The sequence below is a fragment of the Dromiciops gliroides genome, chromosome 3, assembly GCF_019393635.1.
Source record: "Dromiciops gliroides isolate mDroGli1 chromosome 3, mDroGli1.pri, whole genome shotgun sequence".
In the NCBI taxonomy this organism is placed as follows: domain Eukaryota; kingdom Metazoa; phylum Chordata; class Mammalia; order Microbiotheria; family Microbiotheriidae; genus Dromiciops; species Dromiciops gliroides.
This window is the reverse complement of record NC_057863.1, coordinates 231563840-231685735: the sequence shown is the minus strand read 5'-3', so window position 1 is coordinate 231685735 and position 121896 is coordinate 231563840. Positions and strand designations below refer to the sequence as shown.

General features: G+C 35.8%; 2 pseudogenes; both read right to left on the bottom strand.

Moving 5' to 3' along the window:
* Positions 1–5318: 5318 nt before the first annotated feature.
* On the bottom strand, positions 5319–6465 carry LOC122747388 (annotated as a pseudogene).
* LOC122747387 lies at positions 6462–96656 on the bottom strand (annotated as a pseudogene).
* Between the last annotated feature and the right edge of the window lie 25240 nt (positions 96657–121896).

Below are 121896 nucleotides of genomic sequence, written 5' to 3'. Positions count from 1 at the left end.
AGATTGGATTTATGACCTCTAAAGGTTCTTCTAGCTCTACATTTATGGCCCTATGATACTATGAATATGAGTCAAAGAATTTCAAATTTCTCAGTAGGGAGTCACTTAAGATTTTGGAAGAGAATGGCATGTTGAGATCCACACACAAGTCTTATGGTAGTATGAGAAATGGGGGATAGATAAAAAAGAAGAAAATGGTGGCAGAAAGGATTGAAAAAAATATTGCAATGGTTCAGGTTATTGTTATTGAGGACCTGTGCTAGGGAGCTTACAATTGGTTCAAGGAGGACAGGGGAGATGTAAGTGACTTATGGAAGTAAAATCAACAATCTTGCTGATAACTTGTATATTAGAAGGAAGAGAGAAGAAACAGTCAAAGAAGTCAAAGATAACAATATTTAGAACACCAGGGACTGGTGAGTGGTGACATCATGAGCGGAAATAGTAAAACCAGAAATATGTGTAAGTTTAAAAAACTCAATAAGCTATTTGTGGTATAGTGAGTCTAAAGTATCAGATGACCTAGATTATGGTTATATATTATGTTTAATTATAGCAGATCTGGACTTTGGGGATGTGGGACTGAGGGAGAAACCTTCTGGTTAGTGCACAGGGGGAGTGGAATGATAAGTGCCTATTGATATCTAAACTTTATCTATCATCTATATCTATCTATCTATCTATCTATCTATCTATCTATCTATCTATCTATCTATCTATCTATCTATCTAATCTATCATCTCTTGTCTTTTTCCTAACTCTTCCAACATAGGGTAGTGGACCTCTCAGAAGGATCAACAGAATTTAATTTTCTATGCCTTGGGGGTTTTTCCTTAGGCAGCTCAATTCTGATTGGATAAATTCATTTTTGGTATAGGGACTAATATATAATTTTCCAAGTCTGAATCTTCTTATTTCTTTGGAACATAAAGAGAAAAGTTTGCATGAATATAATGTGGGATTTATTTATACATTTTAAAAAGTCTTAAAAGCCTTGGCTAATAATATTAGTTCAATAGTTGGTGGATATTTTAAAAATTCATAATTTACTTTTCCTTGAGGCCCCCAAATTCTGGTTGATTTTAATTACCTCCTTGACTTTTTTATGTGATCATCTAAATGTCAGTATTCCTTCTCTGTCATTGCCCAGTTAATGAATGAAACTGCATTTTGCATGCCATGGCTTATCCCAAAGTCTCATTTTGAAGCTTTCTGGATTACATATTTACTGTATCAGTTCATCTATCATTTATTTTTTCAAAGTGCATACTCCCTGCTTCCAGCCGGCCCTTATTTTGTGGCCCCAAAAGTTTACTTTTGATGACCACAATATTAATGCAATTCATTCTATGACTGTCTCCCTTCTTTTCTGAATCACTGTTAGCTTATTTATCCTGTGGGCAAGTGCTTCTTTTGTTGCTGCATATCTATTTGCTATTTCAATGTGTTTTTGTGTTTATTCTGTAGCTCTTTGATAATTCTTAAGGGTGCCATATAAAATAAATAAATAACAGTAATGACAGTGTTTACAATAGCTATTCCTAGCAATTTCTAGAGCATCATGAAAGGAGATACAGAGAAACAAATGACATAGGAGATGGTCTGGCTCTTTGCATTTTGTCTATAAATAAGCAAAAAAAAAACCCAACAACCCTAGAAAACAGCTTTCCTCAGTACTCAACTTTTCTTTTTTTTTCAACATAAGGATGCATTTAGCACTTGAATATATTTTATCCTTGGATACATTCAATTTATCTTCATTTTATAGTTTTCTCTGTTAATTAGAAAAGGTTATAAGATTAATAACTAGTCATTGCTAATGTATTCAATGGACTGCAAGTTGAGTTTGATGAGGGTTCTTTCCCCCCATCCCGAAGAGACGTTAATGATCAATTCAAGTTAATCATATCAAGTCTTTGATGAAGTGCATCTCAGAGCTGGTACTCTATTCAACAATAGTGTTTTTAATGATTTCTGAAGCGTCTTCCCCTCTCCCCAACCAAAAATGCAATTATATTCTACATACAGAATACATTAACTGTCCTGGGAGGGACAGCTGCTATAAAATCAGACTATCAAAGGCAAGCCAAATGGAATATAATCATAGACAGAAAAGAAATACTTTAAAAATACTAAATGTTTAATTTATATCTCACTCATTGGCATGTTCAGAGTAGCAAAGAAGAATATTCATGTGTTAGAAAGACATTTGAATATATATAGTCAATCCTCTACATTCACATATTTGACTTTCATGACTTCAAACATTCACATGGTGTTATTAGTAGCTTCATTTTCACTTTCCTATTAGCAACTATGCATAGTAGGCAGTATGGGAGGAACTAGTATTCTACTAGGTATTTCACTGGTCTTGTTTGCCCTACCATGGTAGAGTAAAGAATTCCCTGTGCATTCACTGCATAATTTCATTGTTTTCATTAAAACTCAAGTTTTGTGTTGTAAATATGCACCCAAAGTGTGGTTCAAATCCTTTGGCCTCTAAATCCAAGAGTGCAAAGTCAGTGATCTGGCTTAGTGAGAAAATAAAGGTGGTAGATAAACTTTGTGACAGCAAGTCTGTTGCCACTGTCTGGCATAATTGACCACCTGGGCTAGAGACATCCAGGCTGCCAATCCCACCATAAATTTCAGCCTCAAGGTTAAATGTCAATTTGCCTCTGCTATGCTCCCATACTTGGAGACCTGTAAGTATCTCAAATGCCAGAAGACCAGACACCATTGATAGATTATTTCAAGCTGCTGCATCCTTCATTATCTCCAATACCATCCACCAGCTATGAAGGGTATAGTAATGGAGATGATGTCAAAATCTTTCCAGTCTTAGTGTCTTTTGACAACACTGACTAGTCTGAGAAACCTCTTCCTTAATTTTCAGAGGGAAGACAAGGTAGCGAGGTTTATAGCAGTGTAGTACACAGTATAATGTACTCATACTCCCATCTAACATGGTGGAAAGTAGGATTCAGGTTCAAAATGTTTTAGTTTTATGAATTTTATTTGATGTACAGTATTTATAGCATTGTAGATTTCATGTGTTATAAAAAAGTGAATATTGTCTGAAACCATTTTTTTTAAAATTGAGATGTTTCCACAAAAAGTGAAAGAAATCCAGGGTACTACTAGTGAGAAAAATGTTTTGCATGTTACCAATTTTATTTTGTGTGCTGGGTTTTATGGGTTTTCCATGGCTATTGTCCTAGGAAAAGTGCATATTATCAGAATTAATGTTTTGTTATAAAGAATTGTAGCAGAAAATGTACTTCAGTTTTTGGTGATTGAAGGAATACAACCCTCTATTTCCCATGTGTGCAATGTATCAATATTTACATTTTTTCACTTTTTCCCAGTCTTCTAGGAATATTGCCTTCCATGAAAGTTAAGGATTGTACATATGTATGTATGTGTGTATATATGTGTGTATGTATATGTAGGGTGGGTCAAAAATCATGATGTTTTGAAAACTTGTTGAAAATAATTTTTTCTTTGTTTTTCACCATTTATGAGATTTGATTTTTCACACATAATGCAAATTCATTTCACATATATTATATGTGATGCTATGGTATTGTGAATTAAAAAGAGAAATAAAGGAGTTATTAAATATTGAAACCCCTTTGTGAATTTTGGCCCACCCTCTATATGAAACAAAATTACTACTAAATACACAGTCTCATAGTCTTATATACTTAATGCCTAGAGTACTATGACACAATGAGAAATGCTTAGTTTATAGTCATAATCTTGAGGAATTGTAAGATCTTTCTCTTCAGGAGGCTTAAATCTTTCAGTTTAATTTCTTTTTTTGTTTGTTTTTTTGTGGGGCAGTGAGGGTTAAATGACTTTCCCAGGTTCACATAGCTAGTAATTGTCAAGTGTTTGAGGATGGATTTGAATTCAGGTCCTCCTGAATCCAAGGCCAGTGCTTTATCCACTGTACCATGTAGCTGCCCCTGTTAGATCATTCTCTAAAAAAATTTAATTATGTTCATCCTTCAAAGGTTGATTCAAATATAACCTACTCCATGATGCCTTTCCTGATCAACCCAAGCAGAAATAGCCCTTCTTTTTCCAATCTCTCATAAAAATTGTTTCTCTTTAATACCATAACTAGAGGCAGTGAGGTGGTTCAGTGGATAGCGTGCCAGACCTGGAGTCAGAAAGACTTGAGGTCAAATCTGTCTTCAACCATTTACCAGGTATGTGACCCTTGGTAAGTCACAACCTCTATTTTAATACACTGGAGAAGGACATGGTAAACCACTGCAGTATCTTTGCCATGGAAACACCATGGATAGCAGTATACAATATGTCCCCAGCATTGCTATCAGCAGCAGCAGTAGTGGCAGCATGACATTTCATTTTTCAAAGCAGAAAGCCAGTTAATAGCAGGATGGCACCAGATGTCATTAAATCTACCTGTGCCTTTAAGGAATATATCTGGCCATTGTGAACTATATCCACTGAAGTGGTCAAAATAGTGTCCAAACTCTGACCTCAATCCCAGGAGAGGTTCCTTGTCCGCCAAAACAATCCTCCACAAGAAAGTGCCTGATGACACGTTCTTCAAATGATGTGGAGAAATTTGTCTCAGCTATGACTCTAGATTTCTGAGAAGTACTAAAGTATTTCCAAAGCACAAGTTCATAATCTATTTTGCCAAGAAAAAACTCATTCCTCATGTAGCTAATTTGAGTGATACAAATGATAGAAATTAGAGGGTCTTAGAGAAAATTCTAGCTCAGAATTGTGATGTGTATGGAGAGGTTCTGAATATTCTCCATGAAGGAGACATTCCCTTAATAGCAGGGACTGTTTTTCATTTTGCTTTTGCATGCCTAGCACCTAAGTACATAGTAGGTGCTTAAGACAATTTATTGTTATTCTACTGAAGAATAATTAGCAGTTACTCTTCCATCCACTCCTCCTCCTACTACTACTTCTTGCTACCACTACTATTATACTGCTACAACACCAGCACCACCACTACCCCTATCCCTACCTCTACCCCTACTCCTACTACTGCCACTACTACTACTAGCTAGTATTTGTATAACACTTTAATGTTTGTGAAGGGCTTTACCTATATTATATCATTTAATCTTCACCATACCCCTGGAAGGAAAGTGCTATTATCTATTTATTTTTTTCATCATTGCCAAGTCACTTTATTGGGATGTAAATGGTGGTAGTTTTCTGGTAGAAATTATGAAAAGGTCAGATAACCAAAATACGAGTGCACTGAAAGACAGGAGGAGTGGTGCCCACAGTTCCCAGGTGTCGGGGAAACCAGGTGTGGCTTAGCTCTCATTGTCACTGTCTCCAAGGGTGTGCTTGTCAAAAAGATATTCTTCTGTAATGATTGAAATGATGCCACCTGCTGGAGAGGTACTGTAGGAAAGCTCCACCATGAGGAGAAGGCATCTGAGGGCAAGCCATGCAATCAGGTCCTTGGTGTCAGGAAGTGATGTTTGCTTGTGGGTACTGTCTATCAAAACTACCAGCCAATCAACTTGAGGAGCCTCCCATTTTGGGGAGGAGAACATGAAGTAGGAAGTGGACACTGGTGGAGGGGTGTTTTCTCATTTGGTTCCTGACCTTGCCATGGCAGGTCGGATGATGGGGTCTCTGAGAAATAGTTAGATTTTTACCTTTCTCTCTGATTCTACTGCTCTTTAATAAATACTTAAACACTTAAATACTCTTGCTAAAGCTTATAATTTATTGGTGACCACTCATTAGATATTTTAGACTAGCTAGAATTTTAGTCCCTTATACTGCCAAGCTATAATGGGGTCCCCCATTTTGCACAGGTTGGTTATGGGATCACCCAGTTGTTTGATGGACTTTACCTGTTCCTCCAGGTAGTGGGTTTCAATGAAAATCACATAAATGGGGGTTGTTTTTGTCAGTTGCCAGCTTGTGCAGTTCCAGTAATGACTGATTGATATTTTTTTTTCAAGTTCAGAGCATACTTCATTGCATTCAGTCTGCTCTCTCCCAGTCATCATGGTATGATTTCTTTTTTTTTTTTTTTTTGTGAGGCAATTGGGGTTAAGTGACTTGCCCAGGGTCATGCAGTTAGTAAGTGTTAAGTGTCTGAGGCTGAATTTGAACTCAGGTACTCCTGACTCCAGGGCCAGTGCTCTATCCACTGCGCCACCTAGCTGCCCCATGGTATGGTTTCTTGATGTTCTGCAGGAAGATGCGGCCGTTGAGTTGGTTCTGCAGTTTCATCAGCATCTCAGCATGTTCCCTCTCCTTGTGGGACTGGTCCAGGAAATACTTGGCAAAGTTCTTCAGGCCCACGTCATCTTGGTTGAAGTAGTAAGAAGTAGACAGGTAGACATAGGAGGTGTAAAACTCCAGGTTGATCTGCCAGTTGATGGTGGCCTCAGAATCCCGGTAGTAGTTCTGTTGCACCTGAGAGGGAGATGAGGTGATCATGGTGGCAGGGATGGTGGAGGCAGCTTAGATGAGGAGGCAGAGGGAGTTGGCGGCTGTGCAGCGACTGTGGCCGAAGCTGGGGCAGTAACAGCCTGGGCGACTGAGGTAGACTGCTGCTCTGACAGTAGGAGGGAGAAGTGTTGGTTAGTAGAGGTGAAGGTGGAGAGGTGGCTAAGGGAGGCTACAGCCAGGAAATGAGTAGCAGGTTCCATTCAAGCACTGTTGAAGCAGGAAACCACAGCGACTCCCTTTCCCTTCGCTTCTGGCTGGAATGTGCTATTATAATCTTTATTTTACAGATGTAGAAATTGAACAAGACAGAAATTAATGACTTGCCAAGTGTCACCTAAGGTCTGAGGCCAAATTCAAGCTCAGGTCTTCACAATTTCACATCTAGTGCTCTATCTATTCTACCACCTCATTGATTATTGTGCTTTTGGTTTATTTCTTTGCCATATATTTATTTAGTGCCAAATATGTGCAAGACACTTTGCTGTGAATCAGGAAGAGGGATATTGATAGATAAAGAAATTAAGGCCATTACCATTTAACAAATTCATATATCGTCCAGTTGGAGAGAGAAAATTTTCATGGTTAATGTAGTTAACCAATGCAAGTTATTGTAATAAAAGGTAGTATGTGATATTCCATAAGAGAGGAACCAATAAAGTGAGTTTCAAACCAATCTGTGAGTTTCAAAGAAAAACTTGTCACTTTTTTCTCTCTCTCTCTCTTTTTTTGGCAGGGGTAGGGGAAGTATACGGAGTACTCTGCAGATCACAGAAAGTTTTTTGGAGGTGGTGGCATTGGAGTTAGCTAGGAAGGATGGACAGGATTTGCCCAAGGGAGGGGCAGCCTTCTTATCCCTGAAAACATCATAAGCAAAGAAAGGCATGGCAATTAAAATACAAACATGTCATTTTCAGATAAATTCTTTATTTCAATTAGACTTAGCCAGTCAGCTAAACAAAAACATTTAAGTTACTACTATGTGCCAAGTACTGTGCTAAACACTGAGATACAAAGAAAGATAAAAAAGTCATTCCTTTCAAGGAAGTCACAGTTTATTAGGGAAGAAAATAAGAAAGCAAGTTTGTTCAAATAAGCTATAGACTGGATAAAATGGAAACTCCCCAGTTTATCCTTTATATTGGAAGGTACAAACTTTAAAGGGATCAGACTGCTCAAGATGGGACTTTAGCTAGGACCTGAAGAGAGCTGGGAAAGCCAGGTCATGGAGATGGGGAGGGACAGACAGTAAAAATGTTCAGAGTTAGAAAGGCAGCATGTCTTGCACAAGGAATGGTAAAGAGGACAATGTTACTGGATCATAGAGTGCATAAAATGTGTGTAAGGCATAAGACAAAAGTGGTATGAAGTGGCTAAGTTATGAAGGGTTTTGAACACCAAACAGAGGATTTTATGTTTGATTTCAGAGGTGATAGACAGGCCCTGGAGTTTACTGAGTTGGCAGAATGTAGATTTAACTTTGCATCTGCTGGTCTACCTGGCTTCCTCCCAGGATAAGCTAATCACTTCTAGTTTCATCACCATGCTACTGACTCAAGCCTTATTGACACCATCTCCCTCAGCCTCCTCTTCCCTTTAATTGGAGGCCTGGAGCTAGAGTACCAAACTCTTTCCAATGCCTTCCTTTAGAGAGGACAGAAACTGGACTTTTTCTCCCTCCATGTTGCTTCTGCTTCTCACTTGGTTTCAACTTCATGGAACAAGATGTTAAGATATCCTCTGGTATTTCCTCTTCCTCTGCTTTTCTACCTCTTTTTGTGTGCTGTTTCTTTTCATTAGATTTTAAGTTCCGTGAGGGCAGGGACTCTCTTTTTTATGAATTGTATCATAAGCACTTAAGTACTTAGTGCAATGCATGGCACATAGTAGACACTTAGTAAATGTTTATTGAATTGAATTGTGTGTGTGTGTGTGTGTGTGTGTGTGTGTGTGTGTGTGAGAGAGAGAGAGAGAGAGATCTGCATTTTGGCATCTGAGGGGCAGATGGACTGTATTTGTGAGAGATTTGAGGAAAGGAGACCAACTGGCAGATTATTATCAAAGTGGGTTGCAAGTGTGAGGTGATGTATGTCTGTACCAGGCTTGAGTTAGTGTCAGAGAAGAGATAAGGGGAGATGGGGCATAAAGGAAAGATGTTATGAAGGTGATATAAACAAGTGGATAGGGCATCCATGCTGGAAGAGAATTATAAATAAGTTGCACAGGTATACTGGGCCAAATCATGTAGAGAGAATCACCCTTATATGTCCCACAAGCTTCACAGATCAACTCTACTCCATTTGTAAAATGCATGTTCTTTTTCCTGAGGGTACCACTTTTCCTTCTAGGCACTCAGGTCCACAACCTTGTAGTTGTCTTTGACCCTTCCCTCTCACTCAGAACAATGTCCAATCTGTTATTGAATTTTGTTGATTGTACATCTATGACATATCTTTTGTCTGCCTCTTCATTCTGCTCAGAGAGCCAATACCAAAGTTCAGGCTCTCATCACTTCTAACATGGATTTTTGCAATAGTAAATTGAAAAAAAAAGCATATGCACACATATGTACACACATACCAACACATACATACACATATACATGTGTATATGCATACATATTTGCATAGGTGTACATATTTGTCTGTCTATCTATCTATCTATCTATCTATCTATCTATCTATCTATCTATCTATCTATCTATCTATCAGAGTTGTCTGAATTGGTCTCCTATAATCATGGTTTCATTGGACCAGTCTCACTTGGGTTTGTTAGAGAGCCTATTTAGGCAGAAGTGGCAAGAGCCTTGGCCTATAGAAATATGGAGGATGTGGTTGCCTGTGCTCTTTCAGCTCATTTCTAAGGTAAAGGAAAACCATGGAAACAAAACAAAAAGGCAAAAAAAAATGTATGAGAGAGAACAAGAGCCTCACTTAAAATAGGACTTCCTTGTTAATCTTCAGTTTATACTCACCCTGCCACACCCAGTCTACATTTTTATTGGTGTGAGAAACTGTGGGTGGAATCTCCTTCCATTGATTCAGAAGAGCAATCTTACTGTAGCTCAGTGTAGAAAGGTTACCTACATTACTCAAGGATTCACAGGTAGTTAGGATGTTTCAGAGGCAGGATTTGCACTTTCCCCCTATTCTGCCTGCCTCCCAAATCCATTCAAGTAGCTACCAAACTAATTTTCTTTTGATATAGACAATCTATGTCATGACATGTCATTCTTCAGTGCCTTCCTTTTCCTTACTGAAGAATACTCCTTTGCATAGCATGCAAGGACCTACATAAAATCTAGTAGAGATATTTCTATCATTTTCATGTTATGACTTTCTGTATGTCTATAGTCCATCCAAACTTGAATATTCTCATAATCCCAAATATCCTACTCTTTACTGATTGACCAACACTGTCACTTGAGTCTCTATGCTAGGAGCATCATTTCTATCCATCTTCACTATTTGGAATACTATTTCTACTTTAAAGTACAATTCAAATGGAATCTCTTCTAGGAAGTTTCCCCTGTTGGGAAAACTCTTGATCTTTCTAATTTTCCATAACACATATTTTGTTCCTATCCAATGCAATTAACATGATTTTCTCTTATTATAATCACCTGAATTTCTATTTCTTAAACATATCTGTTTAGTAAGCAAGATCTGTAATAGTAGAGACTACAGCTCATTGAAATTTTGAATCTTTCCCAGTAACTGAAACATTGCTTGCTTCTTGAATATAATTGTATTCTCTGATAATAGTAAATGCTTACTAAATACTCATTGATTGTTCCCCAGTTGGAAGGGATATTTTTGTTGAACTCAAGGAATACTTTGTACTTCTCTTATGCATTTATGTGATATTAACTCTACATATTAACTTGGCAACACTGACTTGGCCAAATAGTATGGTAAAAACAGGGAGAAACACTATAATCTTATTGGGAATAATATTTGAATGGACTAGCATCAGTAAAGGGCTAACTTTTCACTTATAAAGTGCTTCATTTTTCACAGGTGTTTTCACTCCAGAAGTTACTTTCTAATATGAGTCAACCTTAAAAGTTTGGCTTCCTCTGGGACTTGTACTTTCCCTTTGTTGATTTTTCTTCTGGCCTATCATTGATGTATAGCTAGTTTAAAAGAACAGAAATGATAGCTAATTCATCTATGGTCTGAGTGCCTTGGCAAGTTTTACTTTTGGCATCAGTAGCAAGGTCACATCGAGTTACTAAAGTTACTCTGTAGTCTAGAAGAAGTGGATTGGATAAAGACTAAGTAGAACAATATGTAGAACATATTGCTCATGAACACAAGAGGTTTAGGGTGATCATTGTCAATCTTTTTTGTTTGTTTTTAAAAGACTATTTTTATTAACTTTCTTCTTTCCAGTCCTTTTTTCAAAAAAAATTGAAAAAACTGGAGATTGATTTCATTTTAAAAAGATCCAGAACAGTTCATTATATAATTTGGGGGAGTTTTGTGGTGCTTCAGAACCAGAATGTAGCATATTACCATACAGTGATGTTCACATCTATAAACTTACAACCTTATAAGGTCAACACAGATAAAGTACTTTGTAACCCTTAGGGTGCTGTAAAATGTGAGTTATTATTAATGGTAATGAGATTTATTATCATGTACTCATATAGGATTTATGGATTTCAAGACAATATCCTTCTCTTTTACAAAGGACATTCTTTTGGGAGTACTTGTATTTGAGGTTTAATCAGTTTAGGGGATTCCTAGTAAAGACACTTTCTCTACCAATATAGATCACCAACTATTCTGTGATTTATAGTCATAGAGAGTTACATGTGACAGTGAGAGGTTTAATGACATTCTTTTTTTTTTTTTGGTGAGGCAATTGGGGTTAAGTGACTTGCCCAGGGTCACACAGCTAGTAAGTATTAGGTATCTGAGGCTGGATTTGAACTCAGGTCCTCCTGAATCCAGGGCCAGTGCTCTATCTACTGTGCCACCTAGCTGGCCCTTAAAAGCTCTCTGCTTGAGGTTTATTTTTTGTGGAGGCATTTGGGGTTAAGTGACTTGCCCAGGGTCACACAGCTAGCAAGTGTCAAGTGTCTGTGGCTGGATTTGAACTCAGGTCCTCCTGGATCCAGGGCTGGTGCTTTATCCACTGCACCACCTAGCTGTCCCTAATGACATTCTTAGGATCACGGAGCCAGTATCTATTAAATATTGTAACTTGAACCTGTGTCTATGCTATCTCCAAGGCTGGCACACTATCTTCTGCATTGTTCTACCTTTACAAGGAATGCATACTGAAGAGCCTAATTGGCTAAATTAAACAACAAAACAACTAACATAGGTGACTATAGTTTAATAGGAAATATTTATAATACTATTAGAAATGATAGCAACCACTTTCACAACAACTTTATAGCTATGAGATGAGAAATACACTGGAAAATGCTTAACAACCCCTCTCTTTGAGAAAATTGTGCACATAAAACACTTTTACATTTAATATATATTATTGACATTTTCTCCATAACTTTATTCAAGCTAAACAATAAATAAAATAATAAATCAAGCCCCGATTTGTAGGATTTGCCAATTTTTGAGGTATAAATGCCCACATTGAAAATTGTGAGAGTCAATTGTTATATGTTGGTTCAAAACCCAATTCATTGATTTGTAAAATGTTAGAGCTAGAAGAAACTTTAGATATCACCTAGTTTGGACAGGTAAGTGGTTCAGTGGATAAAGCACTGGCCCTGGATTCAGGAGGACCTGAGTTCAAATCCTGCCTCAGACACTTGATACTTACTAGTTGTGTGACCCTGGGCAAGTAATTTAATTCTTTAGCTCTCTTGATTTGCTAGATTAAAACTAATAAGCAAACAAATTCAAATTGTGAGCAAGTTACAATCATGGATAGCAACAATGTCCCCAATACACAACAAATCCTGAATGACATTGGGTAGATTCACTGTGGAAGATTTATGGGAAAACACAGAAAATGGTCATATACAGAGATAGGCTGATCTGCATTGTGAGAATGAGTATGGACATTGATGGGATCACAGTTTCATTGGATTATTGGAATATCATTATAAGCTAGAAACCATTTCAGTTCTTTCAACAGATTAAGACACTCCTGTATATTGTAATGGATTTTGACTACTGTTTAGTGTTCCTCTCCTTTGGGTAGAGGTAGAACAAAACAGTTGCTTGAAAGAGTCTTGGAGGAGAAGTTAGAAGTCTCTGTGTCCCAGATGTGGGACACTGAGTAACCCACTTGAACTTTCTGGCACTGCTTCCTCAGTGACACAATAAATGGATTGATAATCTTTAAGGTCCCTTCCAGTTCTAAAATCCTTTGACTTTAAAGCTACAATCCTATTAATTTCTTCCAAACTATTAAACTATATGATAAGTTAACAGGAGAGTAGGTTAACATCATTGTTGTTATTTAGTCATTTCAGTTATGTCCAACTCTTTGTGACTCCATTTTGAGGTTTTCTTAGTAAATATACCAAAGTGGTTTGCCTTAGTTGACTAGTCTATAAAATGAACTGGAGAAAGAAATGGCAAACCACTTTAGTCTCTTTGCCAAGAAAACTTCAAAAGTGGTAAGGGAGATTCAGATACAACCAAAAATGGCTAAACAACTATCTTGGGTTATCCATCACTATTGATGGCTGACTTTTTCATATCTTTTCTGGTCAAATATTTTTCTGATGACATCTTTTTATACCATTTCCAGTGTAACTCCTATTCTTTTCCCATTATACAGAAGAGAGCAGCACTGAACATTTATATTAAGCTTAAAGTTTTAAAAATCCTTTCTCTCACAACAACCCTGCAAGGTAGGCAATGTGAATATTCTCATTTAAAGATAAAAGGAATGATTCACTAAGAGGCTAAATGACCTGTGGAGGATCACATGGCAATTAAATTTCTGTGGTGAGATTGGAACTCAGATCCCCTTTCTACAAATCATGTACTCTGTCCCTTCCAAAGCAGATTGACTATATTTTATGATCCTCATCTGCTTCACTGTTTGTTGGCAAGTAGACACTGACTGTGTCCATGACCTTCAATAAAGAGTAGCAGCCAGAAGATAAAATTAAAAAAATATTCTCCTATATCAATTTTACAAAACATGAAATGTCACTGCCTGAAGCTATGACCTTGAAAACCAAGTTTATATTTCTGCAAACATATTCAGCTTTGTAGTTTCCAGGTGGCCTGAAATAACTACTTTTTCTCCCTGTGAAGATAGATACCCCCTTTATGATTGCTTTCAAAGCAAATAGTAGTATTGTTCCATTCTCTTATTTTGTGTACTTGCTTTCCTGTTTTGTGTAAAGTAATTTTACTGCTTTGGAAACTATTGTGTTCATGAAAATGACAAATCTCCAGGTGCTACATAGCCTAAGTCCAGAGGCAGTTATGTCTGCAATGCTGTCAGAGCACGGGTATCAACTTAATTCCATGTTTCAGTGTAGCTCCACTAAAATATTACTCAGATTCCTAGTCATAACATAGTCGTGACCTGTAGTTCATAAAGACTTTGCCTGCAGAGTGTAAGTTAGAAAGGTTTCAAGTTCAAGCCTGGCAACTGACTGTTGGACATATCATGACTAAGCTAGCAAAGTTCAGAGTCTCAACAGAAGGTCAGTCACCAAGTGAAGATTTTTTCCCCATCACAGTAATTCATGAAGATCATATACTAAAAATGGAAGGGTATTGATCCACATCAGTATGTGTGTGATCTTGCAAATCTCACACATAATAAAAGGGATTTTTTATTATTTCTTAGCTATAACAAGCTTAGTTTTCATTGATTGTATTAAAAATTCATAAAACCTACACTTCAGTGACATGGTACTCTCTTCAACAGTGTAGGTTGTTATATCTCCACATTTTAGGAGGTGGTTCTATCAACTTTGATTCAAAAAAAATTCCCCATCCAGAGGCTATATCTATAGTGAGGAGCCACTCTAAAAACCTAGCTAGGTTGGTCCTCAAATGATACACATACCATCTATTGTTAGACCTGTATCCAAATACCCTCTAGCTTAACAGGAACTGCTGGAAACTTTTGCTGTCAAGCAGTCTGTCAATAAACATTTATGATGTACTATTTACTATGTACCACGTACTGTGGTAAGTGCTGGAGATATTAAAAAAAGACTAAAGATAGTCTATGACTTTGAGGAATTCACAATCTATTGTCAGAGACTTTGAAAAGAGACACCTTCTCACTATGGTGCAGCATCAGAGTAGGACCTTAGTAACTTTCTCTTCCCTGGGTAGATGTAGCTAAGGATATCAAATATGAGCCCAGTTACTTCAAGAATATTTAGTTGGTTATATCATCTTATTTGCTAACTTGCCATGAAATACCTGGCTTTATCCTTCAATTCATAACATATTCTTCAATTGTTGTTGTTGTTTTTAGTGTAATTAGTTTTGTCTGAACCTCTTATATTATGAGTTTGCAAAATTCTCTGGTGTGAAAACTCCCACTAGCAATGATGACTAGTGACTTATCTGTAACTTAGTTTGAGAGAATTGCTAGCAGCATTGAGAAGTTGTGACTTGCTTATACTTTCACAGCTAGTATGTGTCAGAGACAAGACAACCCCAGGTCCTTCTGCTTATAAAGCTGTAACACTATCCACTACAGTAAACTTTCCTTTAATTATTGTATAAAAGGGTAAAATTAGATATTCATAGTATGTTTATCTATAACATTATATTCTAATAGAATGTAGGCTTCTCGAGGTTAAACAGCCTCACTTTTGTCTTTATATCTCCAACACCTAGAACATTGCTTAGTACATAATAGATGCTTATTAAATGCTTGTGAAATAATTGATTGATTTGTTACTTTTGCCTAATTGGGAACAGAGACTAGTTCTAAGCTTAATTGGGTAGTCTAAACATCACATTTGGGTTTTATGCCTATGTTACTAAATAGAAAAATTACTCATTGAGCACAGCTATGCCAAATCATTGACATGAGGTTTTTTGTGAAACCCAGAATCTCCTGAGTTCCCTTCACATTAGGATTAAAATATCTTAAGTCATAAACTTTTAAAATTTATTTTTGAATTAACAAACATATTTTTTTCTCTTTCATTTTCTTACTCATTATAGGAACGAAGAAAAAGAAAACAAATCCTCTTAACAAATAGGCAAAGTCAGGCAAAACACATTCTTGCATTTTTCATGTCTAAAATTATATTTCATTCTGCACCTTTCTCTGCCTAATGGCAGGTAACTAGTTGGAAGGGACTTTAGAAATTATTTAGTCTAAGCCTCTATTTTTATAAAGGAGATAAAGTTTGAGAAAATGAATTTACACAGGGATTAAAAAATACTTTTAACCCAGATCCTTTGACTAAAAACCCTGATGGTCTTTCTACCTCAACAGTTATTGTCATCACCACTTAAGCATCACTGTTTTTTATTATTAATTAGATGTATTTTGGGATTATTTCATTCAATTCAGCCATATGTATGTCACCCCTAAGAAGGTTTGGCTGTGATCCACCTACTCAAAGGCTTGAGTCTAGCCAAGGAAGCAGAAGTAGATGTTTTTCTGGAACTCCCTTGTTTTCTCCATACCCCAGGGAATATTGGTAATTTGGTCTCTAGTTCCTCTGCCTTTTCAAACACCAGCCTGCTCTTGTAGTAATTCTCAGTTCACATACAGAAGCTTATGCTTATCATTTTTGATATGGGAAATGAATGCAATTGTTTCGCAATTTTAACATTCTTTGTCATTGCCCTTCTTTATGACAGGATCCTAAACAGATTCTTTTAAATCCAATGGCTAATATTGAGTTTTCCAAACTTGCTGCCATATTGAGTATAACATTTTAATACATTATCTTTTAGGATTTTAAATAGCTCAGCTGGAACTAAGTTTATTGTTAGCAATGCTTCTTAAGACCCAGTTGACTTCATTCTCCAGGATGTCTGGCTCTAGATAAGTAACTTATCATCCTTGTTATCAGTGATGTGAAGATCTTTCTCATGTAGTTCTTTAGTATATTCCTGCCACCTCTTCTCAATACCTTCTAATTATGTTAAATCCTTATCATTTTTTGTCTTGTATGATGCCCATTTTTGCACATAACTTTCCCTTGATGTCTCTGATTTTCTTCAAGAGATCTCTTATTTTTCCCATTCTATTGTTTTCTTCTACTTCTTTGCATAGCTCATTTAAGGAAACATTCTTATTTCTCCTTGCTATTATTTGCAATTCTGAACTCATTTCTCCCCTCCCTTTCCTTCTTTCCTTAGCTTTTTGTAAAGCCTCATCAGACAGTTATTTTGCTTTTTTCTTCTTTTTCCTTGTGATGTTTTTGGTGCTGCTTCCTGTAAAATATAGCAAACTTCTGTTCGTGATTCTTTAGGTACACTATCAGATATAATCCGTTAAATCTATTCATTATGTTCACTTCATATACATAGGGGGGTGTTATGTATCTCATACCTATACAGTTTGATGGTTTTCTGTACTTTCTTCAACTTGTCTGAATTTTGCAATAAGAACCTCATGATTTGAGCCACAGTTAGAGCTAGGTCTTGTTTTAACTGACTCTATGGAGGTTCTCCACCTTTGGCTGCAAAGTATATAATCAAACCTGATTTGAATTTTGACCATGTGGTCATATCCATGTTCAGAATTATCTTTTGGATTGCTGAAAATGAGTGTTTGCTATATGACAAGCAATTATCTTTGCAAAAATCTATTACTTTTTGTCCTTCAGTTTGTACTCCAAGGCCAAACTTGCTCATTATTCCAATTATCTTTTGATTTCCTGCTTTCTAATTCCAATTCTTTATGATGAATATGACATTTTTGGATGTTATTTCTAGATGTTGTAGGTTTTCATGGAACTTTTCTCATTTTTTATGGACTATGAGGGATAATCTATTTCTTCTTTCTTTTTTTTCTTTTTTTCTTTTTTCTTGCAGGGCAATGAGGGTTAAGTGACTTGTCCAAAGTCACACAGCTAGTAAGCATCAAGTGTCTGAGGCTGGATTTGAACTCAGGTCCTCCTGAATCCAGGGCCAGTGCTTTATCCACTGCACCACCTAGCTGCCCCCTAATCTATTTCTTCTAAGGGGTTCTTTCCAGGAAATTAAATTCATCCATTCCCATACATTTAAGTTAATTGATGCCTAAGTTGTCAATGTTTAATCTTTCCATTCTCTGTTTAAGCACATCTGGCTTACCTTGGTACATAGATCTTATATTCCAGGTTCCTATGTAATATTGATCTTCACTGTACCAGGCTTTCCTTTTGTTACCAGATGCATCCACAGCTAAGCTTCCTTTCATTTTTGGCCTAGCTGCTTCATTCTTTCTGGAGCTACTTGTAGTTTTCTGCTCTTCTCTAGTAATGTGTTGATCACCTTCTGACCTGAGGTGCTCATCTTCTGGCATGATATTTTTTTCTCATTCTAATACTCTCCATAGGGTTTTCTTGTTAAAGATACTAAAATCATTAGCTCTTGTATCTATAGAGTTTTACAGTATACAAAGTGCTAGTCTCACAACATTCCTGTGAGGAAGGTGGAAAAATAAGTATAATAACCCTTCTCATTTTTAAAATGCTTTAAGAATTATGAAATAATTTCCCAAACTATAAATTAAGTTCCATAAATATAACTTTTACAGATGAGGAAACTGAGACTCGGAGAAATTAAATGACTTGTCCATAGTCAAAAATTTAAAAGTAGCAAGGCCACAACTCACAGCCATGGCTTCTGACACAACTTGTGACTGCAACATATCCAAGACAAGATCACAATAATGACCAAAATATCATTTGAGGGATGAATACAAGGACTCTTTGACCACTTTGCAAATGATAAAACTCAGGTTCAGAGAAGTGCTTTCAAAGGTCACATAGCTATTAAGAGTAAAGCTGGAATTCTAAGTTGTTTCTCTTTTCAGTATATCTAAACTACTCTAATCACTAAGGCAGGATATTAGACTAAAATGCATTAGTAATATTTCACAAAACAAGGAATGGGACAAAAATATATGAGTCAATATGTATTTAATAAGAAAATGGAATTGAAAAACATCCTCCTTCCTGAAAATTAGAATTATTTTTTTTATAATCTGATTTATAGTTATTTACAGCATTGCATATTGCTATATCAAATAATAATATTATTTTTTAAAGGCTAGAATGTACCATTCTACCTGGATCACTTCACTTTTTACATTATCATTACAATATAATTTATAAACAATCCTAATAATTTTAAATATCTGTAGATAAAGAGAATTTTGTAAGATTGTCAAATCTTAGCATCACAAAGTGGAATAAGACTTGCTTACTCCTATTACTTAAATTATAAAATTTAGTAAACTTTATGCTACCTTCCAGTTTTAAAAGTATATTGATGAAAGGTCTCTGTTGTTTTAATCAAGATAGTCTGATAAAATGACTAGTTTCTTAGCAGTGAAGCATTATATTTATCGTCTGTGCGTTGCACTTTATCGCAAAACCTGCAGCAATGAGTTGAATACAATAGGACATTTCAGCACCTTGGAAAGCTCACCAATAGAAACTAATGGGATTATAACAGTATTTCAAAACAATCCAATTTAACAAACATTTATGTTTCCAAATTATTATCTTTTCCACAGTAAAAAGTTTCCCAAACAAAATATCCTTTGTAGTTATTCATAGTCTGCAAGCAAGTGCTCATATTTTCCCCTACCCAGTTTGTTTGTGAATGTTCTTCAATCAAGTTCCAATCCAACAAATATTTATTAAGTGCCTACTATAATTAAATTGCTGTACTAGGCATTGATAATATAAAGACACACATTTAAGAATTTTCTTTTCTTAAGGAAGTTATAGTGTACTGGAATTTCTTTATCAAATAGTTATTGCATGTCCATCGTGTCCATATAACTACATATATGCTAATAGGGTCACATAGCTTTTTAAAAAATTCACAACACAGTTGGAATGATATATAATCCTTAGTCAGGAGGTTGCAATGCAGGAAAAGATATCCATTCTTTATCTCTGTGAAGGTATAGAGTTGATGATGTCTAAGTGACGTGATGATGGAGATAAAAATTGATATCAATTATTAATCTTTAGGAAGAATAAACAACCTTAACTGAAAGTTTATCCATTTCCACACTGCTTCAATAATTCAGGCAGTTGTCACTGAGAATAAAACTGAGGAAATATTATATGTGTATTTAAAAAATTTTTAAAACAAATTCATAATGAAGAAGAGAACATTTCTTAGGATTTTATATATTTTATCTACACTTTTTTCCTCTTGTTTTTCTATGTCAACAAACCTTCTAACACCCACTGTGTTTTCTTCCCTCTCTCCTTATACTAATCTATTTTGGAAGTCCCTTTTCTCTAGACTTCAAAATCTCACATTTCAAATACATCTTTTGCTTGACTCTAGTCACATACATTTCTTCTTATAAAATTATTTGAACAAATTACTGAAACTCATCACCTTTACATTTTCCTTTATCAACTTGCTTCTTGATCTCCTTATTCCATTTTACTGAAGGTAGAATCTATTTGTGAAGTCTATAAGTATGTATCAATCTCTCAGTGTGCACAACATTGTGTTAGATGTTGTGAAAGAGAACAAAGGAGAGAAAGAATGGTCTTTATTATGATGAATCTTGTTGTCTTCCTAAAGGTACAAAAACATAGAGACCTGAAATAAGTAGAAAACAATACAAGGCAGCAAAAAATTAGTTTGTTCTGTTACATAGAACAGACTGCAGAAGTTTTAGAAATTCAAAGAGATTAAAGATTGTTAAGGACTGAATTAGGTAGAGAAAGGTTAGTGAGAGGTATGTGATTTGAATCTAGCCTTGAATGAATAAGAATAGTGTAGTAAAAAAAAAAACCAAAAACCTAATGTCTATATTAACAACAACTGTTGTTTAACAGATGTTGAATTGGTTTAAATTAGGAAGCTTACATCTTCTTGAATACATTTTAATGGCATTCAACTTTACATCCACACTAGGGCATTCTGCTCTCTAAGTCAGGGCAAAATCTGGACTTAGAAGGGGAAGAATAGGTGCAGTATGTTTTTTGGGGGTACTAGACAGAACCCTACTCTAAAACATTTCCCTTGATGTATTTCATGGTGACTAAATTTCATTATTAGCAATTAATTCATTTTTGGGCACCAACAATCTCTTATTAAAATGTAAATATTCTTTTGAAGGATAAATATTAAACCCCTAAGAATTAATAGGGTATGACTGCATAATTATTCCTTTTTTGCATAATTATTTCTACCTAACCTTCTATAGATTTTCTACTTTTGGAACTATTCTTTTTTATTAGAAATTTTAGATAATGATTTAGTGTATAGGAGTGTATAGTCATAGATTTGAAACTGAAAAGAACCTTATCAAGCATCTAGTTTAATACTTTCATTTCACATGTAAACATAAATCCTTATTTGTTGAAGAGGCTTCTGAATGACCCTGTATCTGAAGTGGATTAGATTTAGTCCTTGAGGACCCTGACCTCTAAAGACAATATCTTTTATTGTACTTTCTGGCCTTTTATATGTTCATTTTGAACCCCAGGGCAAGGGGAAGGTGATGCTTAAAGCTCATTCCTAGAGTTGCCTGAAAAGGAAGTATAGATATACTTAGATCAAGTATATAAAACTATTTTCCCATACAAAACAAATGTTTAAAAGACAATGGGTTCAAAAGTACAAATTGACAAAGACAAATTGACAAATTGACAAAAGAGAAGATGCAAATATCTGTACACCTATTATACACTCTGAAAGAGTTTACACTTACACTTTAAAACATAAACATATAATGGATAATTTTATCTTCTCTACTGATGCACATTGTTCCAATAACTTCCTCAAGGTTACTGTGTTTTGGGAAGCCAGTTCAGGGATTGGACTTGTTTTCCTATTGGTAGTCATTTTCTCCTTTAGAAAGCATTTGTTTGTCCTTCATTTTTAAGAGGAACAATGACATCACAAGTGATATATTCACTTGGCATGAAATGGCTTTAAGTGAGGCAGAGTTGTTTAAAATTTTCAGCCTCACTCTCTTCTCTAGGGTTATTAAAACCCAGTGGCAGGACAACAATCTAGATTGCTGATGATGTCCTGTGATCCAGTGGATGATCTTGGCATCTTCAATGTCTGACCATACCCTAAGTGCTCTACAGCACCTGTCCTCATGGCCCTTGGAACAAATTGTTCTTATCTGCCTGTTCTACCAGGTACAAAACTGATAGAGCAAGGGAAATTGGAATGGGTGACACTCTGAGGGGGAGGATGACATAATACATTTTATCTTAGATGTGTTTAATTGAGGTGATGGCAAAAGATTCAAATAGAAATAGAAATAGCCATTAGATAGCAAAATATATGAAACCAGAACTTGGCAAGAGGATAACATTATACACACACACACATACATGCATACACAAGTACATATTTGGGAGTCTTCAGTGTAGGGATTAAAGTTGAAGCTGTAAGAATAGATAATTCTAGAAGACTATAAAGAAGACCTTGGGAAAATCATATGTGGAGAGCAGAAGAGGAACAAAAGAAGGAAAAGGAGGATTAGTCAAAGAGGCAGAAAAAGTGCTGGAATAGTATAGTATCAGTCAGGAAATGATAGGCATCTTTCAAGAGCACAAAAGTCCTCAAAAGTGTCAAATGCCACAGAGGCATCAAGAAGAATGAAGACAGAAAAAAGGCAATGTCCACTTTGGATTTTGTCTGGCATCAAAGAAATCACTGATAACTTTTGAGATTACAGTTTCAGCAGAGTGATGGGACAAGGAGGGAAATATTAAAGATGAAGTAGTTGGGAAAGACATTCAATGCCAAAATTTGGCAAAACAAGGAAGGTATTTGATGGTAACTAGACAGCACCAAAGGGTTGGATTAATGATTTTTAAGATAAAAAGATATGCTTATTTGGGCCATTTATCCTTCATTTGACTATTCTAGGGGAAAAGAATTTTCTCTCAAGGAACCCAGTATACCAATCTCCCAAACTATGCTCTTTGCCTGGTTAGTTATTTCATTTCTTTTTCTTTTTTTTCTTGTGGGGCATTGAGGATTAAGTGACTTTCCAAGGGTCACACAGCTAGTAAGCGTCAAGTGTCTGAGGCTGGATTTGAACTCAGGTCCTCCTGAATCAAAGGCCAGTGCTCTATCCACTGCACCACCTAGCTGCTCCCTAGTTAGTTATTTCTTAAGTGTATGCATATACAAAAATAGGATGAGGTTGAGGTTGGAAAGCAGTGGTCATAGGAATCTTGCAAAATTGTTAAGAATAAATTATTATAGCCTTATACTGAGTATGAAGGTGCCTATAATAAAAATTCATTTTGGATAATTTATGCATATATTGAGCTCCACATTGGAGCTGAACCTATTTTATCCTAATAATAATCATGATCACTTCAAAGGAAAATGGAATGAAGATTCTAGAGTCTGTACAAACAGCAAGATATTTTTGGGGAGAAAGGAATTGATTATATGGAATGGTTAAGTTTTGGTACTAGCCAAATTGTTTGCAACTTAGATGATAGAAGGCACTCTGGTGGGGCTAAGTATCAGAGAATGAGATGATATGACTTTGGTAGATTGTATTAGTTTCATGGCATGATGATTAAAGGTTGAGAGACATAGTTTCTAGATAATTTAATCATTTTATTAATGACAACAGGTTAATAATAAAAGGATGGTCTTTTGGCTGTCTTCTTTTAGAATGAAGACCCCTAATGGCATTGGGGTCGCAGTTTATATGCTCTTTAAAGAGGTGATCCTGAGGGATGCCTACTCACCTCTGATTGGTTAAGCAAATGGGAGGTGAGATATCTTATAGTACAGGACTTAGGTCATTCCACTCTTGGTCAAAGAGACATCAATTCCCATATTGCTTGTCTTGATAATAGGGAGAATCAGCATTTTCCAGAACCTGTCTGACCAAACACAATAAGCAGAAATACACTGGTTAGCCTAAACATGGAATTCCTTTTACTGTCTGTTTAGATCTTGGTCTGTGTAAATCTCTAAGAGAACTTTCCCATACTAGTTGGTTTCTGGATGAGGAAGTAGAAAAGGGGAAAATCCTTGGTTCTAATACAATAACTACTTATTAAATATGAGATAAATATTCATTTCTCACAATGGAGCAACTTCCACAGTGCAGCTAGCACTAGCTTAGGGACTCTATGATTTCCCTATCTCCTAAACTAATGATGTTGCCTCTTAGATAAGAGATATTCAGCTCAGGATTGCTGTTTATTTATTAGGTTTATGGAAAGTTACACAAAGGAAAGAGGCATATAAATCTATCAATTTATCCATCCATCCATCCATCCATCCATTTATCTATCTATCTATTTATGTACCCATCTCAGTTCCCTATATATTTGAGAAATGAAACCTTCATCAGAGAAACTTGCAGTCTGTGCAAAAAACTTTTTAGTTTTATATAATCACAATCACCCACTTTACCTTTTGAGAACATTTATCTCTTTTTTGTTCATTAACTTTTCTGCTATCCATATACCTGATAAGCATTTTTCCCATGCTTCCATTATTTGATTTTGTCAAAGCCATGTATCCAAATTCCACCTTATGTTGGTCTATGGTGTGAGATATTGGTCTATGCCTAGTTTTTGCAAGTGGGTACTTGACTAAGTAACACAGATGTTTGGGAACTAGGCTATTGCTATTATGCTCACTTGCTTCTGTATATTGTGTAAGTAATCTATTCCACTGATTAGTCAGTCTATTTCTTTCCTTTTTTTTTGATGTGAGACAATTGGGGTTAAGTGACTTGCTCAGGGTCACACAGCTAGTAAGTGTAAAGTGTCTGAGGCTACATTTGAAGTCAGGTCCTTCTGAATCCAGGGCCAGTGCTCTATCCACTGTGCCACCTAGCTGCCCCTGTCAGTCTATTTCTTATCCAGTACCATTTTATTTTGATGACTACCACTGTGTAAAATAATTTGAGACTTGTCATTTCTATGCTGCCTTACTTTGTATTTTTTCATTGATTCATGAGATATTCTTGTCCTTTTGCTCCTCCATATGACTTATTATTTTTTCTAACTCTATAAAACAATCCTTTGATATTTTGGTGTGACATTGAATAAGTAAATTAATTTAGATGGTAGTATAATTTTTATTATATTGGCTTGACCTACACATGAGCAATGAGTATTTCTCCAATTATTTTTGCTGTTGTTCAGCAATTTCAATTGTGTCTGACTCTTTGTAACTCCATTTGAGTTTACTTGGCAAAGATAGTGGAATTGTTTGCCATTTCCTTCTCCCACTCATTTTACAACTGAGGAACTGAGGCAAACAGGGTTAAGTGACTTGCCCAGGGTCACATAGGTAGTAGGTGTCTGAGGCCAGATTTGAACTCAGGAAGATGACTTTTCCTGACTCTAGGCTTGGCATTCTATCCACTGTGCCACCCAGCTGTGCCAATCTCCAATTATTTAGATAAACTTTTCTTTTTTTGTGAACAGTGATTTTTAATTGTGTTTCTATGAGCCCTATATGTGCTTGGCAAGTAGACTCCCAAGTAGTTTTTATTGTCTGCTGTTAGTTTAAACATAATTTAAAAAATCTTTTCTTGCTAGTTTTTGTTGGTAACATAGAAATACTGATGTTTGGGTGGGTTCATTTTATATCCTGCAACCTCGTTAAAGCTGTTAATTCTTTTGACCAGTTTTTACTTGATTCTCTCAAATTCTATAATACCACTATCTAATTAGCAAAGTGATAGTTTTGCTTCCTCATTACCTATTCTTGTTCCTTCATTTTTTATTAGCCTTGTTGCTATAGTTTGCAATTTTTATACAATAGTGAATAACAATAGTGATTCCGTACATTCTTTTTTCTCCCTTCATCTTATTGGGAAGGCTTCTAGTTTATTCCTGTTACAGATATTTGTTCATGATATTAGATACATACTACCTATAATTTGAAGAAAACCTCAACTTATTCCTATGCTTATTAGGGAAATTGGTCTGTTGTTTTGTTTTTTGTTTTTGTTCCCTAGTTTAGGTATCAAAATCATATTTGCATAATAGAAGGAATTTCATAGGATTTTTTACCTATTTTTCAAGCAGTTTGTATAATGTTGGAATTAATTATTCTATAAATGTTTGGTAGAATTAAATTGTAAATCCATCTGGTCTTTTTTTCATGTTTGTGGGGAGGAGTTCATTTATCACTTGCTTAATTTCTATTTCTATGATGGGGTTATTTAAGTATTCTATGTCTTCTGATGTTAGTCTGAGTAGTTTGTTTAGGTAATTGTTCATCCCTTTCATTTAGATTATAAGTTTTATTGTCATAAAGTTGGGCAAAATGACTTCTAATAGTTACTTTAATCATGATTGGTTGTGCATTTATGCCTTCCATTTTTGATGCTGGTAATTTGTTTTTCTTTTTTAAAAATATCACATTAGCCCTTATTTTTATTGATTTCTTTCTTATAAAACCAGCAGCTAGTTTTATTAGTTCAATAGCTTTTTTTACCTTCAGTAATAGTATTTTTTCCTTAATTTTCAAAATTTCTACTGTCCTGTTTAATTGTGGATTTTTAATTTGTTCTTTTCCTATTTTTAGTAGAATTGCCAGTTTGTCAATTAGTTCATTATCTATTTTTTATGTGCACATTTATTTAGAATATAAAATTTCTCATAGGTTCTACTGTAGTTGTATTCCAAAAATTTTTGAGACATTGTCTCATTGATATAATTATCTTTAATGAAATTATTGATCATTTCTATGATTTGTTCTTTGATCCATTCAGTCTTTAGGATTAGATTATTTAATTTCCAAATAATTCTCAATCTATGCTTTCAAGGCCCTTTATTGAATGCAAATTTTGTTGCATGATGGTCTGGAAAAGTGCATTTAATATTTCTTTTTTTTGCATTTGTTTTTATGAACTTTATGACTTCAAATTTTGTCAATTTTTGTGAAGGGGTCTTGCACAGTTGAGAAAAAAGTATATATTTTTTCTATTCCCATTCAATTTTATCCAAACATCTTTTATATTAAACTTTTCTAGAATTCTTTGCCTCTATAATTTCTTCCTTGTTTATTTTATGGTTAGATTTATCTTGAACTCAGAGGGATAAATTGTGGCCTCCCACCAGTGTAGTTTTATTGTCTATTTCCTCCTGTAACTCATTTAACATTTCTTTCAAGAATTTGATTGCTATGCCATTTGGCACATATATGTTTAGCATTAATATTAATTCATAATCTAGGCTATTTTTTAGAAATATTATTTCTGTGACCATCTCCTTTAGTTGGGTCTATTTTTCCAAGATAATGATTGCTACCCTTGCCATTTTTATTTCAGCTGAAGCATAATAGATTTTACCCCAGACCATTATTTGTGTCTTTATCTTTGTTTCAACTATGTCTCTGGTAAATAACATATTGTTAGATTTTGGTTTCTAGTCCATTATGCTATATTTTTCCATTTTATGGAAGAGCTCATACCAATCACATTCACAGTTATGAAAATTATGTATTTCTCTCTTTACTATCCTATCTATCCCTTTTCCTTTTTTCTCCTGTCCCCTCCTCAAAAGTCTCTTTTGTTTCTGACTTCTGCTGTCTTTAATCCTCCCTCTTATCAACCCCATCTTTTTCTTATTCCCTTTCCCTACAGCTTCCCTATGACATTATATGAATTTTTGTACCACATTCTGTATGTATATATTGTTGTTCCTTCTTGAACCAGTTCAGATGAGAGTGAAGTTCATGTATCCCCCCATATTTCCCCTATGTTGTATAAACTTTTCCTTGTACACATCTTTTATGTCAGATAATTTTGCCTTTTCTTCTCCCTTCTCTTTCTCAACCTATTATTCTTCTTTACAGATAAACTCAACTTAATAGACTCACACCCATGCCTTCTATTTAAGTACTTTCTTTAAATACCCAAATGATGATAAAGTTCTTAGGGTAATATTTATCAACTTTTCATACAGGAATATAAACAGTTTAAACTTGCTTAGTCCAATTTATCATTCATGCTTACCTTTGTATGTTTCTCTTGATTCTAATGTTTTAAAGTTAACTTTTCTATTTAGCACTGTTTTTTTTTTTAATCAGGAATTCTTGAAAGTTCTCTCTTTTACAAATTGTCAATTTTCCTCCCTGTAGGACTATACTCAGTTTTGTGGGGTAAGTTATTCTTGCTTGCAATCTTCCATCCTTTGCTTTTCAGAATATCATATTCCAAGTCTTTATGGTGGCAGCTTTTAATATTGTGTGATCTTGACTATGGCTCAATGGTATTTGAATGGTTTGTTTCTAGTTGCCTGAAATACTTTCTTCTTGACCTAGTAGCTCTGCATTTTAGCTATACTATTACTGGAAGTGTTTAATTTGGGGATTCCCTCAGGAGGTGATCAGTGTGTTCTTTTGATTTCTACTTTGCTCTCTGGTTCTAAGATATCAAGACAATTTTCCTTTATAATTTCTTGAAACATGATATCAAGGTTTTTTAAAAATTAATGACTCTGGTTTTCAATAATTCTTAAATGATCTCTCCTTGTTCTATTTTCATGTTTTTTCCACCATGAGATGTTTTATATTTTCTTCAGTTTTTCCAGTTTTTAAACCTTTTTTGTTATTGTTTCTTGGTGTTATATAGAAATTTTAGCTTTCATTTCACCAATTTTAATTTTAAGGAGTCATTTTGTTTAGTAGTTTTTTATCTCTTTTATTGTTTAGCCAATTTTTATTTTTAAGATATTTTCTTCAGTATTTTGTGTTTTTTTTTTTGACCTGGATTTTAATTCTTTTTTCATAGTTTTCTTGCATAGGTTTCTTTTCTTTCCCCATTATTTACTCTATGGCTCTTATTTAATTATATATATATATATATATATAAAATTTTATTTTTTTTTGTGGGGCAATGAGGGTTAAGTGACTTGCCCAGGGTCACACAGCTAGTGTCAAGTGTCTGAGACTGGATTTGAACTCAGGTCCTCCTGAATCCAGGGCCGGTGCTTTATCCACTGTGCCACGTAGCTGCCCCCTCTTATTTGATATTTAAAGTTTTTTTTCCTTTTTTCCTCTTTCTATAACCTTGCTAGAAATTCTTGCAGTACTCATGTCCAATCTACATTTTTCTTTGAGGCATTGCTTGTAGATGTTTTCAATTTGTTGTCTTCTGAATTTGTATCAAGCTTTCCTATCACCATAGTAACATTTTAAGGTGAGGTCTTTTTGTTGTTGTTCTTTGTTCATTTTTTTCCATCCTATTTCTTGTCTTGGATTTCATGTTATAGTTGACCTCTGCCCATATCTGGGGGGAATGTCTAGTTTGAGTTTCTTTTATGTCCTTCTGCTTTTACAGTGAGGTCTTGAGGCCTACGAGTTTTCAGTGCTTTCAACATAATGTGATCTAAGGAAAAGTGTGTTCAATGCCCTTCTGATCTACATTCTGCTTCTTACTCAAGTAAGGCTGCTGCTTCCTTACAACCAAGAATGCTCCTCTCTACCCTGGAACTATGACCCCAAACTGGGTAATGGGTGAATGAGCTGTCAAATGAATCCTGATCCTGTTACAATACAAGGGTCTACTGGGATTTCATTCTGCCAAGTTTTTCTATCCCCTTACCATTCCTGGGTGCTAAGCTGTTCCTTGCCATTACTGATGACACATAGTTCAATGATATCAATACTAATCAGTGCAGCGCTGTCCTCCTGGTCAACTCTGATCCCTGTGTCCACTTAGCTCTTTCTGTCATTCTAAGCTGCTCTCAGCAGGAAAAATGACCCACCATGACTTTTTCTTAGCTTTTTCTGATAAGAATTTGGTTTGGTATATTTTCTGTAGTTATTGTAGAGGAGTTCTTTCAGAAGCTTTTTGGCAGATTTGGTCTCTCATTCCACCATCTTGACTCTGCCTCTGGGAAGGATTCTAAAGGTGAACTTTGCTGTTTTCATAATTATGCCCAAAATGTACTTGGGCCTTCAGTTAAACAATATGCACCTTAGCCATATGAATGCTACTTCAAGAATTCCACAGACTCTTCCTTATCATAATTTTCCTCTATTATCCTCCATTTACCTCTCGTATTCCTCATTCCTTCTCTCTCCCTTTATCCAAGAAGATTTTTTTCTACATCTCTGCTCTCTTTTTTGTTACTCTAACATTGTCCCCATTTCTTCTATATGATTTTTCATTCAGATCATGTAATTCATCTCATAAATCTTAATTGTCTCACTATTGATTTCTACTTTTTTAGTAATTCTTGTAATTACTGGAGCTATAATTTTAGCAATGTGGGTACTCCATCCATTGACACAGACTGCTACCCTTCTATAATTTCGTAGAGATACTTTGAGACTTTCTGTGACTGAAAAAATTACCACCCTGTGATGAATCTATTGATAATCTTCATTGAACTTAGCTACATTGTTTCTCAGACAACAGAGATACTAGGCCCTATCACCTGCCAAACAATTGCCCTCAGGAAAATACTTTCCCATTTTCTTCTTATTTTCTCTTATGGAGACTTTCTTTTTAGTCCTCTCATGTTATGTTTTGATATCCTGCCAGTGATCCATATGTCACAATATTTATGCCAGAAGCAACCTAAATTTTCCAGGCCACCCTTCTGTCTCTTCCCTCCAAATTCTTATCAAAATTCATATTTTGCAAGATGATAACAAGAATTTGTCAGTGTAGACTGACAAAAGTTACCTTGAACTTTAAGAAACAATAATCTTATCTAGACCAGAAAATTTCATCCTTAAGGGCCTATGCTATGGAAGTATATTCCTCTACTTTGGTAGAGCCTTTAAATCTCTGAGAAGACAGCATTACATTTTATATATTCATATACTATTAGACAGAGAAGGTCCTTTAACAAACTATTCTATTAATTATTTTTAAAAAATAGCTTTGCATTATATGCATCTACAAGGTTGAAGTCCAAATTTAAAATGTTTGAAGGAATCCTGATCACACAAATGAAATTTGAATTGCAGATAAAATGACACTTTGAAAGGGTTATATCACTTTGTGAGTTTCAACACTGCTGAGACTTAATTTATGTAGCGTCATTGCAAAGAGGGAACCATAATGGCTTTTTAATTATCCCAAACTTCAAAGAACAAATGGGAGGTAGACTAGTTTCCAGACAAAGTAGGAAAAATATTGGAAGCTGGTTGGAAATAATTATGCAGTCATGCCCTATTTAAAGTATCCTAGGACAAGTGAGTTTATATCAATTTCTCAACTTACATTAATTACTGATTTCTACAGTGAATTATATCAAACCCAGAGACTAGGGCATAATAATACTCTTTATTCATTTTAGTGTGTTGAAGTAAAGTGGAGCGAAGGCACTATGGAATGTTTAAGAAATTACTTAAAAGAACAGTAAGCATAATTTTAAGTATAACTGTATTGCTGTAGGTTTTAGGGAAATAAAACTCAGAATAATAAGATTTGGGTCTAGAAGGGAACTTAGAGATTCTTTGGTTCATCTTCCCATTTTTGTAGATAAAGGAAGCAGAAAGTGAGGTAAAATGATCCAAGGTCACATTGCTAGTTAGTGGCAGGGCCAGGACCAGAACCTAGGTCTCCTCATTCTTTCCATTATGCCACACTTATAAACATGGATTAATTTGGCTTTTGGGAAGTTATGTCTAAAAAGTAGAGTTGTAAGTTTAACCCATTAACCTGAGCACCAAGCTCTGGATTTACATTAAATTAATTCAACCTTGGGCTCAACCCTAACCTCCAACCTCTTATAGTCAGACCATATCACTTTGATTTTTTTTAATGCCTCCCCCACCTCACTATGTCCAACTACAACTCAAATATGGCTCATGTTACTCTGTGTATGGTGGTAAAATGAATTCACAGCTTCTGCATAGTGTTCAAGGTAACAATATATATAGCAGATACAGGAAAACCTTTATTTCACCCCATAGAAAATGCAGAAACCATATAAAGGACTTTTAGTAGCTCATGAACAATTAATACAATTCTTTTTGTTATCTAGTTTGGTTCTACCTTTCCTCCAAGGGCCCTATATAGTTCTACAGCTTTACAGCAAACACAAATCATTTGGTTTCCCATTGGAAGGGAAATAAATATGGGGCTGTTAGAGAAGTGATGGCACAACATTCCAATGAGATCTTTCTTTCATGCAAGGGATGCTTAAAAACTCAATTCTTATGGTTCTTCCCTAATGGCTCAGACTATCTTAAATAGGAAATGAATTTGGGATTTTTAGGCAATCCCCATCATTCTAAGCCCCATTTATACCCCAAACACTAATTTGGGAATCCAATCTTATGGTAATAACCTTAGTGCTTAGACTCCCCCAACAAATTTGGAGTAGTTAAATAGGGAATCTCATATTCTTTTGAGTTCCACAGTCATTCAGATTCTTGATACTATATTACACATGAATTCTTGGAATACCTAAGAAGGGAAATGGTAAGAAGTTCCCATTGAACCTTCATAATCTGAATAACTCACAGCAAAATCACAGGACAAAATATATGACTTTTATTTCTCTGGATTTTTGCTTTTAATCCTGTGCTGCTTTTTTTAGCTTTTCAGCATGCATATAGATTTATTTTCCTCAAGAGACTGACTCTTATAGGAACTTCCCTTTGTCTTGCTAAGAATCTGGCCTCCCAAATTATCATATGTTAGGGAGGAAACCCTTAAATTGGTATTAACCAGAAACTCCCCTTTTGGGTGTTGGGTCCAGGAACTTCTTCAGATACAAGTAGCTCTAATGTACTGTGGCCTCACAGCAGCCATTAAAAACCTGGAGGAGGGAGGTTGAGATGGAGTGGTTGTATGTATGACCATTGTTTAACTCAGGTCCACTCTTAGCTCAGTAGCTCTTTGCTATGTGCTCCAAAGAAAAGAGAAAAGAGTAAGAAAACTCAAGAGCACATGTGTGTGAGTGCATGCTCACATGTTTGTGTGTCTGTGGTGTGTGTGATAGACAGAAAGAGAGATGTTTCTGCAAATTTTTAATTTTTTTAATCTTAATTTTTAATCTTATTTTAATGAGCCTGCTCCTTTTAAAATGATCAGTTCAGAGTGGGTGGCCTACACTCACAAGTAGTTCATTTTTCCCCCAGTGAGTTATCAATCAAAAAAAGACCCAATAGTAATAGTATTTGTTATATAGACTGGTCTTTCAACTACTATGGCAAAAACAGTTTGTTGCATAGATTTCAGTCTTTCCAAGTCAACTTGTCAGTGAATATGCATATATATATATTACAATGTTTGATTGAGTTTATGTTAAAATGGAAAGGAAAGCATTAAGAAAAATGTAAGTTGCAGAGGATAGCATGTTTATTGACATATGTATCTTAATATAAAATGTAATACTTTGTTGAGATAATTATTTTTTCCTTGAAACACAGTGGTTCTTTTAGATTATTAGGTAAAAGATGAAAAATAATTCTTGTTTATAGTAAGTCCTTATATTTTACAAACCAGTTTCCCATATATTATGCCATTTGATCTTCACAAAAACCTCCTTAGATAGGTAGAACAAGAAATATTGTTCTATTTTTAAAAATGAAGGAACTGAGGCCTACATATCTTGAGGAGTTGTTATGAAAAATGTATTTTTATTGTTCAGTTATTTCAGTTGTGTCTGACTATTTGTGGCCCCATTTGTTTTTTTTAAATAAAAGTATTTTATTATATTCCAGTTACATATATGGATAGTATTCAACATTTGTTTTCATAGGATTTTTAGTTCCAAATTTTTCTCCCATTCTCCCTTCCCTGCCTCCTCCCCAAGACAGAAAGCAATCAGATATAGTTTATATATGTACAATCACATTAAACATATTTCTGCATTAGTCATATTGTTTTTTAAAATTTTTTTAATTAAATTTTTTTTTTTAGTGAGGCAATTGGGGTTAAGTGACTTGCCCAGGGTCACACAGCTAGTAAGTGTTGTGTCTGAGGCCGAATTTGAACTCAGATCCTCCTGAATCCAGGGCCAGTGCTCCATCCACTGTTCCACCTAGCTGCCCCTAGTCATATTGTGAAAGATGAATCAGAGCACCAGGGAAAAACCTCAAAAAAAGAAGGAAAAAGAATGATCCAAAAGTAGAAACAGTATGGTTCAATCTGCATTCATAATCCACAGTTTTTTTTTTTCTGAATATAGAGAACACTCTCTATCATTGAGTTCTTTGAAATTGTCTTGGTTGCACTGCTGAGAACAGCCAAGTCTAACACCATTGTTAATCACAAAATGTTGCTGTTACTGTGTACAATATTTTCCTGATTCTGCTCCTCTTAGTCAGTATCAGTTCATATAAATCCTTCCAGGTTTCTTTGAACTTTTCCTGCTCATCGTTTTTTTCTTTTCTTTTTTTTTTTGGGGGGGGCAGGGCAATGAGGGTTAAATGACTTGCCCAGGGTCACACACATCAGTAAGTGTCAAGTGTCTGAGAATGCATTTGAACTCAGGTCCTTCTGAATCCAGGGCTGGTACTCTATCCGCTGTGCCACCTATCTGCCCCCTCTTCATTGTTTCTTTCTTCCTTTCTTTCTTTCTCTTCCCTTCTTTCTTTCTCTTTCTTTATTTTATTTTCAGGGTAGTTTTCAACATTCTTTTTCATAAGATTTAGAGTGGAGAAGAATGGAAAGGTAGAAAGGGATCAGATGATGAAGGACTTTTTTTTTCTTTTTTCTTTTTCAGGGCAATGAGGGCTAAGTGACTTGCCCAGGGTCACACAGCTAGTGTCAAGTGTCTGAGGCCGGATTTGAACTCAGGTCCTCCTGAATCCAGGGCTGGTGCTCAATCCACTGCACCACCAAGCTACCCCATATGTTCATCATTTCTTACAGCACAATATTATTCCATTACATTCATATACCACAACTTGTTTAGCCATTCCCCAATTGATGGGCATTCCTTCAATTCCCAATTTTTTGCCACCACAAAGAGAGCTGCTATAAATATTTTTGTACATATGGGTACTTTCTCTCCCATTTGGGGTTTTCTTGGCAAAGATACTGGAATGTTTTTCAATTTCCTTCTCTACATCATTTCACAGAGGAGGAAACTGAGGCAAACAGTGTTACTTGTACTTGGTAACACAGCTATTAAGTGTCTGTGGCTGGATTTGAACTCAGTTCTCCTTGACTTCAGGCCTGGAACTCTATCCACTGCACCACCTAGCTCCCTTAATATGTTTTATAAACCTTAAATAAATGTGAATTGTTACTATTATTCCTGAGAGAGGTAGTGTTGTATTCCCTATGTTGAATTGAACAAACACGGAGTTTGTGCAGAAGTCTGGTTAACCCTCCTCTTTCTACTTTATGTCTGGTAAAGCATCAGTGAAATATTGAAAGCAGTATAGGGGCATGGATTTCATATGGTATGGCCCTAAATTCTATTTAATTCAATTAAAAAAATGTTTTACTATGTATTATGTGCTAGATACTAGGTATATAAAGATAAAGAAAAAAACCAATATTTGTTTTTTGAGGAAAGAGGATTAAAGAAGAGATAAGACAGTAAAGTAGGATGATGATAACTCATATTTATTTAAAGTTTTGAGTTCCAAATTCTATCCCTCTCTCATTCCCTCCCTCCCCTCCTCCCTTCCTGAGGTGGTGAGCAATCAGATATAGCTTCTGATTGCCCCCTACCCCACTCTGTCCTCCCTTCTTTCACCTCCCCTATCTCTCCCCTCACTCCATAAGCCCTTTCCTGTTTGTGGGATTTCATCCTATTCTACCTCTCCACTTCATTCTCCCCCAGTTCATTACTCTCACCACTCAATTTTACCCTAAAGATGTTATCATGGGGCAGCTAAGTGTCATGGTGGACAAAGCACCCACCCTGGACCCAGGAGGACCCAAGCCCAAATCCAGCCCCAGTCACAAGACATTTACCCACTACTGGACATCTGGCATGTCACTTACCTCTGACCACCACACAAAAAAGAAACAAAAAATAAAAGTTTTATAGATATCATCCCTTCATAATTAATTCCCACCTGTGCCCTCTGTCTAAATTTATTTCTATCATCTGCCCTAATACTGAGAAATTTCTTATGAGTAAGATGTATCATTTTACCATGTTGGATTGTAAGCAATTTAACCTTTTAAGATCCCTATTAATTTCTTTTTCCTGTTTACCTTTTTAATGATTCTATAGGGCCTTGTATTTGAAAGTCAAATTTTCCATTCAGTTCATCATGTCCATTCAGTTCCATTCAGTCTTTTCATCATGAATAACTAAAAATCCTCTTTTTCACTGAAGTCTCATTTTTACCCCCCCTGGGGTAAAATTATACTCAGTTTTGCTGGGTAGGGGATTTTTGGTTGTAATCACAATTCCTTTGCCTTCTGGAATATCATATTACATGCTCTCTTGTCCTTTAATGTAGAAGCTGCTAGATCTTGTGCTATATTGACTATGGATCCACAGTACTTGAATTTTTTGTTTCTGCCTGCTTGCAGTATTTTCTCCTTGACCTGGGAGCTCTGGAATTTGGCAATGATATTCCTGGGAATTTTCATTTGGGGATCTCTTTCAGGTAGTGATTGGTGAATTCTTTCATTTTCTATTTTACCTTCTGCTTCTAGAATACCAGGGCATTTTTCCCTGACAATTTCCTGGAAGATGATGTTTAAACTCTTTCCTTGATCATGAGTTTCAGGTAGTCCAATTATTTTAAATCGCCTCTTCTGCATCTATTTTCCAGATCAGCTGTTTTTCCAAGGAGATATTTCACATTTCCCTCTATGTTTTTATTCATTTGGATTTGCTTTATTGTGTCATGATTTCTCAAAAAGTCATTTGTTTAATCCTAATTTTTAAGCAATGATTTTCTTCAGAGAGCTTTTGTACTTTTTTTTTCCATTTGGACACTTTGGATTTTCAAGCTGTTGACTTTTTTCATGACCCTCCTTCATCACTCTCATTTCCCTTTCCTTTTTATCTTCTACCTCTCTTACTTTTCCCTCTACCTCTTTTACTTGATCTTCAAAGTCCTTTTTAAATACTTTTTTTTTCCATTTGGACACTTTGGATTTTCAAGCTGTTGACTTTTTTCATGACCCTCCTTCATCACTCTCATTTCCCTTTCCTTTTTATCTTCTACCTCTCTTACTTTTCCCTCTACCTCTTTTACTTGATCTTCAAAGTCCTTTTTAAATGCTTCTATGGCCTGAGACCAATTCATATTTTTCTGGGAAGCTTTGGATTTAGGAGCCCTGATGCTACTATCCTCTTCTGAGGATGTACCTTGATCTTCTTTGTCACCAAAGAAACTTTTTATGGTCCTCATCTTTCTCTTTATGTTCATCTTGACCATCTTTTACTTGACTTTTAACTCCTTTTTAAAGTGGGACACTACTTCCTGGATGTACTATCCCAAGTTTCAAGGAGTCTAAGGTGGTGTTTAAGGAGAAGCAGCTTCTTCACTCATCTGCCCTGTTGTCTGGTCTGTAGAAAATCCCAGATCAACTTGATAATTAACCAGGTAGCAAAACTTTCTATGCTGTAGTAGTTAGCTCAGATGAGCCTGCTCCCCTTCCCTACCTGGGCCACTGCCACTCAAGCCTATTTCCTGGTTCCCAGCAGGGGCAAAACACCCAAGTTCTGCCTCAGTGCCAGCAGAGACCCCTGTAATCTCCCCTGGCCAACTGCTCAGCCCCCTTACCAGACTGTGAGATTAGTTCCAGATGACACTGGTGATGTAGCCAACTCAGAGGCTCTGGGGGTCTCTTTCTCTGATGAGGCCTGTCTGGGACTGGATCTGTGTCAGTGTGACCTTGGTGTTGGACTCCACTCCCCTCCTGGCACAGCAGCCCCTTCCTGCTGACCTTCTAAGCTATCTTGGGATGGAAAATAATCTCAGCCTATTCTTTTGTGGGTTCTACTGCTCTAAGAATTGTCCTATGGCATTAATTGCATGTTTTTTGGAGTGATCGTGTCCAGGATGATGATAACTGATGACACAAGGAAGAGATGCTTAGTTTTTATTCATTTCTGCTCTTATTTTTACAAGGATAACAATTTTTCAACCAAAATACATAAAAAATTGTGGACAGAGAATTGATACCTGAGATAAGTAAGGGGATTGTGAAAGAATACCTTAGTTGTTTTTGATGAATTGAAATTCACTAGCCCAGATGAACTACATCATTTGGTACAGAAAGAGCCACCCAAAATAATTAAGTGCTTAGTCATCTTAGTAATTTTTGATAATATTTGAACTATTTTGGAGAATGAAATAAATATTGGAAATTTAGAGATGGGAGAAAGTCATCCCAACTTTCAAAAAAAATGGAAAGGGTCCATGAGCTTGACCTTGATTTTTAGGAAAATTATATGACAGCTGATCAAAGATATGATTAATAACTCCCTTGAAAAGTAAGTGAAGTACAAATGGTCAGTATAGCTTCATCAAGAATAAGTCATTCTAGGGGCGGCTAGATAGCACAGTGGATAAAGCACCGGCCCTGGATTCAGGAGTACCTGAGTTCAAATCCGGCCTCAGACACTTGACACTTACTAGCTGTGTGACCCTGGGAAAGTCACTTAATCCCCGTTGCCCCACAAAAAAAAAAGAATAAGTCATTCTAGGGGCAGCTAGGTGGCACAGTGGATAAAGCACCGGCCCTGGATTTAGGAGAACATGAGTTCAAATCTGACCTCAGGTACTTGACACTTACTAGCTGTGTGACCCTGGGCAAGTGACTTAACCCTCCTTGCCCCACAGAAGAGAATAAGTCATTCCAGATTAAGCTTATTTTCTTTTATTAATGGAATAATTAAATTGCTGTAGATTCTCCCAGATTTTGGCAAAGTGTCTGATGAAGTATCACATACTATTGTAGAAAACATGAAGAGATATGGGCTAGTTGATAAGATGATTAGATGGGTTCAGATATTTTTCAATGGTTTGGTTTGAAAAGATGTTCATGGTCCAATGTTACTTTCTTCTTCTTTTTCTTCTTCTTTTTATTTTTTGGTGAGGCACTTGGGGTTATGTGACTTGCCCAGGGTCACACAGCTAGTAAGTGTTAAGTGTCTGAGGCCAGATTTAAGCTCAGGTACTCCTGAATCCAGGGCCACTGCTTTAACCACTGTGCCACCTAGCTGCCCCCCAATATTACTTTAATAAGAGGGTTTAAGTGGAGTGCCCTAGGGATCTGTGTTTGTCGTTGTGTTATTTAATATTTTTAATCAAATGCTTAAAGGCATAGATGACTTGCTTGTCAAATTTGCAGATGACATCAAGGTGTGTGTGTGTATGTGGAGGGTGCAGAGGTAGTCAATACACTGGATAACTCAGGATCAGAAAAGATCTTGGCAATCTAGAACATTGGACTGAATCTAATGAAATTCAATAGGGATAAATTTAATGTATTAAACATAGGGCCACGAAATCAACTTCATGAGTATAGGAGGAGGTATAGTTATACATTCCACACATTTGTACATTGCTGAAATAGGTCATGATGAATGGGTAGTGGTGGTGGTGGGGTTTCTAATAGTACATTGTGCCTGGAATAGAGGGCATAAAAGGAAATAACATAAAAGAAGGCTGGAATTACAGATAAGAACCAGCTTTTGAAAGACCTTAAATCAGTTATAATGAGGAATTCTTCCACCCAAGGCAAATTCAGTTGAGGAGGTCATACAGTCAGGTACAGTAGGGGATGACTGTTCTAGTAGAGAAGTGTGACAGCAACAGGACCTCCAGATTTATTGCCTGGGCTGGGCTAATTAAGGTATGCGATTATGCTGTTGCAGGATAGCAGATGCCTATAAGGCATGACAAAGGTTTTTGAGCATGAGGCTGAAATTGTTATACCTGAGCATTAAAAGAATATTTGGGTCAGTTTGCAAAGTATAGAAAAGAGAGGGGAGAGACTGAATTGGAATGTATACATCTGTAAATCTACTATACTGCATTTGGCAGCTGCCTTTACTTGATTGAAGGAGGACAGCTATAAAAAATAACTCTCCAAAGGGAGTTAATTAAGCTGGCTGGGGATTGACTGCTTAGCTTTAGTAACTGGTCTAAGATAGGGCACTGGCTGATAGAATATTGTGCTCTGACTAGATTGAATGATTACCCTGGTAGGAGACAGACTAGCTTGCTGTTGGGAGCTGGGCCTTCATGTCTAAGGAGGAGCCCTGTAGGCTGAAGGTAACAGGATTTTGTCATAAAGGATATGAGTCTCCAGGACTCAGAAGGGGACTAGGGAAATAGCTTTGTCAGGGAGTTACAAGAGACTGATGGAGTGTGGATAGATGAGGCATAGGGAAGGAACTAAGTATCAAGCACCTACTATGGGCCAGGTGCTGTGCTAGACATTTAAAAATATTAAATATTATATTATTTGATAATGAACTCTGTGTGTGTATGTGAGTATGAGAGAGAGAGAGAGAGAGAGAGAGAGAGAGAGAGAGAGAGAGAGAGAGAGAGAGAGAGAGAGAGAGAGAGTTGGGTGGTGAGGTTAGGAGTAAGTTTCTAGCTTTGCTTTTTGGAGATGCTCCCAGTTATAGTACTTGGGAATAGGGAAGAAGAAGGCATAGATTAAGAGCAAAGCCAATCCTCAGTAGGGTTTAATAATGACTCAGCTGTGTGTATCCCTGTTAACCAAAGAATGATAGGAAAGTGGAGCTCTTTTACTCCTCCTTCCTGTGCTGTCCTCATCTCTAACACTATTCTCATAACTGTAGTGTTTTTTGTAATACCTGATCTCTGTGTTTGTTACATAAACCAGTTAAGGCAACACATACCATGTTAGCTTAATGGAACAGAAGACTGGCTCAGTCATTCAAAGTGTAATGATGCTATTACTCTCGCAAACTATTTCCTGAAGTTCTCATATAGCTACTGTTGAACAAAATTTCTCTGCAGCACTAGCTTAGAATGAAATTACGTGCACATTTTCAGAACCTTTACATTAACTCCATGAAAGTACCAATTTTCAGACTAAAAGTATTAGACTTCTATTCCATGCAAACGTCAACTTAATGTCAATGAAGTGGGAAATGGTTTACAGCTTTACAGCTTTCAAAAACTTGTAGAGGACTCTAGGGAGAAACTGGCCCACATAGGAGAACAGTTGTTTCCAAGTAAAAGAAAAATATAACATATTTAGATAGAGGTTTTCCTATACCCAATAATAATTTTATTCAACTCCATTTTTCAATACTTGAAGCTCCTCAGTTTCTATATTCTGTCTCAAGTTTAAAGGAAACTTGCCTCCCCACTTTCTTTCTTAGATTTAAAGCAATAGAATACATTTTTATAATACCAAACTAGATAATAATACTAGTCTTTATATTTAAATTAATGTGACACTAACTTGGGTAGATGGATGGAAAATGACCAAATACAAATGAGCCAGAAAACCCAAATTCTTCACCTACTTTGAGTTATCACCATCAGGAAGGCAGAACAATTAATTTATGGATTAAGAAGGCAGTAGTTGCTGTCATTAGCTCTAAACCAGGCACTGGCTTCTTTTCCATTCTGAGCTTGCCTGCAGAAAACACACACACACACACACACACACACACACACACACACACACACACACACACACACACCCTAAGCTACTAGGCCAGTATCATGTTATCTGTTATACTATAGATTGACCATGTATTCTGGAAAGATGGAAAGCAAGAGACCTAGATGAAGTTTGTAGCAGAGATGTGCTGGCTTGAGAAGTCTCATTACCCACGTGGTTTTCTCTGTGTGTTCTTGTTAACATATTTATGGAACTGGCTAAAGTATTGTAATTGGGCAGTCTAAGCTCTTTAGGATCTTAGGGAAAACATTTATTGAGTTGGACATTAATGACTACACCACAAGATAACAATTCTGTGTTCTTGACAACATCTTTTAAGTCCTTACCTCATTATTCAGATATGTCTTCATCAGTAACCAAGGGACCCTGGAACGCAGCAGTCACAGGGTACTAAAACATTGTCAATTACTTCAGGTCAAGTAGTTTTTTTAATGTAATTTTATTTTTTACCTTTATAGAACAGGAATAGAGGAGGTGTTTAATAAATATGTATTGAATTAATTGAAAATGCTTTATAGGCAGTCAAGATAGATGGTGGAATAAAGAAAACATTTGGCTGAGTTCTCCCAATATTGCCCTCAGAACAACTTTAAAATAATGCCTCAAATTGAATTTTGGAGTGGCAGAGCCAAGAAAAGGCTACAGTGAGACAGGACAGAAGCAGCAGCAGCAGCTTTGAGATCTCTCAAGTCAGAAACAGAAAGGGGACCTGGTAACTGGTTAAAAAGAGATTATAAGGGACCACAGTGCTAGCACTCATTTGAGGACAAGAGGCTATTTGGCAACTCCAATTTTCAGAAACAAATGTTCAGAATTTTTATCTACTTTTAGGTCATAGTCCAAGGATAAAGAAGAGCAAGTTTTGGTCAAAAGGGAGCAGTTGCTCTGAAGGGCAGCATTGTTTTTGGACACAACATATCAGGAACCTTGAGGGATAATATCATTTCCAGTCCCAAGAAAGCAGGAGTCCTGAAGAGCAGTATTGATTACAATTGCAATGGATTAGGGCCTTTCCTGGGTCAGGGTTAAAGTGCATACCAGGAGAGCAGTGAGTATACCTCTTCTCAGACCATACCACCTTGGATGCACCAAAAACTTCCAGACACCCACAACTAGCTCTGAAAGCAGTTGTTCAAAAAACCTGAAGCTTGAGAGAGCATTCCTTCCTACCTCCTCTTCCAGGAATAGAGCCCAACTTAAATAAAAAGGTCAAAATGTTAAAAAAATACAGCACAGGAAAAGGAGAAAACAACAAAGAAATAACCTGACCATAAAAGCTATCATAGTGATAGGGAAGATCAAGACAAAAACTCAGAAGAAGATAATTAGCTCAAAACAAGTATAAAGAATGCCTTAAAGAAAAGTATAAATTAGATAAAAGCCTAACAAGAATTCCTGGAAGAGCTTGAAATGATTTTTAAAATCAGATAAAAGAGGCAGAGGAAAATTAGGTAGAAAAATTAAAGTAAATGAAGAAAATTATAAAAAAGGACAATTAGCTTGATAAAAAAGGCACAAAATATACTTAAGAAAATAACTCCCTAAAAATCAGAATTGGCCAAATAGAAAGAGATACAAAATCTTACTGAAGAAAATAATTCCTTAAAGATTTGAATTGGGTAAATAGAAGCTAATGACTCTGTGAGAAATTAAAGAGCAATAAAACAAAGTCAAAAGAATGACAAAAATAAAAAAAATATATAAAATATCATAAAAGATTAACTTGGAAAATAGATTGAAAAGACATAATTCAAGAACTATTGGACTACCTTAAAGACATGATCAAAGAAAGAGCCTAGACACCATAGTTCAAGAAACTATCAAGGAAAATTGCCCTGATACCAGAGATTCAGAGGGCCAAAAATAGAAATTGAAAAAAAAAACTGAGAGAGATCCCCAAATGAATACTCCACGGATTATTAAAGCCAAATCCCAGAGCTACAAAGTCAATGAGAAAATAATTCTAGTAGCCAGAAAGAAATAATTAAAATACTTTGGAGCTATAGTTAGGATCACACAAAATTTTAAAACTACCATATTAAAGGAGCAGAGGGTTTGGAATATTGTGTTCTAGAAGGCAAAAGAGCTGGGATTACAACCAAGAACAACCTACACAGTAAAACTAAATATAATTCTTCAAGGGAAAAAATGAACATTCAGTGAAATTGGAGACTTTCAAGAATTCCTAAAGAAATGGACAGAGGTGAATAGAAAATTTGACTTTGAAATACAAGACTCAAGAGAAGCATGAAAAGATTACTATGAAAGAGCAATCATAAGAGACTCAATAAGGTTAAACTGTTTACCTTTCTATATGATACATTTAACCTCTAAGAACTTTATTATTATTATTATTATTATTATTATTATTAGGCTAGTTAGAAGTATTCTACATAGAAAAAAGGTCATTGGAAATGAATTAATTCTGTCAGGAGGATATTGAAAATAATCAAGAATGAGGGATTTCCTGGGAGAAAGAGGGAGTGAAAGAATGGGGGAAAGTATCTTACATAAAAGAGAAGCTCAAGGAAGAGATTTTACAGTGGAGGAATAAAGGGTTAGGAGGCAGGTAATATTTGAACCTATCACATGTAAATTGGTTTAAAGAAGGAAACTATATTCATACTCAATTAATAATAGAAAACTATCTTACCCAATAGGGAAATGGCAGTGGAAGGGAAAAATGGAAATAGAGGATGATAAAAGGGAGGGCAGATAAAAGAAGGCAGTAGCCAGAAGCAAAAGAGATTTTAGAAGAGGGGCAAGATAAAAATAGAGAGAATAGAATAAACAGAAGAAAATAGGATAGAGAGAAATTCACAGTTGCTAATCATAACTGTGAATGAGAATGGGATGAACTCAGCCATAAAAAAGAAATGGGTAGCTGAATGGATTAGAAACCAGAATCCAACATGCTTGTTTACAAGAAATACATTTGAAACAGAGTTTAAATTAACATAATTAAAATGAAGGGCTGGAGAAGAATCTATTATGCCTCAGCTGAAGTAAAAAAGGCAGAGCTGATCATAAAGTGATCATGACCTTAGACAAAGCAAAAACATAAATAGACCTAATTAAAAGGGATGTCAAGGGGCAGCTAGGTGGCGCAGTGGATAGAGCACTGGCCCTGGAGTCAGGAGTACCTGAGTTCAAATCCGGCCTCAGACACTTAACACTTCCTAGCTGTGTGACCCTAGGCAAGTCCCTTAACCCCAATTGCCTCACTTAAAAAAAAATTAAAAAAAAAAGGATGTCAAGAAATGACATCTTGTTAAAAATAAACATAGATAATTGAATAATATCAGTACTAAGCACATATGCCCTAAATGACCTAGTATCCAAATTCTTAAAGGAAAACCCAAATGAATTGCAGAAGGAAATAGACAATCAAAGTATATTACCGCAAGACCTCAACTTTCCTTTTCAGAACTAGATATATCTAAACATAAACTAAATAAGGAAGAAGTCACGAAAAGTAATAGGATTTTTGATAAACTTCTAGAGAAAACTTAATGGGAATAGATAGGAATGTACCTTTTTTTTCAGCTATACATAGCACCTTCACAAAAACTGACCACTAGGGCATACAAAATCCTTACAATCAAATGCAAAAAAGCGAAAATATTAAATGCACTATTTCCACACTATAATGCGATGAAATCACATTTAATAAATGGCATTGGAAGCAAAGATTAAATATTAAATTGAAAACTAAATAATCTAATCTTAAAGAATTAGCAGGTCAAAGAACAAATCATAGAAACAACCAATAATTTCATTAAAGAGAATGGCAACAATGAGTCAACACTCCAAAATTTGTGGTTTGTAGTCAAAGCAGTACTTTGGGGAAAATTTATATCTTTAAATGTGTACATAAATAAGAGAGAAAGAGCAGATAAATGAATTGGCTATGCAACTGCAAAAAAATTAGAAAAAGAAAAAAATTAACAATCACCAATTAAACACTTAAATGGAAATCCTGAAAATTAAAGGAGAGATGAATAAAATTGAATGAAAAAAATAAACCATTGAACTTATAAATACAATTAGGAGCTGGATTTATAAAACAAACAAATGATAAAATTAATTAAGCCATTAGTTAATAAGATTTTTTAAATAAAGAAAAGCAAATTACTAGCATCAAACATTAAAAGGGTGAATATACCACCAATGAAAATTAAAGCAAAGCAAAGCATCATTAGGAGTTATTTTGCCCAATTATATGACTGTAAAACTGATAATTTAGGTGAAATAGATAAATGTTACAAAAAAATATAAGCTACTCAGTTTAGCAAGAGAAGAAACAGAATATGTAAATAACTCTATCTTAGAAAAAGAAATGGAACAAGCCGTCCATGAGCTGCCAGAAAAATTCCCAGTAACAGATGGATTTACAAATGAATTCTAGAAAACATTTAAGGAATAATTAATCTCAAACTTTATGAATTATTTGAAAACATACTTAAAGAAGGAGTCCTACTAAAGTCCTTTTAGAACACGAGTAGGGTTTTTTTTTTGTTTTGTTTTTAGTGAGGCAATTGGGGTTAAGTGACTTGCCCAGGGTCACACAGCTAGTAAGTGTTAAGTGTCTGAGGCTGGATTTGAACTCAGGTACTCCTGACTCCAGGGCCAGTGCTCTATCCATTGCACCACCTAGCTGCCCCCCGAGTATGGTTTTGATACCTAAACCAGGTACAGCAAAAACAGAGAAAGAAAATTATAGATCAATTTCCTTAATAAATAGTGATACAAACATTTTAAATAAAATAATAGCAAGAAGATTACACCAATATATCACAAACATCACTCAGATAAACCTATCCCTCTTTGCAGATGATATGATACTATACTTAGAAAACCCTAGGAAATCAACTAAAGAACTAATTGAAACAATTAAGAGATTCACTAAAATTGTGGGATATAAATTAGACCCACATAAATCATCGGTATTTCTATATACTACCAACAAAACCTAGCAGCAAGAGATTGAAGAGAAATTCCTCTTAAAGTAAGTACAGAAATACTTGCCTGTCTCCCTGCCAATTCCAGTCCAGAGATTATATGAACATAATTAAAAAAAACACTTTTCACATAAAGCCAGATCTAAATAAAGAAGCATTAATTGCTCCTGGATAGGTTAAGCCAATATAATATAATAAGAAATGAAAATTCTATCTAAGTTAATTTACTTATTTAGTGTCATACCAATCAAACTATCAAAGAATTATTTTATAGAGCTAGAAAAACAATAAAGTTTATATGGAAGAACAAAAGTTTAAGAATATTAAGGGAATCAATGAAAAAAACAGGAAGAATGGCAACCTAGGAGGTCCAGATATCAGATTATATTATAAAGTGATAATTATCAAAAGCACAAAGTACTGGCTAATAGAGTTGTGGATCAGTTAAATAATTGGATAAACAATACATAGTACTAAATGACCATAGCAATCTAGTATTTGATGAACCCAAAGATCAAAGCTTTGGGGGCAAGAATGATGAATAGGATGGTTTCAGAAATACCTCAAATGACTTATATGAAATGATGCAAAGCAAAGTGAGCAGAACCAGAACATTGTACATAGCAACAGCAATATTGCAAGGATAATCAATTGTAAAAGACTTAGCAAATCTTATTGAGACAATGATCTAAGACAATTCCAAAGGACCCATGATGAAAAATATCATCTACTTCCAGAGAGAGAGAACTGAGGAACACTGAATGAAGACTGAAGCATACTATTTTTTACTTTTGTCTGTTTTCTTTTGCGGTATGACTAATATGGAAAAATGTTTTGCATGACTTCACATGTATAATTGAAGTCAAATTGCTCGCCTTTTCAAGGAGGTAGGTGAGATGAGAGGGAGGAAGAGAATTTGGAACTTGAAATTTAAAAATCTTGTTAAAATTTCTACATGTAATCAGTAAATATTTAACAAAAGAAAAAAAAAGTTTTATATCTTAGAAATTGCAATTCTTTTTTTTTTTTTCTATTTGGCACCAGTCCTGGAGTTAGGAAGATCTAAGTTCAAATCAAATCTCAGATACTTAATAGCTCTATGACACTGAATAAGTCACTTTACTTCCATTTCTGTTTTATTATTTGTAAAAATGGGTATAATAATAGCACCTACTTGAAGAGTTGTTGTGAAAATCAAATCAAATTATAATTGCAAAATGCTTAGTGCAGTGTTTGGAACATAGCAAGTGCCATATAAATGTTAGCTATTACTTTTGTTGTTATCTTTGCTTTATATTTCTTCATAGTTCTTTTTTTGTTTGTTTTTGTTTTTCTTTTTTTTGTGGGGCAATGGGGGTTAAGTGACTTGCCCAGGGTCACACAGCTAGTAAGTCTTAAATGTCTGAGGCCAGATTTGAACTCAGGTACTCCTGAATCCAGGGCCGGTGCTTTATCCACTGTGCCACCTAGCTGCCCTCTTCATAGTTCTTTATCTAGTTATTTGATATTCTGTTTCTGTCCCTTTCCTTTCTTCCCTCTCTCCTTGTTTATGTTTTTCATCATCCTTTCTATTTTCAGTTATTAGTTGTTTTTTTTAATCTACAAGGTGCCTTCCCTCTTCTGGAGATAACACAATACATATCAACAGTATACACAAGTGACAAAAAAGATGAGGTCACAGTCTTCTCAAATAGTGGCAATTAAGCAACAATCATGGTCCTGTAATAGTTAAGAAAGCTCCAAGTGGAACAATTTTGCTAGCTTATAAAATGGTGTGTATGACAAAAGAAATTAGGATGAATTGAAATAGGTTTAATTGAATGCCATGTCTGTCCATAGGAAAGGAAAGCTTGTGCATGGACAATGTGATGTGCATTTGTTCTATAATCCACAACTTTCTTTTATAATTGATAATGTGGACTATGAATTTTTCATGTGTTTTTCTAAATACCAAGGTACCAAAATAATGAGAGCAAAAAAAGAAAAGGTTTGTTTAAAACATTCAATAGAAAATAATGAGCTGTCTTCCATAGAACTTTATTTCATATCCTTAGTCTCTGATTGATTGTATTTCAATGGATTACATGGTAATGCATGTTTGCTTAACAATATACCAAGTTGTTATGGATTGTTTTTAAGCATTTGATAAAGGCAAGAAAATGAATTTTTATTTATGTATAAAGGTTTTTGAATGACTGTTATTTTCTTATTCATTGCTATTAAAAATACATTTTGTGGTGCACCCTAGAGTTAAAAGATGAACTTTACATAGTTTTCAAATAATTTGTCATCTGAGAAAAATGCTATTAACTAAAGGCAGTTGCCAAACTTGCCTCTCTCTCTGTCTGGTTCTCATACGTTTTAGTTTCTTTTCATCTCACCACCCCTGACCTACTGGGTTTCATATGGGATAGGTATACATCATGGCCTCTCACTAAAGGTCCCTTAGATAAGTAGAATCTATTATTCCATTTGGGCAGAATTTATGTTAGAGAACAAAAGATTCAGATAATGTATATATGATACATATAGAAAATGAGGTATGACAATGAAGTAATAACTATGTCTTTTTTTTTTTTTGTGGGGCAATGAGGGTTAAGGACTTGCCCAGAGTAACACAGCTAGTAAGTGTCAAGTGTCTGAGGTCAGGTTTGAATTCAGGTCCTCCTGAATCCAGGGCCAATGCTTTATCCACTGTGCCACCTAGCTGCCCCCTAGTAATAAATAACTTTTAAGCAAACTTACCAGTAATTTTATATAATGTACTCCACTGGGAAGCTAAACCCTTATCCTGACATATGACATATATACATAAATGAACACATTTCCATTACTTTAAAGCTGCACTTAACCACCTTCCCACAAGTTGTACTCACCATCTTGATCATCCAGTTATCTACCTTATTCTTCAGACTTAAACCCATATAACTTTAGCTATCAATTCTTAGAGGATATAGATTTGCTACTATTGAGGATTTAAAAGTATCTATTGGAAGATTTGAAAGCAATTCTATAAGAAGAATTCCAATTTTTTCTTGGGAGAAATCATAGCATTTCTGGGATGAGTGGAGAGCTTCACATAATCACTATTTCAAAGGAAGCAACACTCCTGTGGGTATTTTCACTGTTAAGTTTACAAAATTCAATCACATTACTTAGTAGACATACCCCTATATATAGTTAACTCTTTTGCTAAGTATTCAGGGAATAGGATTTTTTTGGTTTGGTAAAAACCTCACTGTATTCATAGTATGCCATACTACATTGTATGCACACCCTGGCTTTTCAAATACTTAAACTATGATAAAATATCCATTATTTAAATCCTACTGAATTCCATTTGTATTTGACTAATTAGAAGACAATTTGATCTTATAACATTCCAGAGTATTACTATGGTTATCAATCATCTTTTAATTTTTAAGAATGTATAAAAGAGGCACATTAGAGACTTCTTATTCACAGAAATTCAGATAAACCTACAGGATATTGCTAGAAAGTAAAATGATGCTATTCATCTAGATTTTTTCTTGTTTCTCTTTTATTAGTTGAATTCCACATTTCACCTTCAAAATGAACTAATTGAAGAGTTAAATTGTAGTTTCAAAGTATACTTGGGAATTGTTTCATCCTTTGTATTTGGCTCTCTGATGCCTAGCATAGTGTCATGCACATAATGGATAGAATAACAACAACTAACATTTTTATAGTACTTACTATGCATCAAGCATTATGCTATGCACTTTACAATTATAAGTCTATCTGATCCTCGTAACAACATTGGGAGGTAGGTGTTATTATTATCCTCATTTTAAAGATGAGGAAATAAGATAAACAGAGGTTTAAAGGACTTACTCAGGGTCATATGTTCAGTAAGTATCTTGCCTGAAATTGAATTTGAACTTAGTTCTTTTTGAATCTAGCTTCAGAACTCTATCCCCTCAACCACCTAGCTACCCCTATACTTGACAAATACTTTTTGCTTGATTAATTAGTATCAACCATGAATATTTTTCATGAGTATCATTTTGAAGTGTATGAGAATACATAAGAAAGTTGAAATGATATCAAGATTCTCTAGGTTATCAAACTAGGAAAAATACAGAAATAGTGCCAAAATGTAGTATAAACAACTGTGTTGATGTGGCACTTTATAGAGAAATAAAACGGAAACATTTATAATGATGATTATTGAAAACTTTTCTTATCCATTACTACAAATCATTTTAATTTGGTTCCTTCACTCTATAGGGATTAAGACCAATTCATGCTAATAGTTATAAACCATAGGCTTGGATTGAAAGAACATGCAGTAAGATAGGGTAATATAAAGCATGGTCCAAGCTATGATGGGAAACTAATATACAAGTATCAAAGAAAAATGTTCACTAGAGCAAATGAGTCCAGAGGTTTTGTCAGAATTAAGGGAGAAATCCAAAGCTAAAATTTTCTTAGTAATGAACAGGTTAGGAAAAATCATGGAATGAGCAGAACAAGACATTGATAATGACATTTTGTCTCTCCTAAGTCTCTCATCAAGAGATTAACATTTTTCATATCATTGGCCAATTAGCCATGCCTCTTCCTTGCTCATTTGTGTCAGCCTTGCGGTTGTCTTGGGCATTAAATATATTAAAAGGCAGTAGTAAGATAAAAGTCTATCATCTTCTTTATTGCCTTTTTTAAACCTTTGAAACAATCAACACATTTTTCATTACAATTTTAACTTATAATAACTGAAGATATAATATTTAGGGTTCTTCTTAGCAGAAGAAAGTCTATCTGGCACTATACATTCTTTTATTATTATTATTATTATTATTATTATTATTATTATTATTATTATTATTTTCAGTGAGGCAATTGAGGTTAAGTGACTTGTTAAGTGTCTGAGTCTGGCCCTCCTTATTCCAGCGCCAGTGCTCTATCCACTGCGCCACCTAGCTACCCCAGCACTATACATTCTTAAGTGGAGTTCCATGAATTCACTATTTTATAGAGAAATCATCAGACATGGTCTACATACTATAGAATTCAGTTAATGTAAGTAAGACTGGTGATCAGGTGAGCCCTGATATATTGAGAAAGAGAAAATAAACTTAATGAAGTGATATAACTCACTAGAGCTATGGAATTATTTAATAAAATTGTGTCTGCAGACAGCTGTGTTTGGAAATCAACAGGAAGGATAAATTGGAGAGAATGTGTAGTCATGGGCTAGAAATAATGTAAGAATGTGAGGCAAACATTTTATGGAGAGGTTCAAAGATGGCAAGAACACATGCTTAAAGGCAGAGGAGACAGGAGTTTTTGTCATTACAGAAAGGAGAGATAAAAAGCCTGAAAGGATAGGTTTCATTCTGGGCAAGAAAACATTCTTGTAACCACTTTGAGAGCAATCAAAATTGTTATGAGAAATGACTGTCGACCTAAACTGCTTAATGGGTTTGATGACTGTTTTGACTACTAATAAGAAATAGAATTCTGAGCAGAGAATTCATCAGAATTATTTAGCACCAACAATGGACATTTGATGTAAGTTATTTTCATAGTTTCACTCTCCTTCTCATCAAAATCTCATCCTTCCCCTCAATGTGAGTTTGCTCACCTTTATTTCCATTTTCTTATCCAAATATTTAGAAGTTTTGCTCCCACCTTCATCACAGTGCCCACACAGGTCAACTTTACCTGATGGATTAAAGCCTAATTTTGTGATATGTTGTAAGGGACAAAAGACTCCCCTGACCAAAAACACCTCTTCAACTTAAATCCATTATTCTGCTAAAAAATTCAATAGGTTCAGAATATTCTGGCATCTAGAAAGGTTCATGGTTAACCATACTACTAATTTTTACCATGTAATACCACCACATAAAATTGTGAATTATTATATGTTGATTTTAATTAAGCTCTTTTAGCTAGGTGACAATGTGTGTGGAGTGTGTGGAATCCTCTGTTTTTAAAGCCCTTAATAACTTAGCCCTTTCTTATATTTCTAGTCTTCTTATACTTAATCCCCTTTGCCATCTCAGGATACCATTATCCATGTTGTTCCTCACATGAGATACTCCATGAATTTTAATGCTTATTCTCTATTCCTGGAACTTTCTTGTCAGTAGAAAACTGGATCTTAGATATATCTCTATTAAAAATTATTTGTGGGGCAGCTAGGTGGTGCAGAGGATAAAGCACCAGCCCTGGATTCGGGAGGACCCGAGTTCAAATCTGGCCTCAGACACTTAACACTTACTAGCTGTGTAACTCTGGGCAAGTCACTTAACCCTCATTGCACCACAAAAAAGTAATTATTTGAACACACAATCCAATCAGAGTTAAAAGTAAAAGGTGTTTTGTTTTGTTTTGTTTTTTAATTTGGCACAAGTGGATATGGCCAAGAGAAGAAGTCTAAATTTCAGTTACTGGGGAGAAGCAGATTTATGGTATGTTCCTCAATCAACCAGAGGAAAGACAATGCTTTTATTGGGAGGTTGTGGAAGACTTGAATCTGAAAAGTTACAGCTGTTGGGGAATGGGGGGTGCTTGAAATATTTGGGGTCACAAGGTTATCATTACTACCTGGTTCTAGTCATGTAATAATAATATTTGGGTTCCAATTAGACTCTTGCTATAAATTTCAAGGTGCCTAATTTCTGGGTATACTTGATATGTCTGCTTCACTATCTGGTTAACTAACTGCTTTGCTTTTCCAAGCAAAGAGTACCCTCTAACTGACCCCAGCAAGTTGATCAACTGTATTATTTCTCATGGCCAACCTGTCCTCTAACTGGACCCAGGCCTACTAGGGCTGCTATTACTTCAGAGTGTCCACTAACTGCACCCAGGCTTACTATGGTTGCCACTATATTTCTCTTTCCTCGTCTTTATTCCTTGGGGTTCTTGACTTTCTTCAAATCTCAGCTAAAGTTACAACCTTCAATAAGTCTCTCACATTCTACTTTAATCTTAGAGACTTCCCTCTGAGAATATCTTTAGTTTATTCTGTATCTATCTTGTTTGTGCATAGTTTTCATGTTGTCCCCAACATTCCACAGAAGTACTTGTCATTTCAGACCGCAGTTCCCTCCCCTAGTTGTGAGGAGAGAAGCCTTGTGCGGGCCTCTAGCTTCCAGAAACCCCAGGGAAAGGCAGTGACTTGGATCTAATGTGATGCATGGTTTCATGGGTCCTTGGGCTACCTCAGAGGTTGACTACTGCCTTTCTGGTTGCCAAGCCTAAGGAGGAAAAACTTCCAAGAAAGAATTACCCATTACCATGGATACTGATTAAGGGATGACCTTAGCAGGCCTATAAAAATATGAAAAAAGGGCCTCTTGACTGTTGCTGTGTTCTCCAGGAGTGTCCAGCTGCCAGAGAATATAGAACTGATTCAAATGTCCTGTTGCTGCAGAACCCATATCCCTGGTACCAGAGAGTTACCCAACTCTGGAAGTCAAGATCATGCCAGGTAAATGGCTTCAGTAATCCTAGAATTGGATGAGAAAGATTTTAGAGGTCCATTCATAGTACTTCCCTGGGGGAATCTGAAAAACTTCAGCTTTGGCTGTGAGAGGGCAGGGAAAAAAAAAATTCAAGTATGACCCTGATTCCTCAAACACTGTTTTCAGTACAGCAGCCTGATCTGAAGTTCCACTGGCCATTATGCCCAGTTTCCCAATCTTTGGTCTTTTCTGATTTGCCCTTTCCCCTTCCTGCTTATTTCCAAGTAAACAACCAGCTATTGATTTGGAAAAAAACAACAACAAAATGAACAAAAAAATGGAAAACCAAAAACTAGAGGGATTTACCATTTCCTTCTCTAGGATTGTGAGGTCCATGATAGTAGGGGTTATTTTTTTCCTTTCTTTGTATCCTTAATGCTTATCATTATGCCTGGGATACTATAGTAGATGCTTAATAAATATTTGTTACATTATTGACTGCCACTCAATCTTACTACCTGTAAGTCTGATGGTGAGTCATTAAACTTCTTTTAGGCTCAATTTTGGCATTTTAAAAATGATGATAATAATCACATTTAGTCTCAGAATTGTCATGAGGAGCAAATGAAATAACTAATGTGCCTTGCAAAACTTAGTGTTCTATAAATGGAAATTATCATCATCATCATTAACAACAACAAAACCAATAATATTAACTTACTGCTATTCACTATCCTCTATGGGAGCTAAATCCCTGAAGAAATGGGACACAGAATGGCTATGTTCTGAAAGAGTTAGGAAGCTGGGATCATGCAAATTTTGTTTCAATGATGAGGAAATATAGTGTTAGAGGGTACTAAGAAGCCTACGAGGAGAATGGATGGGTCCTCCTAAGGGAATTTTGAAGGGGAAAGAAAGACAATGTTTTACTTTACAATTTTGACCAACCCCACTGTTAGTGGTGCTATTTATGGTTTTTGCGCAATAAAGGCTCCTAAATATGAGCACATCACACACAGACATACATATACATGTGTTTGGATGATATGTCAACCTGAAATTTTAAAAAAGACTATCAAAATAACAAAAACTAAGGTGTTTAAAGTAGGCAAAAGAATTGTAATTTGGGGTTACCACATAGCACCAGGGTACTGGAGTGCTGAAGAGGGGTAGAAGGGGCAGGGTTAAAAACTTTTCAACCTAGAGGGAATCTGGTAGAAGGCACAGCTGTTAGTAAATTGTTTTGCATAACAACTAAAAGTTGGCCTGGGGAGGCTCGGTGGGTGAGGGTCAAGAGGGAGGAGTGACATCTGGTCAGAATAGCAGGCTACAGCTCCAGGTACAGCAAAAGGGAAAGCAATTTGAACCTGGTCCAATAATGGGGTCAGTGGGGATCAAAGTCAGATAGTGCCTTCCGATGTCTACATTCAACAATCTTTTTTTTTTTTTAAACTGGTTTCAACAGACCTTAGGCAATTCGAATGTCTGGGGTCAAGCAAGGTCAGTTGCATTCAATTGGAGATATCTATCTATCTATCTATCTATCTATCTATCTATCTATCTATCTATCTATCTATCTGTCTGTCTATCATCCATCTATCCACACATATGGAAAAGGACAAATATATATATGTATTGTGCTACAGTGTAAATATATACATACACATATATGGAAAAAAGACACATGCATACATATATGCACATATACACATACATGCATATATGCACATATACACATACATGCATACAGAATACAAAATACATATGTACATGCACATGCATACACACATACAGACAGACAAAAATCATATCTCATCACTTATATAGTGCCTTTGCTATGTGTGGAGGTAATATTCTAGGCTCAAGAATTACCAGAAAAGGCTGCCAAAGTATTCTTTGGACTGAATAAATTGCTTCTCATATCTGGGCAGTCCAAAATAGAGACAACCTATTATTGGTATTTTATTTCAGCTATGGATGGCTGGATTTTATACTAGAAGTAAGAAGCAATTGATACAATTTCATCTGTCTCTTACAATGTGGTTTAGGAGAATTGTGAAGGTTGTAAATTTCTTCAATAATAGAAGATATTATCTATTCTGGAGAATTATGATAGTAAGCTGCCATTGGCTAGTGGAGAGAGTGCTACATTTGGAGTAAGAAGATTTGAAATCAAGTCATTACTTGATACATACTGTTTGTCCTTGGGAAAGTCATTTCACTCCTCTGGACCTGTTTCTTCATTTGTAAAATGTTAGACTAGATGAGCTCTGAGGTCATCTCCAGCTCCAAATTCCACAATTACTTTGATAGATACTGTCCTGAAGTAGACCACTGAATTAGGTTCACTTATCACAATAATTTAAAAGTGGGTTTTCTATGTTAGTTCTAGGAATTTTAACATGAGGAAAATGGATTATTTTTTCTACTCATTTAATTTTCTACATTTGGTGTCAAAGGTCTTTCTAAATGTTATGTTGTAATTCAGCATCTATATGAGGGAGGAGAAAAAGAGAAAACTACATTTAAGGCATATATGTCGAAATTAATTGGTACAACCAACAGAGGCTTCAGAAGGGCCTTGTGGTTTTCCAAGTGTGCATTGAGATTGGGGTAGAGGTGGGGGGTTTCCTCAAAGTTGGCTTACTAGATTTTCCTCTTTTGTACAGTAGATGTTTCATGTATTAAATGTATCAGGAGTGATACTTCACTTTTTTAGTGGAGGAGGGGCACCTTGATGGTGATTTGTGGTAAGAAAGGTATTATCTATTGCCACAATTTCCAGATATACATTGTGTGATCTTTTAGAATCATAATTAGTTCAGGTGGCAAAAGAGAAGGAAGGGGAACTGGTGAGAGAATTTGAAAAATGGCTGACTTTGGATTGTTCTCATATATAAAGGAGCCAGTTTTTCATGACCTTGATTGTACTTCAGAGGATTTCTCCCCAGTACAAGTAGATGTAATTTCATATAAACCAACAACAAAGATGCCAAAGTTTGTTCCGATTTGACTTTTAATTCATCGGAGCCAGTTTCCAGCCACTAAAGAAAGCATGGGTTCTTCCCCTGGGGTCGCATGACTAAAATAAATTTGTCTGGACACTTGTTTGATAGGGAAAGAAAGCCTTCTCATTATTTCCTGGTTGTCCCTTGGAGGATAGGTGGTGTGGCTCTTCTTCTGTGTCAAAATCCCTGAAATACCATGACACTAAAATTGATCAAAATGGGTCTTATCCTTACGGGGTATAATTATACTTGTCATCACCATCATCATTTTGTGGAAGGAAATAATTAAGCTTGTATTTGGTTAAAACTAAAATGGAAATATTTTGTACCTTCTTAACCATTAAATTGATTTGTGACTTGAAATCACAGGATCTTAGATTTAGACCTGGATTAGATTCTAGAGTAGGAGTTCTTAACCTGGGATCCAACTGTGAATAGAGTTCAGAAGGTTTGTGAATTTGGAAGAAAAAAAATTACATTTTTATTTTCACTAATTTCTAAGTAAAATTTAGCATTTCCTTCTATTATGAATGTAAGCAACAAATCTTATTCAGAGGAGGGGTCCACAGACTTCACAAGACAGCCAATGGGGTATATAACCCCCCCCCCAAAGATTAAGAATCCCTGTTCTAAAAGATAAAATAGGTAGAGTAAATAGGGTAACATGTATTTAGGGCCTTTTTTTCAATATTTCCTATATTGAGGTACCATCTATGAGATGTATTAGCAGATAATTGCCCCAGATTAGAATAGGCCGTAATAAAAGGAATAGAATAAATATCCTTCAAGAACCTTTCTGGCTTTGCTCTTCTGTGATGTTCATATTGCCTCTTCCCATTTTCTATCATTATTACTCCACCCCCTTCTCATACAATTTTTTTTTTTGTGGGGCAATGGGGGTTAAGTGACTTGCCTAGGCTCACACAGCTAGTAAGTGTCAAGTGTCTGAGGCTGAATTTGAACTCAGGTACTCCTGAATCCAGGGCTGGTGCTTTATCCACTGAGCTACCTAGCTGCCCCTCTCATACAATTTTTTAAACTGTAGTTTTACTTTTGAGCAAATCTCAGTTTTCTTATGCTTCAATAAAAATTATCAAACTAGCCAACTCTCCATTACATCCAGTGATTTCTCTGCTTCCAAAATCTCGGTGCATGGGATATACTTGTATTGTCATTGTATTTATATCCTTAGCAACTAGCACAGTCCACAGCACATAATAGAAATTTATTATTATTTGATTCTTTTGGAAATCCTTTTGACATTCCATTCAGTTTGACTTCTGTCCTTAAACACTTGTTGAAATCATCTTTCCAGTGAACAATAGTGACTTTCACAAAGGAAAGTTCTATCCTGGCTTACTTTAATCTTGTCCTTATTTTAGAAAGACACTCAACATCTTTTCAAACACTGATTGTTCATTCTACTCTAAGTATTTCATCTAATGTTTTGGGAAAAGAATTTACTACACAAATGATAGTGGGTACTTTTCATATTTGCTTTCATCTTAATTTTTATAAGCAAAGTACAGTGTGTAACCCCTATCACTGACCCTACAGGGTTTGTGTACAAAATGTGTGACTATCCAAGAAATCTGACTTCATTTTTTTTAATCAAGAAAGACAGTGACTAAAAACAATGAAATATTAGACACTAACCACAGAAGGCCTGTTGGAGGAAATTGGAAAGGTTCTGAAACCGGACAGTGATAACAAAATTAACCAGAATTAGGAAAAGGTAATTGGTTCATTTCACAATTGCAGATGTGATTGGCAATTTCACCATAAATACAAAAGGAAAGTATATTTTAAAATTAGGTCAATCAATAAACATATAAACTCAAAAGAAATTATATCGATTGAAGGGGGTAAAACAAAAACAGGATTCAAAAGGATGAAAGTGACTGACAGAGACTGCCAGCTAGAGAAACTCTGAGTCACACAAGTATGAAATGCAATCTTCCAGGAAGACTGAACATGTTCTTCTTGTTCAAGTATGGAGTATGACTTCTAGGTTTGTGAAACAAGACACACTTGGGAACACTCTCAAGACACCTTAAGTTTCGTTACTTTTGTGCATTTGGCCCAATCTTCACTAAGGAACTGAGCTGACTACCTCTATCTATTGCTGGTCCAATGGTTGTGGAAATGTGGAGATATGTTTTAAAATAAGAAATAAATTAAAAGGATAGAAATAGGAAAAGAAGTAAGAAAAGTCACGATTATATACTTTTTAAAAAATCATGATAAAATGTGACTTCTTTTGTATCAACATAAAGGAGAAATATCAAATATGGATATGGGGTAGAGTTGTGGTAGAGCCCTTTTAAACTATCCTTTTCCCTTTTATATATAAACTATTCTTCAGAAAGTTATGCTAGTCATCATTCATTTTCTTTTCCTTAAAAATCTGAAATAGGAACATTCTTTTGATTATATTGTTTTTATTTTCCTTCTATTTTCATTATTTATATGAACAATGCCCAAGGAGTTTTGACAGGGATGAGTGCTTCATACATAAAAAATGATTATTTCTCTTATTAAAATACGAGTAAACTTTCAAATTGGTCCAGTATTAAGACACATGAATTAAACTAGAAGCAAAAGAAAGCTGATGTCAAATTGGGGAAGGAACAAAAATGTACTTCTCTATCAGAGTCTGCAGGGCTTAATTTAAATGAATGGCTGAAAGCCTATGCCAAGTTTTTTTTTTATTCCCTTTAACTTCTCCATGGCAAGTAATTAGTAACCATAACCATATGCCTTTTATATACATGAAGAAATGGGATAATAAGGTTGTAGATCTATGCTTCTTAGGGGATTCATGCTGTAATCACCCCAAAAGGCCTAGAGCAATAAATCAGAACACTGCCTCGATTAACTTGTATCAAAAACCAGAATGAATAAGACAATGACCTGTTGCATTAAGGGATTATCAGGATCCCATGGGATTCACTGGATAAACTAATTTGCATTGTCTTTAACAGTCTCATATTCTGCCACTGTGAATGGGCTTGAACATAAAAGTCTTTGGGAATTTAATCTGAGATGTTTAACAATGGGTGATTCTTGAAAAATAAATTCTGATGAAGAGTACAGAGCAACAAAGTTTAGGCAAACCCAGAAGCTATTATTTTCCTTTGAACTTTATGTTCCTCCTTAATGAGGTTATATCAGGCTAATGTAGGAAGAAGTAGAAGATTTTATATATATACACACACACACATATACATATACATGTACACATATGCACATACATATGCAAACATACGTACAAATATTTCTAATTTTTTATATTATATCAGTAATGTGTCTTTGGATCCCAGGTGATATTACATTAGTGTGAAGTAACTCATGGGGTGTGGAAACTTCCTTCACTGATGCAGTTAACAATTCATCTGGAATTTACAGTTTTTGGGAGATGCTTAGGGGTACTGAAAAGTTAAAACATGTTTTCTATGGTTCCAGAGCCAGTATGTATAAGAAGCAGTACTTGAAGCCAGCTTTCTTGATTCTAAGGTTAATCCTCTAACACTCTGTTTCTAAATATTCAATTAGTCAACATGATCTTCTTGTCACTTCTTTTTGGCTGTAGGGCTCTATTTTTTCAGGAGATTTTGGCAAAGGACTTAAATTCTCTTTTACCAAGAAAACCTGTTCATATTTTATTATCTAAAACAAAAACAATCATTTGTTGTATTTATGTGTGCAGGGGATGTTGTATCTGTTATTGCTACAGGGAAGTAATAATGACTGTTGATTCCAGGGAACATCTGATCTGTCTTGACTGATGTCTTTGGTATGATCACATCTAAGACCCTACTCCTGCTTTCTGAAATGCACAGGATAGCTGCAAGTCAGTGAGAACATAGACTACAAGCAAATAGGGATCTGGGTTCTAGGATGACATGACTTTTCCCTTTAATGCTTTGGGTCAATCATTTTCCAAACAAGGTTACAAATGAAATCAGGGATTCTTATTGAACTCCAAGCATTAGAAAACAGTTATAATGTTGGCCATTATTGGTCATTTCAGAGCAAGCAGCTATATTGAGCTACATTTGACAGAGAGATCATTCCAGATTAATAGGACTGAGTAATCCATGAGATGAATGGACAGCCATTTTACAACAGAGAAACACTGCTTCAGTGATTCTCTGCCTCAGAGAATAGATGGTTTATCAGGTTAGTCATATTTAATGCAGTGTTAAAGCCAGTAAATGCCTTGTGATGAGTAGGATTTCTCTGTGAAATAAAGCTTGTTTCAGTTCAACTCATCAGTTTTGGTGCTACACGAACCGAAAGGCCATTGTTCCTCATTTTGTAGACTTTACCACCATCCCTCAGCTTTCTTCTCCCTCAGCCTTTGTGGGCTCCTTCTCTCACTGATGAGTTCTGGTCTGAAACTCTATTTTGGAGATGGGCTCAGACCAATGACTTTTCCCCCTCATTCCCCAAATTTTCCACCATATCCCAGCTGCCTTCTTCCTCTGACTCTGTGACTTGCTTCCCCCAATACTGAGTTTTACCAAGAATCTCTATTTTTAGAAATAACCCAAACCAGCCATCAATCATTTTATAGACTTCTCCACCATGCCACTGATCCCTTTGTGTGTCTTACTTTGTTGGTGAGTTTTTCCTAGAACTTCCACTTTGGTGATGGCCCATGACCAAGCATCACTTCTCCAGACTTTGCTACCTTGTTTGGGCAGGTATTTATCCTTCTCATTTCCTCTCCTCCTAGATTTTCAGCTATCATTTCATCAGACTAAAACATAACCTCTTCAGGGCAAGGATTGTGTTTCTTAATTGCTTATAGTTATAGCCATAGTGCTTAGCACAGACTCTGTGCTAATAAATGCTTGTAGCCTGACTAACTAGATGTCCCACAGAGATCTTAAAATCAACAAGTACCAAGCTGAACCCATTTCTCTCCCAAATCCCTGTCTTCCTAACTTCCCTAATGCCATTGAAGGTACCATCATCTTTCCATTTACTCAGGCTCAAAACCTAGATACTGATGGAGGAGGCTAAAAAGGATTAACTGATAACCCAAGACTTGGTCTATAGTAGCTAAAAGGGTTAAAAGAGAAACTAAAGTTTGAGATCTTATCAACAGTACAGTAATCAGAGGGTTGGAGTCCCTATCAACCAATACTATCAACAGAAGCCTAAGGAAACAGTAACCAGGGACTATTAACCATTAATAGCCATTAATTTTCCTAGATGACAGGAAACAGAAAACTACATCTAGAAACCAGATTTTAGCATAAAGAGATATCATAAACAGAGAAATCCTCTGGCTTGGACAAATTTAAGCATGTCTTTATGAACATGAGCAGAAGGAACAAATGTGTCCTTAGGTTCACTTTATGACATTTAACCCCCCAAAACACACCCCTAGGGAAGAAGGTACCTGCTTCAGGGGACATCATAGGACCCCAAGAAGTCCAACTTAGGATATGAACCTCCCATAAGGAGAAGATTAAGAAATGAAGAGATAACTTACTTTTCTCACTATAAATATAATCATTTTCCTCTTCCTATTTGAGACACTTTTCTTCTTTGGGTGCTTCGCCCTGTGGTCATCATAGTCTTTTAATAAAATTGGAAACTGAGTCACTGAGTCTTGTAATTCTTTGGGATGCCTCATGATCAATTAAATCCATCCCCACTTAAAGGTGTCTTTTTTGATTCCTCTCTTTCTCATTGTACCATCACTTGTATATGTCTTCTTGCTCTTCTCTACCATTGCCACCACCCTGGTGCAGACCTTCATTACTTCACACCCAGACTGTGAGAATAGTTTTCTGGTTGGTCTCCCTGTCCCAAATCTCTCCCCATTTCAGTCTATCCCCAACTCAGCTATCCAATTTGTTTTTTTTCTAAAGTGCATGTCTGATCATGTAACCCTCATTTTAAGTAAACACTCCTGTATCACTTCCAAAATTAAATATAAAACCCTATGTTTGGTGCTTAAAGCTCTCCATAATTTGGCTCCTTTTAACCTGTACACTATTCTTACACTTAACTCCTCTCCATGCACTCTGTGATCCAGGAAAATTGACCTCTTTTTTGTACCTTGAATATGATACCCCATCTCCTAACTAAGCATGTTCACTGGCTGTCCCCCGTGGCTGTAATGCACTTCCTCCTCATATCTACCTCTAAACTTCCTGACTTTCATCAGGTCCCAGCTAAGGTCCCACCTTTAGAAAAATGTTTTTCCCACTTCTTCTTAGTAAAAGTACCTCCCTCTGTTGATATCACCAATTTATCCTATATGCATATCTTATCCATGAATAGTTGTTTGCATGTTGTCTCCCTCATTAGACTGTAAGCATTTTTTGTCTTTCTTTTCACCTCTAGCACTTAGCATAGTGCTTAGCACATAGTAGGTACTTAACAGTTATTGACTTACTGAAATTCATATACGGAAGATTGTGTAGGGTAAGAGGAGAAATGAAGTCTTCTCCACCATATAATTTCATGTTTGTTCACATTTGTATTAGTTGACTTTGCCAGAATGCAGTGGCAAGAATCATTTTTACAGTTTCAAGTTATTTTCAATTTTCTAGATATTATTTTACTGATACTTTCTAAAGTGATACTATTTACTTAGTCTGATGAATGAACATACTAAGAGGGTCAGCTTTTTAAAAATATTACATCAGTTTTCTATTACTTGTATATCAAGTGCAAAGAAAAGTATTCTAAATGAATTTATGCTGTAATTCAATTCAACTGTATTATTTAAAAACCTACTGTACACTGGCTAATGTGCAAGGTGCTGGGGATGGAAAGACAACAATGAAACATTCCATTTCAGGGAGCTTAGGCTCTCTTGGAGGAAAGTTCAACTTTCTGATTCTAAAAATAATGACAGCTTCAGGGTAGGATATGAAATAATGGCCTAGGTAGTAAGTACCCAATAAATATTTATTTCTGGTATTATTGTTCACTGGTGTCCTACTCTGATGACTAGATATCTATTGTTAAGGAGAGGGTTAACTAAGGTGAGATAGGCTCATCATGAAACTGGCAACATGCTGGTGAATGTTTTGGCTAAAGAAATTCTTGGAGACTATCTCTTCTATAGGGGTTGTGCTCTCCTACATTGAAAGAAAGACCTTTACCACACAATGAAAATAAAAATTCTCAAAGTAATTTGTGAGAAGAGATTGTGATGATGATGGTAATTTAGGTGTCAATAATAGGCTACTTGAATTTTTGAATGGAAATCTTCTGATTCCAAAATCATATACCAATGAAATAAAATCCCCCAATGTAGTAACCTATATTTTGAATTTCTTTTATTTGGAAGACCTATGCAAGGACCTGGCATTTTGAGGTAGGGAGTACTTCAACATTTTTCCTGTTAAATCTCTGACAATGTTTCTTTTATTAAGTTTTGAGATCTAAGGGAACAAGGTACATATTTTTAAGAAGCTCATTCTTATAGTTCTTGATTTCCTCTTGTTCTTTACCCAACCTTATTTGAAATGGGAATTGTAAAAGGGAAGTTCCCATTAATGAACAACACAATATAAGTGTAATTAATGTTACATTACTTCCATAACTGATCATGTGAAGTTATTAAACAGAAATATCTTTTTGGATTAAAGCTATTTTGACATTTTAAAGAGTATTAATGGTATTAAACACAGCTGCTATATGTTTGAGTTGTGGAGAGTCATTAAGGTAAAGTTAGGTTAATGACCACTGAGGAAGATTAAAAGAGAGACTTCATAGAGAGGATGAAATTAAAGTAGTGGATAGGAAAAGCAATTATTTATGTTTAGAGGAGGTCTCAAATGGTTCTTACACCATCTTGCTTTTTTTTTTTTCCTTCCCCTTTCCAGAATGTCTCTCAACCACTTGTTATAGGGACAGTTCTAAATATGATCTAGTAGTTTCTTTGGCTTTAATAAACATTGACAATGGAATTAGAAATAAACACAATAAAAATGAACTCAGACTGTATAATCTTGACTAGATAAAAGCTTTTCCCACAAAACATCTAGAAGCTAACATTATAAACCTCTACTACTATTTTTATCCAGGCTTTAGATTTCATAATTGACTTTTATTTAATTCTCTGTGTGTGATAATAAAGTCTATTGCCAACAATTGGATTACAGCATTATGTTGCCAAAAACCAAAGTTAAAATTAAAATAAAAAGAAAGAAAAGTAAAAAGGCATATAATGTGCTAGAACTGTGTTTAATGTGCTACTTCCCCTCTGGCTGTTTAACTAGGGAAGACAGCCCTGACTTACTTTATTTCTGAAGATCTCAGAATCTGCATAAAAACAGATCTTGCTTCTTTGAACTGGAAAAAAAAAACTACCCTGATATCCTGCCATCTTTACTCCCAAACTTGGGAATTAAGTTGATAGGTTGTTCAAAATGTTGATGCATGTATGCTGTACATCTGGATAACCTGTGAGTAAAAGCCAATTTTAAGGGACTTTTTAAACCACAGAAAATGTTGAAATTGGCACAGTATGTCTTGGTAACTCTCCCCTTACTTGTTTAATTCAAGGACCTGATTTGTTGCCTTCACCTTAATAACTCCACTCTGCTCCTAGTGTTCTGTGCCTTCATATCCATTAACATATCCCTGGATCCTCACTGAATTTTCATATTTCCCACTATAGCCTTGAACCAGAAATATTGTACAGGACCCTAGATTTTTTTCTAAGTGAAAATCAAGGGTTTAATCTTATTAGCACCTGAAGTTAATGTGTTTCTCTTTCCAGGAAAGAAAACCTTTATTCAGTAATTTATAGACTTGTGATCTCCTGGACAGTGGTATTCCCACCAATGATTCAGATTTCAATTGATTTATAATGTGTGATTCTAATCCATACCAAGGAAGATCCACCCAATGGAATGAATATCAATGGATAGATTCTGAATTTTTTCTTTACCAATTGAATGCAGAGGCTAATAGTAGGTGATTGTTTCATTTTCTTTTTCCAATCATATATTTCCCTCATGATATCCTTTAAAACACATCTACAGCATAATTCCTTGTTTGCAATTTATTATAGAATTCTCAGATCCATTTTGACCTAGTGAAAATTTATTTATCTGGAATTTGGTTAAAAGGTATTTTGATATGTCAGTATATTGATGACCTCATTGATGTGGGTACTTCCTCCAAAGTACAGATAAGAATTCATTCATGACTTTTTCCTGCCTGCATAGTCTCTTCTGGCCTATAAATCCTCCCTAAATATTATTCCCAATGCATTGGAGAACTTCTTCTAGCAGTATGACCCTTAAGTTGTTCATCAGTCATCCTTTTTTTCTGTCATAATTACTATTGACAAAATATTAGGAGACCCCCCTTGTTGACACTGCCCAACCTTTTTTTTCTGATAACAAAGTGGAAAGTGACAGATTTAAGGTCAGTGTACCTGTGTACTAATACTTGGCTCTTCTTGTTAATACCTGTGTACTACACAAAGTATTTGGGATTCAGTTTCTCCATCTATAAAATAAGGAGGATAAAAGTACATGAAATCTACAATCCCATGAGAGGTATCATCTTACATGTAAGTCAAAATTGGCAATATGTTGTTGCTGTTTGTCCTTTGTTCTCAAAAAGGACTATGACATCAAGGTCATGTTATGACTTGCACTATATTGGATTTAAATGAGGAAGGACTGTGCAAGGTCCCCAACCACACTCTGGGGATGGCCTGGATGTTTAAGGCCATTGGGGTTAAGTGCCTTGCCCAGGGTCACACATCATGGACCTGGCAAGGTGAGAAGACTATGGGTCTCATGAAATCATGTTTAATGCTACTTTTGGACATATGATGAAACTAACTCTGTCAACTCCTTAATTTGCCTCATCAAGGATAACCCTTGAGCCATCCTTCCATTTAGCTACTATTTCATTATATTTTCTTGTTTCATTTAAAGGGGAGATACTAATCTTGATATGGTTAATTTTCTCCAGTAGTAGGAGAAGGGATAAGGATAGAGACTAGAGCTGTGATTTCAGTGGCATATGGAAGTTCCTCTACCAGTGTAGGTCAGCCTCATCTCTACCCTGATTACTTTTAGAAAATTTATAAGAACATTGAAAGGCTAAATGACTTGTCCAATACCACATAGCCAGGATGTGTCAGGGACAGCCTTGGACTCCAGGTCTTCCTGGCTTGAAGGTTAACTCTCTGCTACTACACCAAGGTACCTCTCTTTCTCCAGTATATTTATGACTGGACAAAGATCTCATATTTTGAGTACCAAGAATTAATGTTTGTTAATGTTTTAAAAACTTTGTGATTCTTCTTGCCCTCTAATTAAAGATTAAAACCAGGAATTTCATGTATGATGGTAGGCTACATGTGGCAGATATTTTGGGTGATATGGGAATTACAGAACCTTTTACAAATTCTTTTGTAGGCAGTAATCTATTTTGTCAATGCAGAGGACTGACTTTTTTAGTACTGGTAAAGTTTTAATAAAATGCTTAATTTAGCCAATATAGTCACAATATAAATCTTTTTTTCCATAAAAGTATTTTATTATTTTCCAGTTACATATAGAGATAGTTTGTAACATTTGTTTTTATAAGATTTCTAGTTTCAATTTTTTTCTCCCTCCCACCCCTCCCTCCCCCCTCCCCAAGATAGCTAGCAATCTGATATAGGTTATATATGTAAAATAACATTAAACATATTTCTGCATTAGTCATGCTGATAGGCACAAGATAAATCTTAAAAAGTTATTCCCATTCATTGCATTTTCTCCCACCCTTTTTTCCATGCTCTCGCTGAAGTCACTTTTCTCTATTAAGTGAAGTAATGTCCATAGATTTTTTTAAAATCATGGCATTCAACTACCTAAGCTGCTTATTACAGAACAATCTTCCTTCATGTGATTCTATCTCTGATTGGAATTACCTTATTTAGACACATATTTTCAGAAGCTCTAAAGCAAGAATACCACCACTATCTTTTTAGCAGTCACTTCACAGACATCTGACAGAAGTCTAATTTTAATTGTGCAATAATAAGACTGATAAGAAGAGCTCCCACTTTATGAACAAATTTTTGTTGTTGTTAATCTTGATTTGAAGTGCTGTAGTAACTTCATTTAAGGGCCAAACACTTTGTGGGAAAATTTTATTAATTGTAGTAATTATATGAACAAGACTCCATCAATGTTAACTCATATATTTTGAGACAACCACACATATATTTCCCAAGGCATAGTATGATGGAAAGAGCATTGGCTTTGAAATGAGGGGATGTAGCCATGAACATATGACCTTGAGAAAACTATTCAGCCTCTTTAAGACCCAGTTTCTTCACCTTTGTTTTATCTGTAAAATGACATGGTTGACTTAGTCAACATTTAAGGCTTTTTCCAGCTCTAAATCCTGTGCACTTATATTTCATTAAATCAATTAATCAATGAAACAATAAGCATTTATTTAGTATTGACTATACCATAGTAGGTACATGAGATAGAAAGAAAAGGCATACATAATCCTTGTCTTCAAGGAACTTATGTTTTGTGGTAGGGTACCAGTTTATGAATTAGTATATACATGACATATGCAGAGTAGATGGGGGGTTACCATTTCAACTCAGGAGAGAGACTAGGATTAGATATATAGATTTTTTTAATCATAAGCATAAAATTATAATTGAATCCTTGGAAACTGATGAACTAAACAAGTGAGATAGCATAGAGGAAAAAGAGAAAGGGGCTCAGGATGAAGCTTTGGAGGATGGTATAATATGGATGATGACATAACAAAGAAGACAGAGAAGGAACAGTTAGGTAGGAAGATAACCAAAATAAAATAGTGTCATAAACAACCTAGAAAAGAGACGTTTTCAGGAGGAGAAAGCGTGCAATTCTGAAAACAGGTTAAAAAAAGATGAGGATTTTAATAAAGCTGTTAGATGTAGCAAAACCACTATCATTTGTAACTTGGAAAGAGTAGTTTCAATAAAGGGATGATCAGTGTTAGGTTAAAAAGGGTTTAGAAGAGAGTGAGATGAGAGGAAGTTGAGGCACAAAGTATAGACCACTTTTTCTAGGAAATTAGCCACAAAGGTAAGCGAAGAAAGAGCACAATAATTATCAGGGATGGTAGGATCAAGTGAAAGTCTTTTAATAGGGTGAGGTGTAGTAGGAGGAAAGGAACCAATAGACAGAGATTAAATATTAGAAAGAAAGTGGGGATGATAGTGGGGACAATGTGATGGAGAAGCTAGGAAGGGATGGGATAAATGGTAGACATAGAAAAGTTGACCTTAAAATGAAGGTCCATCAGAGAATGTAGTGGTTTGAAATAATAGGGGATGATGCGAAAGGGATATAAGATAATTATAGAAAAGTGAGCTCTTGATGAATAGGTGATGCTTCTTATTCTTGTTTTTCTTGTTCCAATTTTTTTATTCTTATTCCTATTCTTCCTTTATAATGTATGAAGCTAGATCTTCAGCTGAAAGAGAGTGGTCCTGTAGGTGTCTTGATAAGAAAAAAAAAGATTTGCAATAATTTCCATGGTGAATGGGATTATGGATCTATTAGAGAAGTATGAAGAGATTTCCTTGATTTAGTGAGGGCCTAGTTGATATTACATCACATGAATGAAACAAGGATGCCCATTTTCCCTAGTATTATTTGATATAATTTAGGAAATGCTAGTAATAGCAATAATATAGGAGAAAGGAAATAAAGGAATAAAAATAGATGAAGAAGAGACAACACTATCTATTTGCTAATTGTATGATGGTTTACTTGGAAAAGCCTAGAGAATTAGAAAAGAATTAATTAAGATGATTAAATGCTGGTTACAAAATAAATCCTTAAAAATAAAGAACATTTATATACAATGATAACAAAATACAAGAAGTAATAATAAAAAGGGAAATTTCATTCCAAATGAGTATAAAAATGTATAAAATATCTGGGGATCAGCCTCCTAAAGCACAGAGAAGACTTGTATAGATTCAATTATAAAAAAGTCATTAAAGGCAAAGTAGATTAAAGCACTGGCTCTGGATTCAGGAGGACCTGAGTTCAAATTCGACCTCAGACACTTAACACTTACTAGCTGTGTGATCCTGGGCAAGTCACTTAATCCTTGTTGCCCCACCAAAAAAAAAGTTCCTTAAAGAAATAAAAAGGGACTTGAATAGTGACCTCTCACAGCTATGAATATGAAATATATTCTTAACCAAACAAGAAATAGAGAAAACTACAAAAGATAAAATAGGTAACTTTGATTATTTGAAACAAAAAATCTTTTTCACAGATATTAATGCAACTAGGATAATAAAGGAAGTGTTCAAATGGGAGAAAATTTTTATATCAGACTTCTCTGATAAAGGTTTTGTATGCAAGATATATAAACTACATACCTATATAATACATACATGCAATATATCATATAGTATGTATTATATACTACATATAATAAAATATACAATTAGCATATGTTATAAATGTATGACATTACCTAAAATATATACACATACATAATATATATGCACACATAAATATAAATATATACACATATATTTGAAATGCTACATATTATATTATATATACTATATTTTATATTATATATGTATTGTGCAATATATAGTTTATATATCTACATCTACATATATAGGTATACAGTTTATATATATTGGTTAAACACATGTATATGTATCCACAATACATAAGTATGTATGTATGTATAACAAATAGCTATTATTTAATAGATAAATGGTCAAAGGAAATGAACAGTTTTCAAAAGTAGAACTGCAAAGTATTCACAAACATGTGAAAAAATTGCCCCAAAGCACTAATAATGAATAATAATAATGAAGTATTACCTATCTTTATTCCTTTACTTCCTTCTTCTTGTCTTATTGCTATTACTAGTATTTTCAGAATTATATCTAATAATAGTGGGGAGGGGCAGCTAGGTGGTGCAGTGGATAGAGCACCAGCCCTGGAGTCAGGAGGACCTGAGTTCAAATCCAGCCTCAGACACTTATACTTACAAGCTGTGTGACCCGGGGCAAGTAACAACTCCAATTGCCTCACAAAAAACCAAAAAACCAAAAAACTCCCCCAAACCCAAACAGTAGTGGGGAGAATGGGCATCACTGCTTTTTTCTTGCTATGCAATCTCAACAAGGCCATCATTGCAACAGGAAAGTCCTTTTGTTCTTCTCTAATAATGAGAAAAACAAACTAAAACAACCCTGAGGTTTCACCTCACACTCTGAAATGGGGAAAAATTGTCAATATTTTTTTTAACAGTAACTGTTGAAGGGGGTTTTCAGATAGGCATACTAATTAATACCTTGCTTTTGGAGCTGTGAAATGGCACAATCAGTTTGGAAAACAATTTGAAATTATGCAACTAAAGTGACTAAAATATCTATATCCTTTGAACCAGAGACTCTATTACTGGTCAAGGAAGTCATCAATAAGAAAAAAAGTTCTCACATACTCCAAAATATTTAAAGCAGTGCTCTTGGTGATAGCTAAGAATTGGAAATAAAGTAGATGCCCATCATTTAGGGAATGGATAAAAAAATTGTGGTATGTGAATACAATGGCATACTACTTCATTCTAAAATACTTTGTGTGATGAATACAAAAAAGCATGGAGAGATCTATATGAACTGAGAGTGAAGTAATCAGAGCCAAGAAAACAGTATACACAGTAACTACAACAATGTACACAGTAAGTACAACAATGCAAATGGAAAGAAAAATAACAACAAAAATCAAAAGTAAATGTATCAAAATTATAAAAACCAAGTAGTACTTGAATGATGGGATATGAGAAGTCATTTCCAACATAATGGTGGGAAGTTCACAGATGTTACACATTGCACACATTTTCAGACTTTGTCGATGTATTAATCAATTACATTGACTTTTTTTTTTCCTCACCAAAAACAATATTATTTGTTAAATTGGCTCTCAAAGAAGGTAAGGGGAGAGATACATGGCATACTATGATGATGTAAGAAACAGAAGAGATCAATAAAAATTATTTAGAAAAAACAAATAAACATTGATTTTCAAAAGAGGAATTGAATAAAATTTTGTACATGGATCAGTGCAAATCTGTTTCTGGCCTTGGCAAAACAACTCGGCAATCACATCTTTCTAGTGGCAGGTCAGAAATCTCATTTCCTTATAGGAGAGATGGCAAAAAATGTTGCCCAGTAAAATGGAAATATAAACACATGAATACAATATGAAAATCCCTCTATTGTTATGAAAAAATGAAATGCTGATTCTTAATGTTAGGCTTTTCATTTGAATACTGAAAATTGAAGTCCTCCATTTATGTAAATATTTTTATTCCTATTCTCTCCTTAAATCTTTTCCAGTTAATTGCTCAGCCTATATTTTAATCTGACATCAGAAGAAGCCTCTAAAAGAAATTGCTCAATTTCCAAAGCAACATGCATTACTATATAATTGAAACAGTTTCAAGTCCACTTTCAAATATTATGAAGAATCCATTTTCATTCTATTTTTATTTCTTGCTGGGGCTGACATTCTCTTTAAGTGCTCCTTCCTACCCTGACATGTAGGGAGCATATCTACATAAAACTTCATTGCACAACTCTTAAAGAAGAGCTGAAAGGAGTGGGAGCAGCTTTTACACAAAACTAGTCCTTATCTGCTTTTGGTCCTTCTAATGAAACTTCTATGCCAATAGCTGAAAAGAAAACTGACACAGGGAAATGTGAGGACAGAATTGTCTACTTAGGAGGAAAAATCACACAGAGGAACAGAAGGGAGTCTTTCTTCCTCCTGTATGGGAGGTATAGTGCTACCACAAACTGATGAGACAGGTGGATTACCTGAGTAAAATGATAAATAATTATTACCATATTTATTCTTACTATGAATAAATAATTTCTTTCTGCCTTCAATGACCTTCTTTCTAAGGAGATTTAGTTCTTCTACTCTTGGAATTATTCTGGAAGTGAAAAGGCTCAAGTACTTCCAGCTTCCACTCTGAAATCTAGGAGAAATGAAGCCCTTGTTTCTCAGTAATGAAATATAATTTGCTATTTACCTAACTAATTAATTTTTAATCACTCAGACAAATCACCAGTAGAGAACACTGTATCTTATGATTTTCTGGTTTTGTTTTCATGTACTACAACTCTCTTCAAATATGTAGTCTACAGAACATACTTTTTTGATGACAGATTTCCATGTTCCCGTGATTATAGTGGCAACAGAACTTTATCTAGGGATAGTTTGTGCACTCATATCAGCTGTATCTGATTCTGTGACCGGATTTGGGATTTTCTTGGCAAAAACACTAGAGCGGTTTGACATTTCCTTTTCCTGCTCATTTTATAGATGAGTAACTGAGGGAAACAGGGTTAAGTGACTTGCCCAGGATCACACAACTAGGAAGAATCTGAGACCAGATTCAAACTCAGGAAGATGGGTTTTCCTGACACCAGGCCTGGCACTCTATCCATTGTGCCAGCTAGCTGCCCAGAGTCAGAATACCTGGGCTTGAATTCTGTCTTTAATAGTTACTCTAGAAAACTCTTTTTATATGTAACTGAAAAATAATAATATACTTTTAAGATGAAAAAAAATTAAAAAATGAAAAAACAAACAAACAAAAAAGAATTATTCTACTGTTTGTGTGACATTGGGTAAATGATTTAATCTACCTAGGCTTCAGTTTCCTCACCTCTAAAAAAAGATGTCTAGAGTAGATGGACTTTAGGATTTTTGTTTGTTTTTTTTTAGCTTGAAATTTATGATTAAATTAAACCACTTCTGGCATTGATACTTCCAACTTCTGGACTCTCAACCATTTGACACTTAAAGCCTTTCACATTCTATCTACAGCCCTGTTTCACATTGAAGCTTCATTCTGAGTTTGCAGACTGAGCAAGATGGACATTTTCACTATAGGCCCACACTCAAGTCTAGGGCTATGAGTTCCCTTTTGTTCTTTCCTTTTGCTAAAGGGAATTTTGCTGTTCAACTGCTTTTACCAACCATTCCCTATGAATATAATGACAATCATCTTACGAAAATTATCTGGAGACAAAATTCATTATAAAATCACACATAGCAAGTAAACAAAATTTAGAAAATAGGAAACTCTTGAGGGTAAGCAGTACTGTTTGCCAGGCAAATGGTAATTTGATCAGGTAGGGGATGAGGATGAAGTGGAGAAGATCTAAAATCACCAGGGTCTAGTAGAAGTAGCAGCCAGGAAAACTTCACAATTCTGTCCAGGCAGATCATTTTTTAAGTGAGTCAATGAGCCAGATAAGATTATATTCAGCTTTGGGTAAAAGGGCTTTTCTCTTGCAACTCGAAGGCCACTGGTGCTTGATCAGAGTCCACCCCTGAGTCCCATTTCTCTAATTCAGGGATCAAAAGTTTCTAGGCTTCCCATAATCCTCCAGTTTCTCTTCCTAGCTGGGAAAATTATACTTTCCATAAGACCTTTTGCTGATAAAGAGCTAAAATATTATTCAATCAACACATAGTACATTCCAACTAAACTGTTCCACTTGCTGATTCCCCTAACCAAGATTCCATCTCCTACTTCCATTCCCTGTCACAGTCCTTTACCCCCACCATCCCCAACTTGGAATTTTCTCTCCTTACCTCTCAGTTTTTTTGTTTTTAATTCCTACATCCCTTTAAACCTCAGTTTAAGGATGACACCTAGAGACCTTTTTAGAATCCCTAGTTGTTAGTATTCTCCCTCCCCAATTACTTTGTATGGATTTTCTTATCTGGTACATATTGGTTCCCCTCAGTAGAATATCAATTTCTTGAGGTCAAGGACTGCTTCAGTTTTGATTTTGTATCCCCAGGACCTAGGACAATGTCTGATACATATTAAGTGCTTACTTAAATTTATTTTTGAATAAATGAATGGATAGATAATTCTTGTAGTAAGTACTCTGCAGATCCCCTACAAGAGTGATATCCATTGATCAGAGACAAGGATATACCAGCCATTCCTAAATCTACATCATCATTTAAGATTCTACTCTTCATGAAATTGCTCACTCTTTACTTCCTGTCTACCTTCCTTTCTATTATCTTGTAAATCCAACCTCTCCTTTTGCTTTTAGTTTGCTAACTCTTTAAACTCTTACAGCTGTCTTCCCTTTGACAGCTTTTCAGGGGAATGTTAATAATTAATCCTCCTGTTCTCTAATCTGGGCTTTCATAGTCATACCCAATTCCTTTTCTCACTTTCCTACTTGCATCCTTGATCTCATCATCAGCAGTATCCTCTGTCCCTATTTTTATCCTCCTCATGTTCTCTTATCTCTTCAAAATTCTCCATAATTAAGTTTTATTTCTCTGTCACTACCTTGCCACTTGCGCAATTAACCCTTTTTGCCATTCTTTCATGCACCCTGATTCATAAGAGTTGCTGGCTTGAATTGTCCCCTTGATCAGACTTTTGAAGCCCCATCTAGCTGGTTCCTAATTATTACTTTCCTGGTGTCAAACACAGATAGAAATCTGGATAAAAGCAATCTAACTGCAGCTCAATAGGCAAGAGGAAGTGGAAGTTAATCAGGACTAAATATTGTAATTATTCACAGAAAAAGTCTCTGTCTTATCTATGGAGGATACTTCCTTTAATCTCTCTGAAGCTTTAAATATATCAGACTGTCTCACTATGTTTTCCTGGACTATACTATACTTTACCTCACTATATTTTATCTGGAGTCAAACCTTAACACTAGTTGCCTATATGCTCCTGATGTGATTAAATGGAAATATCTATTTAAAATACTCATTTGAGACTATTAATAGACAGACAATTCAATACTGTATGCCACTCCTAACAACTGGGATCAGATAAAAGAATCTGATTCCCCACGGTATAGTGGCAACAACTCTAGCTTTGGATTTGGTAAGCCCATGGTTCAAATCCTATCTCTGACATTCTTGCTTTGTGTCTTTACAGAAGTCACTTAACAAACTTGAGCCTCAGTTTTCTCATCTGTAAAGTACAAAAATACTTTTATTGTTTTCTTCACAGGGTCTATTGTGAGGACAATACTTGATAATGCATATTGTATTACATCACTTACAAATAAAATTGCTTTTTTAGTGTGAATTAAATGTGGGTAGGATGAGGACAATGATAGCTACTCAAAGTGCAATATCTACAGGAGCCATCAGGTGGAGCTCTGAGGTCTGAGCTATCAGCTTTTTTGGTTTTTCAATCATTTCAGTTGTGTCTAATTCTCTGTGACCTCATTTGGGGTTTTCTTGGCAAAGAGAGTGGAGTAGTTTGCCATTTCTTTCTCCAGCTCATTTTACAGGTGAGGCAACTGAGGCAAACAGGTTTTTTAAGTGACTGGCCCAGGGTCCCACATCTACTAAGTGTCTGAGGCTGAATTTGAACTTAGGTCTTCCTGACCCTAGGGCCGACACACTATCTAATGAGCTACCTAATTTCCCTACTAGCTTTGTTAGCTGGGTTTTTTTGAGATGAAAGTATAGTCCATCCCAGTTTAAGCTTTGCTCACTGCAGACCTTTTGCCCTCTCCTCCCCTTTTCCCAAAGCCCCTAAGCTCTTCCAACAATAACTTACCAGTTATCAAATGGCTTTAACCTCTATTCCCATCAGATTTTCATCTCTTTTTCAACTTTATATGGTCCCCAGAGAATCATCCAATCACATACAGATTAAACGGAATCTTCACTGAAGTTAAAACACAGATAAAGGATAGCATGATTTAGAACTTTAGCATTTAGTGCTACTTCATCTGGTCCTGATAAGATTTTAAATGTTAACTCCCCTCCCCACTTTTGTGTGTTTTCCTACAAGCATATTGAAGTGGTTTTTTTGGAGGAATTAAGTATTTCTTTAAGTGCCACAACCCCCCAAAATGAAAATCACAGGGAAAGGAAGAATCATCTCCTTGTATATAGCCAGAAAGCCAGGAAAAATCTTTCTGCTTCTGACTGCCCATAGTTGGGCTACCCTCAGACTCTTTGAGCAGATGCCTGGGTGAATGTTACTAGAGATTTTTCTCCTTGAAATTTTAGTCAATAAGTGTGAAAACATGACGGTACCTACTGCTTGATGCCTTCATTACATCCTTCTACTTGTCTTCTCCCAGTATCATCGAGCTGAAGGAACAAACCCATTTGCTGAGTATATTTCCACTTTGACTCCTTGGAAAACCAGAGACAGACCCCTTTTTGAAAGTGAGAGAAAGAATATATTTCCTTAAGTAGAGAGAAGCCCTTAAAGTACTCTCTGTACTTTAAAAAAATCCCCCTGATATGCATTTTGTGTGACCTCTCTCACTCCATTTACTATAAACCCCTGACACTTCTTGGGCCCACACTTACAGCTCTTTGGCATCTTCAAAATGCAGACAATCAAGGGGAAATGTAGTATTGGCATAGTAAGGGGCTATTTCAACAAGTGATTCAACAGAGTAACATACAAAATGCACCTCATGCCTTGATTACTGCAATAGCCTGCTGGTGGGTGTGCCTGCCTCAAATCCCTCTCCAGTCCTATCTTTTCTCCATTTACCTACTAAAATGATTTTCCAAGAATGAAGGTCTCATCATTTCACAAACTCCTCTCCCAGCTTCTTACTCAATAAACTACAGTGGCTTTTTAGTGCCTCCAGGAACAAGTACAAAATGCTCTGTTTGGCATGCAGAGCCCTACATAACCTAGCCCCTCCTACCTTTTTATTCTTCTTAACACCTTACTCTCCCACTTGTATTTTTTGATACAGTGGTTGTTTTTTTTTGGGGGGGGGTTTGGCAGGGCAATGAGGGTTAAGTGACTTGCCCAGGGTCACACAGCTAGTAAGTGTCACGTGTCTGAGGTCAGATTTGAACTCAGATCCTCCTGAATCCAGGGCCAGTGCTCTATCCACTGTACCACCTAGCTGCCCCACTTTGATACAGTGTTAATGGTTTCCTGTAAATTTCATGAACAAGACACTCTTTCTCTCAGCTCCCTGAATTTTCTCTGGCTGTCCAACATGCCTGGAATGCTTTTACTCCTCCTCTCCTACTACTGACTTCCCTGGCTTTTTTAAAGTCCAAATTAAAATCCTACCTTCTACAGGAAGCCTTCACTAATTCTTCTTAATTCCAGTGCCTTTCCTTTTTCTTTTGTATAAAACTTGATATCTATCATCTATCTATCTATCATCTATGTCTATATCTCTATTTGTTTAGATGTTTTCTACCCCATTAAATTGTAAGGTATTCCAGGGCAATGACTGTCTTTTGCCTCAAATCCTATCTCTGACATTCTTGCTTAGCATAATGCCTGAAACATAGTAGATACTTAAAAAAGTATTTATTGAAGGGGTAGCTAGGTGGCACAGTGGATAGAGCACCGGCCCTGGAGTCAGGAGGACCTGAGTTCAAATCCATCCTCAGACACTTAACACTTACTAGCTGTGTGACCCTGGGCAAGTCACTTAACCCCAATTGCCACACACACACACACACACACAAAGTATTTATTGAATTGAATTAAATAGTATCATTATCTCTACTAAGGGACAGAAGATGGACCTATAATTTCAATGGTTTAAGGAACTCCTAGAAGAAAATTTCATCTACCAAAGTTCTGAACCATTTTGCCACTTAAGAGGTGTTTAGAGCACTGAGTGGTTGATGCCTAGAACACTGAGAGTCTAGATAACTTCCCCAGGGGCACACAGCCAGTGTATATCAGAGGCAGAAATATAACATGCTGAGACATCTTCCTGGTTTCCAGGTCATACTAAGACATATATGTACTATATATTACTTAACAAATTGTAACTGGACATGATTACTGAACTCCAGGAGCTCACAATCTAAAAGAGAAACTTCTTTTTTTTCCATAAAAATATTTTATTTTCCAGTTTCATGTAGAGATAGTTTGCAACATTTCTTTTTATAAGATTTCTAGTTTCAATTTTTTCTTCTGCCCTCCGTTCCCTCCCCCCTCCCCAAGACAGCAAGCAATCTGATATAGGTTATAAATGTATAATCACATTAACCATATTTCTGCATTAGCCATGCTATGCAAGAAGAATAAGAACAAAAAGGAAAAAAACCTCAAAAAAGAAAAACAAACAAAAAAACAATAGAGATAGTATGGTTCAATTTGCATCTAGATGCCACAGTTCTTTTTTTTTCTGGATTTGGAGAGCATTTTCCATCATGAGTCCTTTGGAACTATCTTGGACCATTGTATTGCTGAGAAGAGTCAAGTCCATCAACTGTGATCAACACACAATGTTGTTGATACTGTGTACAATGTTGTCCTGGTTCTGCTCACTTCACTCAGCATCAGTTCATGTAAGTTGTTCCAGGTTTCTCTGAAATCTGCCTGCTCATCATTTCTTATAGCACTATAGTATTCCATTACATTCATACACCATGACTTGTTCAGCCATTCCCCAATTGATGGGTATCCCCTCAATTTCGAATTCCTTGACACCACAAAAAGAGCAGCTATAAATATTTTTGCACATGTGGGTCTTTTTCCCTTTTTTATGATCTTAAAAGTGAAACTTCTTAATCAAAGACCTTCATTTTAAAAATGTGGTCTTCCTAACTTATAACAAGACATCCTTATTTAGTGTGTTGCTTAGTATTAATATGCCAATCATCAAGGTCTTGTGATTTCACAAGTGAGAGAAGTACCACCACTAAAACAGATTCCAGCTTTTCTTTAATTTTGTAGATAATCTTAGATAACTGTCTGAGGTTTAGGGAGTATAAGCAGCATGTCCATGGTTACCACACCTAGTAATTGCTGGAGGTGTTATTTGGAGTAAGATCATCCTGATGAGTTCAGCACTCCATCCAGTATACCATGATGCCTTTTTATGATCCTTGAAGTTTTTTCCCTTTCTGTGTAATGCAGAATATGGATACCAATCAGTGAAGAAGAAAAAACTTTACACAGCTCAACAGTAATGACATATATTTTATTTTCTGGGGAAAATAAAATGATTAGGAATATGGGATTATTCTTGTTACCTGGACTACAGAAATAAAATATGAAATACCTAACAGGATAAAGCATGTTTCTGGTTAACACCCTCACTGTTTATTAAACCATATTAGAATTAAATTCATAAGAATAATCTAAAATTTGTCAAAAAGATACCATATACCTAGATACCCTCTCCAGTTGTGGATTTACTTTCTTTTTTACTTCTCCTTCTCTCCTATCTCTGATGAAATAAACTTGGGAAGAGGAAGAATAGGCATATACGTTGCTACAAACTACTACTACAGATATTCATTGCTGCCTTCTCCTAGCATCCTCATCATTGAGGTGCACCTCTATCCCAAACCTGGTGATATTTGTCTTACAGGCCTCTTTCACAAGAAGTTTAGTACTTGGCTCACAATTCTTTTCTCTTACTTTTCATGTGCTTGGGAATTTGAATATACATGTTGATATCTTCTTAGAATACCTTGGCTTTCAAATTTATTGATCTCTTCACCTGTTAAAACCTGAAACTTCACTCTACCTTGATCACACAAGGATGTAGCTACCCACAAGTATTCTATCTCCATGATTCAGAACTTTGAATTATCTCAGACCATTGTCTTTCTATTTTCACCTCTGCCCCTGTACCTTAATCTTTTAGTCCATTCTTCATCATCACCACAGCCTTAAGTCATTTCAATTTTCTCTCCCTTTTCAGACTATTCCCCTATGCACTAACTTTACATTGTTTCCTTGGAAATCTTGACCCTATAGTTTATTAATTCACCTACTTTCTCCTCTTTACTCATGATCCGTTGAATGGTGCTGCAAAAAGTAGCATAATTGCTGATTATGTATATTATAAATTTGTTATTTAATCTCAACTAGTCTTTCTGGATTGTATAGCAATCTTTTCCCCTTCCTTTTATTCTTCCCTGATTCTGTTTCACACTCCTCACAGTGGCTATTCCAAATCTCCTCTTCTCTTTTCAAGCTACCTACAACACTCTCTCCTCCATACCTCATAGCAAAGAACCTCTTCATCTTTCACTGGGAAAATGATGTGAACGTTTATGAGCTATGTTTTCTCCCCAATTCTATGCCTCAAATACCTTCAATGTCATCATTCATTCCCTCCTACTTTTCTCTAGTTTTGGAGTACATGGTGCTTCTTTTCCATGACAAGGCCTAATTTTCTCCTTGTATATCTTTGATTGCAGTTGCTTTTGTCTCTTCCAGGAGCGTGCTCTCTGGCTCAATTAATCTTCAATCTCTCTTTATCCACTGGCTCTTTCCCCAATGCTTGCAAATATGTCCAAATATTCATGTTCAACAAATCTTCAGTTCACTATCAGTCCTTCAAAATCTATTCCAATATCTTTCATTCCTTTCATTGTCAAACTCATAGGGAAATTGTCTATACTTGTTATCTCTTTGCTTAAGAATTAGGATAGAGAAAATAGAAGCTAATGGCTTTCTGAGAAACCAAGACACAATAAGGCAAATCCAAATGAATAAAGAAAATAGAGGGCAATGTGAAATATTTTGTTGGAAAAATAAGTGACCTGGAAAATAGATCAAGGAGAGATAATTTGAAAATTATTGGACTACTTGAAAACCATGATCAAAACAAGAGGTTAGACATCATTTTCCAGGAAATCATCAGGGAAAATTACTCTGTTATTCTAGAAGCAGAAGGTAAAATAGAAATTCAAAGAATCCACTGATCACCTCCTGAAAGAGACACCCAAAAGGAAAACTTCCAGGAATATTATAGCCAAGTTCCAGTGATCCCAGGTCAAGGAGAAAATATTGCAAGCAGCCAGAAAGAAACAATTCAAGTATTTTGGAGCCACAGTCAGGATAACACAAGATCTAGCAGCTTCTACATTACAGAATCAGAGGGCATGGAATATGATATTCCAGAGTGCAAAGGAACTGGGATTACAACCAAGAATCACTTAATGATTAAGCCAACAAAACTGCATATAGTCTTTCCAGAGAAAAAATTGACTTCAATGAAAAAGAGGACTTTCAGGCATTTGTGATGAAAAGACCTGAGCTGAGTAGAAAATTTGACTTTCAAAGACAAGACCCTAGAGAAGCATAAAAAGATAAAAAGTAAAAAGAAATCATGAGGGACATATAGGCTTGCTAAGTACTTCATACACATTGTATCATTTGGTTCTCACAATAATTCCATTGGTATTAATTATACCCATTTTACTGAGGGAAAAGCTGAAATAGAGGTTGCCATGATCATGTGCCTCAAGTGGAAGATGAATTCAAGTCTTCTTTACTCCAAGTTCAGCATGGTATGCATTCTGTCAGACCATGTCTGAAAATTTTTGCCTTGATGAGGCAACTTTTGAAAACACAGGACTAGTACCATTAAAGTATGATGAACATTGCAGTAGGACTTTAGTGGTAGAGTTAGGTATTTGTGATAAAATCTTATAGCATCTTACCTAGTTTGGCTACTTATTACCTGAGTGATCACAAGCAAGTAACTTGACTTCCCTGACAGTCAGTTTCCTCATTGGTATAATGAAGGGGTAAGCCTAAATGACCTTTAATATTGCTTCCAAATATGATGCTATGATAGTGCTTTTGGAGAAATCCAGAAAAGGAAGTGGTAGAAAGCATAGTTTTTATGGGTTTTGTGTTTGTTTTAATTCTCTCACAAAAACCTTTAAGGTTGTAGGATAATTGGGAATGAAGAGACAAAAAGAAGCCACATTCTTACTGTTATAGAGTTGCAGAATGTAATCTGTTCTTATTAAATCATAAATTAAACCAGGAAGATGAGAATATTGCCTACAATTTTTCAAAGAAGTAATATTGCAGCAATTTACTAAATGATATCTCTGTCACCTCACAACATGACTACCCAGGGGCTCATATAGACAGAAACAATATAAGGTGGGTTTACTTAGGAATCTAGAGGGGGTAAAAACTCAGAGTAGCTAAGAGCTGCATCCAATGTGAGATATCTTTCCCTTCCCTAAATATTCCCAGTTTTGTACCTGGGACAAAATAAATTCTATTTGTATATTATGACTGCCAGTCACTTTTCTTTTCTTTTTATTTGTTTTAAATCATAAAATTATTTTACTATTTTCTAGTTACATGTAGAGATAGTTTTCAATATTTGTTTTCATAATATTTGTAGTTTCAAATTTTTCTCCCTGGGGCAGGTAGGTGGTGCAGTGGATAAAGCACTAGCCCTGGATACAGGAGGACCTGAGTTCAAATCTGAGCTCAGACACTTGACACTTACTAGCTGTGTGACCCTGGGCAAGTCACTTAACCTCATTGCCCCACAAAATAAACAAGCAAATGAATGAATGAATGAAGAAATGAATGAAAGAATGAATGAATAAATAATAAAGAAATAAACAAATACATGAAAATTAAATTTTTTTCTCTCTTCCTCCCCTCCCTCCCTCTCCCCATGACAGCAAGCAATCTGATATAGGTTATATATGTACAATCACATTAAACATATTTCTGCATTAGTCATGTTGTGAAAGAAGAATCAGTGTAAAAGGAGAAAACCTCAAAATGGAAAAAACAAACAAAAATAGTAATAATATGGTTCAATTCACATCTAGATGCCACAGTTCTTTTTTTTTCTGGATTTGGAGAGTATTTTCCATCATGAGTCCTTTGGAACTATCTTGGACCATTGTATTGCTGAGAAGAGTCAAGTCCATCAACTGTGATCAACACACAGTGTTGTTGATACTGTGTACAATGTTCTCCTGGTTCTGTTCAATTCACTCAGCATCAGTTCATATAAGTCCTTCCAGGTTTCTCTGAAATCTGCCTGCTCATCATTTCTTTTTTTGAAATAAAACTATTTTATTATTTTCCAGTTACATGTAGAGATAGTTTTCAACATTTGTTTTTATAAGATTTCCAATTTCAAATTTTTCTCCCTCCCTCCCCTCCCTCCCCCTCCCCAAGACAGCAGGTAATCTGATATAGGTTATATATGTACAATAACATTAAACATATTTCTGCATTAGTCATGTTATAAGAGAAGAATCAGAGCAAAAAGGAAAAACCTTAAAAAAAAGAAAAACAACAGCACCAAAACCAAAAGAAATAATATGGTTCAATCCACAGTTCTTTTTTTTTTTCTGGATTTGGAGAGCCTTTTCCATCATGAGCCCTTTGGAACTCTCTTGTACCATTGGATTGGTGAGAAGAATCTAGTCTATCACTGTTGAGCAACACATAATGTTGATGATACTGTGTACAGTGTTCTTCTGGTTCTGCTTGTCTCACTTATCATCATTTCATCCAAGTCCTTCCATGTTTCTCTGAACTCCTCTTGCTCATTGTTTCTTACCTGCTCATCATTTCTTACAGCACAATAGTATTCCATTATATTCATATACCACCCCTTGTTCAGCTATTCCCCAATTGATGGACATCCCCTCAATTTCCTATTCCTTGCCACCACACAAAGAGCTACTATAAATATTTTTGTACATGTGAATCCTTTTTGGTTTTCTGTGGTCTTCTTGGGATAAAGACCTAGCAGTGGTACCACTGGGCCAGTCCCATAGCCATTTAGGCATAGTTCTAAATTACTCTCCAGAATGGTTAGATCTGTTCACAGTTCCACCAACAATGCATCAGTGTTGCAATTTTTCCACAGCTTCTCCAACATTGATTATTTTCCCTTTTTGTCATATTAGTCAATCTGATAGGTTTCAGGTGGTACCTCAGAGTTGTTTTAATTTGCATTTCTCTACCAGTCATTTTTCTTTCTACATACTTCACTGTCTTTAAGAATGAAAGTAAGATGAAAAATTCCTAGTCTTCATTATATTAAACAGTGTTGAGAGGACTGATGAAAAATCTATAAATAATATCTTCCAGGAGAAAATATTATGTGTGGATGATCCCATCAAAAATAGTAAATTATACTCCAGGCTTGAATCAAGTAGGTACCACTGATTTTCTTGCCTTGCATTGTTTTGCCTTGCCTTTACTTCCCTTCTTCCATTCCCTTTGTAAGGGGATAAAATTCTAGCTATACTATCTAAAATCTAATGAGTGGTCACAAATAAATTATAAGCTTTAGCAAGAGTATTTAAGTGTTTAAACATTTATTAAAGAGTATTAGGATCAGAGAGAAAAGTAAATATTTAAGTATTTCTAAGAGACCCCATCATCCAACCCACCATGGCAAGGTCAGGAACCAAAAGAGGAAAAAGCCCTCTGCCAGTGTCCACTTCCTACTTTGTGTCCTTCTCCCAGAAATGGGAGGCTCCTCAAGTTGATTGGCTGGTAGCCTTGATAGACAGTACCCACAAGCAAACATCACTTCCTGACAACAAGAACCTTGACCACATGGCTTTCCCTCAGACGCCTTCTCCTCATGGCGGAGCTTTCCTACAGTTGCTCTCCAGGAGGTGGCATCATTCCAATTGTTACAGTCCCCCCTTTGTTTCTTCAAGAAACATGGGGTGTTTCCTTGATGAAACAGTCAAAAATAACGTGCTAACAAACAATATGTTAATAACAATATAGAAAAGGGAGAAAGGGGAAATTTTATCACTGGACTGCAGAGGGAAGGCCTCTGCAGAGAATACATGTTACAAATGGTGTATATAATAACAGGAAGGAAAAAGAAAAACAACAAAACCAAACTGTTCATTTAAAGTCTTTGAAGGTCTTTTCTCAGATGATTCTTGGCATGTCCTCTTGGTGTAGTCATGGAATGGAAGTCTTTTCAGGGGTTGATGTATGGATGCTAGTAATCAGCCAGGAAAATTTCCTACAAAATTGAGCTTAACACAACTTTAAAATAGCTTTGTAAATAATCAAATCAAACAATGGAAGTTCTTAAAAACATGTCTAAGGGAATTCAGAATCTTAGTTGTTAATAAAACAAAAATTGAAAGATTCTCTAAAACTTAATATTACTATAGTCCCCCCCACCCCTTGTGGAGGGTAAACTGAGAAGACAATTGCTACAATATTAATTTTTAAAAATAATTTTTATCTTTGTTTCATCACTTTTTGCATCATCTGCCTAATTATACTCATGCCATTATGAGAAATTTTAAAATCTAATATAATTGGTAACAGATGGCAAGACCAAATTCAACATTGTATTTGTCATGACACCTGAGATAATTATGGGGGTTACCATAAAAGAACAGAGAAATGATGGGATATGAGCATTCCCTCATTTGAGCAATAAATATATACTGCCCATGCAGTATGCCAGACTTAAAATGGGTGGATGGGATATATGTTCATGCCACCAAACATATTGGAGGAAACTGAGTCAGACTTAATCAGATCCATGGGATTAAGATGTCCATGGCATCAGGCATATAGAAGGGGGCATAGAAGCCAGGTATAGAATGAGGTCGGTGGGATAAAACTTCCAGCCATCTGTACAATATTGTGGGTAAAAAATTAAACCAAGAGAAACCAACCTCAACATTTGTCAAAAGCTGTTCCCTCAGCCGTACCTTGACTTCATGCATGTCTCCCCTCAAGTGACAGTTCAATGTCTGCTCATGCATGTATTCCTCTTGTGATTGGATGGCATCTTGGCCAACTGGCATCTGATAACTCAGAATGAAGAAAATTAATGTCTTAAATGATAAGTTCCTATAATCCAAGTCTCATATGGATTTAAAAATTGAGGATCATAAATGATCACAAAAAATGTGAATGTACCTTAACTCAGACTATAATATACAATTATGCAACAATTTCAAATAATACCTTTTTTATACTAAGTATACAATTACTTTTGTGAAAAATCAGAACATATTTAAATACAAGTTAAAACACAACATAATCTTAATACTTTTCTTCAAAAAAAGAAAACTTTTACAAATGTTCCCCTGTTTTTAAAAATATGCTTATCAAAAATAATACTTCTAGAATCAATTTACACTTGCCATGGCAACCAATTTGCTAGGGAAATGTTTTATAGAGTTCAATCAAATAATTGGTTGAGAGAAAAAAATAACAAAAACAGAAAACTCAGAATATGGGGGCACAATACTCCCAGAATTAACATTGTATTATGAAATCAAAACCATCTTACATTGTTTCGAAATTAGATAGATGAATGAATAGAATAAAATACACATGGAAGAATAAAAGACAATGAAATTCAAACTAGGGAAGTCAAAGAAATGTAAATATTAAACATTAAATGAACATGAAGTTAACATTAATAAGAGTATTACAAAATATAAACTTGATCACATGACTATAAAAAGCTTTTACAAATATTCTTTTTTGTAAACTAAGTATAAAACACAATCTTAAGAGCATGAAAATCTCTATGAAAATAAACCCATACTGTTAATTTCAAAATGTAGATGTAATGGCATAGAAATCCTATGTAACCTCTAAACAGACATTATTTCTCTGAGTGAATTTAGAACACTTTTTATTCCTATATCTAAAATCCCCAATACTCATATTAATACCTTGCTGCTTACTTCTACATTTCTGTAAAATATGTACCCTTCCATGGCAAAAGAAGCAGACTCTTGAAATATGATGATGAGGCTTGTCTTGTATATCTGTATTCAGCTTTGGTGTCTCTTGGTTTTTTACTCCTTTATATTGTCTGTCGGTCTTTTCATAATACAAATGCTTTATAAGGTTACTAATTAAAGACAAAAGCAGATTAACAAAATTATGAACAAAATGAGCATATCTTGGATTTAAAGAGTTTTCTAAGCTTGGTTTGGGAGAACCACAGCAAGTTGAGTCAGAATCACAGCCAGGCTTGGAAAGGGCTGCGCCTGACTGCTCTGGTAACTGAGTAGAAGCTGCAAATGTTGGTAGAGAAAGCTGCAGAGAAAGCTGTGCATGCTCAATCTCAGGATCTGAGGAGAGCAGATTAGATCTCTGGACTTCCCTGACAGGAGAATCAAGGGGCTTGGCCATGGGAAGAGTAGGAGGTGGCACCAGAGGAGGGGGAAAAGGTGGGGTCCCAAGAAGAGGGGAAGGGCAATTTGAATCAGGCTTGGTTTCAAATTTAAGCCTGGGTTTCCATTCCCCAGCTTCTAGGGGATTAAAGGCTTCTAGAGGCTAGGTCTCTGCCTCCAGGAATGCAAAATTAGAACAACAATTAGTGTTAGAATTTGGAAAAGCTGCAGGAGTCAGAAGTTTCTCTGAAAAGGCATGGTTGAGAGAGGGGGGAATATTTGTATCCCCTTGTGTGAGCACCTTGCTGGCTCTTCTAACAAAAATAAAAATAGAAAATCCACAAAAACAAAGCATTAACATGATCTTATCCCCCATGTGTCTGGTTAAACAGACTAAAATCAGGAACAGGGTACTTAGGGAGTTTAAAAGATCCATTTGAAAATTTAAAGCAAAAACAGCCAATACTTAGCAGTACTTTCCAATTTAAGGGGACAGGGTAGGGGAAATCTTACCCAACTGGAAGACCAGAAGGCAGAGATTCAGCTTTCCTCTTCATGGTCAGCCATCTGTAAGGGGCTAAAATTCTAGCTATACTATCTAAAATCTAATGAGTGGTCGCCAATAAATTATAAGCTTTAGCAAGAGTATTTAAGTGTTTAAGTATTTATTAATCAGTACCCACGAGCAAACGTCACTTCCTGACACCAAGGACCTTGACCACATGGCTTACCCTCAGATGCCTTCCCCTTATGGTGGAGCTTTCCTACAGTTGCTCTCCAGCAGGTGGCGTCATTCCAATTGTTATACCTTCATGCTCTATTCTTCCTTATTCTATTTCTTTCTTTCTTTCATTACTCCTTCCTTCCCTCCCTCCCTCCTTCCTTCCTTCCTTCCTTCCTTCCTTCCTTCCTTCCTTCCTTCCTTCCTCCCTCCCTCCCTTCTTTCCTTTCTCCCTTCCTTTCTTCCTTCCTTCCTTTCTCCCTTCCTTCCTTCCTTCCTTCCTTCCTTCCTTCCTTCCTTCCTTCCTTCCTTCCTTCCTTCCTTCCTTCCTTCCTTTCTCCCTTCCTTCCTTCCTTCCTTCCTTCCTTCCTTCCTTCCTTCCTTCCTTCCTTCCTTCTTTCCTTCCTTCCTTCCACCCTCTCTCCCTCCCTCCCTTCCTTCCTTCTTCCCTTCCTTCCTTCCATCCTTTTTTCTTATTGGTAAGGCCAAGCAATCACTAGGTACTATATTAATTCTTGCATAAGGTGAGGAAAGAAACTTATTTATGGTGGGTTTTTTTTGGGGGGGGGGGCTGGTATCCCAGCCTATGCTTAATGCTTTATTTTAATTTTTTAATTAAGAGGGCCAATTATTTAATTTAGCCTTTTAGGGTTCTAGCCTTGTTTTTGCATATACCTTTGGTTACAACTATGTTTCTATCCTCGAGAGTATGGAAAGAATTTATCTTATTATCTCTAGTGCCTGTCACAGAGGATGGTACACAGTAGGGGTCAAATAAATATCTTTCAATTTTTGATTCTTTGCTTTTATAGCATTTATGCCACTAACATCTTAGGAAAATACAGGAAATCAGCCACATATAAGCAAGTCTCACTAAGCCATGAGACAATAATAGCACAAAGCACACCCTGGTAATTATCACATTAGCTCATATTATATTTTAATCATCATAACCTTTTAAATACTGATGTTAAGCTGTTAATGCCACTTTCTCATCTTGAGCAGATTGATGCTTATCCAGTGTAAATTTATCTATGAGACGACTCATTTCCGGATTACGAACTTTAATATCAGTATATGAGTGAATTCTATGTTCAACTTTAAGCACTATTGTCCCTCTGACTTGAATGTACTTCTTTTTTGAAATGTGCAAGCTGTTGATTTCCATTAGCAGTTGTCATGATTATTTTGTGCTCTTAAAATTTGATTTTAGTTCATTAATGTGGGTGTCCTAGACATTTTTTCACTCTGAATTCTTCAATTACTGAAAGCCTCATGAGGAGCAGTCTTAGTGAGACATTCATTCCATATCAGGGGCTCTTATCCTTGCGTGTGTGTGTGTGTGTGTGTGTCTATGTGACATAGACCCTTTTGACAACCTGGTGAAGCCTAACTCTTCACATAATAATGCTTTTAAATACATAAAATAAAACACATAAAATGACAAAGAAAACCAATCATACAGAAATAGTTAAATTTTTTTTCTTTAAAAAATATGTTTGTAGACTCCAGCTTACATCTCTGTTAGATTTTAAGATCCTATTCATTTGTCAGGGTTTTCCAAATGTTACTTTTATTGTTATTAATTACAATTTATCTGTGAGCTAAAATTGATCACATTATGGAGTATTATTTGATAACTAAATCTTTGTTCATTTCAAGTTCTTTCTGTAACTGTGGAGCAATTGACTTAAATACCACTGATTGTACTTAATTTTGAAGAAGAGTCCATTGAAGTTTTTGTTTTTTTCTTTTGGGGAGGCAGTGGGGATTAAGTGACTTACCCAGGGTCACAAAGGTAGTAAGTGTTAAGTGTCTGAGGCCGGCTTTTGAACTTGGGTCTTCCTGAATGAATCCAGGGCCAGTGCTCTATCCACTGCACCACCAGCAGTCCCCATTGAAGTTTAAGGGGGAAGATTTTGTGCTAAATTTTGTGATTCTAAAGAAGTCAATTTGAGCCCAAACATCTAGCTTACAAATCAATTTTCATTTTTGCCCATGAAAAACTAAGGTGAGCAGATAGGGAGTCACACAATTCTTTGAGGGAAAAGAGTGAATGTTGAATAATTTGAAATGTATAAAGTTTATAGTGAAAGTATGCTGACTGGCAGCAGTCATATTTATAAAGGATATCTATTAAAGTTTTACTTCCATGTAGAGCAGAGGTGACTCTGGGTATCAAAGGTAATAGTAATAGAATGAGGTTCTGAAGAGTCTTGCAGACTGAAAAAGCTTTTGGCATATGCTTGATTATTTGTTTTCTATCTGTAATCTGACAACCAGTCTAACATTTCAGAGAAGCTTATTAACAGATTAGTCACAGGATAATGATTTTTGAGAGGTCAAGTAACTATTATACACTACATAATAATTTACAGATATTCTGATGTGTGTTCTTTGAAATCTTGCCTTCTACATATCTATTTAAAAGTTCATACATTATAAGCTATCCATTCTCCTTGGCTGCCACCAAAAATATAGTTTCTTTTGAGATTACAATTAAATTTATGAACCATTACACCCAAAAGAAAAGAAAATGTTCCCCTAAATGGCAAGGGATTTCAATAATATTTCTGTTTGAAAGTGGCAGCTCACTTGTCCCACCTCCTTTGTTTTTCTTCACACCTCCTTTCATATAACACAGCCTCTGATCCCTGCTGAAGTTTACTGACTGTTCTTATGAACCCTGGAAAGAAGAGATGGAGGAAATGAGGGAAGAGGAGGAAAAGAAGAGAAGGAAGAATCTGAGGGCTTTGGTAATGTTTCTGGAGGATTTACCAACCAGGAACCCTTCTTTTTTCCTGCTAATTTATGTAACCAGTATTCATGATTCTTCTCAGTAAGTTGTTGCCAAGTTCTATTAATTCTGCTTCTTAATATCTCATATAATTTCTCTCCTCTGACCCTGCTACCATCCTAGTTCAGGCCTTCCTTCATCACTTCACATCTAGTGTATTGCAATAGTTTTTTGGTTGTTTCCTCTGCCTCAAGTTTCTGCCCACTACAGTCCACCCACCCTCTAGCTATCAAAATGATATACCTAGAGCATAGGTCTGACCATGTCAACCCCTGACTATGTCATCCTCCCCCTAATCCAATGGCTTTCTTTTACCTCTGAGATCAAATATAAAAAATCTGTTTGGCATTCAAAGCTTTTCATAAGGTGGCACCTTCCTAACTTTCCTATCTCTTTACACCTTACATACCTCCCATGTATTCTGTGATCCAGTAACACTGGACTCCTTGTTGTTTTTCTCCCAAAACTATATTTCGTAATTGCATATTTTCACTGGCTGTACTACACGTGTAGAATTCTCTCTTTCATCTGATCTTCCCAACTTTACTGGCTTCCTTCAAGTCCCAGCTAAAACTCTACCTTCTACAAGAAGTCTTTCCCAATCCCCCTGAATGTGAGTGCATTCTCTCAATTCATTTTTTTCCTCCTTATTTTGTATATATTTTGTTTGTTCCATTAAACTGTGAGGTCTTTGACTACAGTGATTGCTTTTAGCTTTTCTTTGTATCCCCAGGGCTTAGGACAGTACTTGGTACATAGTAGGTCCTTAATAAATGCTTGTTGACTTGACTTTTTGAGTTGACAAAGTATATTGTGCTTTCAGCACAAAAGGTCAGATATGTGAGTTGCCCTTGGCAGATGAAGTCACACAGGGTAAGGATCATCTCCTTGAACTGGTCTGTATGTTGGTCTTTCTTCCACTGAGACATCCAGAACCCCAGAGCTTGATGTCCTTAAAGATGAATGAGCTCACTGAGGCTGTGACTGGCTACTTGGCCAACCCTATGTAGGTCACCATGGTGTTGCCACGCCCCAGGTGTTGAATCAGCTCCATGGAACTCTTCCCACCAACACAATTGAGTGCAATGTGAGGACGAGGAAAGTTCTTGAAGAGTTCTTTCATCTCTGGGTTTCTCATTGCATCCTCTATACACGTGCTCAGCCCCCAGAACCTTCAGTTGGTCTGTCGGCTTCTGGAGGTCTTTACTGTCTCCTACCACATTGATGGTTCTCAGGCTCAAGGCTGCAGCAATCTGAACGACTGCTTGCCCCACTCCACCGTTGGCTGCGTTCTGGATGAGAGAGTCTCCTGGTCTTAGCTACTTGAAGTCTGACAGCATCCTGTACACAGTGCAGGAGTTTATGCTCAGGGTGGCTGCACAAAGAAGGGGGATGTCGCTTGGGCCCCCCACCAGGGTTTCTTCATTGATTACAGCTTCAGTCAACAAGGTACCTAGAGTGGCATCAGCCGGGATCACCCAGTCCCCAGGCTTTAGTTCTGTCACCGCACTGCCCACTTCTAAAATCTGGCCCACCCCTTCATTGCCTCCAAGGGCAGGCAGCTTGGGAATGATGCTGTACATCCCTTGGATCATGTTTATGTCAGCTGCATTGATAGGGGCCACTAGCATCTTCATCTGGATGTTGGATTTGCCCAGAGGCTTTAGCTCCAGATTCTTCAGTTCGATGACCTTTAATGGTGTGAGTACATAGAAAGAAACAGATTCAAGATATTTCTTCTGGTAGTACTGAAGCTCTAGCCATTAAAACACAAACTAGCTCACTGATTGGGAGTCTCTAAAGGAAATTGTGGGAGACAAAATGCATCAAGCTACCTACCGAGACAAAGGTCTATAAAGCTGTTGTACTGTTTTCATTCTTGTATGCCTCTGAAACCTGGACAGTCTATCAGAGCCTAGCCAGGAAACTGAATGACTTCTATTTAAATTGTCTTAGGAAGATTCTGAAGATCACCTGGTAAGTTAAGATACCAGATGCTGAGATTCTTTATAGAATTGAACTGTCAATTGTTCATGTGAACTATTTGTGTCTGACCTGTGACAAAGACATCTTATCTCATATTGGTCTGATCAGCCACATTTGGACACACTGTACCTTGACATTGACATAGTCATGTCATTTTGGTTCTCTTCATGCACAAAAACCATCAACAACCAACTGAAGGGATTTTTTTTTTCAGTAAGGCAATTGGGGTTAAGTGACTTGCCCAGGGTCACACAGCTAGTAAGTGTTAAATGTCTGAGGCCGGATTTGAACTCAGGTACTCCTGACTCCAGGGCCGGTGCTTTATCCACTGCGCCACCTAGCTGCCCCCTAACTGAAGGGATTTGACAGCTGATTAGATAGAGTAACAGAGAGTGGAAAATAAAGGACAACTCTGAGGTTGTGAATCTAGGTATCTAATCTAGGTTGTTAATCTCTGTATCCACAGGTTTGAAGTGGTGCTTTATAATTGATCAACCAATCAACAAACATATATTAAATGGTCTAGGCATGAGCATGCAAAGTGTGTGTGTGTGTGTGTGTGTGTGTGTGTGTGTGTGTGCTTGAAGTAAATGAAAGGCTACATATAGAAGGAAGATTTGGAGATGAGTTCTGGAAACAGCTAGGGTTTTTGAGAGACTAGGGAATGTATTTCCAGCATGGAGCAAAGTCTGAGCAAAGAGTTAGATAAGAAATTAAGAAATGTTTGATGTGTTAAACTGAAGGATAGATTGTGATATGAGTGTGAACATAGTACTGCCTTAAGACTGAGGAATGACTTCCAATACCATTCCACAAGAGTCACTTGTGATTTTTTTTTTTTTTTTGCTGAAAGAGTATTCTATAACCTTGGGCCTCTACCAAAGAAAAATAGAGTTTGGAGGCCCTTTATTTATAAAAAGTTGTAGGGGCAGAAGAGGAGGGACTTATAATGATGTTAAAAATAAAGATTGCTAATGAAACTTTCAAAAATACACAGAGAAGAAGGGCATACTGATCTTATCATGTTAAATTCAATGTGTAGTTAATTTAAAAAAAACCAAGTGATACATGGTTAATTAACAATTTCATATCCCATCCTCTTTATATAATGATATGTGTATGATATTTTCATGTTTGTTGATGACCATCAAGTTCATAATATAGAATTTATATGAAAATAAAAAATAAAAATATAACTTCATACTGCTTAGTAAAGTTGGGAATTTGGTACATCAAGTGCAAAATATAAATAGATTTATATAGGGTCTGGATAATAATATCTTATGTTTCTATAGCACTTAATGGCTTACAAAGAGTCAAATTCTTTTTGTTCTTTCATTTGAGCCGCCAAAGTCAACAAGTCATGTCACCAGCATTTATTAAGTGCCTGCTACATGTCAGGGACTATGTGAAGTGCTGTGAATATGAATTGAAAAAAAAATGTACCTGCCTTTCAATCTCCTCAATATAATGGAAGAGACAACAGGTAAACAACTTTATATAGTGCAGGATATACTGGAGATAATCTTTCAGAAGGTCGGGTTTTAGCCAAGACTTTAAGGAAGCTAGGGAAGCTAGGGGATAGACATGAGGAAGGAGTGCATTCTAGGCATTAGAGACAATCTGTGAAAAGGGAGAGATTTGGAAAAATGGAATGTTTTGGGAAAGATATAGCAAGGAAGTCAGTGTCACTGGCTTTAAGAATACCTAGAAAGGGGTAAAATGTTAGAATTCTGAAAAGGTAAGAGGGGGTCATCTTATAAAAGGCATAAAAGTCAAACAGAGCATCCTATAGGTAAGACCATTATTTTAATTATAGATAATGAAATTGAGCTGAGGTCAAGTGTCCAGGAAGTTGTATATCTGAAATTATAAACCATGTGTACCATTGAGCCTCCCTAGATTAATTTATGAATGACTTATTTATAACTAAGGACAATTAGAAATTTGTGGATGATGAGCAACTAAATTTTTGAAATTAGTAGTTACTAGTGAAAATGCTGTCCTTGGTGCCATTCTGGGATAAGTATTGGGATGGATATATTCATGAGCTTAATACAGAAATTCTAACTGTTAATCAGCTAAACTAAGTCAAGAAACATTTATTAAATGCTTATTATGTGTCAGGTACTGTGTTAAGTACTAGGAATACAAATACATGGGAAAAAGGAGACAGTCTCTACCCTCAAGGAGGTTACCCTGTAATGTGGTAATAGGGGAAGATATCCCATTAAAGAAAATTCAAAAAGTTTTGGGAGAAGAGATGACAACCCAGGTGGAGAAAGAGGTCTTGCTAAACCATTCAAGCTTTTGATTTTCTTTCTTTTTCTCCTTTCCTATTATATTGATTATACATGAGTCAGCTATCCAAGATTCAATAAACTTGAGAGTTAAGGTTAAATTACATAAACTTTCATGAATGACAGAAAACATTGAATTTGCTGGTCAAAATGTCAGTTAACTAAATAAAACAGGACAATCAAACTACACATACATGCACACACAGAAAGAAAAGGTAAGAGGTCAAGCTTTTAGGACTAAAACATAATTTTCATAATAAAATTGTATGTGATTATGGATGAACTTTTATGGTCTGTAATTTAGGATTTTTGACTGAGAGGTAATAATTCATTGAAAGTTTATGAAAATAAAGAAATTGTGGCTTTAAAAAGGTAATAATAAGCATACTAGAATCTTTGTCTTCCAAATTACTAATAATATGACTGCTAATTCCTCCTGATTAAGTTCAATGACACATACATGTACTTAAGTTTTGAAGATCAGGTGGCAAACTATCTTGGTAAGCTTTCCTACAATTTCTGTCTCCCATATAGATTTTCTCTTTGCTGTCCCAGAAAATAATTATATTAAAAGGGTTCAAGAAGAAGGAATGTGAAAGCCCAGAGACTTACATATTACACAAAAAACCTATACCTTTTTGTCATCAACACTTTTTCAAGAAAAGAATTGGTAGACAGTAGGTGTACCAAGTGACTGCCAAAATGATATTTTTTAAAGTATTTTATTATTTTCCAGTTACATATAAGAATAGTTTTCAACATTTGCTTTCACAGGATTTTTAGTTCCAATTTTTTTCTCCAACCCTCCCTTCCCTCCCTCCTCCTCAAGATGGAAGGCAGTCTGATATAGGTTGTATATGTACAATCACATTAAACATATTGCTACATTAGTCATCTTGTAAAAGAAGAATCAGAGTACAAGGGAAGAAAACTCAAAAAAGAAGGAAAAAAACAGTCAAAAAGTAGAAACAGTGTGCTTCAATCTGCATTCATAATTCACAGTTGTTTTTTCTGGATGTTGAGAACATTTACTATCATGACTTATTTGAAACTGTTTTGTATTATTGCACTGCTGAGAAGAGCCAAGTCTATCCCCATTGTTCATCACACAATGTTGCTGTTACTGTGTACAATGTTCTCCTGGTTCTGCTCCTCTCAGTCAGCATCAGTTCATGTGAGTCCTTCCAGGTTTCTCTGAACTCCTTCTGCTCATTGTTTCTTACAGCACAATACTATTCCATTACATTCATATACCACCCCTTGTTCAGCCATTCCCCAATTGATGGGCATCCCCTCAATTTCCAATTCTTTGCCACCATAAAGAGAGCTACTATAAATATTTTTGTACATGTGGGTCCTTTTCACTTTTCTGTGGTCCCTTTGGGATACAGACCTGGCAGTGGTACCATTGGGTCTAAAGGTATGAACAGTCCCATAGCCCTTTGGGCTTAGTTCTGAATTGCTTCCCAGAATAGTTGGATCAGTTCACAGCTCCATGAACAATTTATTAGTGTTCCAATTTTTCCACAGCTTCTCCAACATTTATTATTTTCCTTTTTTGTCATATTAGCCAATCTGATAGGTGTCAGGTGATACCTCAGAGTTGTTATAATTTTCATTTCACTAATCAATAGTGATTTAGAGCATTTTTTCATATGGCAATAGATAGCTTTGACTTCTTCCTCAGAAAACTGCCTGTTCATATCCATTGACCATTTCTCAATTAGGGAATGACTTGGATTCTTATAAATTTGATTTGCCTCCTGATATATTTTAGAAATTAGGCCTTTATCAGAAATTCTGGCTCTAAAAATTGTTTCCCAGTTTTCTGCCTCCCTTCTAATTTTGGCTACATTGCATCTATTTGTACAAAACCTTTTAAATTTAATGTAATCAAAGGCTTCCATCTTGCATTGTGTAATATTCTCTATCTCTTGTTTGGATATAAATTGTTTTCTTCTCCATAGATCTGAGAGGTAAACTATTCCTTCCTCTAGCAATTTATCTACGGTATCACCCTTTATGTCTAAATCTTGAACCCATTTTGACCTTATTTTTGTATAAAGTGTAAGATGCTGGTCTATGCCTTGTTTATGCCATACTATCTTCCAGTTTTCCCAGTAGTTTTTGTCAAATACTGAGTTCCTATCCCAGAAGCTGTAGTCTTTGGGTTAAACAAACAGTAGATTACTATAGTAATTTACTACTATTTCTCTTGTGCCTAAACTATTCCACTGATCCACCACTCTATTTCTTAGCCAGTACCAAATAGTTTTGATGAATGTCACTTTATAGTATAGCTTCAAATTTGGTATGGCTAGCCCACCTTCCTGTGCATTTTTTTCATTGGTTCCTGTTAAGGGCTAAAATTCTAGCTAAACTGTCTAAAATATCTAATGAGTGGTCGCCAATCAATTATAAGCTTTAGCAAGAGTTAGACTTTTAAGCATTTATTAAGGAGAATAAGAATTTGGTAAAGAGAGAGAGAAAGGCCTAGATTCCTATCTATTAAAGGGAGAGCACATTTCTAGCTCCCTTCTCCGCCAGTGTCCTCAGGAAAAAGAGCGAGACTGAGCGCCAGTCTCTTCCTTCCTCCTCCCACTAGCCCGCGTCACTTCCTGACTCCTGGTCTTGCCCTCAAAGACCTTCCCTTCATGGGCAGAACTCTTCTACAGTAAGTATCCAGCAGGTGGCGTCATTCCAATCGTTACATTCCCTTGATATTATTGACTTTTTGTTTTTCCAGATGAATTTTGTTATTATTTTTTCTAACTATAAAATAATTTTAGGCAATTTGATTGGTATGGCACTGAATAGGTAAATTAATTTAGGTAGAATTGTCATTTTAATTATATTAGTTTGGCCTATCCATGAACAATTGATATTTTTCCAATTACATAGATCTGATTTTATTTGTGTGAAAAGTGTTTTGTAATTGTGTCCACAGAGTTCCTGGATTTGCCTTGCCAGGTAGACTCCCAAGTATTTTATATTGTCTACAGTTAATTTAAATGGAATTTCTCTTTCTAGCTCTTGCTGCTGAGATTTGTGGGTCATGTATAGAAATGCTGATGATTTATGTGGATTTATTTTATATACTCCAACTTTTGCAAAGTTGGTAATTGTTTCAGGCAGTTTTTTAGTTGATTCTTTTCTTCTCTTTTCTTTTTGCAGGGAAATGGGGGTTAAGTGGTTTGCCCAGCTTCACCCAACTAGTAAGTGTCAAGTGTCTGAGCCCAGATTTGAACTCAGGTCCTCCTGAATCCAGGGCCAGTGATTTTTCCACTGTGCCACCTAGCTGCCCCTAGTTGATTTTTTAGGATTCTCTAAGTATACCATCATCTCATTTGCAAATAGTGAAAGTTTTGTTTCCTCCATGCCTATTCTAATTCCTTTAATTCCTTTTTCTTCTCTTATTGCTATAGCTAACATTTCTAGTACAATATTAAATAATAGAGGTTATAGGCCAGGAGTTAGGCTTCAGTTGTCAGAGGCTATTTGAGACACATGCCATTGGAGCATTTTATAGAGAGTGGGAGCTTATCCCCACTCCCACCCCGGCATGCAAACCTTTGTAACCAATGGCGTGTGTTTCAAATAGCCTCTGACAACCGAAGCCCAACTCCTGGCCTTCTCGTGGTGGAACTGTTTCCACTAACAGGAGAAGGGGCGAAGGAGAGTCACTGGCACCTTAAAACCAGTTGCTTTGGGCAGGTGGGACTTGTTAGCCTTGGCAGGCAATACACCTAGGGGAAGGAAACCGTGATTTTAAACTTCTGCTGCCTTGCGGCTATACCCATCTATGGGAATGGCTTCCGGAGTTAACCCTGAGGAAAAATCAGGAGTTGAAGTCCCTTAGGCAGTTGGATGTTGGATATCACATCCCTTTGGCAACTTCTGCGGTGGCACTGGTGCCAAACTGTATTGGATTTGCCTCTCCTTTGGATGCACCAATGTCACGGAGAGGGAAAACCTGCTGCATGGGCCACAGCTTGTTTTCCATATTGATCTGCCCAGGCCAGCACCCTGGGAAGGATACTCCAGCTGCTCCTCATGGGGTAGATACAACACGGGATGCGGCAATTACCAGTTATAAGTCACTCAGGAGCTGCGGCTCCCATATTGGACTGCACAGCCACACTGTGGCCTGTGGCTCTTTACGGCTCTGATCCATGGTCGTCCGCAACTGATGGAAGCCTACTACTACTAGAGGTGATAATGGACATCCCTGCTTCACCCCTGATCTTATTGGGAATGCCTCTAACTTATCCCTGTTATATGTAATGTTTGCTGATGGTTTTAGTTGGATACTGCTTATTATTTTAAGGAAAATTCCACCTATTCATTTGCTCTCTAGTGTTTTTTGTGTGTGTGTGTGTGGGTTTTTTTTTTTTTTTTTTAGTGAGGCAATTGGGGTTAAGTGACTTGCCCAGGGTCACACAGCTAGTAAGTGTTAAGTGTCTGAGGCCGGATTTGAACTCAGGTCCTCCTGACTCCAGGACCGATGCTCTATCCACTGCGCCACCTAGCTGCCCTTCTAGTGTTTTTTAATAGGAATTAGTGTTGTATTTTGTCAAATGCTTTTTCTGCATCTATTGAGATAATCATATGATTTTGGTTAGTTTCAAAAATGATATTTTAACATATGGGAAAAGATTTATTATAGATGTATGGTTCTTCCTTGAATTTACTGTCTCTCTTTCCTTCTGTTTTTCCTTTGTCTCTTGTCCCCTCCTCTCTCTTTCTCCTCCCTTTCCTTTTTCTCTCCTATTTTTTTTAGCATGACCATTAATTTCCTGAATATGTAAGTTTCTATCATAGGACTTTGTTCTGGATTACTTTGTGAAGTTTCTTGTCTATCAGCAAATCCTAGTTCGTCTACTTATTTCAAAACTGGTTGTCTTAACCATACTGCTATCATCACATAAATTTTTCTCTTCATTCTGTTTTTATTTTATTTTGTTTGGTCATGGTATTCAAGCAGTCCAATGATTGTTAATTGGTTTCTACTTAATGTTTTCAAGGTCAGGGTTTTAAAAAAAGTTTTTAATTTTTCTTTTTTTTTTGCTACGAGATACTTAATCTCTTTCATTTGTTTAGTCTTATGATTTTGAATTAATATTTCTTGTTCATTCATGGAATCAGTATCTTTTATTTGCTTAATTGTAAGTCCTTCCAGGTTTCTCTGAAATCCACTTGCTCATCATTTCTTCACATTGATTTTTAAAAAAAACTTTGCGTTCTAAATTTTCTTCCTCTCTCCCTCCTCAACCCTCCCTATGGAATCAAGCAATTTAATATAAGTCATACATGTGCAATTATGCCAAGCATCTTCACATTACTCAAGTTATGAAAGAAAATAGAACAACTTTAGCAAGAGGAACTGACAAAATTATACTTCAATCTATTCAAATACCATCAGTTCTTCCTCTGTTGATGTTTTGCATTTTTCATACATCCTTCTGATAGCATCCTACTCATCATTTCTTTCATAGTTACTATTGCTAACTCTATTACCCTTCATCACATTTCCTCCCCTTGATATTTGCTCTATTTTCTATCTTCCTCCACCCTATCCCTCCTCAAAAGTGTTTTGCTTTTACTGCTCCCTCCCCTAATCTGCCCTCCCTTTCTTCACCTCTCCTTCCCTTTTCCCCTTCCCCTTCCACTTTCCCTCAGGGAAAAATATATTACTATACCCACTCGAGTGTTTATGTTATTCCCTCTTTGAGCCAATTCCAATGAGAGTAAAGCTCACTCACTTCCCAACTCCTTCCCCATTTCCCCTTCATTCCATACGCTCTTTTCTTGTTTCTTTTACTTGAGTTACTTTACACCCTTCCATCTCTCCCTCTCCCTTTCTTTCAGTGCATTCCTCTTACCCCTTAACTTTATTTTGAAAATGCCATCATGGGTCAACTAGGTGACACAGTGGACAAAGCACCAACCCTGGACCCAGGAGGCCCTGAGCCCAAATCCAGCCCTAGGCATAAGCCACCACACCCTGCCTGCCCTACAAAAAACAAGAATAAATGCTTTACATATATAATCCCTTCATATTCAATCCACACCTGTGCTCTCTAAGTTTATTCCTTTCACCTGCCCTAATACTGAAAACATATTTATGACTTAGAAGTATTATCTTCCCATGTAGGAATGTAAACAATTTATCCTTTTAATGTCCCTCATGATTTCTTTTGTCCTGTTTACCTTTTTTTGCTTCTCTAGGGTCTTATATTTGAAAGTCAAATTTTCTATTTAGTTCAGGTCTTTTCATCACAAATGCCTGAAAGTCCTCTTTTTCAATGAAGTCCCATTTTCCCCCTGAAAGATTATAATCAGTTTTGCTGGGGAGGTGATTCTTGGTTGCAATCCCAGTTCCTCTGCTCTCTGGAATATCCTATTCCATGCCCTCTTATTCTTTAATTTAGAGCTGCTAGATCTTGTGTTATTCTGACTGTGGCACCACAGTATTTGAATTCCTTCTTTCCAATTGCTTGAAATATTTTCTCCTTGACCTGGGAGCTCTGAAAATTTTCTATAATATTCCTGGAAGTTTTCCTTTTGGGCTATCATTCAGGAGGTAATCAGTGGATTCTTTAAATTTCTATTTTACCTTCTGTTTCTAGAATATCAGGACATTTTTCCCATACAATCTCTTGGCAGATTGTGTGTAAGCTCTTATTTTGGTCATGATTTTCAGGTAGTCCAATGCTTTTCCAATTATCTCTCCTGGATCTATTTTCCATGTCAGCTCTTTTTCCAAGGGGATATTTCATGTTATTCTCTATTTTTTATTCCGTTGGATTTGCTTTACTGTGTCTTGGTTTCTCATAAAGTCACCAGCTTCCATTTGTTCAATCCTAATTTTTAGGCAATTATTTTATTCAGAGAGATTTTGAATCTCCTTTGCCATTTGGCTTTTCAAGTCATAGAATTTTTTCTCATGACTTTCCTGCATCACTCTCATTTATCTTTCCATTCTTTTCTCCACCTCTCTAAATCTTCCTTCTATCTATCCTACTTTTTCTTCAAAGTCCCTTTTGAGTGCTTCCAAGGCCTGAGACCAATTAATATTGTTTTTTGGAAGCATTGGATGCAGGAACTTTAACTTTGTTATCTTCTTCTGAGGATGAACTCTGGTCTACCTTGACCCCAAAGCAGCTTTCAATGATCTGCTGTTTTTCTGCTTACTTATCTTGATCCCTATTTCTTGGCTTTTATCTCCTTAAAGTGTAGTGTTGCTTCCAGGACACACTGTTTTGTGCTGCTGCTTGGCACAGGGGGTGATTGGGCTTTTTCCTAGCCTGCCTGTCCTGTGAGTAACCACAGCCTGCTTTCTCTTTGACCCAGAAACAGAAGTCTGATTGAAATCTGATTCTCCATGGTTGGAAGCTTGGTGTGCCTGTGCCCCTCCCCCACTGGGTGGCTGTCCCTCAACTTTGTTTGCTGGTTCAGAATGTGTGTGTGTGCTGCTCCAGTTCCAGCAGAGACTACAGCTATTCCCCCCAACCTCTGGACCCCCTCACTGGTGTGGGAGCTGAGATTCAGAAGATTCAGCTGAAGATTCTGGGGCTTTTGAGATGCTGCCTGACTGAGTCTGGTCCTGCTTCATGTGCTGTGCTCCTTTCTCAGCTTGAACAGCTGGTGATCCCTGTCACCTAATTAAGCCATCTTTGGCTGGAAAAGAGTCTCATTCTGTTCTCATGTAGTTATGCTGCTCCTAGAGTTGTTTTATTGCATTATTTTTTGAGGTATGTGGAGAGGTTTTCTGGAGCTCAGAGAATCACAGCCTTTCTTCTGCCATCTTGGCTCTGCCCCCCTCTTTTAAAATCTTGGGCAAGGTTTTATACCTTTTAAGACAAGAAAATTTCCTTTCTAATTCTTTCTTCTATAGATGCTATTTTCCCTCAGTTATTTTTTTACTTTAATGCCCTTATTTATAAAAACACTTTAAAACTTTAAAAAATCTTATTTCTTTTAGGAATTTTACTTGAATCTGTGCCAAAGTGATGCCTTCCTTTGAAACATTCTTTGTAGATATTTTCAAGTCCTCTTCTTTTGATTTTGTGTCTTCAGCATCCCTGTTACCACAAAACCTCTTTATTTTGGGGTTATTTTTTTGTCTTAATTCCTCCTTGTCAACTTTTAGACTTCAGTTCCGATGTTAGAACCAGACTCTGCACACTCCTGGAGGGAAGGTCTCAGCTGGTCCTGTTGCTGCTTTCTTGGGAATATTGAATTTTCAAAACCTGAAAGCTATCAGTATGATCCAGTGTAAATTATGATCGCTACTCTTCTGGTCTGAATTCTGCGTATTTTTGGGTTTAGTTCTGAACAATGGTAGACCATTGTTGGAGTCAGTCACTATCAGCTAGCTGGGAATCTCTGTACTTTTAGAACAATAGAACTCCTTGGTCCCTTTTGGTATGGTATAACTGCTCTGGTTCTTACTTTACAAACTTCAAACTGGGCAGGAAGAAGGAAATGTCACACCACTCTACTCTAGGGGTCCAAGTCACACTACTGTTGCTTGATCCTGAGCATGTTTTTGCTTCTATATGCTTCCTAGGACTCATGGCTATTTCTTACCTTGAAATGCCACTCATGGGCATAGGTCCATCCTAGATTGGTGACCTGAGGCTGGATAGTGGGTGACAAAGATGCCAGTTAGGGCTGTTCCTGTTGGGATGCTCTAGTACAGGTCTGATACCTCCTCTTGAATGGTTGTACAGCTTTTGTTTGACTAGTTCTCTGCATGATGGTCTCCAATATGTCTTCCTAACCAAATATCCACCTTATTTTCCACAGACCATTCTTCACACCTTCTTAAATCTCACAGTGAGTAGTAATGGTGAGGAGCACTTGGCTTTCTACCATGCTAGAAACTGCTCCATCCAATAGTCACTAGTTTTTAAATTATATGTCTTTGTTACAAGAGAGAATTCTGTTTGGCTGTGGTGGTAAGGAATATTGGGAAATGACAGTGATGTTTTTAAAAGCACAGATATATGCATGCAGACACATACATCATTTATAATATAAGTATATGTGAATATCTGTGTTCATGTATGCATAAGTATACACACATGTGTATATATATATTTATATATATATGTGTGTGTGTGTGTGTGTGTGTGTGTATACACAGTTGTGCATGTGAAAATACACACAAACACACACCCAGAGTCCAGTGGAGTCACCATGTTTCAACTTAGTCAAGACAATGGTAACTCAAAGGTCACAGGGATACTTTGTGTTCTTGACTACTGGATGAATTTTTATGAGCAGAGGATTCATGGTGTTCAAGAGAATGAACATTGAAAGGAGACATTTCAACTGTATCTTAAGGCCACAATAGTAAAATGCTGAAATACTTTCCATTGTCATGATACCCATTACAAAGAGCTTTTCCAGTGACAAAAAGGCTAAAAAGAGTTAAATGACTAATCTTATTGCAGAATAGCTCATAAAAACCTTTTGTTTCCTTTTGCTAGAGTTGTGGGATACCATGGGTACAGAATGTCACCTATTTTATTTGTTTTCTTTATGAATAAACTTTGTACTTTAACTTAGGTAATCACTCTGCTTTCAAGGGGAGTATATGATAATACATTGGAAAGTAGTATATAATAAATTTGCCAAATTTTCTAGGAGCAATAAAGAAGAGATGAAAAATTCTTCAGTGGTTATTTGGACCTTTGTATCATATAAAATCTCTTTCACAAGCATTGCATTAAATTGAGTACAAATATGATTGAAATAAATGAATGACAAAAATTGTTGCTTACTATGTGCCAGCCACTATGATAAGAAAACCAAAACCATTTGTTTCAATATTATATCTACTAAATTAAGCTGCCTCACTTAAGGATGGGCTCATATGCCATCCATATCCTTTTTAAAAATGTCATCTTTATAAAACAAACCTATTAATTAAATTATGTAGCAATCACAATTAACATTTACATAACACATCAATCAATTAACCGTTTATCAAATATTTAGTCAGCTACATGGCTCAGTGGATTAGTACTATGTCTAGAGTCAGAAAGATCTGAGTTCAAATCTGGCCACAGACATTTAGTAGCTGTGTGACCCTGGGCAAGTCACTTAACCCTCTTTGCCTCAGTTTCTTTATCTGTAAAATGAGCTGGAGGAAGAAATGACAAACCTGCAAATATTTATTAAGCATCTACTATGTCAGGCTGGTATTCTAGGTCCTAGGGATAAAATGATAAATATAAAAATGAAACAGTCACAACCCTCAAGGAAAGTATATTCTATCTGGGCAATACTGCCATATAAACATATAAATAAATATAAAATCATTTTAATGGGGCACTGGTATGAGGTGGGGAGTGGTTAGGAAAGACCTCTGGCGAGGTGGTTTAACTTTCAAGAAAGATAAAGATTGCAAGAGAAAGAAGTGAGGAAGGCATGTATTCCCATCATGGTGGATAGCTTATTCCAAGGTATATGGTGATTGTTGAGTACCAGAACAACAAGTAGGACAATTTGGCTGTTTATATGAAGGAGAGTACTATAAAATATAAAGTTGGAAAGGTTGACTAAAGTGAGAGTGAAAAGGGCTATGAAGGCCAAATAAAGATGATTGTATTTTATACTAGAATTTGTAGGGAACTTTTTTTTTTTTTTTGGTGAGGCTTTGGGTCAATTGACTTGCCCAGGGTCACACAGCTAGTAAGTGTTAAGTGTCTGAGGCTGGATTTGAACTCAGTTCCTCCTGAATCCAGGGCCAATTCTCTATCCACTGAACCACCTAGCTGCCCCAGGAACTTTTAAAGTAAAAGGTTGACATAGGCATGAATAAACTATAGGAATGTTACATTCTCAATTGCATGGAGGACAGATTGAAGATGGAAGAGACTTGAGGAGTACCTGCAAGAGGTAATGTGAATGTAGATTTTTTTTTTGAAAATGATAACTCAATGAATATGTAGGGTGAGGGAGAATTAAGATTTGAGGATGACCCCAAATTTCAGAACTTGGGTAACTAGAAGGATGGTGTTTCCTTTGACAGAAATAAGGAAATTGGAAAGATAGATGCATTTTGGGGAAAGAGAATGAATTTTCTTTTGGTTGTTACAAGTTTGATATGGGTGTAGAACATTCAGTGGAAAAGGTCACATAAATGGTTGATGTGGGACTAGAGCTCAGGAAAGAGAATAAGGTTGGCTATATAGATCTATGAGTCACCTTTATGAAGATGATAATTGAACCTACCAGAGCTAATGGGGTCACCAAAAGAGAAGGGGGAAGAGAAATAACATTTATATAATACCTACTATTTGCCAACAGTCATTGTGCTAAATGTCTTACAATGAACTCATTTGAGAAGGTACGAAGACAGATACAAAGAAAAGAAGAAAGGTCATAACCAAGCTTTAGTAGTTAGGGAAAGAAAGTAAAGGTTAATCCTGCAAAAGAGATTTGACAAGGATTGGTCAGAATGGAGTGAGTATAGAGGAATAGAGGGTAGTCAACAGTGTCAAATGCAATAGAAATCAAGAGGGAAGAAGTTTGAGGAAACACCATTTAATTTATCAGTTGAAATCACTGATAGCTTTGGAGACAACAGTTTCAGTTGAAGGTGAGGCTTGTAACTCCAAATGAAGGGAGCTAAGAAATAAGTAAGAGGAGTGAAAGTGGAGACAGTAGTTGAGCATAATTACACATACCTATATTTTCTGCTGCTGGGGAAGGCTGAAGGTTGCAGATCACCTAATGTGTCAAGTTCTGTACTTCAGTAGAGCTAAAGTCATTTGGGTGTCTGTACACTGAAACACCTGTATAGTGAACCCCTTGCAGTAGAAAATTACCAGATTGCCTAAGGTGGGATAAACCAGTCCACAGTGGAAAATACACTGAGCAGGTTAAAGGTTCCATGCCTACCAAAGACTTTTGTACTTCTAGCCTAGATAAGATAAGAAAGCCCAATTCTGAAAGAATGAAGAAAAAAAGAAAAAAAGGGAAAGAAGGAAATAAAAGAAAAATGCAAAAATAATAAAGAAAAGAAAAGGAAAAAATAAAAGAAAGTGGGAGTAATGAGTATAAGCATCCCTCATCCCACTGAAATAATTTGTTCATAAAAGTAATGAGAAAAATAGACCAAAATCATGAAGCGATGATAAGGTCAGGTTCAGGTTTTTGTTTTTGTTTCTTAAAATCAAGGTGAAGAAGACCTAGTCATGGGTGTAGTCCAAAGAGAAGGGGTCAGTGAATAAGAAATAATTAGAAATTGAATGAATGAGTGAATGCTAGGACGATCTGATGGAAGACAGGAGTGTATAAAGTCAAAGGGACAAGCGGAGGGGTTGACATTGGCAAAGAGAAAGGCTACTTCCTTGGATATAAAAATAAAGAATGAGAGAGTGGAAGACTAGTGATAATGGGTTTTGAGATGATACAGAGTGGGAAAGAAAAGGGAGCCTAAAATGAATTGCTTCTATTTTCTCAAAGAAGCATGAGCTCTTTCTTCTTTGCTATATAGAGAAGATAGGAGTGATATGAGAGACTTGGTGTTGTTCATTTGTTTTATTCTTGTCTAACTCTTTATTATCCCATTTGGGGTTTTCTTGGCAAAGATAGTGGAGTGGTTTGCCATTTATTTCTCCAGCTGATTCTACATATTTGGAAACTGAAGCAGAGTTAAGTGACTTGCCCAGGTTGACATAGTTAGTGAGTGTCTGAGGCTGTATTTGAACTCATGAAGATGAGTCTTTCTGATTCTAAGCCCAGTGTTCTATCCACTGTGCTGCCTAACTGCCCAATGGAAGACTTGAGGAAAAAATAAAATAATAATAATAACTGGAATAACTGCTATGAGGAGTGAGAAAGGAGGCCAGTTAGGGAAGAATTACCTGTACAATTGAGATTAGATAATATAATATTTTGCAGCTAGGATAGAATGCCAGGCCTGGAGTCAGGAAGACAGGAATTAAAATTCAACCTCTGAAGCTTACTAGCTATGTGACCCTGGGCAAATCACTTAACCCTGTTTGCCTCAGGTCCTCATTTGTAAAACAAGTTGAAGAAGGAAAAAGCAAACCACTCCAGTATCTTTGTTAAGAAAAGTTCAAGTGGGGCAGCTAGGTGGTACAGTGGATAAAACACTAGCCTTGGATTCAGGAGGACCTGAGTTCAAATCTGGCCTCAGACACTTGACACTCACACACTGTGTGACCTTGGGCAAGTCACTTAACCCTCATTGCCCCACCAAAAAAAGAAAAAAAGAGAAAAGTCCAAATGAGGTCATGAAGAGATGGACATGACTGAAACAAATGAACAACAACAATGTAAATCTGTAGTAGGCTGAATCAACAATGCTGTGTGACTTCCTCCAGGATCAATATATACTGCATTGGAAGAGAGAAGCCATATCTTGGATGGGGGCAGTCCTATGCATAAATTAACCTTGAGTGAACTAATAAGAATCAAATATCTGAACCAGAGAGACCAGTAATTGATACAATGACACAAGTGACCATATGAGCCATGGGAGTCAACATGAATAGTATTTATTTTTCATGGAGCTAAGAACTCTGTCTATGAGGAGACATTACTCTCTGGAATAATGAAGAGGAACCAAGGCTATATAAATGAGTGAGCCCTTCACCAGCCTAAGACATTCAGAAAAGTACAAAATAAAGCTGTTTGATTCTTATCCTACCTTTGGCTTAACATAGACACACAGTTTCCAGTTACCTATAAACTGTGTTATCACAGAATCTCTGATGAATTGTAAAGCAAAAGAAGAAATGAATCAGCGATCAATCTCAAGTTTCCTTACAAGAAAACTACTATTATTGTAGACATTTTTCTCAGTTATCATCTTTGAGGAGAATTCTCAAGTCACAAAAGTCCTTTAAAAGAAACAGATTTTATCAGCAGTGTGGGAATGGCAGAATCTGGAGTTTGTAGGAGGATTGTTTGATCATAAAAGAAAGAGGGTACTTAATTTGTGGAAAATTATTTAGGAGATTTATGTAGTAACAGAAATAATTATTTTTTGGAAAGCAATCAGGAGAGTCAAAGCAGTAGGATTGTACTTTGATAAATATTCTAGTGAACACATTCAAAATAAAATACAATTTGCCAAAGGATATCCCAAATTCAATTTGAACAGTTTTTTTTAAAGCAATCATCATATTTCGTACAGTGAGCTAGGTTTGGGGATATGAAGAGGAAAAATTACTTAGTCCTATCCCTCAATATCCTTATAATCTTGACATAAAATGAGACATGTACATAAAAATAGTAAAACAATTTAGAATATAAGCTCATAGATTGAGAGTTAGAAGGGACCTTGGCGGTCATCTCTTCTAATCAATCTCATTTTACAGATAAGAAACTGAGGCCCATAGAGATTAAGTGACTAAGCAGATAGAACAGAACACTATAAGATTTTTGTTTTCAAAAGAATTCAGATAGGAAATACTTTTTTTTTTCTTACTGGAATTTTTAGTAAATGATTAGCCAATCAACTAGATTTATGACTTGGAAATGTTGATGTCTTCTGCAGAGCAGAAACAACAAAAGCAAATACAAACTTGTCCCAATTACCAAAGCAAAATTTCAGTTTTCTATTGTTCAGTTTTGTGTTGATTATCCCTCTTCAGGTTATTATCAGTCCTACAAAGGTATGAAGGATATGTCTGGGTATTTTCACCTTAAGCATATTAACATTTTGATGTCATAAAATTGGTGAAAATTGATCTCAGGAAGAAAAATAAAATCCATACTCTACCTGAAAACTGGTAGTATGATTATCTTTATGATCACCATCAACAACACAAAAAAGAAAACAGAAGAGTGGCAAATAAGCATTGAGCAATGATTTTATTTAGTGTGTTTTACTTTCTAGACATCAATTAATGAGAATATAGTAGGTTCAGGGTAGGGGGATATTAAGTAAATAGAAGAAATAAGTAGAAGAGGGATTGAACTTATTCTACTATGTCCAAATGGCAGAACTAGAACTGATGCAGTTACAGCCAATTCAAAGGCAGCTCAATATAAGGAGCTTCTTCATAATAATAAGTAGTGTCATCTATGAATGGACATGGCGAATAGTAAGACAAAAGAAAATAGTTCCCTATACCTGGGCATCTTAAAATGAAAGTTTGACTTCTTTGAACCTTCTAGATGAAATTTATGATTTGGGCATGTATTGGACTAAAAAATCTCTAAGATCCCTTGCTGCTTTCAGATTCTACAACTTCTGCCTTCAAGGTACTTATGCTTGTGGCAAGTAAAGGTATATGAAGTAACCCTATTACTGTGTCAAGTGTAGGAAAATTAGCTGGGGTTTATCATATATATGTTACTTAGAAATTGGAGGCTACTGCACCAGTTTTCAGGCACTAAGCATTTATTAAAGTATATCAAATATTAGTAAAGAGAGCGTAGCACATATGGCTCTGAAAGATAGGAAAACCTAGCTAGGATCTATGGGAGAAGGGGGGAGAGAGAGAGAGAGAGAGAGAGAGAGAGAGAACTGCACCACATAACTCCCCTTCCACATTCCCAGGCCAAGAAAGAGTGTCTGTGCAAGTTGCTGAGGGCAGAAGATGAGCCTGCTCATACACATTGTTCAAAGCTAATTGGCTAGCATCACTCAAACCTATTGGTTCACTGGATTTGAGGGTGGTACATGAGTAGAATGTGCTGAAGTCAGAGTTCAGAGAACATACCCCCTGGTGAGAACACGGCTTTCAGATAGGTGTGGTTTTGAATGAGGTAACTTCCTGAATCTGAACTTACCTTAAGAAAGGTCAGGCCAGGCTCGGTGGGGGGCCTCTGGGGAGTTCCCAAACCCCATTATTTTCTCAAACCCTCTAGCTGGAGATTGAACATAATATATTGTATAACTGAAAAATGCAAATTCAGAACAATATGCTAAATATTAATCACTGTGATAAGTAAACACAAGCACTAGAGAATGCTCTATTTACTAGTCTATAGATATTTATTCATGGCTGAATTTTAAGACATTTACTTTATTAAAGTCTTAAATTATATGTTATTATGATATTGGGATGACCTTGAAATTTCAAAGGCTTTATCAGGAGAGTGCAAATGCTACCAAGTCCTATGCAATGATTAGTAATGTCTCTTTGATGGTGGAAGATAAACAGGATGGTTCTAAAATAACTACACAAAAGTGAGCCAATATAATTATCAACACTTGTTTACACAAACTTTAAAGAGAAATACATTGAAAACTTAACAGAAAGACAGAGGACTATCAAGGAATTATAACTAGTTAAATTATCTAGGCTATTGAAAATTGCTGCTAAATGAGAAACTGAAAAATTTAATGGGACTTCTTAAAATGCCTAATTTACTCTTAGGGAGTAATGTTCTTGAAGGCAAGATGTAGCAGAAAACCTACAACTGAACATTCTTTTAAGATAATACATTAGGTGGGCTATTATCAGATGACATGCACTTTCATTTTGTCCCCATCTGCCTGCTTCAAAGTGTCAAGGGTATAAAATACATATGTAAAGCTCAATTTTTCCTTGTTTAATCATATATTTTAAAAAATTCAGCTTAGCTCTCACAAAATTCTCAAATAAGGTAGAAAAGCATCTCTTCTCTCTTTGACAAATTTGTTCCTTCTCCTAAGAGAATACACCTATTTTTTTTTTTTTTTGCTAAAACAACATGCTTGTCTACCTATAAAATTTCCTCCTTAACCAGTTCTTAATTCCAAATGGAAGGCATGGAAGTCACTCACAATGATCTAACTGGCTGACAGCAGCTAATGCTTTTGACCAAATGTTCCTTCTGCTTTGAATGTAAACCCACTTATCTTCAAAAGGAGCATGCAAAGGAAGTTAAGGAATATCATTAGTATTTGGCATTCATGGAACACAGAAATGTCAATGCTTCCTTAGTTAGTTATTCTTTACCACATGTCTGTAAAGGAGGATAGCTGTGATCATCCACAATTTGAAGATGAAGATATAGACAGAGGGGTAGCATGACTTACTCAAAGTCAAACAGTGTCAAAGGCAATAGCAGACACAGAATTTAGAATTCTGAAATATAAGCTTGTGCCTTGAATCCTTAAAGTGTTCCGTGTCTGCTGCCACATATATACTCCACTTCAAATTCAGCAAGCTCTTATGCAGTATCTAGCATAGTGCCCTGGAATCTAGAATGATGCTTTTTACACTCTGGATGCTTGTTGAATTAAATTGAATTGAATGATGTGATGTCAAAGATATTTGGTCCTTAAAGGAAATGTAAGGTTCCAACAATTGAAGATCATCGAATCCCAGAATTGTATGAAACTTGGATGTCATCTCATCTAAACTGTGTCTAAACAGATATCTTTTCAACTACATCCCTCCCAATAGTAATCTGGGCTCTACTTTAAGTCACCCTTTGATGGGAAAATTAGGGCAGCCCATTCTACTTTGGTATAATATTGTTTTGAAAGCCTTTCTTTCATCAATCTGAAAGCTTCTCAACAATGTCCACTCATTGCTCTTAATTTTTTTTCCTTTTGGGACCTAGGAAATTTAATTCAATTGCTCTTCCATATGACAATCCTTCAAATATCTAATGTAATGTTCTCCCTTTCTCCAATTCTTTTCTTCTCTAGAATAAACAAACCAAATATCTCTAAGTGATTCTTATATTACATGGTTTTACGTTCCTTTACAAATATGGACTTTCCAACCACATATGGGCTCTAATCAGGGCATATTACAAACAGAAATATTACTTCTTTCATTCTAGGTAAAATAGCTCCATTAATGCATCTTAAGATTTGATTTTTATTTTATCTTCTCCAATGAGATGTTCACAGATTATCTGGTGGGCTTGAGGTGGTTGTGGTTATAAACTTTTGCAAAGTACTTGGGTAAAAAAGCAACTCTTGGTAATATTATTGACTATTGCTGTGGTCACTTTGTAAGGCAAAAATTTAATACTTCCAATTTGGACAATGTTATAGGGTCTGTTGGAAGTTCCATTATTAATGTTCAAGTTGCACCCACAAACATTTTAAGCATTTACTATTTGCCAGACACTATAGTAAACACTGGGAATACAAATACAAACAGAAAGAAAGGTAGGTCCTGCCATCAAGTAGCTTACATTGAAATGGGGGAAGAAAAAAACATAAAAAGAAGCTGAAAGGCCAGGTGCCTTTGTGGAGGGGTAAGGTTTCCATTGGGGCATGATAGAGAAAATTTGGAGAGTCAGAAATGGAGCCTGAAGAGGAATGAAGCTATCTTTTCCGTAATGATGATTTTGTATCTAGAGAACAGCCTTACCATTGCCAGAACCACCTTTCTGGGTTTCATAAACTTGCTCCTTTCATCATGAAATGGAGTGATACTAGGGCAAAAAAGGAAGAGACCTCAATTCAGCTGACATTTCACACTAGATTGGGTACTGTCACTCAGGATTCACTTTTAATGACAAAGTTTTATTAGTAACAGAATATGAGTTGTGTAAAGCATCTTTTTATGGTGACTAACACACTAAATTAAGATATAGATGCTCAAATCACATATCTCAATAGTCAAGGAGCTGGATTTCATTAGTAGAAGTAATGAAAATTCTAAGTCGTAAGGACATGATCCTTGTGAGTTTCCATGGCCTAAAAATTCATCACCTTGAAGCCTCCATGATTGAAAAAAAATCCTGTTTGGCCTTCAAAACCCTTCATAATTCTACCCCCCCCAATCCCCACTCTTTTATAGTCTTATAACTTAAGTATCCCCAGTGGATGGCCCAGATCACTCATTTAAAAGTTAAATCATTCCTTACTATTGTGCTATAAGAAACGATGAGCAGGAGTTCAGAGAAACCTGGAGGGTCTTGCGTGGGTTGATGATGAGTGAGATGAGCAGAACTAGAAGAACACTGTACACAGTAACATCAAAATTGAGTGTTGATCTACTGTGATGGACTATATTCTTCTCACCAATGCAATAGCACAGAAGAGTTCCAGGGAACTCGTGATGGAAGAGGATCTCCAAATCCAGGAAAAAAAAAAAAGAACTGCGGAGTATAGATGCTAAATGAACCATACTATTTATTTTGTTTTTGATGCTGTTGATTTTTTTCTATTTTGAGGTTTTCCATCATTGCTCTGATTTTTTTCTCTTATAACATGACCAATGCAGAAATAGGATTAATGTTATTATGTGTATATATATATAATATATATATATACATACATATATATATATATATATATATAACCTATATCAGAATGCCTGCTGTCTAGGGGAGGGGGGAGGGAGGGGAGGGAGGGAGAAAAATCTGAAATTGTAAAGCTTGTATAAACAGAGGTTGAGAACTATCTTTACGTGTAATGGAAAAAATTAAAATACTTTATTAATAAAAAAAGAAAGAAAACAACAACAAAAAAAGTTAAATCATTCCTGTGTCCTATTGTTTACAAGCTCCTATTATAAATTTGAATTTTTGAGGGTTTATTTTGAAGCTATTTGATATAGCTGGAAACTCAATAGTAATACAGCATTTGGAAAAAAGACACATTATGTAAAAAATGTTGATGGAAGTTTACGTAGCCTTGGGTGGGAACCCCTCAGAAAGATTGAAGTTTCAAAAATTAATTTTTCCCCAAGTGTAAGTTCTTGGTTTTTATGAACTATTCAATATCTTCCCCTAGAAATAATTTAGAAAGGAACAGACTTTTTACTACTAAATAACATGCATTATTTTCTCTGAATGTTGTAAAATAAACAAAATGTGGACATTTATAGTTACTAAATAAGAATTTTCTTATGGCAAGCCCTTGACTATTGCTCCTTGGATTTTACTATTGGACTTTTTTTTGGCTGGTTATTTTTTTTAATATTTTAAATGCCACTATGAGTTGTATTATGAAAGTTGAACCCTTTTGTGCTTCTGGCTTATAAATTTGATGTTATTTAATAAAGGTTTCCAGGGAGAATCAAGGCAATAGGATTCACAAAATGTTTCAGGAAAGGAAACTTGACATTAAAGCAAGAAGTTCATGTTCTTTAACATCTGTTCACCAAAACCAGGGAAAACGGTTTGAAAGGAGAGTATTGATCACAGACATGTGCAATTTATAAAGAAGTACAGCAGTCTAAGATTATAAGTTATATATGAGTTTCAAGCAATGTCTTATGTGGCCTAGAGACGATTTCTAGCACAATATAGAAGAATTAAAATCAATAATAGTTATAGCATAAAATTTAAAATGGTTTCTGTAAAATGACAGACATGAATTCTGGTTGCTTGGGTTGGACTGTATACAAATCCTACTTTCTGGATTTAAACCAGAAATGAGGAAAAGAAATGGTACCTTAGCCAGCAGATGGTATCATCTGGGCAGCTCATAGCTCAAAAAAGTTCAGATGTTTGAGCTCTGACTAGATAAAGAGGTCTATGTGGTCTGGCCCAAAGGAGTACAGAGATCAATAGGAACCCTGCATTTTGACTGTCAATGTTAATTTCAAGGTTTCAGAGAGCAGATGATAGGGAGCTCAGAAGTCCAATGCCACTCAATCAGCATAGGGTGGGAAAGGTTGAAAAGAGTTCATTTGTCTTTTTAGTCAGTTCAGTTTGGGAATCTTTCCCTCCTCAATACTTATTAATAGGGACAGGGACAATAACTATTATTTCAATGGTATAGGGAATTCACAGATGAGGAAATTCCCTCTATCAACATAGGTGAGGATTTTCTGTACAATTTAATCTTAGTCACCTGGGGGCACTGACAGGTTAAATAACTTGCCCTGGATTAGACAGAAGTATGTGACAGAAATGAGAATGGAACACAGGTCTTCTTGATCCCTGGGATAGCCCTTTATCCAATATACCATGATGCCTCTCATACACACTTACACATCCATAAACACAAACACACATGTACATGCTCATGCACATGTATATACACACATTCTTTATTCTCATTTATATTTATATTTAAGCCAATAGCTTCAATTAGAGGACTAAAAGTTTAGTAGGGTTACTTGGGCTAAGTACTCAAACCCCAGGGGCCTGGAAATGTTGATTGTTTTAGCAGTTCTCATCACTCACTACTGGCCTTGGTCAGAAAACTAGATTACAATACACCATATTGTTCTTGGCCATATATACGTTATGGCAGTCCTCATATGGAAAACAATAATACATGGCATTTCTACAGTGCTTAAAATTTTCAATGCACTTCTTACACATTTATATATATATATATATCTTTTTTTTCTGACAGCAGTCCTATAACGTAGATGATACTGCTATTAATAAATCAATTTTACAAAAATGGAAACTGAAACTTGGAGATATTGTGTCTTTTTGAATTTTCCACAACTACTAAGAATCAGAGGCTGGATGTGACCCTTTGTCTTTCTGATCCCAAGTCCAGCTTTCTCCCTCTATTATGACACACTGACTACTAAGGCACTAAAGGGGAAAGTGAGAAAGTGGAATCATTGATAAAGAACCTGAAGATAAGAATCATCCCCATCAAAGAGAAAAGTACAAGCAAGGGAAATACACAGTTAGTAATCATAACTGTGAATTTGAATGAGTTGAACTCTCCTATAAAATGGAAGCAGATAGAAAGGTAAATTAAAGACCAGAATCCTACAATAAGTTGTTTACAAGAAAAACATTTGAAGCAGAGAGATACACACAAAGTAAAGTTAAAAGTCTAGAGCAGAATAAATTATGCTTCAGTTGAAGTAAAAAAAAATAGGGGTAGCAATTCTAATCTCAGAAAAAACAAAAGCAAAAATCAACCCAATTAAAAGAGATAAGGAAGGAAACTACATCTTGCTAAAGGTACCATAGACAATGAAGTAATATCAATACTAATGTATGTACCAAGTGGTACAGCATCTAAATTCTTAGAGAAGTTAAGTGAGTTACAGGATGAAATAGAGAGCAAAATTATATCAGTGGGGGACCTCAACCTCCCCCTCTGAAAACTAGATAAATCTAACCACAAAATTAGAAGAAAGAAGTTAAGGAGGTGAATAGAATTTTAGAAAAAATAAATATGATAGACCTCTGGAGAAAACTGAATGGGGATAGAAAGGAATATACCTTTTTCTCAGCAGTACATGGCACATACACAAAATTGACCATATATTAGGGCATACAAACTTCACAGTCAAATGCAGAAAGGCAGAAATTGTAAATGCATCCTTTTTAGATCATGATGCAATAAAATTACGTGTAATAAATGGCCATGGAAAGATGGACAACAAAATTGGAAACTAAATAATGTCATCCTAAAGAATGAGTGGGCCAAACAACAAATCAGAAACAATCAATAACTTTATCCAAGAGAATGATATAAATGAGACAGCATACTAAAACTTATGGGATGGAGTCAAGCCATTCTTATGGGAAATTTTATATCTCTAAATGCCTACATGAATAAAATAGAAAAAGAGGAGATCAATGAACTGGGAATGCAACTAAAAAAAGCTAGAAAATGAACAATTTAAAAATCCCCAATTAAATACCAAGTTTGAAATTCTAAAAATTAAAGAAGAGATTAATAAAATTGAAAGTAAGAAAACTATAGAATTAATAAATAAAACCAAGAGCTGGTTCTATGAAAAAGGCCAATAAAATATAAAAACCTTTAGTTAATTTGATTTAAAAAATAAAAATAAAACCAAATTGCCAGCATTAAAAAAAATGAAAAGGGTGAAATCATCACCAATGAAGGGGAAACCAAAGCAATAATTAGGAGCTATTTTGCCCAACTATGCCAATAAATTTGACAATCAAAATGAAATGGATGAATATAAAATAATAAAGACTACCCAAATTAAAAGAAGAGGAAATAAAATCCTTAAATAAGCCCATTTTAGAAAAAGAAATCAAACAAGTCATCAATGAACTCCCTAAGCAAAAATCTCCAGGGCCATATGGTTTTACAAGTGAATTCCATAGGGGAGCTAGGTGGGACAATGGATAGAGCACTGGCCCTGGTGTCAAGATCACCTGAGTTCAAATCCAGCCTCAGACACTTAACACTTACTAGCTGTGTGACCCTAGGCAAGTTACTTAACCCCAATTGCCTCACAAAACCCCCCCCAAAAAACAAACAAACAAAAACCAAGAAAACCCCAAGTGAATTCTATTAAATGTTTAAAGAACAATTAATTCCAATACTATATGAACAATTTGGAAAAATAGATAAAGAAGTAATCCTACCAAATTCCTTTCATGAGACAAATATGGTGCTGATACCTAAACCAGGAAGAGCAAAAACAGAGAAAGAAAATTAGAGACCAATATCCCTAATGAATATTGATGCAAAAATTCTAAAAAGAATATTAGTAAAGAGATTACAGCAATTTATCACCACAATAATACACTGTGACCAGGTGGGATTTATACCAGGAATGCAGGACTGGTTCAATATTAGGAAAACTATCAACATCATAGACCACATTAATAGCAAAATTAAACAAAATCATGATTATCTCAATAGACGCTGAGAAAGCTTTTGACAAAAACCATCACCCATTCCAATTAAAAACACTAGAGAACATAGGAATAAATGGAGCTTTCCTTAAGAAAGAATTGTTCCCATTACTAAACTGGCAAGCATTTGGATGTCTTCTATGATCCAGGTGTTATAGAAGATATAAAGAAGTGTATTAACTAGCTTTTTCCTTCAAGAATCTTATAATCTGCTTGGGAAGATGAGACATATGGCCATTTGACAATTACAGAAGCCAAAAAACATGTTATTATGTGCTGAATTGTGTGGTAGAATCTGTAAATGGTATGAACATTTCAAGAGGGAGACAGAAAGCAAGGTGAATTGGAATAACCATGGAAACTTTTCATGAGAAGGGGAAAAGCTAAAGTTTAGAAGAGAAAGCGATTTATGAGAAAAAGGGAGGCTTTTTGTTTGCTCCTGTGCAAGTTGAAGGTCAGCCACCAAACAGAAGCCCTTTCCTTTAGCTATCCATCATTCAGTAAAACCCCGTTAATCCAATGCTGTTTAGGAGGCAGCGTGCTTCAGCGGAGGAAGAGTGATGGACTTGGAGTCAGGGAACTTGGATTTTAAAAAACCCGAGCTCTTCAATTTACTATTTCTGGGTCTTTGGGCAAGTCCCTTATCCTTACTAAACCTCATTTTCTTCAGGTATAATATAAGGGAGGGGGATGGCTAGGTGATTACTAAGGTCCCTTCCACATCTAAATCTATGATCCTATGAGCCTTTTCAAAGGAAATGGAAGTTAAGCTGAGTCCTGAAAGATTAATCTTCTTCAATTACTGAGGAATAGTAAAGAAAACCTCTGGCCAATTTCATTACTACCTAAACTCTTTAATGACATTAAGAATGTTTTTATGGGGTGAAAAACACATTTAGAATTATTTAGCAGAGAAATGCCAGGGCTAATTTGCTTTGCACACACTGTAGAACTTCATATATCATTGTCTTTAATAGGTAGAGAGGCCATTACTGACAGCCTTATCTCCTATGCTGTACTAACTACCATCAGAAGACGGGGTCTAGAGTTTTTATGGAAGCATCAGTACTGTTCACATTTTTCCAACTATGGCCTTATGGTACAGAGCAGGGGATGTAATATCAGCTGAGATTTTTTTGCTTCGTTTAATTGTCTTTCAGTTGCATCTGACTCTTTGTGACCCCATTGGGGGTTTTCTTGGCAAAGAAGCTGGAATGGTTTGTCATTTCCTTCTCCAGCTCATTTTACAAATGAGGAACTGAGGCAAACAAAGTTAAATGACTTGCCTAGGGTCACACAGCTAGTAAATGTTTGAGGCTATATTTGAACCCAGGAAGATGTCTTTAATGTGCTACCTAGCTGCCCTGATTTTTTTTTATTACCCCAGACAGCTCAACCCTTTCAAAATTATACAACTATGTTCAAAAATATTTTTTAAAAATCTAAATCATCATAATAATCATCATTAAACATTCACAGAACAGAACAGCCACTGGCAGTGTCTGCAATTCAGTCTAAGGGAAGATATGTTCACTGAACACTTGGGAGTCTATCATCTAAAGGAAAGAAAAAAACTGAAGCAGACAAACAATGAAAGATAAATTTGACCTAAAAAGAAGTTTCTTAAATAAACTAGATTCACTTTCTCGCATATTTGCTTTATTTTTTCCCCTTTTGCCATAGATAAACTCATGTTTTCATCAAATGTAGTTTAAACATTTGTATCCATTCACAACCCCAGGTTCCTCTCTTCTTTGATGAGCTCCAAATTTCCTGGTTTCTCCAGCTGCACGTAGTTTCCAATCCCTGTTGTCTTTCAATTCCTTTTGCCAGATGGGGCAAAATATAATTTGCATTAGTCCTTTTCTGTTAAAGGGCTACACAATTTTCACTAGTAACTTTAGGACCAATATATGGGTATGGTCTATTACTCTACTCCTGCTTGTCTTTTCTTGAAGCCTTCTTCTAAGTTATCCCGCTACACTTTCATGTGAGATCATAGATTTAAAGGTAGTAGGACATTGGAGTTCAGTTAATTCAATTACCACATTTCACATATGACAAAAACTAAGAACCAGGAAAATTATATACTTATATATTTCCACATTGTATATTAATTACATTAGTAATTATATATACATATATGTCTTAATTTTATGTTTCTACGTAGATTACATAGATACTGAAATTAAAAACTTTCTTTGGAGTATGGAATTATTTATCTGTCAGATTTATGGGCAGAGGAGGAACTTAGGACCAAAGAAGATATAGAGAGTAAAATAAAATGTAAAATAGATAATTTTGATTACATAAAATCAAAAAGCTTTTGCACAAATTAAACTAATGTAACCAAGATTACAAGGGAAGTAGAAGACTGGGAATGAATTTTTGAAACAAATATCTCTCATAAAGGCTTTGTTTCTCAAATATATAGAAAACTGATTCAAATTTATAAAAATACAAGTCACTCCCCAATTGATAAATGGTCAAATGATATGAATAAGTACTTTTCAGACAAAGAAATCAAAGCTATATGTAATCATATGAAAAATACTCTAGATCACTATTAGTCAGAGAAATGCAAATTAAAATAACTCTGAGGTTTCACATCACACCTATCAGAGTGGCAAATATAACAAAACCAGACAATATTGGGTATTGGAGGGGATGTGGGATAGATGGAATGCTAATCCACTGTTGGTGGAGTTGTGAAAAGATCCAACCATTCTGGACAGCAATTTGGAATTATGCCAAAAGGGTTATAGAATTGTGCATGCTCTTTGATCCAGCAATACCACTGCTAGCTTTATATCCCAAAGACATCCCTGAAAAGAGAAAAAGATCTATTTTTACAAAAATATTTATAGCAGCTCTTTTTGTGGTGACTAGGAATTAGAAATCAAAGGAATACCCATCAATTGGGGGATGGCTAAACAAACTTTGGTGTAAGATGGTGATGGAATATTATTGTGCTATAAGAAATGGCGAGCAGGATGACTTCAGAAAGGCTGGGAAAGATATGTATAAAATTATGTATAGTGAAGTAAGCAGAACCAAGAGAACATTGTGCACAGAGACAGCAATGTTATTTGATGAAGGACTGTGAATGACTTGACTATTATCAACAATGCAATGATCTAAGACAATCCCAAAGGA